The sequence below is a fragment of the Lacerta agilis genome, chromosome 18 (genome assembly GCF_009819535.1).
Source record: "Lacerta agilis isolate rLacAgi1 chromosome 18, rLacAgi1.pri, whole genome shotgun sequence".
Lineage (NCBI taxonomy): Eukaryota > Metazoa > Chordata > Lepidosauria > Squamata > Lacertidae > Lacerta > Lacerta agilis.
In genome coordinates, this window is record NC_046329.1 from 11,195,521 (window position 1) to 11,336,495 (window position 140,975).

General features: G+C 50.0%; 5 protein-coding genes across 5 annotated transcripts in view; 2 read left to right on the top strand and 3 right to left on the bottom strand.

The window, feature by feature from the left end:
- Positions 1-4,768: 4,768 nt before the first annotated feature.
- On the bottom strand, positions 4,769-12,401 carry IFI30 (IFI30 lysosomal thiol reductase). Its single transcript, XM_033136585.1, has 7 exons — positions 12,121-12,401; positions 8,823-9,005; positions 8,645-8,719; positions 7,325-7,420; positions 7,026-7,181; positions 5,971-6,039; positions 4,769-4,901 (listed from the first exon to the last, which is right to left on the bottom strand). The coding sequence occupies exons 1-7, from the start codon at positions 12,256-12,258 to the stop codon at positions 4,824-4,826; spliced, it is 795 nt and encodes a 264-aa protein (XP_032992476.1). The 5' UTR covers positions 12,259-12,401; the 3' UTR covers positions 4,769-4,823.
- Positions 12,402-21,611: 9,210 nt separating this feature from the next.
- On the bottom strand, positions 21,612-36,652 carry PIK3R2 (phosphoinositide-3-kinase regulatory subunit 2). Its single transcript, XM_033136720.1, has 15 exons — positions 36,263-36,652; positions 35,249-35,341; positions 35,089-35,145; positions 32,062-32,196; positions 30,601-30,805; positions 29,659-29,744; positions 29,166-29,274; positions 28,135-28,233; positions 27,477-27,657; positions 26,816-26,941; positions 25,796-25,938; positions 24,337-24,513; positions 23,745-23,816; positions 22,559-22,729; positions 21,612-21,830 (listed from the first exon to the last, which is right to left on the bottom strand). Exons 1-15 carry the CDS (start codon positions 36,585-36,587, stop codon positions 21,641-21,643), a joined length of 2,169 nt encoding a protein of 722 aa, XP_032992611.1. The 5' UTR covers positions 36,588-36,652; the 3' UTR covers positions 21,612-21,640.
- Positions 36,653-45,990: 9,338 nt separating this feature from the next.
- On the bottom strand, positions 45,991-93,208 carry MAST3 (microtubule associated serine/threonine kinase 3). The gene is made up of 28 exons (XM_033136941.1): positions 93,135-93,208; positions 86,738-86,769; positions 70,312-70,400; positions 69,773-69,848; positions 69,201-69,221; positions 68,578-68,656; positions 67,299-67,459; positions 65,813-65,888; positions 65,458-65,667; positions 64,994-65,095; positions 64,148-64,280; positions 62,720-62,790; positions 62,088-62,173; positions 61,180-61,388; positions 59,826-59,964; positions 58,246-58,378; positions 57,906-58,071; positions 55,923-56,024; positions 55,210-55,332; positions 54,738-54,847; positions 52,949-53,085; positions 52,600-52,850; positions 51,697-51,897; positions 50,578-50,804; positions 49,267-49,389; positions 48,216-48,352; positions 47,949-48,130; positions 45,991-46,829 (listed from the first exon to the last, which is right to left on the bottom strand). The coding sequence occupies exons 1-28, from the start codon at positions 93,171-93,173 to the stop codon at positions 45,991-45,993; spliced, it is 4,254 nt and encodes a 1,417-aa protein (XP_032992832.1). The 5' UTR covers positions 93,174-93,208.
- A 5,857-nt stretch (positions 93,209-99,065) lies between these two features.
- On the top strand, positions 99,066-116,416 carry IL12RB1 (interleukin 12 receptor subunit beta 1). Its single transcript, XM_033136942.1, is given in 16 exon segments — positions 99,066-99,165; positions 102,696-102,822; positions 103,060-103,186; positions 103,189-103,243; positions 103,644-103,786; positions 106,232-106,280; positions 107,680-107,790; positions 108,744-108,826; positions 109,759-109,978; positions 110,257-110,406; positions 112,747-112,851; positions 113,414-113,569; positions 113,859-114,002; positions 114,221-114,317; positions 115,554-115,638; positions 116,144-116,416. Coding segments are annotated over 16 exon segments (2,025 nt in total).
- Positions 116,417-135,247: 18,831 nt separating this feature from the next.
- Positions 135,248-140,975, top strand: part of ARRDC2 (arrestin domain containing 2) — an 8,744-nt gene continuing 3,016 nt past the window's right edge. Inside the window, exons 1-5 of the mRNA XM_033136748.1 lie at positions 135,248-135,547; positions 137,247-137,313; positions 138,358-138,505; positions 139,393-139,495; positions 140,491-140,747. Of these exons, the coding sequence (XP_032992639.1) occupies positions 135,271-135,547; positions 137,247-137,313; positions 138,358-138,505; positions 139,393-139,495; positions 140,491-140,747 (852 nt within the window). The 5' untranslated portion in view covers positions 135,248-135,270. The remainder of the gene's footprint in view (positions 135,548-137,246; positions 137,314-138,357; positions 138,506-139,392; positions 139,496-140,490; positions 140,748-140,975) is intronic.

The following is a 140,975-nucleotide window of genomic DNA, read 5'->3' on the forward strand; positions in this document are numbered from 1 at the left end:
ACAAGCTCTAGTTTTGGGCCCCACTCTCTTGGGGGCCCCAAAAAATTTAAAGGGGGGGGGGAAACCTGGATGTACATTTCCAAAATGTAAGATAAAAAACGAATAAAAGCACAACGCAGGTGGCACTGTGGTCTAAACCACTGAGCCTGGGGCTTGCCAATCAGAAGGTCGGGGGTTTGAATCCCCGCAATGACGGGGTGAGCTCCCGTTGCTCGGTCCCTGCTCCTGCCCACCTAGCAGTTCGAAAGCACGTCAAAGTGCAAGTAGATAAGTACGTACCGCTCCGGCAGGAAGGTAAACGGCGTTTCCGTGCGCTGCTCTGGTTCGCCAGAAGCGGCTTCGTCATGCCGGCCACATGACCCGGAAGCTGGACGCCGGCTCCCTCAGCCAGTAAAGCGAGATGAGCGCCGCAACCCCAGAGTCGTCTGCGACTGGACTTAACCATCCAGGGGTTGTGGCGCTCATCTCGCTTTACTGTGGTTTAACCCACAGCGCCACCCGCGTCCCTCCCATGAAAATAGGGACGTCCTATTCCATACTTCCAAAATTCTATGGTAGTCCAAGCTCTGCATAAACGTCATGCAAGGAAAGCAAGACAAATACTCCGTAATAAACAGGCCATCAGGGAGCCCCCGGCAGCAAGTCTTAGAAGTTACAAAATGTTTGCCGGAAATCTCCCGTAACCCGGAGAAAACCAGCCAGGGATAGCTCAGCCGGTCGAGTGCAAGGCTCTTAGGGTTGTGGGTTCGAGCCTCAAGTTGGGCAAAAGAACCCTTGTGTTGCAGAGGGTGAGACTAGATGTCCCTTGGGGGTCCTTTCCAGCTCGGCAGTTCTGTTCTACAAAAACCCAGCAGAGAGAGAAAGAGAGATTTTGTGCTTCATTAGGATCCATGAAGAGTTCAATCCAGCTCAGAGGGATATCGCAACTTGTCGGATTTGTGCAGGCTGAAAACCATACAAATCGGGTGTGACGAGACGTCGCCGTCTACCCACTTTCCTCCGGGGTCAGCCTTCCTGCCGGCCGGCCCCCAGCTCTTCCCCGCTGCTAATTAAGTGTTTCCATTTCTCTCCGGCCCGGCTAAGCGTGTTTAATCGCCTTTAATGAAACCATCTCTGCGCATTCCTAAATGGCCTTCGTCCAGTAAACCTGAAGGAGCGTCTCCACCCTCATCCTTCAGTCCGGACACTAAGGTCCAGCTCCGAGGGCCTTCTGGCGGTTCCCTCCCTGCGAGAAGCCAAGCTACAGGGAACCAGGCAGAGGGCCTTCTCGGTGGTGGCACCCGCCCTGTGGAACTCCCTCCCACCAGATGTCAAAGAGAACAACAACTACCAGACTTTTTTAAAAGACACCTGAAGGCAGCCCTGTTTAGGGAAGCTTTTAATGTTTCATAGACACAGACGTTCGAGTTGCAAATGCACGCAACCCAGCGCTCAAATCATGCTACTTCTGGGGTTTTTAAGGTTTTCTTATGCGTTCATGGTACTGTGACCCGGAACGGATCACGTGCGTAACCCGGGGTAACACTGTATTCTGTTGGAAGCCGCCCAGAGTGTCTGGGGAAGCCCAGCCAGATGGGCAGGGTATAAATAATAATAAGTTATTTTTGTTTTTATTTAGAAAAGCAATGACAAACCTGGACAGCATCTTAAAAAGCAGAGACATCACCTTGCCGACAAAGGTCCGTATAGTTAAAGCTATGGTTTTCCCAGTAGTAATGTACGGAAGTGAGAGCTGGACCATCAAGAAGGCTGATCGCCGAAGAATGGATGCTTTTGAATTATGGTGCTGGAGGAGACTCTCGAGAGTCCCATGGACTGCAAAAAGATCAAACCTATCCATTCTTAAAGAAATCAGCCCTGAGTGCTCACTGGAAGGGCAGATCCTGAAGCTGAGGCTCCAGTACTTTGGCCACTTCATGAGAAGAGAAGACTCCCTGGAAAAGACCCTGATGTTGGGAAAGATGGAGGGCGCAAGGAGAAGGGGACGACAGAGGATGAGATGGTTGGACAGTGTTCTCGAAGCGAGTGGCATGAGTTTGGCCAAACTGCGGGAGGCAGTGGAGGATAGGCGTGCCTGGCGTGCTCTGGTCCATGGGGTCACGAAGAGTCGGACATGACTGAACGACTGAACAACAACAACAACATTTTTGTTGTTGTTGTTATTCCTTCTCCCCCCCCCCAGTTGCCGGTCCCTGCGGAAAAGTTGCAGGCCTCTTCCTTCAGACGACACAAGCCACGGCTAAAGAGATGTGCTGGTCTGGCCCCAATAATGGCATGCTGGACCGAGTCACAAGCATGTCAACGCCGCTGCGTCGGATGGGCAAGGGCCGCGGGGGCCCCTGCTTGGCATGCAGAAGGCTCCATCCCTGCCGCCAGCATCTCTAAATTGGACTGGGACTTATCTCTCTGTCGGAGACCCACCAAAGGCGTCTGGATGTTCCGCTGCAGATACCCCGGGAGGTTTCTCCTCCAAGTGGCCATTCCTCCTCCGGTCACTGCTGTGGACACACGACTTGATGGTGCGGTTGCCTGCAAGGGGTTCCCGCATGGCGGGGTTGGCCCTCGGTCCTGCTCTCATACAGTAAAAATCCATATTTCCCTGAGGCTTCAATGGCTCTCTGTTGCCTCTTGCCGGCAGATGATGGGAATTGCGGCCGGAGGGTTACAACACAGGCAGAGGGATGGGCTGTCAATATTATTATTATTATTATTATTATTATTATTATTATTATTATTATTATTATTATTAATTTTAATTTCAGGCCCCCAGGCTCCTTGCAAAAGCTGCTGTCTCCAAGAGGCTTCTGTTCAAGGAGACATTTAATTAATAGATGTACAATTATAATCTTATGATTCTTTGGCAATCCCTCGTAGCTCGAGTAAGACGGTCTTCCATAAACACGGTTTTAACAATGAGTCTGTAAGTGGCTGCGGAGGCCAATTCTGGACCCACACGTCCTTCCACAGCGGGGACATAGGTCTTTGGGCCAGAAGCGTTCGCCAGAAGTGGCTTAGTCCTGCCGGCCACATGACCCGGAAGCTGGACGCCGGCTCCCTCAGCCCGTAAAGCAAGATGAGCTCCGCAACCCCAGTGTCGTCCGCGACTGGACCTAACCGTCAGGCGTCCCTTTACCTTTAACTTTGTATTGAAAAAAACAAATAAATAAAAATGATTTCAAGAAGAAGAAAGCGGTGGCCCAAGCAGAACCAGTAACTACAGGGAGTGGGAATAACCAGGTATTTTGTCCCGGGTTAAGCCTTCAGAGAGGCACCGTTGAAGCTCCCTGGTGAAATAAAGTCCCTGCAACTAGACCCCCCATGCTTTCTCCATCTTTGTAGGCTTGCTGCCCCCTTCCTGCTGACTGGATGTGGCCCCCGAGACCCCATCACGGAGGGGTGATCCTGCCCTCGCCGCGCCCCCAACCAGGATGGAAGCCTGTTCCTTTTTGATTCGGCCTTTCCTCTCCATTTCCCCCACGCGCTCCATTAAACAGCAGGAAGCCGCGCAGGAAGGAAGGCTCTCCAGGAAACCAAATTATTTACGCCACTTTCTTTGCAGGACAAGAGAGAGGAGGAGGAGGAGGAGGAGGAGGACTCTGGCGTGGGCGAGGGAGGAAGGGGTGGCGTGAGAATATAGGGGGAGTCCGGCTGCAAGATCAGGGCACAGCAGACTCAGATTCCGTCCCCTCCAACGTTTCTCCCCTGAAAAGAGGGACGTCCTATTCCATCCCGTCCCATGGAAATTCTTGCTAGCCTGCCCCCAAAGTGGAGCCTTAGTCCCATTTTTCAGCCTTTTGTTACGTCAACTTTTCAAAAGTTTTTAATTCCCAGGCATCCCTTTACGGGGAAGTTTTTAGTAGTGGATGTTTGATTGTGTTTTTAATATTTTGTTGGGCGCTTCCTAGAGTTGTTTGGGCCACCCTTTCCGATGGGACGGGGCCTTACAAATACTGTAATGAAATTATTTTATAAGATTTGAGACGCACTTCTTAACTAGGTCTGCATTGTGCTGTCTCAAAGTATTTCATTTTATGAACGGATGCCTGTTTTGAGCTTTGACCCACCTATCTTTGCATTCTCTCTATGCCAATAAAGAAGATTGATTGTATAAAAATCATTAACTATTATTATTATTATTATTATTGCCATGTCAATTTTTCTCATTGCTCCCTTTATTGCTTTATCTATCTTTCGAGGTTGTTTAAATTTAATTTAGTAAATTTAGCGAAATAATTAAACTACCAAACCCTGGGGGGGGCATTTGCCCCATACCTGAAACCCTTGTATGGATTTGACCCCCCCCCCAAAAAAAATAAAAAACAACAAGGGAAGCATTTCGTCCAGAAAAGAGACCAACCAGTTTGGGTTTTTTGTTTCGTTTTTAAAGGCACAATTTCCATTTTGGGGAGGGAGAAGGTATGAAAAAACAACAACAACCCAGCAGTGGTTTTTGCAATTCGCAACAAGGGAACAGGGTTCCTTTTTTTTTCCTCTCCAGGATTGCAGGATCAGAACTCGCCTCCCTCTAGCCCATCAGGTACGCCGTAACGGCGGAAGGAGGAGGAAGAAGTGGTCCCGATTCTCGTTCCGGGCCCCCCAAAATGCCTGGCGGTGCTCCTTTCATTTTCTTCCTCCGCTCCTCGGTTCCAGACCTTGTGGCGGGGAGTTCCGCGGGGGAATAACGACAGACTGGATTGCGGCAGGGAAGATGCTTCCTTCGGCCCACCCGAGGTGGGTTGGGCACCGCGGTTGCGTGCGTGTTTTTTGGGGGGGGGACAGCCCCAGCCGCAGCCCCAGAGACAGACGTTGTGGGGAGAGAGGAGCTAGATTTTCAGGCAAGTATCTTGCGGGGAAGCCGGGAAGGAGCTGCCTTTGTGTTGGCAGGCGGGAGGCAGCTCTCCCTGCAGGGACAGAAGGGGAAAAATAAATAATAAAATCGCAGAGGGACCCCTGGGGGACATCTAGTCCAGCCCCCTGCAAATGCAGGGATCCTTTGCCCAAAGTAGGACTCGAACCCGTGGCACTAGGAGGCAACCCAGCACACAAGTTTCCTTTCTGCCCCACCATTTCTCCCTTTTGTCTCCCCCATCTCTGTCTCTCGCTCTTTGGCATCCCCCACGGGGTCCCTATAGGGCACCCTCAGCAAAACAGAGGCAGGGGAGTCTATCGCGACGCGATTAGGATATATTAAAAGAGGGGAGACCAGGGTTGAGCAAAGTGGCGGGAGGCGGGCGGATATAAGGAAAACATCCCAGAAGGTGGGATGGGAATAGACAATCATGCAAAAGAATTTATTTATTTTTTAAAAAAATTTTTTAAAGCCCATTGGAATTGTACGTGGAATTTCCGGAAATTTTATTTTAAAATTAAAAGGGGGGGGGGGTGAAAGCAAAAAAAAAAAATGTATGTGGAATTTCTGGAAATTAAAAAAAAATTGTATGTGGAATTATAGGTGGAATTTCTGGAAATTTAAATTTAAAATTAAGCAAAAAAATTGTATGTATGTGGAATTATATGTGGAATTTCTGGAAATTTGAATTTAAAATTAAGCAAAAAAAAATTGTATGTGGAATTATATGTGGAATTTCTGGAAATGTAATTTTAAAATTAAAGGGAGGAAATGATGAAAGCAAAATAATTGTATGTGGAATTTCTGGAAATTTAAATTTAAAATTAAGCAAAAAAAAAATGTATGCATGTGGAATTGTATGTGGAATTTCTGGAAATGTAATTTTAAAATTAAAGGGTGGGGCGGAGAGAATTAAAGCAAAAATAAAAGAGGCAGGGGAAAGTGACCCCCCCCCCAAAAGTGGATCCTTGGCCCTCCCCACACCATCCCAAATTCATTGTGGGAGGGCTACGAGCCCCAGATAGGAGTGGCCCTCTAGAGGGGAAAGAGAAAGGGGGAAAGGGGTGGGGCAAAAATATTATTATTATTATTATTATTATTATTATTAGATGAGCACTTGCCTTATACAGCTTACAGACGACACCAAGGAGGTTGGATTGCGCTTCGCCCTGGAGTTCTTCCGTGTGGTTCTAGGGTTGGGGGGCGGAATAAGAAGGAAATCAGTGGGGCAGGCGATGGGGAGGGTCCCCCGAAACCCCTTCCCTGCGGCAGAAAACCCAGGGCGCTCCGCCGGAATAGGAACGGGACCCCCGGAAATCCACCCAGCCCACCCAGTTTCTTTATTTGTTGCATCTTCAGACCTAGAGATGGAAGAGGGAACCCCAAAGGTCCTCTAGTCCGACCCCGGGCAGTGCAGGAATCGCAGCTCAAAGCGGCGGGTGCGAATTCTCCCGTCTTCCCCTTTTTATCGCCGCTAGGAGCCTAGGGGTTCGATTCGCACCCCAACCGGGCCTCACTTTTCTGCCCCGCTTCCCCCCCTCTTTTTTTATCTTCACAACTGGACAGTTCTGCCAATGCAAGGACTCTTATCTACCCCGCAGAACTTCTCCTTCGGCCCCCTAAATCTGTTCTGGGTTTTTTTTTCTCCTACCTTCTAGAGCAGGGGTCAGCAAACATTTTCAGCAGGGGGCCGGTCCACTGTCCCTTATGGGGGGCCCGGGCTATATTTTTTGGGGGGGCGGTGTGAACAAATTCCTATGCCCCGCAAATAACCCAGAAATGCATTTTAAATAAAAGGACACATTCTACTCATGTAAAAAAACACGCTGATTCATAGACCGTCCGCAGGCGATTGGGCCGGATCCGGCCCATGGGCCTTTGGTTGGCTACCCATGTTCTAATCTAGAGCATATTTAGGAAATGGGGGGAGATATGGGGGGATATTTCCAAGCACAGCTAAACATTCTTGCGCCAGTGGAGTCGTTGGGTTGGATATTGCCCCCAAAGTGCTAAATCAGTGTGGTTGACACCTGAAAATCCCTACATCTTGCAATGCAAATTATTATTTATTATTATTATTATTATTATTATTGAAATGCAAATTATTTTACATGAGTTGCCCAAAGAAATGGTGGCATGGGGACCGTCAATTGGGCCACCTCCGGCCAGGACTTACCCCGTTGACAGCGATCCACGGCACATACTTGTGGGGCGGGCGGAGGGCATCGGTCAGCTGGGCATTCTGGTGCATGAGCTTGTTGCCCAGATCTCCGCTCACGCAAGCCGTGACGTTGGCAAGGGTGGCCTCTCTAGGCGGGTACAACTTCATGCACTGGAGAGATCAGAGGAAGGGGTTATCCCCCTTCTTCCCCAAACCGGAGACCCTGCAACCCCGGGGATTTCCCGCGCTGGAAGCAGCCGCCGCCGCCACCCCTGCGAGGCGGTTTGCCGCGGGAAGGGATTTGTTGAACGTACCATTTCCAGGCTCTGGGTGACGTTGGAGCTCGACTCCATGCAGAAGATGAGAGGGAAGTAGCTCCTGTCGTCGCCGAGCAGGTGGATGAGGCAGGCCTGGGGGGGGGAGCAGGGGGTAAGGGTTAGAGCGGGAGGGGGGAGGTTCGTGCTGCTGGCCAAAGCTCAAAAAAATTGGAAGGGGCCCCCAGTGGCCATCTAGTCCAACCCACCCCCTGCATCTTTTGCCCAGCCTGAGTCGGAGTCCAGCAAACTCTGGAGGGAGACAGGTTCATCTTCCCTGCATGATCTGCGAAAAAGCATTTCCCCTGGAGTGAATATGCCTCTTCGGGGTAGAAATAATAGAAGGAGGAGGAGGAGGAGGAATAATAATTGTTCTAATTATTATTATTTACATAAACCTATGTATTCTATATGTTAAGCACGCAAGATAGATAGATAGAGATAAAAATAGAGATAGAGATAGATAGAGATAGATAGATAGATAAATAGATAAATAGAGATATAGATAGATAGATAGATAGAGATAAAAATAGAGATAGAGATAGATAGATAGATAAATAGAGATATAGATAGATAGATAGATAGATAGATAGATAGAGATAAAAATAGAGATAGAGATAGATAGAGATAGATAGATAAATAAATAGATAAATAGAGATATAGATAGATAGATAGATAGATAGAGATAAAAATAGAGATAGAGATAGATAGATAAATAAATAGATAAATATAGATATAGATAGATAGATAGATAGATAGATAGATATAAAAATAGAGATAGAGATAGATAGAGATAGATAGATAAATAAATAGATAAATAGAGATATAGATAGATAGAGATAAAAATAGAGAGATAGATATAGATAGATAGAGATAAAAATAGAGATAGAAATAGATAGATAGATAGATAGATAGATAGATATAAAAATAGAGATAGATAGATTAGAAATAGATAGATAGAAAGATAGACAGAGATAAAAATAGAGATAGAGATAGAGATAAAGATAGATATAGATAGATAGATAGATAGATAGATAGATAGATAGATAGATAGATATGCCTGGAGTTCTGTGATAATTTGGAAGATTTAACCAAAATAATTATTTTTAAAAAGGGAAAGGCTCCGTAAGTTCGACTTTTTTGTTTGGTTTGGACAACGCCAAAGAAATCCTCAATGTCCCCCGAACACGAGGCTGACAAACAGAAGCCTCTTCCTGCCAGGTGAGAGAAAACCCCGGGAAGCGGAGGAGGCGGAGAGGTCTTGGCACGCACGCTGGCACTGCAGGGCGGGGCCCGGCCTGCCTGCAAGGGTTCACCCACCTCCATCAGGTTGCCCAAGCATTCCTCGGGGCCGTGCTGGCACTCGAATTCCCACTTGGAGGGGCCTTTCTTCTCCTGCGAGAGAGGAAGGGAGAGAGAGAGGGCGGGCGTCAGGGGAAACGAGGCTGGGTGGGGGTGCACCCTCCCACCCACCCCTGCCCAGGGGATCAGGACTGACCTTGGCGTTCCCGTAAGGGACCAGGGTGATTTCCATGGCGTCGAACACCAAAAGCCAGGTAGGGAAGAGCTGGAATACCAGGAAGGTGCGGCAGGCAGAGCAGAGACTCTCGTAGTAGAGGCTGACGGAGACGGGGTCGGCTTTCTTCCGGGGGGGGCTCAACCGGGCGCAGTGCTTCTCTGCCTGCGAAAGGAAAGAGCGGTGAAGCCTCCAGCTGCAGGGGCAGCGTACCTTCAAAAGGACGGGACGTTTGGTGCTAATACATGCACCAAAACCGGAGTTCTTCCTGTCGGGATGGATGGATATGCAATTAGAAAAAGCAGGGGGTGCTGTGGTCTGAACCACAGAGCCTAGGGCTTGCCGATCGGAAGGTCGGCGGTTCGAATCCCCGCAATGACGGGCTGAGCTCCCGTCGCTCGGTCCCTGCTCCTGCCCACCAAGCAGTTCGAAAGCACCTCAAAGTGCAAGTAGATAAATAGGCACTGCTCCGGCGGGAAGGTAAACGGCGTTTCCGTGCACTGCTCTGGTTTGCCAGAAGCGGCTTAGTCATGCCGGCCACATGACCCGGAAGCTGGACGCCGGCTCCCTCGGCCAGTAAAGCAAGAGGAGCGCCGCAACCCCAGAGTCGTCCATGATTGTACATCGTATTGTCGTTTTATCGCTATGGCCAGCGGCCGACGCAAACAAAGATTATTCATTTAATTCTTTTGTTTGTAAGCCGCTTGGGGATTCGTTTGAACGAAAAGCAGCATAGAAACAGAACAAATAAAATGATGTCGTCGTCCCCCCCGCAAACCGCAACGGCCCCTTGCCCCGCCAGCTTCCTCCTCCATCTTTCGAGAGGGAAGTGAAAGCAGCTTGGGGGGGTGGCTTCCGAAATGCGAGGTGGGGCTTTCCGTAGGGAAACAACCCCCCCCCCCCAAAAAATAAGATGCTGAAAAATTGGGTGTGCTACAAATGCAAAGCTGCGTTGGGTCAACGAGGACATGTTTTGCCTCTGCTATTTCGAGAGCTCCCTTAACCCTGAGTTTTGGTCTATCTATAGCTCAACACCGCCCGCGCTGGCCGGCAGCCGCTCTCCGGAGCTACCATTGGAGTTTGAACCCGGCACCTTTGGCTCGGATCCTCCCGCTCGGCCAGAAAGCTCTCCCTGGGTTCCTCTGGGCCTCAATCTCTCAGCCTAGCCTACCTCGCAGGGTTGTTGGGAACGTGACATTGGCTCCCAGTACGTTTCCGAGCACAATTCAAAGTGTTGGTGCTGACCTTGAAAGCCCTAAATGGCCCAGTATCCCTGAAGGAGCGTCTCCACCCCCATCGTTCTGCCCGGACACTGAGGTCCAGCTCCAAGGGCCTTCTGGCGGTTCCCTCCCTGCGAGAAGCCAAGCTACAGGGCCTTCTCGGTGCTGGCACCCACCCTATGGAACGCCCTCCCATCAGATGTCAAGGAGATAAACAACTACCAGACTTTTAGAAGACATCTGAAGGCAGCCCTGTTTAGGGAAGCTTTTAATGTTTAATTGATTATTGTATTTTAACATTCTGTTGGAAGCTGCCCAGAGTGGCTGGGGAAACCCAGCCAGATGGATGGGGTATTAATAATAATAATAATAATAATAATAATTACTATTATATGCTGAGCGTTTGCAGGGAACCTCGGAGAACAGTGTCTCCCTCAGCCACTCCTGTACGGAACCTGTTTCATGGCACGGATTAAGGGATTGGCAGTAGCTGATGAAATACTATTTCAAATCTTCATGTCGGCCAGGCTGCCTGTTGAAGCTGATGGGGAGATGAGAGTTCAGTCACATATGCAGGGCCCCAACCTCAAACTAGAAGGACAGATCCTGAAGTTGAGGCAACAGTACTTTGGCCACCTCACGAGAAGAGAAGACTCCCTGGAAAAGACCCTGATGTTGGGAAAGATGGAGGGCACAAGGAGAAGGGGATGACAGAGGATGAGATGGTTGGACAGTGTTCTCGAAGCTACTAACATGAGTTTGGCCAAACTGCGAGAGGCAGTGAAGGACAGGCGTGCCTGGCGTGCTCTGGTCCACGGGGTCACGAAGAGTCGGACATGGCTGAACGACTGAACAACAACAACAACCTCAAACCGTCATGCACCAGAAGCACTTAGTCCTGCTGGCCACATGGCCCAGAAAAGCTGTCTGCGGACAAACGCCAGCTCCCTCGGCCTGAAAGCGAGATGAGCGCCGCAACCCCAGAGTCGCCTTGGACTGGACTTAACCATCCAGGGATCCTTTACCGTTTACCTTTTCCTCTTATAATGGCAATGGTGCCCACCTCTCAGGTGCCGGAACTGAGCTCTGGCTGAAAAAAGCCCTGATGATGATAATGATTCTGTGCCCCCTTGGCACGGGGGACCCGCCGCCAGCACCACCCCAGCACCGAGTCCAGCCCCCTGTCCTCCCAGTGAGGTGCCCCCCAAGAGGCAAAAGCAAGACCGGAGAGCACGGCCTCCTCCCACTCTTCCAATGTGGTGTAGTGGTTAAGAGTGGTAGACTCGTAATCTGGGGAACCGGGTTCGCGTCTCCGCTCCTCCACATGCAGCTGCTGGGTGACCTTGGGCTAGTCACACTTCTCTGAAGTCTCTCAGCCCCACTCACCTCACAGAGTGTTTGTTGTGGGGGAGGAAGGGAAAGGAGAATGTCGGCTGCTTTGAGACTCCTTCGGGTAGTGATAAAGCGGGATGTCAAATCCAAACTCTTCTTCTTCCTCCCCACCACTCTTAAGGTAGACTGCCTCTGTCCACGGCAGGAGTGCCAACTTGCCTGCGGCCGTGGGTGCCCGTGGCTGTCATGCAGTGTGCATGGCCCTGGCACCAAAATTTTGTGAATGCCCTGACTCTTCATGGGGAATTTTGTGGGCCCCAGGGCGTTGCCACCTATAATCCTTGGGTCTCCATTTAGGAATCATAAAAAGACCCCCCCCCCCTGCGGCAGTTGTATCAGGCCAAAAGGGGCGCATCGGAGTCCAGCCTCCTGCCCCCCAGTGGCCAACCAGGTGGTGCCCCCTTGGGAAGAAACCCCCCGCCCAACCCCCCAAGCAGGACCCGTGCGCCACAGCAGCCAATCGGAGTCAGCCGTTCCTCCGAGTCCGGGGGGGTCGCACAAAGCACATGGTGGCAGCCCCCCCCCGTCGCCACTGCTAGCCCCCCTTCCTCTCTCGAAGCCCGCAACGTGGGTGGCCACCCCTCCCCCTCCCCTCCGCGTTGGATCCGGATTTGCCAACTCGGCTGCGCGCAAAAAAATTGCGCTCTCCACCTTCGCCCTTTTCTCACCTTGCAAGCCTGCGCGATCTCGCTGGATCCGCACCACTGGTGCGGGGGGTAGTCGCAAGGGGCGCCCCCCAGGGCGATGCCCGCCGTGCCCCCCAGGCAGCAGAAAGCGGCTATCGACAGGAGCCAGGCGGGAGCCATGGCGAGGAGAGGTGCCGGGCGGTGCGCAACGGCAAGGCGGAGTGCAAGGCGAGGGCGAGTCGGGCGGCTCTTAAAAAACCCCTTTGCGAGCTCCGCCCTTTCCCTCTTCTTCTTCTTCCTCCTTGCAACCCGTTCGTCTTCTTCTGCTGCGGTTGTGTGTGTGTGTGACTCAGCCAGCTCCAGAGGAGGAGGAGAAGGAGGCGGACTCTTGGGAAGCCCCAGGCCGGGAGATTTAGGGGAAAGACCACTGTGCGCGCGCCTGTTTCAAAGCAACAACCAGCAAACGTTTTGGCGGCTTCCAGGTGTTGCGGGGCTGCAAAGTGTCGCTATTTTACGGGGAAATACCCTGGAAGACAATCTTACTCGGCTGTGTGAGTTATCGCCAAAGAAAGAAATTTTTCCCCCCAGGGATTTACGGGGGGGGGGGAGTAGGTCCCCCCCCAAATAAAATACAATTAACCAAACATTTTCCAGTAAGTATTCCCTTTAAAAAGTCGACGTCCCTTCCTCCCACACTTTCATGGTTATTTTTTTTGCGGCTGCATATTGATAATATTATAATTATTCTACAGCTTCATTTCTCAGCTTAATTCTCAAAGTAACTTTCTAGTGCTGAACATTCTCCCAGCCTACTAGCGTGCTGCTAACATGTTTACAATATTTTTTTTAAACTACAAACATTTTGCAATCCTCTTTGAAGCCGTCTTGGTTTCTGATTTGATCCCGGAAAGTCCCGCTTTTCCTTAGCATATCCCCATTTTCATGGGCAAAGCGTTGGAGGGGCTGGAATAGGACGTCCCTATTTTCCGGGGAGAAACGTTGGAGGGGAGGGGAAGTTCCTGGAGAGTGGTGGGGGTCCACCTCCAGGGGTGCCAACTTGAATAAAATAAGCCCCACCTCACATAATCAATGCCATGAGGTGCCATGCACATGCTATTTGAATGGCAATGCGCACCAATGTTTTATTGGAGGGGTGAGGTCCCTAGGAATTGGCTCCTCTGGGACACCCCCCCCCCCCAGTTCAGATTGGACAGTGGACTGACTGACTGCCTGGCAAGGAGGCGACGGGGGTCACCTCAGGTCCCAGCAAGCATGCAAGAATTTAACACACTGATATAAATTAAATTCTTACAACAACACGACCCAGATATTTGCCTCCTACCAAGGGAAATTGTGCAAGCCCCCAGGCAGAGCCCGTCTGCTGACAAAGCTGTTGAGCAACTCCTCTTGCAGCTTTGACAACAAAAGGTTGGACTTTGGAATTGGCAGCTGACTCGAAAGGGAGAGAGATAAGGCATCAGTTTTCGCTTGGGAGTTTGCATGTCACAACACCAAAAAACACCCCAGATCCTCAGCTCTTCAAACTGGGCTGGGGACCTGGGCGTAGCCAGGGGGGTGAGAGTGGGCAGGGGGATAGATCAGGAATATTATTGAAAAGTGTTGAAAGCACTCAAATACTGAGAAGGCCTACTAATGTCCTCTTCTTTGCAGGGTTTCCCAAGAAACTTCGGTTTCCTGAAAGAAAAGCAACTTTGATTTCCTAAAAAAAAAGTTTCTTATAGGAATTCTGAAGTCATATAATAAATGTTCATAAATGTACAAGGCAAACACATACATAAATATACATAAGTATATCAACCACATAGGTAGCCGTGTTGGTCTGCCAGTCAAAACAAAATAAAAAATGATAAAAATTCCTTCCAGTAGCACCTTAGAGACCAACTAAGTTTGTTCTTGGTATGAGCTTTCGTGTGCATGCACACTTCTTCAGATAGCACATGTCTGATATAGTACAGGAGAGCAATCCTGATGCCATTTTGACTCTCCCAAGTTGACCTCAAATATTTCGGGTGGCGCTGTGAGTTAAACCACAGAGCCTAGGGCTTGCCGATCAGAAGGTCGGCGGTTCGAATCCCTGCAATGACGGGGTGAGCTCCCGTTGCTCGGTCCCTGCTCCTGCCCACCTAGCAGTGCGAAAGCATGTCAAAAGTGCAAGTAGATAAATAGGTACCGCTCCGGCGGGAAGGGAAACGGCGTTTCCGTGCGCTGCTCTGGTTCGCCAGAAGCGGCTTAGTCCTGCTGGCCACATGACCCGGAAGCTGGACGCCGGATCCCTCGGCCAGGAAAGCGAGATGAGCGCCGCAACCCCAGAGTCATCCCTTTACCTTTATTTCTATGCAAGGAGGAAGGAAATGGGAAAAGCTTTCCAATTGCCTTTGGACTGTAGGGGCTTACACCTCATTGTAAATGTTGTTGTTGTTCAGTCGTTCAGTCGTGTCCGACTCTTTGTGACCCCATGGACCAGAGCACGCCAGGCACGCCTATCCTTCACTGCCTCCTGCAGTTTGGCCAAACTCATGCCAGTCGCTTCGAGAACACTGTCCAACCATCTCGTCCTCGGTCGCCCCCTTCTCCTTGTGCCCTCCATCTTTCCCAACATCAGGATCTTTTCCAGGGAGTCTTCTCTTCTCATGAGGTGGCCAAAGTACTGGAGCCTCAACTTCAGGATCTGCCCTTCCAGTGAGCACTCATGGCTGATTTCTTTAAGAATGGATAGGTTTGATCTTCTTGCAGTCCATGGAACTCTCAAGAGTCTCCTCCAGCACCATAATTCAAAAGCATCCATTCTTCGGCGATCAGTCTTCTTTATGGTCCAGCTCTCACTTCCATACATACATCACTACTGGGAAAACCATAGCTTTAACTATACGGACCTTTGTCGGCAAGGTGATGTCTCTGCTTTTTGAGATGCTGTCTAGGTTTGTCATTGCTTTCCTCCCAAAAAGCAGGCGTCTTTTAATTTCGTGACTGCTGTCACCGTCTGCAGTGATCGTGGAACCCAAGAAAGAAAAGTCCCTGTATATACAATCTGGCAAGTATCTGTTAGCTGAGATCAATATGTGTAAGAGATTCAGGAACTAAGATTTTATCTCAAAGGAACGGCCAGGCTACCCAGAAAAGGCAATCAGATAAGGCGTGATCAGGGACTTCAGTTCTTCTAAGAGCTTATAAATTATTCCTGTAACGAGGCCCCAAGTCCCTCCCAATTCTTGGGGTCCTGAACCCAACATCTCGAGGAATCTGAACCTGTCGGACAAGTTTTCCGATGACCTCAATGTCGTCACCAGCATCCCGTAAATCAGGTTGCAGGAGCTGCAACTAAGTGAGGGGGCCTGACGGGCTCATGGGTGGGGCTTTTTCCTTCCGCCCCCTCACCCGGCTGCTAGGCAGGAAAACAGGAGCCAGGGTGGAGTCCGAGAGCTGGAAGGCGAGATAGGAGAGACACAGGGCTGCCTGCTCTGACTAATGCAGAAGCGCGGTTTGCTGGGCTATTGATGTTGCCGGCATCTCCATCCCACGCTCAGGTGTGTCTTACCTGCAAAAACGAAACCATGCACCCTAAAGCAGGGGCCAGCAACCTTTTTCAGCTGTGGGCCGGTCCACCGTCCCTCAGACCATGTGATGGGTCAGACTATATATTTTTTTGGGGTGTGTGAACAAATTCCTTTGCCCCACAAATAACCCAGAGATGCATTTTAAATAAGAGGACACATTCTACTCATGTAAAAACACACTGATTCCCGGACTGTCTGGGGGACAGAATTAGAAGGTGATTGGGCCAGCGTCTGCCTCCCCATGTTCTAGTAGCAGGTGGTTCCCCAGACTTGCTTGCCTGAACTGAAGTTCAATACGGATAAGACAGAGAGTTTTTAGTACAGGGGCCAGCAGACTTTTTCAGCAGGGGGCCGGTCCACTGTCCCTCAGACCTTGTGGGGGGCCGGACTATATTTTGGGAAAAAATATATGAACGAATTCCTATGCCCCACAAATAACCCAGAGATGCATTTTAAATAAAAGGATACATTCTACTCATGTAAAAACACGCCAATTCCCAGGCCATCCACGGACCGCATTTAGAAGGCGATTGGGCCGCATCCGGCCGCCGGGCCTTAGGTTGCCTACCCCTGCCCTAAAAAGTAATAACCACCAGTGGTTCTCCGACATTTCTCCCTGGGCCACACTTTTGGGATGAAAGCTTGCTTGCGGCGCACCAAACTTTCCGCCGGTAAGAAATATTATTACCGTGGTTCCTTGGTTCTCAAACGCCTCGGTCCTCAAACAACTTGGAACCCAAACACTGCAAACCCCAAAGTAGGTGTTCCGGTTTGCGAACTTCTTTCGGAAGCCGAACGTGCTCCGATTTGAGTGCCACACTTCTGTTTTGACTGTTACGCTGAGTTTTGTCTGGTTTTGCTGTTTATTTTACATTTTTGAGACTGTGTGGAGCTGCTGATGGACGGATTGTGCGACCGCAGGACATTGGTTTATCGCTTCCATTTTACGGATCGACGGTCTCGTTAGGAGAGTGAATTTCATGTTCAATTGCTCTCTTAGGAACGGATTAATCCATTTTGGATTAACCCATTTCTATGGGAAAGCGTGCCTTGGTTTTTGGAATGGACTTCAGGAACGGATTCAGTTTGAGAACCAAGGGACCAGTGTATTATCAAAATCTGCAGGCTTTCGGCTGTTTGAAAGGAGCACGTGGAGCGAATACCATTAAAATAGCTCCGGGCGACAGATGTCCGCCCCCCCCAAATTCAGCTGGAAATGTAACTTAGATTTGCTCCCCTCCCTGGTCTGGACGGGGTTAGATGGTTCAAAGCCAGCCAGGCTTAGCCACCTACAAGAAAAGGGAACTGCCCGCCCCCCTCGTGCCCAAATTAAGACCCACGAGTCTCACTTCTCTTTTCCAGAAAAAAAGCCTCACTCTTTCTCTTCCCCCTTCTCAAGAGATTCTGTTCCTTAAAACGCTGGTTCTAAAAAAATGCAATAAAAAATACAAATGTCTTGCCTTCATATCCCTCTAATTTCCCACCGGGAAAATTCTGCCAACAGGTCCAGTCAGTTCCAGATCCCCCTCCGGCGATGGATTGAAAGATCACAGGGCTGTACAGCAGGGAGGGACCCCCAGGGGTCATCCAGCCTAACCCCACCGACGCGGGTGTCGCTGCTCAAGTTCAGAGTCGAGCGCTGGACCGGGACTTGGGTTCGAATCCTCGCACTCGGCCGGCAAGCACCTTGGGTGTCCCTCCTTCAGCCCAACCTCCCTCCTCGCAACAGGGTCGCTGTGGGGATTCGACGAGGACCCGGGTTCAGATTCCCGCTTGGCGAGGAAGCGTGGGCCAGCCGCCCTCTCCTGGCCTACTGTGCAAGGTTGCCGTGAGGCTAAAAAAAGAGATAAGGGGAGAGCCATGCAAGACTCTGTAGGGCTCCAGAATTCAGAGTTTTGCGGCTTTGTACCCCCTTCAAGTTCAATTTTAAGTCTACTTAAGCTCTGTCAGCAGAGCAGCAGGAGACTCTTAAACACAGGGTCACGCGTTCGAGTCCCGTTTTGGGCAAAAGGGGGCTGGACTAGATCAGTGTTTTTCAACCTTTTTTGGGCAAAGGCACACTTGTTTCATGAAAAAAATCACGAGGCACACCACCATTAGAAAATGTTAAAAAATTTAACTCTGTGCCTATATTGACTATATATAAACTAATTCTCTTGAATAGGAATCAAATAAACACAAATCTACCTCACATAGGAGGCAGCATGTTGGGAGCACATGCCCTGCTTTCAAGCTTATTCCCATTGGGCTACTGTGAGAACAGGATGCAGGAGGGGGGCAGACCTTTGGTCTGATCCAGCAGCCCAGTTTTCTTATGGAATTAAACAAGAGGAAATGAAAGAGTCGAATATTTGCTACGAAAGAATGCCAATGAGTTTTATGCTGGCCACACACAGCACTGATGCTGAGAGATCTCCAGTTATAGCAGCAATTCACCAAAATCAGAGCTAGGAGGACAGCCATAAATAGATAAGTAGAAAAGAAAGCTGAGTTTGGCAGGCTCTTCAAATACATATTGCCCTGCCCCAAGCCATCATTATAATAGACGACAAATAGGAAGGCAACAATGGGTTAATAGTGCTTGGAGGGGCATGTTTTGCCCTTTATCTGCCGCCTTTCTTCTACTCTGGGACCCCAGCAGCCCCCACGAAGCTCTCCTTTGGGTCCCTCAGCAACCCCCCCCCCGCATTTGACGGTCTACTTCGGGCAGGAGCAGCGCAGCGAGCGAGATGTTGGGGGCTGGGGGGGCCCAGCGCTCAGGTTGCAACAGGCCGCTGGCTCTTGGGGGATCTTGTTCCCTTATTGCACGGGCTGCGAGGCGCTTCGCCATGGCCGGCGGGAAGCCCCTCCGCCCAGCTGGTCCTGGCGCTGGAAGCTCTTCTATGCAGCCCTGTCGGGCCGGGCAGCGCTGCACAGAATCCTCGGGGCGAGAAGCCCGTTCAGGAGGGCGCGCATCAAGGAGCGCTGCCTGTTCCCACCGGGCCCCCGTCCTCCCCACAGCCGCGCCGGTGTAGAGGCAGCGAGGGGATCCCCCGGGAGAACCCGCCGGCAGCCTCCTCCCCCCGCGCCGGCTCCAGCGCCCCCTGCTCCTCCTCTCAGGCGGGCGCTTGGCGAGGCTGACCTCAGGTGCCTGCGCGGGGGAGGGGACGGAGGGCTGGCTCCCCCCCGCCGCCCGGGTCTAGCCAAAGGCCAATGAAGAGGCACCGAAAGTAGGGCTGGGGAGCCCCTCACGCCCCCGCCTCCTCCCCCTCGCCTGTCCTGCTGGACCCTGGCCGCAGCCGCAGCCCTCTCCTCCCTTTTGTGTGTCTTTTCACACTGTGTCCCTGCGCAGCCCGAAGCGGGGAGGGGGGTGAAGAAGAAAGAGTCCCCCGGCGGGTGGGCGCGCTGGCCGACGAGGCAGAGAGAAGCCATTCGGCCCTCTGGACGGACGGACGCGCTGCTGGCCGGAGGAGGGCGATGCCCCAGAGAGGCTAAATGGTGCCCCGACGGAACACGCTCGCCGCGGAAATTTGACATTAAAAAAAAAAAATCTTTCGAATTTTCCCCACGGAACACCAGGCAACATCTCGCGGCACACTAGTGTGCCGCGGAACAGTGGTTGAAAAACACTGGACTAGATGACCGCTGGGGGACCCCTTCCCGCCCTCAATTCTGCAATTCATTACAAAACTATGTTTCTTCCGTCTCGCCGTCACGCACGAGGAGACCGAGTCGGCCGCGGAGAACGGAAATAACCGCGACGTGCCAAACAACTCGCCGCAAAGCCACGTTATGCATGAACACCTTTTATTTTTAAAGTACCGTACAAAACTTTGCTTTTAAATAATTCTCCCCTTTCCCTACCCCCCCTTTTAAATCTTTGTATCTTACAGTAACAAATCTCGGACACAAATACACAATGATTTTCGAGGGAACTTTCTCGTCTGTTTGTAACGTCGGCGGGGCCAGCAATAATTTAGAAAAGACCCACTTAAAATATCTGAAATTGATGATGGCGGAGGCAGGAAATGGGTATTATTAGGGGTGTTTATAATAATGGGTATTATTAATAATAGTGTTAATAATAATGGGTATTATTAGGGGAAAACTTTTTTGCAACTGGGGGGGTACTTTCGTAAACGATTCCTTTGCACTATCGAAATGCACACTTGGGTTATAACTTTTTCACTTTCTCCCCCCCCCAAAAAATAACAATTTCTTGCAGCTTAAAGGGATGAACTTTTGCTTGGAAACACTGAAAAGGGGACCAATTCTTCCCAGGAAAAGGTCACCCCAAAAGGAAAAGTTGGAATCAGGTTGATACTCCTAAGTACCCGCACTTAAAAAAAAACTTCACGGAACAGTTTCGAACTTTTCCCAGCTGCCCAGAACTTCCTGAAACGGCCGAGAACGTTCTGGAACAATCCAAAAATCGGTCTGTATTAAAAAAAAAATTCAAGGGTGTGCCATAAGGGGTGTGCAAATGTGCAAAACATTGCACGGGTGTTAGAAAGTTTGCAAGCTCCGAACGAAGAAAATTAAATTAAATTAAATTTGCAAGCTCTATTTTTCCATGCTATGCGTACATTACAAAATGCCTCATACAGTCCCCTAGACAAAAATCGGTTTATTGATTTCGAGAAGTGAACTTTCCCCAAAGATTTGGAAACGGCAAGACGGTTCGTTTTTAGGCAAAAGTTCGTCCGGCTGAGCTGCAACGTTGTCAGAAAGTTATAACCCTAGCTCACACACACACACACATTTTTTGTAGGGTGCAAAAATATGGATTTTAATTCTATTTTTTGGGGGGGGGAGAAAATTTTTTCTTGGGGAGTGGGTAGATCCCAAGGGGTTTCCTGCTAGGAAGACAAAAAAGGAACGGGCCCTGGGTTCGAATCGCGGACCCAAACAAGGTCTGTCGCACGCACAAAACACAACACAAACCATGTTACACAAGGGGAGGGGAGACTTGTGTAGTGTTCAAATGGCTCTTTTTTGGGGGGGGAGGGAGAAAAAAAGGATTTTGCAAGGCCACCCGCTCCAGACTTTGGGGTGCAGAGAGCAGGCACACTTGGGTGCACAAAGAGGAACCCCAATTTTAGGAAAGGGGGAGATTGGCTTGCTCCTTTTACCCCCGTTATCCGCCCCTCTTAGCTTGGTGGGGGGGGGGGGTCAACCAATGGCTTTACGTTCAAAGGATCTATTTCCCCTGCACAGCAGCTGGTAAAATAACTTGCAAAGTAGTTGCCACACACCACATCTGGCTGCAAATAGGGCTTGTTTTCCATTATTATTATTTTTTTGCATATTTAAGAAAAAAACTAAACTAGACTCTGCATAGGAGACCCAACGCCCGTTTGGCTCCGGGGGGGTGGGTGGGGGGCGGCGAGTGCGGAGGGCTGGGGAGCGGCATAAAAAAGAAAGAAAGAAAAGGAGAGCGCCCCCCCCCCGGCACGCTCCAAAATGAAGAGACAGGCTGTCCCACCGCGGGAACAGCGAGTACCGAGATTTGTCTCTGCCAAAAAAAGAGATAAAAAGTAAGAGTCTGTGCCCGTCCTTCACAGATAAGGAGTGTTGTTGTTTTTTTAGGAAGGGGGGGGGAGCTTGAAAAGCTTTAGGAAAGTCGCTGCCCCCCCACCAAGTGTGGGAAGAATTCCTAGCACCAAAAAGAAAGAAAGAAAGAAGGAAGGAAGGAAGGAAGGAAGGAAGGAAGGAAGAGAAAGAAAGAAAGAGAAAGAAAGAAAGAAAGAAAAAGAAAGAAAGAAAAAGAAAGAAAGAAAGAAAGAAAGAAAGAAAGAAAGAAAGAAAGAAAGAAGTTGGAAAGGAAACAGCCCCCCCACAAATGCTGTTGCAAAGGGAAGTAATTGTTTTATATATATAGATATATATACTGTATATATTGGGGGGGCAAAAGGAGCAGTTTTTCGGGGAGGGTTTTTTTCTTTTCTTTGGAGGGACGGGACGGGAGGGTGGAGCAGAGAGAGAGAGGGCCCCCCCGGCCGCGGTCTTCATCTGGGGGGCAGCGGGAAGATGGGGTAGGCCAGGGTGACGTTGAGCGAGTCGTTGTGTTGCACCAGGGAGGTGTGCTTGTAGTGCAGGACCAGCTCCTTGAGCGAGGCGTACAGGTTGTAGGGCTCCGCAAAGCCGAACCCCGTGGCTGTCTTGTAGATGACGCAGTGCTTGGTGTCGCCGTCGACCCTGCGGGGCGGGCACAGGAAGGGGGAAAGCGTCAGAGGGGGGGGGACCCCCGAGGCGGCCGGTCTGCCCGGCATCCCTCGGAAAGGCCGGGGAGAGCGAACGAGACTCTTCAATTTCGGGGTTGAGATGGATGACCTTCAGGGGTCCCAAGAACAATTCTACGATTCTCTCTCACACACAACCCCCCCATTGGCGCGTCTCCTCTCCTCTCTCCGCGACCGCACAACTTCTCTCTCCGGAAGGACCATTTTGGACCCACCGCAATTTATCGGAGAAGATGCCATAATAATAATAATAATAATAATAATAATAATAATAATAATAATAATAATATTTTTATTTATACCCCGCCCTTCCCAGCCAAAAAAACCGGGCTCAGGGCGGCTAACACCAATTAAAATCACAGCAAAAAAAAAACATAAACACAATCAATTTAAAATAACAAACAGATTAAAATACAAATTTAAAAATTCAATTAAAACTGAATTGTAACGTTTCCATTCTTTTGTGAAAGGTTTGGAGGCGGTTGGAGGGTGGATGGCGGCCAACGGGTCGAGGTTGAATCCTGACAAGGCAGAAGGAGGACAGTTCTTGGGGGGACAGGGGGTCGGGCGGGTGTGGGGGACTCCCTTTCCCAAACCGGAAAAGCGATTCGAAACCAACGGGTTGCAAGCGGGTTGGGATGGATGACCCCCCGGGGTCCCGCCCCGCGCCCCTGCGAGACTCACACGACGGAGCAGGCGTAGCACCCTCTCTGGCTGCTCTCCCGGATGAGGAAGGTGCCGTCTCTCTTGCCCGCCAGCATCTCCTCGGCCTGCGTGCGGTTGATCTTGCCCACGTACCACGTCCGCTCCTCGTGGTGAGGGAGCTCCTCCTCGTCCTCCATCATGGAGTAGTGGCTGCGGGAAAAGCGGAGGCGTCGCAGGCGTTGGAAAAGAGACAGCCCTCCTCCCGTTGGCCCCGTTGCAAAAAAATTAATGCAGCAGGGTGAGGCCAAGGGGGGGGGGTCTCCTCCGTGCCCAGTTTGGATGCCCCAGTTCTCCCCGCCTGCCGTTCCCCAGTATCCTGCCTCCGACGGGGGACAGCCTAGGAGCCGAAAGCTCCCTAGATCGACGCCGACGGGACAGGATGTTGAGATGGCAAAGGCCCACCAGGAGAATTAAAGAACGGAAGGAAGAAGAGATTCTTCTTCCAATGATTGAAATGTTTTGTGGACCGTTTGGAAATAATAATAATAATAATAATAATAATAATAATAATAATAATAATATCATGGTTGCGTTAAGAAAAAGAATGGAAAAGAGAAGAGAAGAGAAGGAAGGAAGGAAGGGAAGAAAGGAAGGAAAGAAGGAAGGAAGAGAAGAAAGGAAGGAAGAGAAGGAAAGAAGGAAGGAAGGAAGGGCAGAGAAGAGAAGAGAAGAGAAGAGAAAAGAAGGAAGGAAGGAAGAGAAGGAAGGAAAGAGAAGGAAGGAAGAGAAGAAAGGAAGGAAGGAAGGAAGGGAAGAAAGGAAGGAAGGAAGAGAAGAAAGGAAGGAAGGAAGGAAGGAAGGAGAAGGAAGGAAATGCAAAACTGCGAAGACTTTGACCCTCTGCAAAACTGAACTGGACAGAGGCACGGAACGGCCTTCTTGTCATTCATAAAGTGTTGCCATATATATTGTGAATGATGATGAATGTACTGCGAAAAATTGCAATGAAAAAGTACAAGTAGAAATGAAAGTAAAAGCATAGCAGCTGGAGAGAATTGGGAATTTAGAATCGATGTATTTAACGGGTAAAATTTAAGTGATGTATCAGCTTTGCAAGGGAATGAAATAACGCTGCGGGAGGGCGGATGGGGAGTTCGTCGGATGCGAGAGATTTGCTTAAAGAGGATTTGCAAAACTTGGAAAGCTGCAAATAAAATAAACTTACTCCTCCGTCTCGTTCTTGATCCCCAGCCACTCGTTGATCTGCTTCTGCCGGGTTCCCTTTTGGGTCAGCCACCTGGGGGGGGGGGAGAGGAAAAATATCAGGACCCCCTTGCAGGACGAGATTCGCCCCTTGTTCCACCCGGTGGCGGATTCGAATCAAAGACAAAACAAAGGCGCTAGTCCTCATGGTTATGGGCAAAAGAGTGGATTCACATTGGAGCGAGGAAACGACCTGATACTAATAGGGATGGAGCTGGGGGCCTTCTGCATGCCAAGCAGGCGTCCTGCCGCTCCTTGCCTTCGAAGACAAATCAAGGGCGCTAGTCCTCATGGTTATGGGCAAAAGAGTGGATTTGCATTGGAGCAAGGAAATGACCTGATACTAATAGGGATGGAGCCGGGGGCCTTCTGCATGCCAAGCAGGTGTCCTGCCGCTCCTCGCCTTCGAAGACAAAGCAAAGGCGCTAGTCCTCATGGTTATGGGCAAAAAAAGCCTGGTTTGGAGAGGAGGCACCGCAGGGGGAACGGACCCGGGGCTCCCCGAACCGGGTGCTCTAACCACTAGGCAACCGGGGCCGCGTCCCCGCACTCACACCAAGTATTGGTCGCGCAGTTTCCGCAGCTGCAGGAGGTCCGGCTTGAGGCTGTTCATGCGCTTGTCTATCTCCCGGTTCTCGGACGCCTGCTGCTTCAGGTCCTCCTCCAGCTGCATCTTGCTGTCGTGGATCTCGGCCACGCGAGACTTCAGCTTCTCCGAGTTCATCAGGATGCTGAGACGGACCGGGGGGGTGGGGGTGGGGGTAGAAATAATAAAAACTATTTTAAAAAAACGTTATCAAACTAATCTGAAGATCTCGGGGTGGCTTGCAGGCAGGGTGGATAAAAACAATTTTTTAAAAAATAAAAAAAGGATTTTAAAAAAATTAAAATCGGCTATTTAAAAAAAAATTAAATCGGATTTTTAAAATGAAATGCTTCTGGAGGAAAAACCTTTCTAAAGATTTCCTATTTAAGTTGCGTTATAGTCCAAAGTCTATTCGTCAGGAAATAAGGATTTGTTTTTAAGTTTTTCACGTGCGCTGAAAAAATAATGAAATCGCTTTGGAACGTTATATAAATTTGTCAAACTCATCCGAAGGTCTCGGGGGGGGCTTGCAGAATAATCATGATATGTAATAATAATAATAATAATAATAATAATAATAAAATAACCAGCACTTGCAGGATAATCATTATATATAATAATAATAATAATAATAATTACCAGTGCTTGCAGAATTATTATTATTATTGTTGTTATTATTAACCAGTGCTTGAAGCATAATCATTAATAATAATAACAACAACCAGTGGTTGCAGGGTAATTATTAATAAATAAATAAATAAATACAAATTAATAATAACCAGCACTTGCAGGATAACTACCTCCACAACTACCGGTGCTTTTTTCTGGGGGTACACAAGGGTACATATAACCCTAAACATTTTGTAAATCTACATTTGGCCTCGTTGAAGGGGCAGAATTTCAATATGAGTAGAAAATGAGAGTAACTCCAAACATTTTTTTAAGGGAAAAAAAGCACTGATAATAATACTAATAGAAATACTAATAATATAATTATTGAATTTATCTACTGCCCAATACCCTCAGGGAGCTTCACAGAATAAAACCAACGTACAAACCCCAAAATACCTAACAGAAACAAAAAGCTCCCCATTACATTAAGCCTCCTTATAACGATCCCCATTTATAATGCAATTTCCCAATCGCTCAAATACCGAATTATGTAATTTAGGTGTCCCCCCATTGATGGTTTTCCTTATTTCAAAATATTACGAATAATCACCGCCAAGGCAACCCCCGCCCCCCAATAAAAACTGGAAGGGACCTCCAGCGGCCATCTAGTCCAACCCCGCTGCGAGGGAGGGCTCGGCGTTAAATCGAAAGATCACCAACAACTCCCTCTGCCCTCCTCCCCTCTGCTTGGAGGGGGGACCCCTAGGGGTGCCTTTGGGGCACCCATGGGTGCCTGGACCCCACCCCCTGCTCACCGCTGGATCTCCTTGTCGTTCCCCTCCCTCCGGAAGCGCTCTATGTAATCGCGGCTGCATTTCTCCTGCGTCTGGCACTGCTCCTCGAAGATCTTGATGGTCTCATTGAAGGCCTCAATCGCGGTCCTCTTCATCTGAAGCTCCTGGGGGGCGGCCAGGGGGGCGTGCCCGGGGTGGGGTGGGGTAGGGGGAGAAAGAGAGAGGGCGCAGCGAGAGTGAGACCCCCTTGCCAGCCGCTCGGAGCCCGCAGGAAACCCCCCCCCCTGGGGGCACCTCGCATTCAGCCTCCATGAGGACCAGAAACTTGGATTTGTCCAACTGCAGGTCAGGGGCGGGACAGCTTCTTGGAATGCAGAAGGTCCCCTTTGGCATCTCGCATTCAAGGGAGCCTCCAGGAGGACCAGAAACTTGGATTTGTCATTAGGGGGCAATGCGCCACAAATACACAAGGAAGGGCTGCGGGTCAGCGGCGGGACAGCTGCTTGGAATGCAGAAGGTCCCCAACGGCATCTCAAGTTAGGGACGGGAACGCCCTCGGCCTGAAAACCTGTAGCTGCCGGCCAGTGTCGACAAAACAGAGCCGGGTGGATCGGTAAGTCGGAACCATGTACAGCTTTCTACACTCCTACCCACCCGAGACCTTGAGGACTAGCAGCCTGAGTGGGGAATGGCAGGTTTCCCAAGCAGGGCTGGGAATGCTGCCAAGATGGGAACCTTGGGCGGCTGCTGCCGGCCCGTGTAGGCATTACCAAGGGCGCACGGCAGCTTCTTGCAGGCTCCTAGTGAGCAGAGTTCACATTGAGGACTAGAAACTTGAGGTTAAGAGCAACTACTAGTGAGGCTGCCAGCCAGAGGCAGCTGCCAGCCTGTGTAGGCAATGCCAAGGGCACAAGGCTCCTATACTGAGGACTAGAAACTTAAAGAGCAAGGAAGCTTTGTGGCAGCGGGTCCTGGGGGGCAAAACTCGGGTCTCACTCGGCACCGCAAGTGAGGCTGCCTGCCAGAGACAAGCTGGCTCACCTGGGAGGTGCGGGTGTATTCCTCGTAGAGCAGGTCATACTCCCGGCTCTTGTCTTGGTACTGCTGGTGGTAGACTTTCAGCTGCTCCCCGACGGCCTCCACGCTGTCTTCCTTCACCACTTGGTCCTGCCAAGAAGAATCGTGACATTGCGGGACCCCCAGGGGTCATCCATCCCAACCCGCAGGGACCCCAGCTCCAGAAACTGATGCCGGCGATCCTCCAAACTCCACTCGGGAACCTCCGAGGAAGGAGGCGGGCGTGCCGCCTGCGTGCCGACGGCCGGGAACCACAGGAGGGAAGCATACAAATCCAATCAATCAATCGCGATGCCCTCGCACTCGGATCCCGCTTGTGGCTTTCCCCGGTGGGGCAGCTTTCTGGAAAGAGGACGCTGGGCCAAGTTTTCTTTGTATTGTTACAGTGGAGCTTCGGTTTTTGAGTGTCTCAGAAGCCGGAACGGATTACGGATTAAAAACAACAACAATGGAACCTCCAGCTGCAGGGGCAGTCTACCTGCATTCCTCGTTTTTTGCTGGAAACTGGCCCGGATGACCCCCACCCACCCTTTGGAGGGCTCCCCATCGCTTCCTAGGGCCGGGGTCCCCTGCCGCTGTGGGGCACGGACCCCCTACCCCCACCCCGGACCCCCCACCCCCTCACCTGCTGGTACTTGGAGATAGGGTAGAGGAGCCGGGTGTCGAGTTTGGCGTTGTACTGGGCCAGGGACTCGTGTCGGTAGTGGTTGATGAGCTCCACCACCGAGCCGAAGGTCAGGGGCTCCGAAAACCCGTACTTCCCTTCCCGGTGGAAGATCTTGATGAGCTTGTTGTTCCCGCCTTTCCTGCGAGGAGGAGGAGGAGACGGCGGTCAGATTTGGGGCGGAGGCCAGCCAGATATGACAGAGCACGATTCGCACCCGGGACTCATGTAATAGATAATAGAAATTAATCGGCCGACGGGACACTTTCAAGTCAGAAGGGTTTCCTTCCTCCTTCCTTCCTTCTTTTTTCCTTCCTTCCTTCCTTCTCTTTTTTCCTTCTTTCCTTCCTTCCTTCTCTTATTTAAATGTTTTGCAAAGGAGGGTTGCAGGATTCGCACGCAGGAGCCCCCCACCCCTGCGGTTTCCAACATTGGGATTCAGAAATCTGGTTGCCTTCTTCCCCTCCATCAATTTGCCAGTTCCTCTTTGGAAGCCAAATTAGTGGCCGTCATGTGGCAGGGAGTTCCACAAGTTAACAAAGCCCCCTTCTTTTTTTACAAAACCTGGAGGGCAGTTTTTGCCTCTCCCCCCCAAAAAAAACTGGGGGGCTGGACTCACCTGAGCGTCAGCGTGTATTCGCCCTGGATTTTGCTGGATGCGTCTCGGACCAGGAATGTCCCGTCGGGGGTGTCCCTGAGCTTCTCGTTCACTTCCTCCCTGGGGGAGACGGGCGGGTTACTCTCGGCCAAACGCTTATTTATTTGCATTGATATCTCCCCCTCCCTGATTCACGCAATGCTGCAGACCTAAAATATCGACAACTGCCTTCTTAAAAAACGGGGTTGGGATGGATGACCTTTGGGGGTTCCCATTCCCGCTCTGTGAACTGTAAGAAACCTATTAAAATGGCAGCAATAGGGAAACCAGGCGTGGGGTTGCTTAAAACGCCACTTTTTCTGCAAGGAAAAACGGCCGGGGCTCAGAGCCCCCCCCCCTTTGCCTGGAAGGTCCTGGAATCTATCCTTCCCGAAGAGCCGGGTGCGAATCTCGCCCGGAATTCTGCCTGGGAGTTGATTGATAAAGACTTGCTCAGACCCACGACGACCGGCACCTCGCTTAAGAGTTTTAGCGAAGGGCCGCGGGGGCAGAGGAAACGGGTTCGAATTGCGGCAGCGTCTCCAGGTACCCTGCACTCAGAGCCCGACACCCCGGACGGCTGCTGCCGGTCAGTGCGGGCGACACTGAGAGGGTGGCGAGAGGAGTTTGCCGACTGCCGACAGGGCCTTTCCTCTAGGCATTGCGGGAGAGAGGAAGCGAAAGAGGCAAGCAGGCGTCGTCGCCACCCTGGCGGGAAAAGAGGAAACTGCCCATGTACAAAGTTCCCTTTTCCAAGAAAGCTAGAGGTGCCAGGAAGTTACAGCGGGCGGAAAATCGCCCCTGTCAGCTTCCGGGAAACATAAAAAAAAACACAGCCCCCAGGGTGGGTGGGGGGCACCCAGCCCAGCCCCCCATCCTCAGAAGCAGGACCCGAGTGCGAAACCAGCTTGTTTCCCCAGGCACCGAAATATTAATGAAATATTAAATAATAATATATGAAATATTAAAATACCATAATACCGCCCCAAGTGCGCCCCCCTCCACCCCGTTACCTGGAAATGTCGCCCCAATACCACTCGGCGTCCTGGAGGGTCGTGCCGTTCCCGTTGGCCAGGGGGGCTGCGGACGCCGGCTTCGCTTTGGGGGGCTTGGGGGGCAGAGCTGGAAAGAGAAAGTGGGAATCGGGGCGAGGGGGGGGGGTTTAAGGGAAGCCTCTGAAGAGCATTTCCTCCTAGGCCCCCCCCTGCAGGCTCTAAGGCAGCAAAGATTAATTAATCAAATCAATATAAAATAAAATATACAAAACAAAAGCAAATAAAAAAATAAACGAGAAGTGAAATAAGACACCCGTAAATATTTGGAAACTCGCCACATCACTTGACGGGGGGTTGGCCTAGATGACCGCTGGGGGTCCCCCTTCCGGCTCAGGAGATCTACGGAAAGGCAGGTCGCAGCCCCCTCTTTCTATGCCCAGACCCCAAGACCCGAACCCGCTCCCGCCCCCGCCGACGCCACTCGCACCCACAACCAGGTCCCGATTCTTACCCGGCGGGGGCAGCTCGGCTTCGGGGTCTTTCGCCTCCAGGAGCAGCTCCAGGAAAAGGGCGGAGAAATCCGGGGTCCCCTCGGCGCTGGGGGGGCAGGCAGAAAAGACCCCAGGGTTACCCCCTTAATAATCCACACACATGCCGTGAATAACTGAATCCGGAGAAAGATCCAGTTATCAATAATAAGATGATTATTATTATTATTATTATTATTATTTTTTAACGGGACTGTGGCTCGACTCTGGTTCCATTTGCGAAATCCCTGGAGCACTTGATTACCATTATTTGCTAAAAAAACAAAAAACCCAGTAATTTTTGATCTAAGTGTCATTTACGATTCCAAAAAATGAAACGTTCCTCTGGTTGCAAACTTAAGGACGCCAGCAAGGTGAAACCTTTCTGTAAAAGGAGGAGAAGATTTAAATCAAGTCTTACTGACTAGCAATGTAATAATCAATAATAGATTTTTATTTATACCCCACCCTCCCTGGCTGGGGCCGGGCCTCTGGGCAGTTAAATATGAATACGAATTACAAATATGAATTACGATAAAACGTAATAGAAGAAAAACAACAACGGACAGTTAATTAAAATACGGCTCAATTTTGATTTAAACCAAATCCACCCTGTTACTACTAATACTGTTGTTATTACTAATAATAGAATAATAGAATAATAATTTATTGGCCAAGTACATTTTTCAATATACTCTGAATTTGCTTTGGCTACATTACAATGTAAAATACATTATACAAAAAATAGTAATTTACATTATTACTAATAATAAAGCACATTATTATTTTTATTAATTAACCAGTTAATTAATAAATAATTATTAATAATAATTAATTAATAACTAATTATTAATAATTAAGGGCGGAATAAAATAGAAGGAAACAGATGAAAGGAGAAGGGACCCCAGGTTTTGGGGCTGACCCACCTGGCGGCCGGCGCCCCCCGCAGGACCAGGCCCCCGAAGACCTCCCCCAGGGCCCGGGGCCCCAACCCGTTGCTCTCGGCTTGCTCCGCCACCTTGGCCCAGTGGCGCAGGAGGAACTGCAGCGTCAGCAGGTGAGCCAGGGGCATGGCCGGCGGCGCCAGGAGAGACAGGAGGTGCTGCCGGCCAGAGTCCGGCTGGGGGGCGTCTGCAAAAAAACAAAAGGGAAGGAGGGGGTTAATTTCCCCAAAATATAGAGAAGGGAAAGGTTTGGGGAGGGGGAGGCTCAAGGGAACCCCAAAGTCCTGGGCGCCACGCGGGTGCAAATGCGTGTCTGCAGACGCCCCGGGAGAACCGAGGCACTCTGCACGCACTCAGGGGACTACCTTGGTTATCAAACTTACCGTATTTTTCTGTGTACAATGTTCCCCCCCCCTTAAAAAATAATGTCCAAAATTTGGAGGCATCTTATACATGTTTTATGGGATATATATTTGACTCGAGCTTTAACTTTAGAAGGTTAATAGGTGGTAAAGACCCATTAATTTATAATTTTAAAAATTTTACATCTTAAATTTTAAGCCTAAAAGTAAGTACCAATTCTATGAATTGGATTGTAATTTTGTTATAAAATTCATCCTTAAATGCTATATCCGATTACAGATTGTCGTTATCTGCTTTCTGGTCTTCGACCGTAATAAAGATATTTGATTTGATTTGATGTATATATGTATATATATTCGGTTTCCGAACGTTTTTTTGAAGCCGGACATCCGACTGGCTGTTGTTTCCGGGGCGCCTGAACCAATCAGAAGCCGCGCCTCGGTTTCCAAACATTTCGGAAGTCAAACAGACTTCCGGAACGGATTAAAATTGGCACTTTGGTTTTCGCTCTTTCTTTGGCGTTTTTGAGGCTTTTTCGGTTTATTTGTTTTTGCGACTGTGCGGAACCCAGTTCAGCTACTGATTGATTGATTGATTGATTGAATTGATCGATTTACTGGCTGTGCGGCTGTGGAAATGGATAAGAGCCCCCCCCCATCCAAACAATAACGGTCATCAGTGCAGGGAATAAAAAAATAAAAAAATATCATTTTTATCATCTACAGTACTGTCTTAATTATTTTATAGTAAAACGCATTGATTATTGTTTTCATTTTATGGCTCAATGGTCTCCTTAGATAGTAAAATTCACGTTAAATGGCTGTTTTTAAATGTCTGGGGCGGATTAATCTGTTTTGCATGACTTTCTACGGGAAAAAAAGCGCTCCTTGGTTTGGGAACGCTTTGGTTTGGGAACGGACTTCCGGAACGGATAACCGTATTTTTCCGTCTCTAAAATGCCCCCTATTTTGGGGGAACGGATTAAGTTTGGGAACCAAGGTACCACTGTACACACACACACACACACAACCCCTAAAATGTTTGCGAAATGAAAAATGGAGGCTGTGCCGCCCGCCTCACCCTGGAGGAAGCGCAGGATTTCGCACCCGAGGCCGGGCGGGACCACCGGAGTGGGCAGGTCTTGCAGGTACCCTTTCAGAGCTTCTCCGAGAGATGGGATGTCGAAGGCGTCCAAGTCGCCGGACGCAGCCCAGTCTGGGGGGGGGGTAGGAAAAAAAGGGGGGGCACAAGGTTAGGCATAAAGAGGGGCTTTATTTTGGTGGCCCCCCAACCCAATTCATCATTCGTAGTGCAAATGGTTAGAGCCCTGGTTCCCCCGGGACGTCGAAAATGGGGGGGATTGTCGCAAATCGGCAAGCCATTTTGCAACCGAAGTTTGCACGAAAAGTTTTTCTGCAAAAACGTTGGCCCCCCCCAAATAAAAAATAGATAGGTTGTGCTCGCTTCGGCAGCACATATACTGAAATTAAAAAATGGATAGGTTTCCCCAGGGCATTGGCTTTTTGCACGCGTGATTTTCATCCACTTTCCGGTTTTACAATTTAAAATATTCATCGGACAACCTCAAAACGACTTCCCTCCATCTCTTTCCGCGGTTCACTTTGCGTAACGTAAATCCCTGTGCATTTTACATAAATTTAAAACGTTCAGTATTCCTTCACTGCGTCCACCAAAACTCGTTCACGCTGTCGAATTTATCTTAGCTCCGCCGGCGTTTCCAACGCTTTTCAAACCGGCCTTTGCTGGGACCATGAGGTCTAGAAACTTGGGCTTGCCGTTACAGAATGCAATGCACAACTGGGGAATTTCCTCAGTTGCAAATGCTGCAAAACACCCTCCTTCCTGGGTGAGATGGGGAGCGTTTTCAGTGGGGAAGTCCCCCCCCAATGACCCCTCTAAAATGCAATTTCACCGCCCCAAAAGACCCCTCTAAAATGCAATTTCACCGCCCCAAAAGACCCCTCTAAAATGCAATTTCACAGCCCCAAATGACCCCTCTAAAATGCAATTGCACCGCCCCAAAAGACCCCTCTAAAATGCAATTGCACCGCCCAAATGACCCCTCTAAAATGCAATTTCACCCACCCAAATGACCCCTCTAAAATGCAATTGCACCCCCCAAAAGACCCCTCTAAAATGCAATTGCACCCCCCAAAAGACCCCTCTAAAATGCAATTTCACCGCCCCAAATGACCCCTCTAAAATGCAATTGCACCGCCCCAAAAGACCCCTCTAAAATGCAATTTCACCGCCCCAAAAGACCCCTCTAAAATGCAATTTCACCGCCCCAAATGACCCCTCTAAAATGCAATTGCACCGCCCAAAAGACCCCTCTAAAATGCAATTGCACCACCCCAAAAGACCCCTCTAAAATGCAATTGCACCCCCCAAAAGACCCCTCTAAAATGCAATTTCACTGCCCCAAAAGACCCCTCTAAAATGCAATTGCACCGCCCAAATGACCCCTCTAAAATGCAATTTCACCACCCCAAAAGACCCCTCTAAAATGCAATTGCACCGCCCCAAAAGACCCCTCTAAAATGCAATTTCACCACCCCAAAAGACCCCTCTAAAATGCAATTTCACCGCCCCAAAAGACCCCTCTAAAATGCAATTTCACCGCCCCAAAAGACCCCTCTAAAATGCAATTTCACCACCCCAAAAGACCCCTCTAAAATGCAATTTCACCACCCCAAAAGACCCCTCTAAAATGCAATTTCACCGCCCCAAATGACCCCTCTAAAATGCAATTTCACCACCCCAAAAGACCCCTCTAAAATGCAATTTCACCGCCCCAAAAGACCCCTCTAAAATGCAATTTCACCACCCCAAAAGACCCCTCTAAAATGCAATTTCACCGCCCCAAAAGACCCCTCTAAAATGCAATTTCACCGCCCCAAAAGACCCCTCTAAAATGCAATTTCACCGCCCCAAAAGACCCCTCTAAAATGCAATTGCACCGCCCCAAAAGACCCCTCTAAAATGCAATTTCACCGCCCCAAAAGACCCCTCTAAAATGCAATTTCACCGCCCCAAAAGACCCCTCTAAAATGCAATTTCACCGCCCCAAATGACCCCTCTAAAATGCAATTGCACCGCCCAAAAGACCCCTCTAAAATGCAATTGCACCACCCCAAAAGACCCCTCTAAAATGCAATTGCACCCCCCAAAAGACCCCTCTAAAATGCAATTTCACTGCCCCAAAAGACCCCTCTAAAATGCAATTGCACCGCCCAAATGACCCCTCTAAAATGCAATTTCACCACCCCAAAAGACCCCTCTAAAATGCAATTGCACCGCCCCAAAAGACCCCTCTAAAATGCAATTTCACCACCCCAAAAGACCCCTCTAAAATGCAATTTCACCGCCCCAAAAGACCCCTCTAAAATGCAATTTCACCGCCCCAAAAGACCCCTCTAAAATGCAATTTCACCACCCCAAAAGACCCCTCTAAAATGCAATTTCACCACCCCAAAAGACCCCTCTAAAATGCAATTTCACTGCCCCAAATGACCCCTCTAAAATGCAATTTCACCACCCCAAAAGACCCCTCTAAAATGCAATTTCACCGCCCCAAAAGACCCCTCTAAAATGCAATTTCACCACCCCAAAAGACCCCTCTAAAATGCAATTTCACCGTCCCAAAAGACCCCTCTAAAATGCAATTTCACCGCCCCAAAAGACCCCTCTAAAATGCAATTTCACCGCCCCAAAAGACCCCTCTAAAATGCAATTGCACCGCCCCAAAAGACCCCTCTAAAATGCAATTGCACCGCCCCAAAAGACCCCTCTAAAATGCAATTGCACCCCCCAAAAAAGACCAATAGTTGCAAATGCTTTTTAAACTGGCCTTTGCTGGGACCATGAGGTCTAGAAACTTGGGCTTGCCCTTGCAGAATGCAATGCACAAGCCGGGAATTTCCTCGGTTGCAAAGGCCGCAAAACGTCCTCCTTCCTTGGCGAGATGGGGGGGGGGCGTTTTCAGTGGAAGAAGTCAAATATTTGCATTTTTTTTGCATGCTGACCCCCCCCAAAAAAGACCCCCTCTAAAATGCAATGATTGCACCGCAGCCCATCATCACTCACCAGCTCCCAGCCTCAGTTCCGCGCAGGACGTCCGGTAGAGAGCTTTGCTGTCCAGCCCTGCGGGGAAAACATGCAGCCGGTCGACATGGGGGTCTCGACACCAGCTGACCCCCCCAAAAAAAATACGCCCTCCAGCCTCCCCCCCCCCCGTTTTGCTCACCTTTCTTCTCAATGGCGTCCACCAGCCTGCACAGCAGGGGTGGCGCGACCTCTGGGGGAGCAAACTGCTCAGAGAGTTCGGGGAGCGCCAACCCTGGGGAAACAGAAGTGGGGAGGGGGGAAGCAGAATCAGGGAAAGGGAATTTGGGGAGGTGGCAAGAGAGAGAGAGAGAACCCTCGAATCGGGTGGGACCCCCAGTGGTCATCTAGACCAACCCCCCTCCCTGCAATGCGGGAAATCTCAACGGAAGCCAGCCGCACACCCCTTCTGGGGACAGCAGTCTCCTCTCCAAAGGGGTCTCACCCCGAATTCCTCGAAGGATTCAGTTTGTTGCGAAAAAATACAAAAATGTAAAATGTTATGTGTATTGTGTGTAAAATATTAAATGTAAAAATATAAAAATGTCTATAAATATCACACACACACACAGAGCAAAATTTTAACTTGAAACACCAAATAACCAAAATATTTTTTTCAAAAATAAAAAATATACACAGTACCTATAGATTAGATAAATATATAGGGATTTTTAATTGCTCGTTCTTGAAAAGAATACCATTTTTGCCCCTTTCCTTCCCCTCCTCTTTTCACATTCTCGCTTTCCATTTCTACCCTGCGAGGTTTAAACTAAGACGTCAAAAACATCGCCATCACAGGGCAACGACTGGTACGCAACTCAGTGCTGCCTACACGGGCCGGCAGCAGCCGCTCTCTGGGGTTGCCGCCAGCACTACGCAGTGAGGCTGCCCACGGGGACGGAGCCCGGGAGACTTTCTGCCCCCCAGCGGGCGTTCCGCCCCTTCCCCAGCTCTGCCGCCCTCCCGGCCGCTCGCCGCGCTCGTCATCCCCGCACCTCACCCGCTTCCTCTTGGAAGTGCGCCAGCCCTAAACGGAGAGGCTGCCCACGGGGACGGAGCCTGGGAGACCTTTTGCCCCCCAAGCGGGCGTCCCGCCCCATCCCCTGCTCCGCCACCCTCCCGGCAGCTCGCCGCGCTCGTCATCCCCGCACCTCACCTGGTTCCTCTAGGACGTGCGACGCCGGGGCGGCCGGCAGGGGCCTGATCCCCCGGGGGCGGTGTGGCGGCAGGGTGATCTTGACCGGCCCCACGTACTCCACGTAGGTCCCCGGGAAGTCGCCCTTCTGTTTGGTCCTCTCGTTGACCCCCAGGATCCAGCCGATCTGGTGGGGGGTCTGCTCGTCGCCCTCCTTGAACCCCAGCGCCTGCAGCGCCCCCTTGCTGACCACCAGGGTGTCCCCGGGGAGCAGGTCGATGTCGGCCTCCCGCTCCTTGCGGTACGGGTACAAGGCGCGGTACTGGAAGCCGTCGGCGCTGCCCATGCTTCCCGGTGGAGGAGCGAGCGGAGGAAAGCGCGCCGCGGAGGGACGAGGAAAAAGCTCCCCCTCTCCCTCGCCGCTACGCTCTCGGGGGGCTCCGCATGGGGCGGGGGGGTTCGGGGGGGCGGCAAAGCGAGGAGGTGCCGGGCGGCGTGGGCGTGCCAGGCCAACCCCCTTAAGTACAGCCGCGCTCCCGCAACTTGAACCCGCGACTCAGCCACACGATGGAGCAGAGGGAGAGAGCGACCAGCATAATCCGGGGAGGCGGGGAAGGCGGTGAGAAAGCAGCGGCCAATTGGGGTTTTTCCGGGGGAGGGGGGGGCAGGCGTTTCCGACGCGCAGGATGGGGACCCTGGAAAAGCAGCGGGGGGGGGGGGAAGGAGAGAGATGATAAAAACAATATATTATTTTCATTTATATCCTGCCCATCTAGCTGGGTTGCCCCGCAAACCAGCAGTAGTCAATGCCAAGGCCTGGAAATTAATAATAATAATAATAATAATAAGGATGAGCAGGTAATATCCACTGGGCCATCGATATGGGTGATAATATAGACACAGAAGCATGGGAGCGATTGTGGAAAAGGGATATGAAAAGAGACAATTCTGGCCAAAAGCTAGGAATCTGGGTAGACTGCCCCTGCAGCTGGAGGTTCCATCATCACCATCATCAATATTATTATTATTATTAATTGAATTTATATACTGTCCTATACCTCAGAATAAAACCAAGATATAAAACCACAAAACAGGCTCTCTGGCTGCTCCTCCTCCTCCCCCAAAACCCTGGCCCCGATCCAGCAGCAGCGGCACCCATGGGTGGGCCCGATTCCCGCCTCCTCTCCCAAGCTGCCCCCCCACCCCGCTTTCCCAACCACCCCACCCCCCCAGATTCTGCTTACTTAAAAAATAAAATCGAGATTCTCTCTCCCGCCCCACATCCTTTTCCGTCTTCGGTTTTTTTGGGGGGGGGCAAGATCCTGGCTCTTTCCCCAGAGTAAGGCGGATGGGCCTGGAGGCAAGAGTCAGGTTCGGGGGGGGGGGGTCCAGAAAGGATCGGGGAGGCGGGTGAGAGAGACGGGAGAAAAAGACGGAGGGAATTCCTTCCGGGTGTGAGATTACGAGGAGGAGGAGCGAGAGGAAAGAGCGCTGGGATCGGGAACAAAGAGGGAAGGAAGAGAGGAAATGTCAGGCTGGGAAAGGGGTTCCACGGGTCATCCAGACTGACCCCGCTGCAATGCCTGTCGCTGAGGACTAGGACCTTGAAAGCGCACCAACAAAGCAGGATTTCCGAATTAATTTTCGTTTCGTTTCGTTTTAAATAACTTTCTATGTTCAGGGAAGCTTTCGATATTTGACGAATTATATTTTTATTTTAATATTTTGCTGGAAGACGCCGAGAGTGGCTGGGGGGAAACCTAGCCGGATGGAGGGGGTATAAATAAGAAATAATAATAATAATAATAATAATAATAATTACGTCCTCGTTTCTTAATTTAACCCTTTCACGTCATTTCGTACGATTTCTGGTATTTTATGCAATTTATCGATTATAGATGGGCGATTGTTTATTGTGATAAGCGTCAACAGTCTAATTAATTACTTGCTGGTGTTTAATTTTAGCTATTGGATTCTAATGCACGATTGCGTATTGCTTAATTTGGTATAAGTTGTTTATTTAAATAAATATATATTTAACAACGAAACATCAAATGTTAATGTGGGTTGGAAGCCGCCCAGACATGCAGAGTATATTAATAAATAATAATAATAATAATAATAATAATGTAGCCCTCTAGATGTGAGGCCCGAGTTCGCCCCCAAGCAGAATAGCCTTCTCCTGCTCTCCACACCATTCTAAGGTAGACTGGCTCTGTCCATAGAGGCTCCTCATGGGAACCATAATAAATCTACAAAGAGCCCAGCGGCAGGTGGATCGGGCCCATGGTCAACAGCACCCAAAGGAAGGAAACGAAAAGGATCTATCGTCTCCTGCCGGGGGCTCACAAGGAAAGCTATTAATTCATTTATAAACATATAAATATAAACACACACACACACACACATATATACATACACACAGAAACTGTGTATATATCCTCACCACATATGTAATTTTGGCAACTTAATAACTAAAGCTCGGTTTTTAAAAAATTGTAATATATTTTTACATAAATTTTTTCAAACATCATTTAACATCCCTTCATGTCTGATACAATACTTTTTGGACTTCCATCAACCACGTCTAAAGATTTCCAATCTTCATTAGTCAATCCTGCATTTTCATATTTTCACTATTACTTTTAATAATCAATATAACCCATTGTCATTTTTCCAAATTTCCCACTGTAACATTTCATTCGGTCCTCCTTGCAAAACTTCTTGCAAACGTAATAGCTATAATTTCTTGTTTGCAATCGTTTCCCAAATAATTCTCAAATTTCTTCCCGTCTTCCAAGAAGCTCGATTTTTTAAAATTTTATTTTAAAAGAAATTTAAACGAGAGAAATTTCCTCCTCCTCCTCCTCCTTTCCCCTGGGGAGGAAAAAAAAATTGAGAATGCAAAGGGAAATTGTGATGAAGAGGGGTTTGGAGGGGCGAAGCTCATGGGGGGAAATCCAGTGGATCACAAGGTCCCCCCCCCCAAGAAGGAAAAGGGATGCATGGATACAGAATAGGCTGCAAGTGACAAGATTCCCCACACCCCCTCTGGAAAACATTTGCTACAAAACTTGCAATTATTATTGCTGATAATTATAATTCGCAGTAGGAAAAACTCAATATGCTTTTTTGGGTGGGGGGGGCGGGAGGGAGAGGAATGCACCAAAGAGGGAGGGACACCCCCTCCAAAAAAAAAAAAATCCATAGGATGAGATTTGCAAGAAGTTATATATATATATAATTATTTATATATAGAAATTATATATGCGGCAACATTCCGGGCTGCAAACACCCCCCCCCCAAAAAAAACCAGGCCTTCGTTTTTAACACACAACCCACCCACCCCAAATGCAAAATGCAAATGGGAAAGAAGTTCTAAGATATCCAAATAAACGCAGCAGCCTTTTATTAACCCCCCCAAAAAAAGAAATGAGTGGGCGCTGCTTACATCTCCCGCCCCCAACCCTTAAAATGCTTCATTTTTAAACTAACCCCCCCACCAAAAAAAAGAAGCAATACTTGTGCAAAATGCAAGCAACGGTTTGCAGCGATTGCAATTAAAATGTCTCCCCCCCTAATAATTTTGCATGTCACAAATCCCACCCCCCACCCCCCCTAAAAAAGAAGAATAAAAAATTGCAATGCTATTCTGGGTTGGGAGGGGGTGCAATGGGGCTGAGCTCTGGGGAAGGGGTGCAATGCAATGCAATGCAATGCAATGTGTCCCCCCCACCCCCCCAAAAATAAAGCACCCACTTGGGGGGCGCCCGGCCTGCAACCCACCTCTCGCCCGCGGAGTGATCCCAGATCTTGCCCAGCGCCGCTGCGGCCAGCTTCTCTCGGCAGGAAAGCCCCGGGAGAGGCGGAAATTGCCGAGCGGCGGCGGAAAGGAACGAGCCGCGCCGCCGAAGGGGCTCCGAGGCAAAGAGGGAGGGCGCTTTTGTGGGCAAGGCGACACGGCGGGGTTCTTTTCGGCTTTTTTTTTTCGGGGGACGGGGAATCGTGCCTTTTGCCCATTTACTGTATTTATTTCCCTCGGTCTGAACTATAAAATGGTGATTTTCTCGAGTCAAATGTGTGTTTTTTTTGGGGGGGGATAATAGGTTTTATATTGGGGAAACTCAGTTCTCGGAGAGAGTGGCAGCCTTTGCAATGTGGGCCAAACTAATCTTTAAAAAGCAATAAAAATAAGCAAATTTAGAAAGTAAATAACAATGCAAATTTAATAAGCAACACTAAATCAATAAGCAAAATAACCAATATTTATATGGGACGTGGAGGGAGTGTTCACATACAACCGGAATTCATGCTGCTTTGCTTTAGCTCTTTTCCTCTTCGGGTTTCTCTCTGTACGAAGAAGCCCGAACGCCGGGCGGAAGTGACGCACGGGGCGGGTTCCGGAAAGAGACGAGAGCACCCGAGCCGGGAACGAAGAAACCGCCGCGAGCGCTCTGGTTCCCTCGGACGACGGAAAGAGCCGAGCGTTGTCGACAAGCTACGGAACTACCCGAGGCTTCAAAGCGAGTCCGTCCGGGAAAGGCCGAGCGCTTGCCGTGACGTCATCGAACGCTCACTTCCGCCAGAAAAAGTTTTGGGGTTTATTTGAAGAAGCAATTTGCTGATAGACGTGAAATAATGAAACATATTTGTATCCTTATTTAATTTACATAAATTTAATGCACTTAATTTACTTAAATTTACTTAATTTAATTTTAATGCACTTTATTTACTTTTGTTGTTGTTCAGTCGTTCAGTCGTGTCCGACTCTTTGTGACCCCATGGACCAGAGTACGCCAGGCACGCCTATCCTTCACTGCCTCTCGCAGTTTGGCCAAACTCATGTTAGTAGCTTCGAGAACACTGTCCCACCATCTCGTCCTCTGTCGTCCCCTTCTCCTTGTGCCCTCAATCTTTCCCAACATCAGGGTCTTTTCCAGGGAGTCTTCTCTTCTCATGAGGTGGCCAAAGTACTGGAGCCTCAACTTCAGGATCTGTCCTTCCAGTGAGCACTCAGGGCTGATTTCTTTAAGGATGGATAGGTTTGATCTTCTTGCAGTCCATGGGACTCTCAAGAGTCTCCTCCAGCACCATAATTCAAAAGCATCAATTCTTCGGCGATCAGCCTTCTTGATGGTCCAGCTCTCACTTCCGTACATTACTACTGGGAAAACCATAGCTTTAACTATACGGACCTTTGTTGGCAAGGTGATGTCTTGGCTTTTTAAGATGCTGTCTAGGTTTGTCATTGCTTTTCTCCCAAGAAGCAGGCGTCTTCTAATTTCGTGACTGCTGTCACCATCTGCAGTGATCATGGAACCCAAGAAAGTGAAATCTCTCACTGCCTCCATTTCTTCCCCTTCTATTTGCCAGGAGGTGATGGGACCAGTGGCCATGATCTTAGTTTTTTTGATGTTGAGCTTCAGACCATATTTTGCGCTCTCTTCTTTCACCCTCATTAAAAGGTTCTTCAATTCTTCCTCACTTTCTGCCATCAAGGTAGTATCATCAGCATATCTGAGGTTGTTGATATTTTTTCCGGCAATCTTAATTCCGGTTGGGGATTCATCCAGTCCAGCCTTTCGCATGATGAATTCTGCATATAAGTTAAATAAGCAGGGAGACAATATACAGCCTTGTCGTACTCCTTTCCCAATTTTGAACCAATCAGTTGTTCCATATCCAGTTCTAACTGTAGCTTCTTGTCCCACATAGAGATTTCTCAGGAGACAGGTGAGGTGATCAGGCACTTCCATTTCTTTAAGAACTTGCCATAGTTTGCTGTGGTCGACACAGTCAAATGCTTTTGCATAGTCAATGAAGCAGAAGTAGATGTTTTTCTGGAACTCTCTGGCTTTCTCCATAATCCAGCGCATGTTTGCAATTTGGTCTCTGGTTCCTCTGCCCCTTCGAAATCCAGCTTGCACTTCTGGGAGTTCTCGGTCCACATACTGCTTAAGCCTGCCTTGTAGAATTTTAAGCATAACCTTGCTAGCGTGTGAAATGAGTGCAATTGTGTGGTAGTTGGAGCATTCTTTGGCACTGCCCTTCTTTGGGATTGGGATGTAGACTGATCTTCTCCAATCCTCTGGCCACTGCTGAGTTTTCCAAACTTGCTGGCATATTGAGTGTAGCACCTTAACAGCATCCTCTTTTAAAATTTTAAATAGTTCAGCTGGAATATCATCACTTCCACTGGCCTTGTTGTTAGCAAGGCTTTCTAAGGCCCATTTGACTTCACTCTCCAGGATGTCTGGCTCAAGGTCAGCAACCACATTTCCTGGGGTGTATGAGACCTCCATATCTTTCTGGTATAATTCCTCTGTGTATTCTTGCCACCTCTTCTTAATGTCTTCTGCTTCTGTTAGGTCCTTTCCCCTTTTGTCCTTAATTGTGGTAATCTTTGTACGAAATGTTCTTTTCATATCTCCAATTTTCTTGAATAAATCTCTGGTTTTTCCCATTCTGTTATTTTCCTCTATTTCTTTGCATTGCTCGTTTAGAAAGGCCCTCTTGTCTCTCCTTGCTATTCTTTGGAAATCTGCATTCAATTTCCTGTATCTTTCACGATCTCCTTCGCATTTTGCTTGTCTTCTCTCCCCCGCTATCTGTAAGGCCTCATTGGACAGCCACTTTGCTTTCTTGCATTTCTTTTTCATTGGGATGGTTTTCGTTGCTGTCTCCTGTATAATGTTACGAGCCTCCATCCACAGTTCTTCAGGTACTCTATCCACCAAATCTAAATCCTTAAACCTGTTCTTCACTTCAACTGTGTATTCATAAGGAATTTGATTTAGATTGAATCTTACTGGCCCAGTGGTCTTTCCTACTTTCTTCAGTTTAAGCTGGAATTTTGCTATAAGAAGCTGATGATCTGAGCCACAGTCAGCTCCAGGTCTTGTTTTTGCTGAGTGTATAGAGCTTCTCCATCTTTGGCTGCAGAGAATATAATCAATCTGATTTCGATGTTGCCCATCTGGTGATGTCCATGTGTAGAGTCGTCTCTTGTGTTGTTGGAAAAGAGTGTTTGTGATGACCAGCTTGTTCTCTTGACAGAACTCTATTAGCCTTTGCCCTGCTTCATTTTGATCTCCAAGGCCAAACTTGCCAGTTGTTCCTTTTATCTCTTGACTCCCTACTTTAGCATTCCAATCCCCTATAATGAGAAGAACATCCTTCTTTGGTGTCATTTCTATAAGGTGTTGTAAGTCTTCATAGAATTGGTCAATTTCGGTTTCTTCAGCACTGGTAGTTGGTGCATAAACTTGGATTACTGTGATGTTAAAAGGTCTGCCTTGGATTCGTATCGAGATCATTCTATCATTTTTGAAGTTGCATCCCAGTACAGCTTTCGCCACTCTTTTGTTGACTATGAGGGCCACTCCATTTCTTTTACGGGATTCCTGCCCACAGTAGTAGATATGATAGTCATCCGAACTGAATTCGCCCATTCCCGTCCATTTTAGTTCACTGATGCCTAGGATGTCAATGTTTATTCTTGCCATCTCATTTTTTACCACATCCAGCTTTCCAAGGTTCATGGTTCTTACATTCCAGGTTCCTATGCAATACTTTTCTTTACAGCATTGGACTTTCCTTTCGCTTCCAGGCATATCCGCAACTGAGCGCCTTTCGGCTTTGGCCCAGCCGCTTCATCAGCTCTGGATCTACTTGTACTTGTCCTCCGCTCTTCCCCAGTAGCAAGTTGGACGCCTTCCGACCTGAGGGGCTCATCTTCCAGCGTCATATCTTTTATATGCCTGTTGTCTTTGTCCATGGAGTTTTCTTGGCAGGGATACTGGAATGGCTTGCCAGTTCCTTCTCCAGGTGGATCACGTTTGGTCCAAACTCTCCGCTATGACCTGTCCATCTTGACCTGTCCATAGCTTGCCTGAGTAATTCAAGCCCCTTCGCCACGACAAGGCAGTGATCCATGAAGGAGTTATTTACTTAAATTTACTTAATTTAATTTTAATGCACTTTATTTACTTAATTTAATTTACTTTTACTTAATTTAATGCACTGTTTATATACAATTTGTTTTGCTTTATATATATATAATAAATACAAAAAAAGAATTACTCTCTCTATAAGAAATAATAGGTGTAAAAATAAATGAAATTCCTATATGCAGATAGGAAGTAATGAACAAATAGGGACGTGAATATATTTGGAACTCGAGAAATTATTATTATTAATAGTATTCTGTACTTCCCATATAACGTCCTATTTTGAAATCGCCGATATTTTCGTGTTTGTTTGTTAATTCTATTGCTTTGAATTTCTATTTTATATTTCCCATTTTCTGCAAGGCTGCATTCGATGCTGTTAGGCAGGCTTGCAAAACAACTTTGGGAATTCCACCCCCCCCCCAAAATAATATATAGGGGCCTAGAAATAAAACGAATACCTAAGCGAATTGCCTCTTAATTGCATTTCCCCCAAACTCAGAAGCCCCTTCTCCCAGTTGTCCAAAATATTCCCCAGGTGCCTCGGGTGCAAATCACCCCCTCCCCTTTCTCCCACCCCCCAAAAAATGCAACCAGACCCCTCCCCCATTTACACCCTTTCCCCAATCCATCTCAGAAATAAAAACATCCAATTTCTTTGTGCTCCGTTCATAACTTACTTTATTTTCCTTCCCCAAAACGGGCTTCCAGAGACCGTTTCCCGTACAGCGCCACCGGTGGGAGGGGTTTCCCCCACCCTCAAATTTTTAAATCCGGACTTATCCAGGAAAACCGCGTGCAAGAGCTGAGCGGCCCTCCCCACCCCAACCTCAAACATTTCTGCTGCCACCATAAAATTTTTTGCTAAGTTCCTCAGTGGTTAATTCAGAGCCCATTTCGCAGATGGGAAGGATGAGGACCCATAAGTAATCAGGGCAAAGTTTAAAGGGGAAGCAGTCTGGGGAACCAGAGATATATCTATACCTTGTGGGGGGCTTGTAGGGAAGGGGTCTGGGGTCCCCGCTCAGCGGAAAAGGGGGGGCAGCACCCCTCAAACGCAGATCTGGAAAGCGAGCCAAGTTGCATTGCCCTCGCTTCTGGAAATCTCCCTGCATGTGCGAATCCTTGCAATATCCAGGGTTGTTGTTGTTTTTTTGCTTTCAGGCACAACCCTGAGCCCCAAATTAATTGACTTAAATTAAAATTCCCCACCGGAAAGCAATATGGTCAACGAAGACTAGAAACTTGACATTTGTGCTGTGGGATTAAAAGTGGCAGAGAAGGTCCCGGAGTCTCAACCCCTACCAAGGGCTAAAAAAAAAAGACCCCTGCCTGCCTGCCAGCCAGGGTAGACCTTAATGGGTTCCCTCTCCTCCATGAGGTCTAGAAACTTTGCTAGTAACGGGTGGGCTGCAGCGCAAGGGGAAAATATCTGTTATTCCTGCAGAGGGTCCCAGGTTCAGTCCTTACCATTGGCATCTCCAGCTGGGAGTGGGAGAGATTCGCTGACCGAAATCCTGCAGAGCTGCTGCCCCCAAACCCCCCATTAAAATAGGCATGTCCTGTTATCCAGGTGCCCCCCACAACTGGCTCGCTGCTTCCCCCATAGCCAACTGCCCCCCAAAACACCCTGGGGGAGATTCCAGAGTCTGAGGACCACCCCCCTCCGCAGTCTGGTTTGAAGGACCCTCGAAAGACCCCACCCCCAAGCAGGATTCCTTGGTGCCATCCTGTGGGGCAATCAGGGGGCACCCTTGGGGGCAGGGGAACGGGCACCGCCTTCCCCGCCCCCCCGGGGGTTCACTGGTCTTCCGCGCTGCCCCTCCGTCCGGGCGCAGAGTCCTCTTCCTGGTCCACGGGGGGCAGCCAGGTTTCAGCGGTGCCCGGGGGCCTCTCCTGGCCGCCCAGTGTGCCCCACAACCGCCTCCTGGGGGGGCTTGTCCTGCGGCCCGGGGGCGAGACGCTGGCAAACTCCACCGCCGTGGTGCCGTCTTCCTGCTCGATGTAGACTCGGGCTTCCAGCCGGGCCGGGTAGGACCCCTGGCATTCCCACTCGGGGTCCCCCTGCACCGCGATGTGGGGCACGGCCGGGCGCCACGGGGCACCCTCCGAGTCGGGCTCGTCGAAGCTGACCTCCTGGACAGCCTCCTGCTTCTTGAAGGAGTCCCGGCGCTCGCAGAGGTTGAGGTGGCGCATCACCACCACCTCGGGGTCCCGGTCGGGGCGGGCAAGGGGGCGCCGGGCGCCGGGATCTCCAGCGCACGCCTCGCCACCGGGCGCCGGCGCCTTCTGCCTGCCCGGAAGCTTCTTGTCGGGGATCTTCTCGGCCGACTGGACCCTCTGGAGCAGCGGAGAGCGGGCGCCCTCGGGGGCGTGGGGCCGGGCGCCGGCGGACGGAGAGAGCGCCTTGCCCGCTTTGGAGGGGGGCAGCGGCGAGGGGGGCCTCTGCGGGGAGGGCGGGGCGGCGCAGGCCAGGGGCGAAGGCGGGATGCTGCTGGTGGACTTGCGGCGGCCGACTTTGTAGCGCCCGGCGGCGCCCAGTTTGGGCGCCAGGCCGTGGAGGGAGCTGGGGCGGATGTGGCCGGCCGGAGAGGGCGGCGTGCTGGGCGAGGGAGAGGTGGTCTGCGGGGAGGCGGGATCTGGAGAGGGGTGGGGGGCAACAAAGACAGAGAGAGAGAAAGGATGAGCAGGCGAAACCCATCGATATGGGTCATAATATAGATACGGAAGCATGGAATAGGGATATGAAATTTGCAGATAAAGTTCCGGCCGAAAGCTAGGAAACCAGGGAGACTGCTCCTGCAGCTGGAGGTTCCATCATCATCCTTATTATTGATTGAATTTATATATTGTTATAAAACTATATATATATATATATATATATATATATATATATATATATATAGTTTTATAATATATATACCAGTGTTTTTCAACCTTTTTTTGCGCAAAGGCACACTTGTTTCATGAAAAAAATCACGAGGCACACCACCATTAGAAAATTTTAAAATTTTTAACTCTGTGCCTATATTGACTATATATAAAGTAATTCTCTTGCATTTTTCAATTTTTCCCACGGCACACCAGGCAACATCTCGCGGCACACTAGTTGAAAAACACTGATATATACAATATATATATATAAATATATATATTCAAAATAAAAACCACATATGAAAATGATATATTAATGATATGAGCAAGTAAAACCATCAATGACATGCTCAGTAATCAATATCGGTCATAATATAGACACGGAAGCATGGGAACGGTTGTGGAATAGGGATATGAAATTTACAGAGAAAATTCCGGCCAAAAGCAAGGAACCCGGGTAGACTGCCTCTGCAGCTGGAGGTTCTATTATTATTATTATTATTATTATTATTATTATTATTATTATTATTATATACTGCCCTATGCCTGGAGGTCTCAGGGCAGGATCACAGAACAGATCAATGTTAAAAACCACATATGAAAATGATATATCAGTTGTATGAGCGAGTAAAATAGGGAAAGAGCTAAAATTTACTGCTCCGGCTGCGGAAATAGAATAGAGCCATTGTGGCCCCCGACAGCTTTCAGGAATCCTCTTTTTTTGCAGCTATTAACCTCCTGTGGCAGTGAGTTCCACATTTTAAGCAAGTGCTGGATTTCCTCCTAAGTCTGCCCCGAACCTCCCAGCCAGGATATAGAGCGCAGCTGGGGGGGGGGTGGGAGAGAGAGGGACTCACCCCACCCACGGGTGCCCAACCCCTCACCTGGCGGGGCGTCCGGGGCGGGGCTGCGGCAGGGGGTGGCGGGTCCCGGCGAGAGGCTGTGCGTCGGCGACCCCGGCAGGCTGTCGCCGGACGAGAGAGAGTGATGGAGCCCCGAAGAGAAGCTGCGGCTGGTGTGCAGGGCGGACGTCTGCTTGGAGATCTTCTTGAAGAGCGATTTCCGCCTGCGGGGAGAGAGAGAGGTGGGGGGGTGAGAGGCAGCGCGGCGCAATGGTTGCAGCGCAGGAGCTGGGTTCGAATCCCACCCACCTGTCCTGACTCTCCCTCCGGCGGCTTTTCTTGCTCCTCCTCGCCATCCGGGTCTTGGAGCTGTTTTTCCGAGCGGGGCCGACCTTGATGCTCGTGTTTTCCAGGGCCGTGGTCCTCAGCGCCACTTTGTTCCCGCTCTGCAGGGAGGGAGGGAGGGAGAGAGAGGGGTGGGTGGGTGGGTGCCAGCGGGTGCCAAGGCGACACGCCGCAGGATCCCCTTCCTTGCCCCCAATTCCGCAGCCTTTCCAGCCGCGTTCTAAGGTAGACTGCGCCTGTCCATGGAGGCTCCACTAAGGGGCCATAAGTACGAGTCCCGCAAGACCAGACATACCTGGAAGGCAAAGCTCCCAACCAGAGAGGAACCAATGGCGAAAACGACGGGGAAAAACAGAAATTTTTAATTAAAAAAACGGGGAAAACTTAAAATTTACCTTGGAGGCCACTGCCAAATGACTTTGGCAGTATTTGAATATTAAGAACTAGGGATATATATATTTTAAAATTCCTATGCAGCGGGAAAGGATTAAGGAGTGAGAGGAAGTCCAGAGATTTGGGCGAATTTTTGTCTATTCATTTTTTTAAAATTTAAATTATTTTTTTAAATAAAATAAATTTTAATTTTAATTTTTAATTTTATTTTTAAAAAATTTTAAATTAAATTTTTAAATTTAAATTTATTTATTTTTAATTTAATTTTTTTGATTCGGCATTGTAAAAACAAATAAGAATAATAAAAAAAGAGAAGAGTCCTGCTGCAGCATCCGGATCAGGACCGCCGAGTCCCACCTCCAGATGCCCCCTAAGCAGGGTGTGTCCGGGATGCTTAAGCCGAAATTCCCACATTGCGGGGGGTTGGGATGGATGACCTTTGGGGGTCCCGCCCGATTTGTAAGATTCTGCCAATCTTCTTTTCTCTGTCTCCCACTCTTCTGACGCCCTCATGGCTCCGCCTGCGCTGTTCCCCCCCCCGGGACCCCCCTTCCATGCGACCCACCGGAGAGCTGCTGCCAGCCCGTGTAGGCAGTATGCGGACCCCCCCCAGCCCACCTACCTTCAGCAGAAGCTCAACCACGTCCATGTGGACCAGACCCAGGACCGACTCTCCGTTGACGTGCGTGATGAGGTCTCCGGCTCGCAGGCCCGCCTCCTGAGCGGGGCTGCCATCCTCAACGCTCTGCAACCCAAAGCAGGCAATATTTAGAGCCGGGTGGGACCCCCAGCGGTCATCCGGCCCAACCCCGCGCTCATTCTCACTTCCATCGTCTGGAACCCGCTTCCGTGTCCGGCAACGCCGGAAACTTGCCGAAAACCCTTTCCTAAGCTCCTAAACCTCTGTTTCTTTTAAATCTCGTTTATTAAATCTGCATTTGGGCGGTAGAAATATGGGATAAAGAGACATTTTTCCTCCTGAGAAGGGACCCTGTTTGGCATGCAGAAGGGCCTCAACGGCATCTCCTATCTGAACCCTTTTCCTGAAATCTCATGCAGCCAATGCTGCCAGCCAGTGTTGGCAGTAGTGGGTCGGATGGAGCGAATAAAAGGCAAACCTTGAGGACTGGAAGCTTGGTTTGCTTTAAACACAAGGACCGCTGCTCAGTGGTTACGAGACGCTGCTAGATTCTCTCCCCTCCCCATCACCCCCCCCCGGTGATCTTGGGAGAGCTGCTGCTGCCAGCCCGTGTAGGCAGTATGGGGCCAAACAGACCAGCATGGCAACTCGTGTTGCTTTGTTCCTATTTCAATCTGCTGGGAGGGAGGAGGGCCAAAACTCAGGGGCTGGTGGAGGAAGCAGAGGTTCTTGCATTGATGCTGCCAACCAGTGCAGGCAACACTAGTTGGGCCAATGGCCTGACTCTGTATGAAGCAGGTTCCTATTTAAAACAAGCCTTTAAAAAAAAGAAATCTGAATCTGGATGCTTTTATCTTTAATGGAAGGGCTGCCAGTCAGTGCAGGTAACACCAGTTGGGTTCTTGCATTGATGCTGCTAGTCAGTGCAGGCAACACTAGTTGGGCCAATGGCCTGACTCCGTGTGAAGCAGGTTCCTATTTAAAACAAGCCTTAAAAAAAATATCTAAATCTGGATCCTTTTCTCTTTAAGGGAAGGGCTGCCAGTCAGTGCAGGTAACACCAGTTGGGTTCTTGCATTGATGCTGCTAGTCAGTGCAGGCAACACTAGTTGGGCCAATGGCCTGACTCTGTATGCAGCAGGTTCCTATTTAAAACAAACCTTTTTTAAAATAATAATAATAATAATAGTAATCCTGAATCTGGATGCCTTTATCTTTAACAGAAGGGCTAGATATGAGCCCAGCATCTTGAGGACTAGCGCCATGAAGTCATTTTTAAAACCCCCGCCTCACCCAGACCATGTGATGCACGGCGTAGACGTCGCTGTCGCCCATGTAGACGCGGATGGCGCGCAGGGTGAAGCCGTACTTCTTGCCCGAGCTGTGGATGACGATGGGGGGGCGCAGGCCCGAGACCCCCAGGAGTGGGTCGCGGCTCGGGGACGAGTCTCGGGAAGAGGGGTTGGAGGAGAGGGAGCGAGGAGAGATGGGGCTCACCAGGGCGGCGCCCCCAAAGTCATCTGGAGGGGGGGGGAGAAAAAGAGGAGGGTTAGGGGGCTGCCAGATTTGGGGGTCAAGGGCTGGGAAATGGCTCCCCTAAGAGCTAGATTTTAGGATACCCCATAAGTAAGGAGCCCCTCGAAGAGGAACCAAGAGCAGTATATAAATTCAGGAAATAACAGTAATAATAAATATCCGTCACCCGAACTCGCTCCAAGGTAGACTGGGCCTGTCTGTGGAGGCTCCACCTAAGAAGGGCCTGGGCCCTGCCCCCAGAGCGGGCAATAGGGTGCCCCATAGGCAAGAAAAAACCCCAAGCGGGACCCGAGAACAGCAGCCATTGCCTGATCTCGCTCTAAGGTAGACTTGGCCTGTCCGTGGAGGCTCCATCAAGGAACCATAAGAAACTAAGAAGGGCCTGGCCCTGTCCCCAAAGCAGGCAATAAGGTGCCCCATAGGCAAGAAACCCCCAAGAGCAGTAGCCGTCTCCCAATCTCGCTCCAAGGTAGACTGGGCCTGTCCGCGGAGGCTCCACCTAGGAATCCTGAGAAACGAAGAAGGGCCCGATTGCTGGGGTCCATCTAGGTCCTCAAAGCGGGCAATAGGGTGCCCCATAGGTAAGGAAAAACCCCAAGCAGGAACCGAGAGCAGTAGCCGTCGCCCGATGTCGCTCCCAGGTAGACTGCCCCTGCCCCTGGAGGCTCCACCGAGGAACCCTAAGAAACTAAGGAGAGCCTGGGCTGCTGGGTCAGGGCCAAAGGGGGGGGGCATCTAAGTCCAGCTTCCTCACCGTCTGCCCCATAGGCCAGAAGCCCCCATGCAAAACCCAGCCTTGCTCTCAGATAGACTGGCTCCGTCTATCGAGGCTCTACCTTGGCATCATGAAATTATTATTATTAATACCCCACTGACCTGCCCCGATGATGAGCGAGAGGGCGGAGACGGAGGCCGACTTGGGCACCCTGCTGCCCCCCGAGGGGGTCCGCTGCTTCCCGGGCAGGTCCTTGTGGCTGCCCACCCGGCGCCCCCCGGCCTCGCCATCCAGTGGCGGGGAGTTCTTGGTGCCCGTGCTGTTGCTTCGCAGACGGATGTGGCTCAAGCTGGACAGGTCAGCTGCAAGGAGAGAATTTATTTTGGGGTGTGGAAGGAATCCAGTTAGACCCCCCCCCCAGAAAAAACTGCCCCATTGCAGAAACCCACGGCGGCCATGCTTTTCCTCTACCCTCCCATCAACCTTTCCTCTGCTGTGGCGACGACGAGACTGGAAGCCATTTTTTTGATCCTACGAAGGCATTTTATTTTCTGAAAATACGGAACGTATTTTCCGTACGACAAACACGTGAAACGCGCCTTTTAAGGTATTTTAAGGGAATAAGTTACTTTCCTATGTCCCTGTTTAATTTGGCCCCCGCTTTTTATTTTTTTAAAAAAAACAATGAGGACTAGAACCTTAGCTGCTTTCTAACAGCTCAGTGCCAGAGCTGTTCTTAAAAGATGCGTGTCCTTTTGTTGCATATTCCGTCAACCGCCTTGCGAGCGGCAATATAGAAAAGGCAGATTAATGCACATTAAAAATAAAATAAAATTAAATTTAAATTAAATGTGCCTGGAGAGCCGCAGCTGCCGGCCCGTGTTGACAGCAAGGAGCTTGACTGATCGAGGAAACAAGTCACTTTCCTAGGTCCCTGTTCAATTCGGCCCCCGCTTTTATTCATTTTTAAACAATGAGGACTAGAACCTTAGCTGCTTTTTAAACAGCTCGCTGCAGGAGGCTGGGGTTTCTTGTTTCTGAACCCCAGGCACCCACCCACCTACCTGCCAGCGCAGAGGCTTTCCCTGGGGCCCTGGCGCCCGCTGCCCCCTCGGGGTCCCCCCCCACCACGAAGACGGGGCGCTCCCTCTTGGGGGGCGCCCGGCAGGGGCTCTCGTCCTCGGAGGAGAAGGCGAACTTCGGCATGGCCTCCAGGCTGCAGGTGCTGCTCAAGGTGGGGGGCCCCCCGCGGGCGCCGCCCTCCTGGTGGAAGAAGGAGAGGGCCGTCGAACCGCAGGAGGTCCAGGCGCGGAGCCTGCCGGGAGAGGGAGAGGGGGGTCAATTCGGGGAGGGCGACGGACGAAGTGCCCCCTCCCCAGGTCGCCCGCAGCCCCGTGCCCACCGGGTGCCCACCTGGTCTCGGGGCCCGGCAGCCGGCCCTTCTCCTCGTCCCAACGCTCCCCACGGTCGTCCTTCTCGGCGCGGGTTTGCTCCGGAGACGGCGAGGCGCCCAGGGAGGCGTTGGCCAAGTGTTCGGAGCTGCTGTACACCTGCGAGGGGCGGAGAGAAGGAGAATGGGCACCGTCTGGGAAATAGAAAAAAACCGATTGCCCCCACAGCGCCCTATAGCGTTCTCAGGTAGACTGCCCCGGTCCGTGGAGGCTCCACAGGCAAGATTCCCGCTCTTAATTTTTAATATATTTTCTGTTTACTCATTTATACATCCTTAAGCTATCGAACAGAAAGAGAGAGAGACCCCCGCCTTCTCGGAGATACCCCGGTTCGAATCTCGCAGGGTTTCGGGAGGCGGGCCGGTGCTCCTCTTTCCTATAATTTTTATTAGATTTTTCTGCTTTACATTTTAGAATACCGTATATACGTGAGTATAAGCCGACTTTTTCAGCCCATTTTTTGGGCTGCAAAAGCTGCCCTCGGCTTATACTCAGGTGAAGCGGTCGGCTGCAAAGGGACAAGCGGCAAGAAAGGGATCCTTTCTTGCTGCTTGTCTCCCCTGCCCTGCCGATCCCCCATCTGTGCCTGCTCTCTGATCCCTCCTCCTGTGCCTGCTCTGTGCGAGGATCGCCTCCTCCTCCTCCTCCCGTCCCTTCTCCCCGAAGGGGAACAGAGGTAGCGACGGGGGCAGCGGGAGCAGGACAAGTATCGAGCAGGCGCGCGAGCCGGCTCAGCCCCAGAGAGCCTGTTGCTTTTGCCCCCATCCCATCCCAGCTCAGTCCGCCATAGAAACTGCCCACCCTGAAACTATCAACCCCTGAAACCTTCCCAGAATCTGCCCCCTTAATTCCTCCCTGAATATGCCCCCTCCCCCTGAGCCCTCCCTGTAAAGAGACCCTTTCTTTCCAAGCCTTCCCTCTTAACCCCTTCCCCCATCCCAGCTCTGCCCACCCTAGAAACTACCCACCCTGAAACTTTCCCAGAATCTGCCCCCTTCCCCCTTAATCCATTCCAGAATATTCCCCTTTCCCCCTGAAATGTACCCACAATATGCCCCCTTACCCCCTGAGCCCTCCCTGTAAGAGACCCTTTCTTTCCAAGCCTTTTATTGGTATTTATTTTTATTTTTGAAATTTACCAGTAGCTGCTGCATTTCCCACCCTCGGCTTATACTTAAGTCAATAAGTTTTCCCAGTTTTTTGTGGTCAAATTAGGTGCCTCGGCTTATATTTGCGTCGGCTTATACTCACGTATATACGGTATGCATTTAAACCACCTTGCGCTATCCCCGACTTCTTTTTTTTTTAAATATAAATTTTTATTATTGTTTTACAAAATGTACAGTAATAAACAGTAAGTTGCAAATAAAGTTTCCATGGTTCGCTTTGCACATCAAAACCCCCCTGCGTATTTTACAAAATCTATTCCATCCTTCCATCCATCAAAGATTATTGACAGTGTTGAATTTATCTCAACGCTGCCAGCGTTCTCAGGTATACACACATTATTTCCCATATATTCAATATATTCCAATCTGCTCTAAACGCACGCTCTCCTGTTCTATATGTTAAGTCGGCAAGCTGCGCATATGGCGACTTCGCTCCTTTTCCATTTGGTGGCTGACGAAATCCATAAATCCTCCCGCTCTTGTTTTCCCCCCCCCGCTTCCAAGGTAGACTTGCTCTGCCCCTGGAGGCTCCACCAAGGAGCCACAACCGAGGCGAAATTCCAGGGATCCCCATTTGCAGACCTTGCTGAACCGGTGAGAGCAGGAGGAGAACTGCCGGATCTCCAGGGACGACTCCTCGTCGTTGGTCTCGTCGTCTTCGGACCCCAGGTGGCGGTAGCGCTCCGAGCGAGCTGGTTGGGTGGGGAGGGGGAGAGCAGGAAATGACATCAGGGTGGGTGGGGGGAAGACGCAGGGGGTCCCGTCTTCCCGGGGGGGGGGAAAGAGGGGTGGCCTGCCCTGCAAAACCAACACCAAGCTGGAGGCATATGGAGAATCGTAGAATTGTGGAGTTGAAAGGGACACCCGTGGGTCATCTAGACCAACCCCCCGATTATTTTTATTAATTTTCCAAATTGCCGCAAACTGAATGCCATTTTAAAAAATCAGGTTTCCCGCTCCTGTCGCAAGGAGCGAGACAGCTTGCATCTCAAACTACCCGCCTCGCTTTCCTGCCCTTGGGGGGGGGTGCCCTGCTCCGCCCGCTAGGCCTTACTGTCGAAATAGCTGGTGTCGTCCTCGGCTTCCAGCTGCGGGATGAACTCGGCCTTCTGCCGCAAGAGCCCGTTCCAGTCCAGGTTGCGGAAGAAGGGGTTCTGCTTCACCTCGTGCGCCCCTCCTGGCGGGTGGGACAGGGCAGAAGGGGCGTCAGGATCGGGGCCCCGGGGGTGGCCCCCTCTCAAGTCCAGGGTGCCCCCGATGAGAAGCACCCGAGAGCAGCCCCCTCCAGCGCTTTCCCCGCCACTAGGCTAAGGTAGATTACGCCTGACCGTGGAGGCTCTCTTTGGGAAGCAGAAGAGCCCTGCAATGATTGGATCAGGCCCGTCTAATCCTGCCTCCTCTCCTTCCGGTGACCAACCAGGCACTGAGCACGACAGCAGCGACGCTCAGCGGTTGGAATTATTCAGAGGCCCTTTCCCCCTGCCCCGAATCTCCCAACCTCCACCCCCCTCCATTTTTCCTGCACTGTAAGTAAATTTACACCCCTCTCCCTATCTATTGAGAGACAGCGTTGCCTAATGGTTAGAGCGCTGCACCCCCCAGGACCCGGGTTCGAATTCCCGCTCGGGGGGCAGGAAGCTTTCTGGGTGACCTCGGGCTCCCGTAATCTCTTAGCCCATCCCCGCTTGCAGCGTTGCTTGCCTCGAGCTCCTGGGTTCTATAAATGCGATAAATATAAATTTTTAAAAATGAAATAAAATCCTTTACCTGTGCCCAGGCGTTCCAACGGGCAGTGCTTCAAGAGCTGGGTGATCAGGTCCTGCGCGTCGGTCGGCAGAGCCTCGTCCCCCTCGGGCCAAATAATTTCGTCTGGAACGAAGAAAGCGGAACAAAACTGCGTATGAGCATTTGTAGAAAAAGCCGGGACTCTCGAAATGCCACAATTGACTACGAAACTAAGAACGGAAGATGTTTATTGCGTATTTACATAAGCCAATGCGCACAGGTTAATACGTTAGCAGGGTTGTAGTTTTGTTGTGAAACGAATAATAGAGATTTAAAGAGGTTAAAACAGAACAATAGACAGGCCTTTTACCTGACTTGATCCACATCCTGTACCCCCTTTTTTTTTTTTAAATGCCGGCTCTTTGGGGTTTATTTTAATTTTTATTGGGCTGTTGGTTGTGCTTTTTTAAAAAATGTATTTGATATTTTATGTGAACCACCCTGAGACCTTCGGGTATAGAGCTGTATAGAAATTAAACAAACAAACAAACAAATAATAAACAAACAAACAAACAAATAATAGGACCAAGGAAGGGTTTAGGTCAGTGGTGTCCAAACTTTTTTTCCAAAGAGGGTCAGATCTGATGAACTGAAGTTGTTGACCTTTTTTTTCCCTTAGGATTGAATTTTTTTTAATTTTTTTTAAAGGATTCTACCCCAGGAAATAAACTGGATTAGGCCCCTGAAATGGACTTTGGGAAATGCCTGGCTTAGAGGGAAGTCAATTTGCTTTCTTTTATTTCAGTGTTGTTGTTGTTGTTGTTGCAATTTTTGCGATTTCTGGAAAATCGGTAAAATGTTATTTAAAAAAAATAAAATAAATGCCAGGACTCTCCTTCTCTCGACGGCAGATCCCTGCCTACCGGGGATTTCCTCGAGCCACGATTCCGGGGGGGGGGGTTGGTATGGATGACCCTCGGGGGTCCCCCCTCCCTTCTAGGATCCTGCAGAAATTCAGATGACTGCAATGGTTCCTCTCTCTCCCGGAGCTTCGCAGGGCCGCTTTGGGGGGGGGCTGAGAAAGGGGGCAGAGGAACAGACCCCATAATTGAGCTCCCCCCTCGCTGGCATCACACGCCGAGGGTCAGAAGGGAAGCTTTTGTCTTGCCCTGAAAGGATCTTTTGTTCGGGTCTTGCAGAAGAGGCAGCGCTCGGGCCGGCAGCTGCGGCGGCGGTTGACCCCGATTCCACAATAGATGGGGGGGGCAAGGCCTTTGCCACTCTGCGTTCGGATTCAAAAAAGTTCAGAGCTCCTCCTAACGCCCCTCCGAATTATTATTATTATTATTATTATTATTATTATTATTATTATTATTTAATTAGGAAGCCAGATAGACTGCCACTGGCGCTGGAGGTTAAAAACTTCACCCAAACTGATGGAATATGCCGAAATGGCAAAGTTAACAGAAAGACAATAGAGATTGGGAACCATCTATGCTGTATTTACGGAAGCAGTGTAAAGAAATGGGCTCACCACTTGGTTTTGAGTAAAAACACTTACAATTAACAAAATGAATACAGAGAAGCTGTAAAGATGAGCTTCAAAATGACAAGGGTAAAATTTAACGTTTGATTTAGGAACCTAATTTTAAAGTATAGTTTTACAAGCAGGGCACGTTTATATGTTGAAAAATAAAAACAAAAACCAGAAGGGGAGGTTGGGGGACGGGAATTCATTTACTTATTATTTGTTGTGATGTGATTGTAATAAAAATGTAAAAGATAATAAAAATTATTGCGGGAGGCGGGGGGAGTTCAAAAAAATAATGGGGGAAATTTATAATAATTGAGGACCTGAGCTTCTCAAGAGGTGGAGCATGAGACTCGAACTCAGGGCTGTGGCTTCGAGGCCCCTTTTAGGCTGAAAACATGCCTGTCTCGCAGGAGGGGGTTGGGCTGGATGACCTTTGGGGGTCCCCTTTCCGAATTCTCCTATTCCCCTCTGCCGGGGGGAGAAGCACCTACCGCTGATCACCTGCCCAAACAGCTCTTCTGGGGTGTCGCCGAAGAAAGGGACGCAGCCCACCAGGAATTCGTACAGGATGATGCCCATGGCCCACCAGTCCACCGGTTTCCCGTAGCCCTGGTTCAGGATCACTTCTGGGGCAATGTACTCGGGGGTCCCACACACCTGGAAGCGGGAGATGGGGGGCGGTCAGGGTGCCTATCCTGCCGACAAGGGAAGGGGGCACATCTCTCCTCGCAGGGCAGACCAGGCTCTCCGTCTCCCCGGAGTCTCCTCCTGGCAAACGCCCCCCCCCCAAAAAAATGTGGGTCCGAGCGCCTGCCCCCCCCAAGCCCTCACCTGCTTGTCGACAAATTCCCGGGTGTCCTTTTCGATGTGGCCCTCGTACAAGTTGGTGGCCATGTTCATGAGCCCGATCTTGGAGAGGCCGAAATCGGTCAGTTTGATGTGCCCCATGGAGGTGATGAGGAGGCTATGGGGTGGGGGGACAGAGGGGGGGGAGACGGGTCTCAGCAGGGGAGGAGGGACCCCGGAAAAAGGGGACCCCCATAGGACTGGGAAATAAAATCCATATCGCGTCCCAAACCACTCAGAAGTCCGGCTATAGGGCTGGGTGATACGCCGTATTTTTCAGTGGGTAAGACGCCCCCTAATTTTTCGAGCCCAAAATTAAGAAATAAATATTCGCAACATTCCACGTATAAGACGGCCCCCAATTTTAAACTTGGGGGAAAATATGTAGGTCTTATACACGGAGAAATACAGTATCAATATGTTGTCCAAAACTGGCTTGAAGTCCATACTGCGATATCGTAATTTTTGACCTTGCAATTTATGGCGAATCAAGGTCGAACTGCGTGATATATTGCCCCAAACCGGTTTGGAAGTCCATATCGTGACTGATTTTGGCATTTCTGACCCGGCAATATATGGCGAAATGCGATTTGTGCAAAAAAAAAATCACAATTTGGGAAAACCCGCCAATGTCTTCCCATAGCTCCGCCCTTATTTCAGACATTGTGATATATCTGCATATCGCGATATTTAGCTGGTGATATATCGCAAAGTTGAAAACCAGCCCCATCCTTATTTCAGGCATGGTGATATAGCAATGTATTGTGATATTTCAGCTGGCTATATATTGCAGTGTTGAAAAACAGCCCCACTATTGTTTTCGGACATTGTGATATAACAGTGTATCACGATAGTTAGCTGGGGGGGGGTATATCACGATGTTGAAAACCAGCTCCATCCTTATTCCAGAAATCATAATATATCAGTATATTGCAATATTTAGCTAGTGATATATCACGATGTTGAAAACCAGCTCCATCCTTATTCCAGAAATCACAATATATCAGTATATTGCAATATTTAGCTAGTGATATATCGCGATGTTGAAAACCAGCTCCATCCTTATTCCAGAAATCATATATCTGTATATTGCAATATTTAGCTAGTGATACATCATGAAGTTGAAAAGCAGTTCTGTCCTTATTCCAGAAATCATAATATATCAGTATATTGCAATATTTAGCTAGTGATATATCGCGATGTGGAAAACCAGCTCCATCCTTATTCCAGAAATCATGATATATCTGTATATTGCAATATTTAGCTAGTGATATATTGCGATGTCGAAAAACAGCTCCAACCTTATTCCAGGCGCCGCCATATTTCGACGTGTCGCGATATTTCAGCCTGGCGATATATCGAAACCTTAGACCCGGGCACGGGCAAACTGGGCCCTCCAGCTGTTTGGGGACTACAATCCCATCATCCCCGACCACTGGTCCTGTTAGCTGGGGATGATGGGAGTTGTAGTCCCCAAACAGGCGGAGGGCCCAGTTTGGCCATGCCTGGCTTAGACAAGACACACACACGCAGAGGGGCGACAGAAGCCCTCCCGGCCACCTTACTTGTCCGGCTTGAGGTCACGATGGACGATGCCGTAATTGTGCAGGTATTCCAACGCCAGGACGGTCTCGGCAAAATACATTCTCGTCATGTCCACCGGAAGGGGACCCATGTTTTTCAGGAGGGTGGCGCAGTCCCCACCTAAGGGAGACAGAGGGGCGGTGAGAGACCCCTGGTCCGCGTAGGGGGGTGGGGCGGCAGATCCTCATATCCTGCAGGCTTCCAGATCCCAGATCCCCAATCCCACCAGTCCTGTCCTGGGTGCTTGAGCTACGCCGGCCGTCCCAGGATCCTGAGATCTCAAGAGCTGGAAGGGAACCCCCTGGGTCATCGAGCCCAACCCCCTGCAACGCAGGAATCTCGAGACTTTTTGGGGGGGAGGCCCTGCCCCCTTGCTTCCTTCAAGCTCACCCCCAGCGCTATAAAAAGTCGGAATGGCGGTTGGCACAACCCGCTAAGGGAAGAAAATAAAACCCGAAGCACATTTGGCTTAGTTCAAAACCCAGGTCAAACCATTTCAATTAATTCAACCTTATCAATGAACTTAATGATAGCCAGTTTTTAAGTCACACACCCTGGCAACCTCACCCCCAAATACAGTCCGCTCTGACCGACACAGCTTCTCCAAATCCTGGGCGAAAAAATACAATAATGATATATATTTTTTAACCCTGCTCCCTGTCTTATTTTAAAACCATTCGCGGCTGGATTTGAACCCGGGACCCTGGCATGTGCAAAGCAAGGGTCCTGCAACTGAGCTATGGTGGTTCCTGCTTATATTGTCGCCGTCGTCCCCAACAAAAATAAAAATAAAAATGCAAAGTTGGTCGCCCAGACCCCCAGGGGAGGGTCTGTGGTTAAACCCGACAGAGATCTGGAGCTTGGGAAGGGAGCCCATATTATTATTATTATTATTATTATTATTAATTATTCCCCGCCCATCTGGCTGGGTTTCCCCAGCCACTCTGGGCAGCCCCCAACAAAATATTAAAAACACGAACAAACATTAAAAACTCCCCTAAACAGGTTGGATTTTTTTCCCCTATGCACTGCAGAAATTGCATATTTTCCCCCCATCTGGGAGAAGGAAAATTGTGAGCCTAAACCAGGTATCCACAAACTCCAGGTGTTTTGGGACTACAACTCCCATCATCCCTAGCTAGCAGGACCAGGGGTGATGGGCATTGTAGTCCCAAAACATCTGGAGGGCAGAATAACTTTGGGAGAGGGAAAGGAGTTTAACCCTCTGCAAAAATGGTGATTGCACCCAGCAGGGCTTCTTCCGGCAGCCAAGCAGGTGCCGAACGCACCACGCCGCGTTTCCCGGGCCGGCGCCCGGCGCTACGACTCCCTCACCTTCGACGTACTCCATGACCATGCAGAGGTGGCGGCGGGTCTCGAAGGAGCAGAACATGCTGACCACGAAGGGGTTTTCGGCGAAGGTGAGGATATCCCGCTCGACAAAGACCTGCTGGATCTGGTTGCGGAGGACGAGGTTCTGCTTGTTGATTTTCTTGATGGCAAAGCGCTGGCGGGTCTCCTTGTGGCGCACCAGGTAGACAGCCCTAATGGGCGGAGCGGAGGCAGAGAGAGAGAGAGAGAGAGAGAGATGGAAGGAGGAGGAACGGCCAGCGAAATCGAGGGATCGTGCATTTAACTGGGGGGATTCACTGAATCGGTGCTCTCTTTTTTTGTTAAAGAAAGAAAAATGTTTCGGGGTTCTCTCATTTTGACTCAAGGAAAATCAGCATTTTATAGATCAAATCGGGGGATATAAATACAGTAAGAGATTCAGATTAGGCGAGCAAAAAGACAGGAAATATAAATTTAATTTTTGTAAACATACATAAGATTATTAGTACACGATTGTTTTCCTCTTGGTATATTGTGTATTTATTTATGAATTTCAATAAAGTATTTAAACTGGACGGGGGGGATGTTTAGGTGAGCCAAAACAGGGGTGGGAACCGTTTCGGTCTTCGGCGAAAACAACCCTGCGAGGTCGGCCAGGCGGGGAGGGAAACGGACCAGCTCCGAATGCGAGTGGGGAACTTGAGCCGTTCTACGACAACCCTGCGAGGCAGCCCAGCGAGCCGAGATTTGAACCCCGACCACTCGGAAAGATGCCTCCGGAAAAATCCGGAGCTGGTTTGAGGAAGGTTGTTCAGCGCAGCAAACTCATCTCCTTTCAGACGCCCCGTCGCGAAATAATAATAATAATAATAATAATAATAATAATAATAATAATAATAAACAACCCTCACCCGTATGCTCCGTTGCTGATCAGCTTGATGGTTTCGAAATCGCTCTCGCACGGGTTCCTCCGAGGAACGGAGGAAGGAGGGCGGCACTGAGAGGAAGAAGCGCAAGACATTAGGACTCACCTGACGGCCTTTATACGTTTAAATATACCTGTGGGGGATGCGTGGCGACAGCCTTACGTTTCCATGTATATAGGAGGGAGATATATCTCCCCTATATAAAGGAAAACGTAAGGCTGTCGTCACGCAGCCCCCATTGTAGCGATGCGTCGCCATTCTGGGTTTGCAGTTTTCAGACAAATATACAGCCCTTTTTTCTTTTAAACAAATATCCTTGTGTGTACGATAAAAAAGATATCTATTTTATTCTAAACCCACAAGTCTCGGGGCGGTTCACAACATATTAATTAATCTCTTATTTGCTATACCCAACCCTGGAACAAGATAAAGACTGCCCACCCGCCTCCAAACCCATTTAAGACAGGCGCTTCATCTTAGGGTAATGGGTTCGAGTGCCGCGTGGGGCGAAAGATCACCGGGGGTTGGACTGGATGACCCTTAGGGGTCCCTTCCGGTATTGTAGAATTCTACGATTCACGGGGTTGGAAAGGCGGGGAGGAGAGGGCTGGTCTCACCTCGGAGAAGTCGCCCGGCTTCTCCGATCCCGCCAGGGAGCCGCAGTCTACCTGATCGAGATGAACAATTTCTGGAGAGAAAGAGAGAAATGAAACAGGAATCGACCTGGAACCGACCACACCTCCCCACCCCCACCCCAAAAATAAAAATTTCTGGAGCTGCCTTATAGGGAAGCTGTGAAAATAAAATAAAAATTCCTTCCAGTAGCACCTTAGAGACCAACTAAGTTTGTTCTTGGTATGAGCTTTCGTGTGCATGCACACTTCTTCATTTAAGGATCTGGTGACTTCCGTTTCAGTGTATCTGAAGAAGTGTGTATGCACACGAAAGCTCATACCAAGAACAAACTTAGTTGGTCTCTAAGGTGCTACTGGAAGGATTTTTTTTTAATTTTTAATTTTGTTTTGACTATGGCAGACCAACACGGGGGGGGGGGAGAGGTGATCAATAGATAGATAGATAGATAGATAGATAGATTTGGAAATGTACACCCAGGTGTTTTTTCCCTTTACATTTTTTGGGGCCCCCAAGAGAGTCTAGAGCTTGTTTAGCTTATTCGTAAATCCGGCACTGACATAGATAGATAGATAGATAGATAGATAGATGAGAGATACAGAGATGATCAATCGATCGAAAGATAGACAGATAGATAAGAGAGAGAGAGAGTGATGGAGTGAGGGAGGTGATGATAGATGATAGATAGATAGATAGATAGATAGAGATAGATGATCGATCTATCGAAATATAGACAGACAGATAGATAAGAGAGAGAGGGAGGGAGGGAGGGAGGGAGGTGAAAGATAGATAGATAGATGAGAGATACCGGTAGATAGAGATAGATTTGGAAGTGTATATCCAGGTGTTTTTTTTCTTTACATTTTTTGGGGTCCCCCCAAGAGAGTGGGGCCCCTAAGCAAGAGCTTGTTGAGCTTATACGTAAATCCGGCACTGACATAAATAGATAGATAGATAAGATAGATAGATAGATAGATAGATAGATAGATAGATAGATAGATATAGACAGACAGAAAGATAGATAGAGATAGAGAGAGAGAGGGTGATAGATAGATAGATCGATAGATCGATCGATCGATAGATAGATCAATAGATAGATAGATATAGAGTATAGAGAGAGAGGGTGATAGATAGATAGATAGATAGATAGATAGATAGATAGATAGATAGATAGATAGATGAGAGACAGATAGAGATAGATTAGGAAATGTACACCCATGTGTTTTTTTCCCTTTACATTTTTTGGGGTCCCCCCAAGAGAGTGGGGCCCTGAGCTAGAGCTTGTTTAGCTTAGACGTAAATCTGGCACTGGTTGGCCCCCCCCCCGAGTCCCAGCGCTAGAGGGATAGTCCGCCCCCCCCCTTCCATCTGAAAACTGGGGTGCCTCTCTCCCCCCCCCCGCCGTTCCTCACCCTCCAGGGGGTCTTTGGCGAGGCCCAGCTGGCTGATGATGTATCTGGGAATATCGGTCTTGATCCCCTGGCCGACTTTGGCGTGCCCCTCGGCGGCTTCCAAGAGGTGGTAGAACTCTTCCGGGTCGAATTCCTGCCAAAAGGAGGAGAGGGAAGGAGGGAACGAGAAAGGCAGAGAAAAGAGGAGGAGAAGGGTTTGCTTCCGGTTAGAGGTGCATTTGGGCTGCAAATCCTTACACACCTGAGAGTGAAGATCCGCTAAACTCGATGGGTCTGAGGATATATAGATCGGATTGTGTAGTTTTTATTAGCTGTTAAATTTCTACATATCCTACTGTTGCACGCAGCCTGAATAACATTTATTTCTTCTTGGGCTCTGTAGCATTTGAAATAATGTTTAGTTCTTCACCATGCAAAACACGGGCATGTGCTTCGTATAATATAATGGTTATTTGTTTGGGGGGGGGGGAAACTGGAAATAAGCGTGCAAAAATATTTTATTTAAAAAGACACACAAAGCTATTATAAAAAGAAATAAATAAAAACAATTTCTATACCACTCTTCATCCAAGGTTCGCAGGGCCGTTTACAATATACATAAATACATCCTCAGTTGGGAGAGTCTCGAGACTCTTCATCTCAGGGTCGTGAGTTCGAGTCCCGCCTTGGGCAGAATATTCCTACATTGCAGGGGGCTGGACTAGATGTCCCTCCGGGATTCCCATAATCATTTGCATAAATGCACGCCACACGCAAGGGGGAAGCGAGGAGGAGGGAGGAGGTGAAAAAAAGCACGCGTCCTTCGATAATAGCCAGCCGGCTCCGGGTTCGAGCGACTCTCCTTACCAGGCATTCCAGGAGCCGAGCCGGCCGGGAGATGATGATCAGGAATTTCCGGACCAGCTGTTCCACAAAGCGCAGCTCTTCGCTCTCGGAGCGCTCTTGGGCCTGGAGGAGGACCAGAGGGAGAACCTTGCCTCAGCAGCCGCCGCTTTTCGAAACGACGTTTAAGACATGCAGCCGAAGACAATGTAGCCGAAGCAAAATTCCAAGTATGTTGGTACTTGGCCAATAAAATTATTCCTATTTCTATTCCTATTCCTAATAATAATAATAATAATAATAATTTGTAGACTGCCCTCTGTCAATAGATCTCGGGGTGGGTGGCAGCACAGGAAAAAACCAAGACCTCGGGAGTCCCTTCCTACTCTTCTAGGATTTTTATAGAGAGGTTGGGGGGGGTCCCCTCTGCCAGCGATTCGTGCCCCGCAATCGGGTTGGGATGGATGACCGCTGGGGGTCCCACTCACGTCTCGGAGCATCTTCTCCAGCTTCTCCTGCAGCTCAGCGAAGTAGCGCGAGGTGACGAGAGCCCCCCGCGACTTTGAGAGGCAGTCGCGTGCCAGCTCGATGATCTGGTGGTGGATGAAGCCCAGGACGCCGTCGGCAAGGGGCAAAGTGTTGCTGGGCGATAAGTTGGCGATCGTCTCCGCCAGGCGCTCCTCCATCTGCGCCGTGGCCTGGGGTGGGGAGGGGCGAGACGGGACAAGGTGGGTGGGTGGGACGCCCTCTGAAACAGAGGGGTGCCCAAAAGAGACACGCACACACCCCAGCTTCTCGGCGGAGACCCCAGTTCGAATCGCGCGGGATTCCCGGATTTCTCACCTTTGGGAACCTCTCCTTGTAAACGTGGTTCATCATCACAATCTCGTTGTCGAACGTCCCGCTCGTCCTGCCGGGGCTGCGAAAGGTTGGGGGGGGGGTGAAAGGGGGCTGAAAAATCGACGCGAGAGCAAAAAAAAAAACACCCCACCACCCAGAAATCTCAGGCGGAAACCCTCCAGCTTTCTCTTTTTTTCATTCCTTTTCCAAATTGTTGCAAATTAAATTAATGGGATGCAATTGACTGCAATCAGGTTTTCCGCCCCTCGCGCAAAACTGAACGCCATAAATAAAATCATTCTAACGAAATAATTCGGAACAACTCAAAATTAATAAGAAAACGTGCCGATCGAATCGCTTCCTGTTGTTTTCGCCGTTAGTGCTTTCGCTACGAAATGATTTGATTAATTATAAATTATAAATTAATTATAAATTATTATTAGTATTAGTATTAGTATTATTCTTGAGAAGTGGCTGATAAACAGAAGCAAAGAAAGGAAGAAGACACGGCACAAAAGGAAAAGGGATGGGGCTGGAGGAGGAAAAGCAGCAGCCACTTGTTCTCAGCTACAGATCTTGGATGATTTCAGGAAGAGAACAGCAATGATAAATAATAATAATTATTATTATTAAAGATTATAAAGTTACAAAGGGCGCAGACTCTTGCATGGCCTCCGAACTCGCGGCTCCTGCCCTGCAGCCCTTCACCGCTCACTCCATTCCTTTATACACACACACACACACACACACAATTCATTAATTTTACAATAATAAAGAAAGAAAAAACATTCACCACATTCAAAAATTTAAAGCATAAATCTAGATTGGCTTCCCTCCACTCTCCCTCCTGCTCCCATTCATGCACATCCTTAATCTCTTGTATTCTTAACCAGACACCCCCAAACTCGGCCCTTCAGCTGTTTTGAGACTTCAACACCCATCATCCCTGACCACTGGTCCTGCTAGCTAGGGATCATGGGAGTTGTAGGCCATAATAATAATAATAATAATAATAATAATAATAATAATAATAATAATTTGTTATTTATACCAGCCACTCTGGGCGGCTTCCAACAGAACATTTAAATACAGCGCTGTATATTAAACATTAAAAGCTTCCCTAAACAGGGCTGCCTTCAGATGTCTTCTAAAAGTCAGATAGTTGTTTATTTCCTTGACATCTGATGGGAGGGCGCCACCACCAAGAAGGCTGGTTCCCTGTAACCTCGCTTCTCGCAGGGAGGGAACCACCAGAAGGCCCTCGGGAGAGGGACCCCGGTGTCCGGGGCTGGAGACGCTCCTTCAGGCATACTGGGCCGTTTAGGGCTTTCAAGCTCAGCACCGACACTTTGAATTGTGCCCGGAAACGTCCTGGGAGCCGAGGTTGAGGAAGCCTTAAACCGTTCACTCCATTCCAACCGCCCCCAAAGCAGAGCCGTCCCAACCCACCCACCCACCCCCCTTGCCCCGATTCCGAAGCGGCTCCTACCTCAGGCTCCGGGACCGCGGTCGGAAGTAGGGTGATCGCCGCCCGTCCTCCCCCGCCACACTCTCGGTGCTGCGGAAGTGCTTGGAGAGGAAATGGAGTTCGTCGGGCGTGGGCTGGTAAGGGAGTTGGTGGAGGCGTTCCTGGGAAGAGGAGGAGGAGGACTAGAGAGAGAGAGAGAGAGAGAAGGAAAGAAAGAGAGAGAGAAGGCCAAGCGTCAGGAGGAGGAGGAGGAGGAGGAGGAGGGAGATGAGCTCAGGGGCACCCTTGGGTGCTTGGCTACCCGCCACCCACATGGAAAGTCTGAAGCTCCGTCCTCGGGACGAAGGAGCGAGCGGAAAGACTGAGCAGGGGGGAAACAGAAGCCGGGAGGCTTTCCGAGAGCTCGAGGGCGGCTCATAGTAAGGACTCGAACCCGTGGCTTCGAGTCGCAAGAGAGGGGACTGCGACTCAACGTCAGGGAGAGCTTTCTGGCAGGCAGAGGTTTCCAAGCATGGGGGCCGTCCGTCATGGATGCTTTAGCCGAGATTCCTGCATCGCAAGGGGGGTCAGGCTGGATGACCCCTGGGGGACCCTTCCAAGTCTATGATTCTACACAAGTGGAAAAGGACGTAGGGAGAGCCCTGCAGCGGGCGGATCGGGCGTGGCCCCCAAACAGGACCCTCTTCTCTAACTGGCCAATGGATCCTCTGGCCAGGCCACGCCCCTTATCTAGGCCACGCCCATCTGGCCAGGCCACGCCCCTCTCGCTGGTCCCGATTCACACCTTCCTTGCACTCTGCTCATGCCCCATTGCTCGCCTGGAGCGAGACAGCAGGCTGGCTGTGAAACGAGCCTGCCAATATTTGCATGCCCCCACCTTTTTTTTGCTTCCGGCCCTTGAAAGGCAATGCGGCCCCTGGGTTGAAATAACATTCCCCCCCCCCTTAAGCTACTTTAAAAAATTTTTTTAGAAAACAGAGAGGAACGAGGGATTTGTAGGTTGGAAGAAAAGACTCCCACTTTTTTGCATTATTTTTATTTCCTATTCCGCGCTAAGGGGTGTTTTATTGATTTAATATGCTGTAAACCGCTTTCTTAAAAAATTATAAAGCGGCATAGAAATCAGGAAAAATGAATAAATAAGCGGGGGCGCCTTCCAGTTCTGCAGTTTTAGGTCTCAGCTGCGTGCCTAGCCCCACCCAAAAAGCAGAAGGGCCCAGAGATCTTGGCAGCGCTGTGAGATGACACCTGTGGAACTCCCCGCTACAGGAGGAAAGACCACCCCACCCCCCCTGCTTACCGAGACGGTGGAACTGGGGGTGTTGGTGCCATAGCCAGAGGAGGGCAAGGAGGCCAGAGACCACCTTCGGCCGTCAGCCCTGGAAAGGGAAAGAGAGCAGTCGAGCGAGCGATTTTAGTAAACCCGAAGAGAAACTGAACAAAATAAAAGCAAAGAGGGGGAAAAATAAAACTGGAAAACGAAAAAATCAGAAGAAGCAAACAGAGAAAAATAAAGGACTCCTGATTTCCTGCCTTTCTGTTACATAAAAGAAATTATTCAAAACATTGGCTCGATAATAATAATAATAATAATAATAATAATAATTTTATTATTTGCACCCCACCCATCGGACTGGGTTGCCCCAGCCACTCCGACCTAACTGATCTACTTTGTTAGGAAACCCCGAAATAGATCAATTCGTTTTCCTTTCTACGCAAAAAGCGCAAGAGGGGTTCTCTCCTTTTCAGTTTTTCTCCAATCCGGAGTATCAACTCCAATAACTCCAGCCGCCGTTCCTCCATGTTTAAATGATAGGAACTCCTTCCACCTTTGAGGCGCAGGAACTAAAAAAAGTTCATTTCCCGGAGTGGGTGGCGACGAAACCAAAGGGCGAATGAAGTGGTTTTGGAAATGCCAATCACCTGTCGGTCCGAGGAGCATGGCTGGGGGGCCAGGAATTGGTTGGCGTGTCATCCGGAAGCGAAGGCGGAAAAAGAGAAATTTGGGGAGAGGGAGAGAGAAAGAGAGAGAGGGGGGGGAGGCCCAGAGGCAGGAGGTGAGACTCCGAAACAGAAGCAAGCTACCTTCCTTCCAAGACCCTCCCTTCCCAAATTCGGGATACGCCTGTGCATTTAGAAGCAGGGATTTGCCGAGTTGGGAGGGATCCCCAAAGGTCATCCATCCCAACCCCGTTTGAAGACAATGCCCAGATAGTTTGGAATCTCCCAAAGTTTGGAATCTCCCAATGCATGAAAAGAGTGGCAGAAGGGGGAAAGGGGGAGAGAGAGAGAGAGCACAAAGGTGCTGCTTGGGGAAGGATGGTTAAGTGGTTAGAGCAGCTCAAAGACCCCCAGGCCATGCTCTGGATGGGACTGGGGAAAGGCTCCCCCCCCCAGCTTCGCCAGCCGGGTTTCTCTCCTCCCCAAACCCAGGAGTTCTGCCGCCCTGCAGACTCGCTTCGGCCAACACCACCCCTGGCGGGCGGGACTCCTACCTGCGGGCAAAGGGGAAGCTGGCCGACGTGCCGGAGGAGAAGTTGCGGGGGCTGTCGAGGGGGCTGCTGCTGCTGGCTGCAGAGAGGGGGGAAAGCAAACGGTCCTTAGCTGCGCTTGCTCGGGGTTGGGATAGATGACCATGGGGTTCCCCTCCCAACTCCAATTTTCCTCATAAGGTGGTAGAGGCTGCTGGGTGTTTTAAACAAAGGCTGGATGGCCTGCTCTCAGGAATCTATCTTTCTGCAATTTTTTATTTATACATTTACAAAACAGGGACGTCCTATTGTTTCGTTTTTTTTCTTGTTTAAAACTTTTTTTGGGGGGGTGTTGATTTTAAATCAAGAAAGATTAATTTTTTTAAAAAACGATGTGTGGCGCATAATGCAATTAAATGCGGCCCTCCTGCGACAGGGACGCCCTTGCTGACGGCTGGGATAAATAAACGGAATATATTGCGGGCAGGGGGCTATTCAGATGGAGACGCAAGGGGCACTCACCCATCTCCCTATGGCTCCCCCGCTTTCTGCACCCAGCTTACCTGTCGTCACCGAGAGCGGGGAGAGGGGGCGGGAAAGGGTGGGCGACGGGGTCCCCACCACCAAACTTTTCCGGTTGCTCCTTCGACAGCTGGAAGCAAAGACAGACATGCAAGGGTTAATTGCAAGGGTTGATTTCAGGGGGGAGATCCCACCCCCCCAGAGAGGCAGCTGGAAGCACCCTTCACAGAAATAATAATAATAATAATAATGGAACCTCCAGCTGCAGAGGCAGTCAACCCGGATTCCTAGCTTTCGGCCAGAATTTTCTCTGTAAATTTCAAACCCCTATTCCACTGCCCTGTGCCCATGGTTCTCAGCACAAAGTTCCAAAATAAAATCACAAGATACATTTTAATGAGGCTGCAGTTTAAATAAATTTTAAATAGCATTTTAATCTGTATTTTAATGAATTGTTTTATGTTTTTGTTGTGATTTTATTGGTGTTAGCGGCCCTGAGCCCGGTTTGGCGGGGAAGGGTGGGGTATAAATAAATTATTATTATTATTATTATTATTATTATTATTATTATTATTATTATTATATCACCCCGTCATTGCGGGGATTCGAACCGCCGACCTTCTGATCAGCAAGCCCAAGAGGCTCAGTGGTTTAGACCACAGCTAGGCTAGAACAGAAAAAATGGAATAACGCCCCCCCCCCAGGTACCCTAACTTTCTGCAAGATGTCCGTCTCTGGCGCGGTGCCCGGTTACATCACAGGGTGGAGAGGGCACCCCAGGGCAGGCAGACCCGGCCGTTGTCTGATTATGTAACCGTCGGCGGGGAGAGGGGAAGGAAGGGGGAAGTCGAGCGAACAGGAAACCGACGGGACACAGCGGTCCCGTGCGGGAACCGGCCCTCGCCAGAATCGGCACCCAAGCCCCATTTTGCACCCTAAGCGGTCGCTCCACCCCCCACCCCCCCAACGCAAAAACATAGCGAGGTTCCAGACCTCATGGTTGCCAGGATAGTGCCAAAGAGTCTCTGCCTAGTGATAAGCAAATGAAAATGTTTAGGGAAGTTTTTAACCTGTGATATTTTAATGTATTTTAATATCTGTTGGAGGCCGCCCAGAGTGGCTGGGGGGGGGACCCACCAGATGGGGGCGGGGTACAAATAATAAATTATTATTATTATTACTATTATAAAGCGTGTTTCTCTACGCGACAACGGCCGCTAGGATGCTAACAGCAAAATACTGGAAATGTGAGTCGATATTTAGAGTTTAAACACTGGAAATGTGAGTCGATATTTAAAGTTTAAACACTGGAAATGTGAGTCGATAAATTAAAGTTGTGCGACAGAATTAATAAGAGATCACTCGGGCGTCAAAGGTTTAAAAAAGAGAGAAAGGAATGGGGTTTCTTTAAAAACGACCCGGCAAAATATGGTTCCAAAAGCAATACTGGTTGTGCTTGGAATAATTTCAGAGATATAATTGGGGGGGGGGGAAGAGGGAACTGATTTTAATAAATGAAAACAGAATACATGTCACTTAAGAGAAGCGTCGAAGTTGCAAAGAGATAAAGGGAAGTCAACTCATATAGCAGGGATTCAAAGTGGTTTTCCGGAACAGAAAGAAATTGACTGGAAAGAAAGATAGATAGAAAGAAAGAAAGAAAGAAAGAGATCGCAAACTGAATATTCTATACACCAGGTTCTCAGAAAGAAATTACAACTACTGTTTGTATCCTTTGAACAGATGATAGATAGATAGATGTTTATTCGTCATTTGCGCCCATCATACAATACAATCATACAATACAATTTTGTATACTAGATGGATTATTTTTGTTCATTTTTTGTGTATTTTTTTCTTTTTGGCAGGAGCTGGGACCGAGCAATGGGAGCTCACCTGGGCATCTTCACTCGGTCGCAAGGGGCCGGCAGCCAGTTGCACACTGCGCCTGGCGAATTTCGAACACTGATCTATGTCCAAAAAGGGCTTGCCGATCGGAAGGTCGGCGGGTTCGAATCCCGCAATGACGGGGTGAGCTCCCGTTGCTCCGGTCCCAGCTCCTGCCCACCTAGCAGTTCGAAAGCACGTCAAAGTGCAAGTAGATAAATAGGTACCACTCTGGCGGGAAGGCAAACGGCGTTTCCGTGCGCTGCTCTGGTTTGCCAGAAGCGGCTTAATCATGCCAGCCACGTGACCTGGAAGCTGGACGCCGGCTCCTTCGGCCAGTAAAGCGAGATGAGCGCCGCAACCCCAGAGTCGGACGTGACTGGACCTAACGGTCAGGGGTCCCTTACCTTTACACTATATGTAATGAACTGAAAAGATTTGCAAATCCTCATTTCCAAAAAATAAAACACCACCCCAAAACCTTCCTGTTGGTGTCATGTCTGTGGAAATGCAAGACATTCTCATGTACACAATAACAGTGGCTAGGATTTTAATAGCAAAGAATTGGAAATGCCATAACATCCCCAGCAAACGGAATGGCAGGCGAAAATGATAGGATATTTACAACTCGCAAGGGTGACAGGGAGAAGAAGCGGACATTCAGTATGAAGAGTCGATAAAGAATGGTCAGTATTTAAGAAATATATTAAAAACGACTGCAATGGCACCAATCTCCTGGCAGACCTAGGATGAATCACGAAAGACAGAGAAAGTATACAATAAAATCTTCTTGATAATAACGGGAAAGGAAGGCGGCAGCGGCGAGTTGTGTGCAGATCTGCAAAATGTGAAACAACACAAGGAGGAGAAACGGAAATTAGTGTTTGTGGTGTAACTATGCTGAAGTGCGTGTGGTGTGCATCTGATGTGTTGTATGTGCTGTCTAAGTTAAATGTTATATGTAAACTGAAGTTTGACGGTGTATAATAAAGGTTATTTTAAATAATATTTAAAAAGAGAAACATGCGCTCCAACCACTGAGCCACGCAGCCCCTTCCTGACATTTGGGGGAAGGCGGAAGGAGGGAAGATCAAATCGGCCCCCGGGGGGCTCCGTTTCACAGAGCACAGCAGCTGCCAGGGCCTTTTTTTCGGCAGCCGCGCAAACAGGAAATGGAGGCTCTTCCTCTGCGGATCTTGGCGTCTCACACACACACACAAGCGGATCCCAGTTGCTTCTGGGGCAAAAGCAGCAGCTGCCAAATGCACAGGCCGCCCCGGCGCCTCTGCTCCGGAGGGTTGCCAACGTACCGAGCCCACGTTTCCAAACGCAAAGCGCGGTTGGCTGCCTCCCACCCAAGCCCTGCTCCTCGGTCGCATTCACCGGCCGAGGAACTTAAGGGTGTGGGTTCTGCGCCTCCTGTTCCTAATCCGCACAACCGCCCTGCAAGGTAGGCCAGGCTGAGAAGAGGCAGCGGCCGGCTTCCGAGGGCCGTGTGGGGATTCGAACTCGGCTCTTTCCCGGGTCTTAAAGTGGGGTTCGAAAAAAGCATTGTGCCTCTGACCTGGAGAGCTAGCAGACACCGAGAGCCGCTTCCCTCCGCCCTCCCAACCACTTAATCGATCAGCAATTTATTCCCTTTCAGTTCCGTTTATGGACCGCCTCAATTTCACAACAGAGGTCAGTAGCAGGAATTAAAAAACAGGCAATGCGCCGTTTCGCTTGTTCAAAACGAGAATGGTGATTTCCAAAACACACGCAGAACACTTCCAACCTCAAATCTCAAAAACAATGTTAAGCTGCACCTTTAAAGAAAAGAATCCTGGGAATTGTAGTTTATCCCCTCGCACCCGCTTGCAATCCCAGCACCCTGAAACTGAAGTTCCCAGAACTTTCTTTTTGGAAGAAGCTGAGTGCTATACAAGTATGATGTGTATGGAGACTTAGCCACGGAAAAAGGGGGGCGGAAGGAGAGTTTGGCAGTTTAAATTTCTCACAGAGGAACGTGTGAAAGAAGGAACAAATTAAGGGGGTCAGTATGACAGGGGGGGGTGCCTTCCTGGGGGAAGCGACAGCTGCAGGAGCAGAGGCCCGGCTGCAAAGAGAGCGAGCACAGCCATCTCTTCCGCTCGTGGTGCGGAGACACTTCGGTTGCGAAAGGATCCGGCAGCCGGTTAATAACCAAGAAGGAAGTTCCCAATCGCCAGCCTCTGGCCCCCATCCCTGCTAAACGGAGCCAGACAATCCTTCAGAGGCTCAGGCAGAAACCTTTGGATTTATCTTATTTTAAATAATACGATGCCAATCAGTGCCAGATTTAAGTATAAACTAAACAAGTTGTAGCTTAGGGCCCACTCTCTTAAAGGTAAAGGGTAAAGGGACCCCTGACCGTTAGGTCCAGTCGCGGACGACTCTGAGGTTGCGGTGCTCATCTTGCTTTACTGGCTGAGGGAGCCGGCGTACAGCTTCCGGGTCACGTGGCCAGCATGACTAAGCTGCTTCTGGCGAACCAGAGCAGCGCACGGAAATGCCGTTTACCTTCCCGCCGGAGCGGTACCTATTTATCTACTTGCACTTTGATGTGCTTTCGAACTGCTAGGTTGGCAGGAGCTGGGACCGAACAACGGGAGCTCACCCCGTCAATGTGGGGATTCGAACCGCCGACCTTCTGATCGGCAAGCCCTTTTTGGACGTAGATCAGTGTTCGGAATTCGCCAGGCGCAGTGTGCACCTGGCTGCCGGCCCCTTGCGACCGAGTGAAGACGCCCAGGTGAGCTCCTGTTGCTCGGTCCCAGCTCCTGCCAACCTAGCAGTTCAAAAGCACATCAAAGTGCAAGTAGATAAATAGGGACCGCTCCGGCGGGAAGGTAAACGGCGTTTCTGTGCGCTGCTCTGGTTCGCCAGAAGCGGCTTAGTCCTGCTGGCCACATGACCCGAAAGCTGGACGCCGGCTCCCTCGGCCAGTAAGAGAGATGAGCACCACAACCCCAGAGTCGTCCGCGACTGGACTTAATGGTCAGAGATCCCTTTACCTTTACCTAATATATCCACAGTCTTTGTAACATTGCAAGAGTTATTCAAGGCCTGGCCAAGGAGTTCAAATGTTTACGGCGTTCTCTCAGATACAATCTAGATTTGCCTCCTTTTTCTGTTGCAAAAAAAGCCCTGCAGCAGCTGGATCCGGCCAAAAGGGCCTCATCCGGACCTGTCCTCACAGCACAGGAGGCCAGCTCCTAGGGACCGACGTCCCTTCTCCTCTCCACCAATAAAATATTTGAGGTGGCCACACCATACCCAAAGTTGATGGGCGCTGCCATTTGAATGGCGGTCATGTGCCGCATCTTGCGATCAGTTATGTGGGCGGGTCTTGCCTGCCCCCCCCCAAAATATTTTATTCCAGTTCTTGCCCCTGCCTCACAGTGACCGATGAAACACCCAAAAGGAGGAGCCAAGCGCAGTTCTGCATCTACTGCCTTGACAGTGAATGGAGAATGAATTTAGTTACAAAACAATTGTGGCCAGGTGAAAACATTAGCAGGATTTTAACAAAAAAAACTATGGACAATTCAGACCGATGGAAAATCGGGATATGCAGTTGTAAACATTGTTATTAAGATGTGGGGAGGGGGAGTCTTGAGATTCAGAGTAATCTCATTTTATGGATTTTTAATTGATTTTGTTACATGTTTATACGTTTCAAAATCAAATAAAAACACATATACTGTATATATATAGAGAATGCAGTCAACGTGGCCACTGAAAACCACTGAACTGATCCAATACCTTTTTTAAAGCTGCCAGTCAGAACCTAGGAGGAGCCCCTGTGGCAGCAGGATCAGGCCCAAAGGGGCTTGCCTAGCCCAAAATCCTGTCCTCCCCATGGCCACCCAAAGGGAAGCCAGCAAGCGGAATGCGAGAGAGCAAAAAAAAAAGCCTTGCGTCTCCGCCGTCCTAAGGTAGACTGCCTCTGCTCAAAGAGGCTCCACTGAGGAATCCTAAGCAACCGTGAAGAGCTTGGTTGCTGGATCAGGACCCAAGGGGGGGAGGGGGGATCCCATCCAGTCAGGCTTCCTGTCCTCAGAGTGGCCAACCAGTTCAACCAGTGACTGGACCTCATTCCAGCCTCCAGCAGCAGAGGGGCATCAACGCCACCCTTGAAAAGTCTTCTCCTTCCCCACCACATTCCTGGAATTCTGCCCCCCCCCTTCCACATCCTTGGAGCCTGAGTCAGGAACCAGCCTTGTTTCTCACCCAGGAAAGTCCCCCCACCACCAATGATCCAGGGTTCATTTTAGGAGACAAATTGGGCGCGCGGGACAGTTTTTGGGGAGAATTTCCCCTGAAACCTCACATTGCCTTTTTTGGGTGGGGAAGGGGAAGGAAGCCTGAGGCCAAAGGAGATCGGTGACCTCGGATGCTCCGGGTCTCCAAACCAGCCCCCCTCCCTCCCTCACAATCTGGCCGAAGGGATTATGTCCTAATCTGTACAAGCGCACACAGATTAACGGGGCCGGGGGGGGGGGGAGAGAAGAGGCGGGAGAGGAAGACGGAGGAACAGCCAACCTGTTATTCAGCGAGAGAGAGAGATCAAAACACAAAGGAAGGAGATGATAGACTTTCGGGTGGATAATATATTAATTTAAAAAGTCACAGCCCAGAAATTACGAGTACAAAATGCTATTTCGGAGCGGGTGGGGCTCCCTGCACAAAAGCCCCCTCCATACAGAAACACACACAGGCGAGAGAGGAGAGGCGCCTCTGGGTGGTGATTGTTAAAAACCCTTTTGCAACGCTCTGACCCAGGAAGCTTGGCGCGCCTGGGAACGACCCCCAAAAAAGAATCCGTGCGCGGGGGTTTGTGCAATGCACACCACCCCCGGGAGGATGGGAACAAACTCTCAGCGAGCAACGCCTCCCCTCATCCCTCCGGCAAGGCGCTTCTTCCCCCCCACCCTCTCCAAAAAGCAGCTCCGCTCGGTGCGTAATTGCGCCCAGAAGCGCCCCGGCGCGTCTCGTTCGCTCCTTGGCTGCGCGCCTCCGCCTTGGTTACCTCTTGGAGCGCTGGCTCAGGGCGCCCGGCGGGGCCCCCCAAGTGCCGGGGTCCGACATCGCCGGCCACAGAGGGTCCTCCTCCTCCTCCTCCGCTGGGCGCCGTCACTGCCTTCCGAGGGCCGCCGGCCTACAAGCCCAGGGCGCTACACAGCGCCCCCTCCCGAGATTTGCGCAGCAGAGAGACAAACACACACCCAACCCCCGCCCGCCCCCAAATTCCTTTCGCACGTGCGCCGGGGGATCGGTTGGAAAAGGTTCACCAATGGGCCGCCGAAACGATCCCGGGATGCGGCGACTCCGGGAAAGCGCGCAGCGTTAGGGTTGTTTTTTTTTCAGTTTAGAAGAGGCGACGTGAGAGAGGTTTGCAAAAGGATGGCACGACGTGGAGAGAAAAAGGTTTTCTACCTCCCTCTCTCCTCGCGCATACCTAAAGCACAAAGTTGGAAGAATCAGGACAGATCAGAGAAAGCGCTCCTTCGTGTATGCGCATTGTTGTTGTTGTTTAGTCGTGTCCGCCTCTTCCTGACCCCATGGACCAGAGCACGCCAGGCCTCCTGTCTTCCACTTCCCCCACAGTTTGGTCAGACTCATGCCGGTCGCTTAGAGAACACTGTCCCACCATCTCATCCTCTGTCGTCCCCTTCTCCTTGTGCCCTCCATCTTTCCCAGCATCAGGGTCTTTTCCAGGGAGTCTTCTCTTCTCATGAGGTGGCCAAGTCTTGGAGCCTCAGCTTCAGGATCTGTCCTTCCAGTGAGCATGATTTCCTTCAGAATGGAGAGTTTGATCTCCTTTGCAGTCCATGGGACTCTCAAGAGTCTCCTCCAGGCTCCAGCACCATAATTCAAAAGCATCCATTCTTCGGCGATCAGCCTTCTTTATGGTCCAGCTCTCACTTCCGTACATTACTACTGGGAAAACCATCGCTTTAACTATACGGACCTTTGTCGGCAAGGTGATGTCTCTGCTTTTGAAGATGCAGTCTAGGTTTGCCATTGCTTTCCTCCCAAGAAGCAGCCGTCTTCTAATTTCGTAGCTGCACAGTTAAAGCACTGAACGCACTTCGGCCAACCTGCATGCCTTTCAAAGAAGATTTCACAAACTCGTGGAGAAGGCCTGGCTGTCAACGGCTGCCAGCTATGGTGGCTCTTCCTCGCAGTGCTTTTGCACCTCAGTTGCTGGAAGCCAGAGGAGGAAGGGGGCTTTCCGGCGGTTCCCTCCCTGCGAGAAGCAAATTTACAGGGAAGCAGGCAGAGGGCCTTCTCGGTGGTGGCGCCTGCCCTGTGGAACACCCTCCCACCAGATGTCAAGGAAATAAACAACTACAGTGGTACCTCGGTTTACGAACTTAATCCGTTCCGGGAATGTCCGTTCTTAAACTGAAACCGTTCTTAAAACCGAGGCGCGCTTTCCCTAAGGAGGCCTCCTGCCGCCGGTGCCCTTCCACCGTTCAGCCTCCATTCGTACACAGAGGTAAAGTTCTCAAATGAAGACACTATTTCCGGTTTTGTGGAGTTCATAAACCGAATAGTTCGTAAACAGGGCTGTTCTTAAACCGAGGTACCAGTGCATCTGGCTTTTAGAAGACATTTGAAGGCAACCCTGTGCAGGGAAGCTTTGAATGTTTGGTGTCTTGCTGTGTTTGTTGGAAGCTGACAGAGTGTTTGGGATAACCCAGTCAGATTGGAAGGTCGGCGGTTCGAATCCCCGCAATGACGGGGTGAGCTCCCGTTGCTCTGTCCCAGCTCCTGCCAACCTAGCAGTTTGAAAGCATGCCAGTGCAAGTAGATAAATAAGTACCGCTGGGTCGGGAAGGTAAACGGCTAGTTTTGGTCTAGTTTTGGGTTTCCTACGCTTAGTTTTGCTTAGTTTTGCTTAATTTGCGAAGCAACGCACTTTCAACTGAAACACTCCAAACTAGGTGAAATAAGCATGGTAGAAGCTTATTGGCGCCAGAAGCGGTTTAGTCCTGCCGGCCGCATGACCCTGAAAACTGTCTGTGCACAAACGCCGGCTCCCTCGGCCTGAAAGCGAGATGAGCGCCGCAACCCCATAGTCGCCTTTGACTGGACTTAACCGTCCGGGGAAACTCAGCCAGATGGGCGGGGTACAAATAATAAATTATTGTTATTATGATAATCATTTGAAACCAAAGCCAAGTAAGTCACTACAGAGCCCATGGTGCAGTTTTGCAGCGATGGGAGAGCTGTGGCCTTAGAAAGCAAAGTGGATAACTACAGAACCCATGAGCCAGTGCTACTGTGATGAGAAAACACAGGAGAGAGAGAGAAAGAAAGAAAGAAAGGAAGGAAGGAAGGAAGGAAGGAAGGAAGAAAGATGGGAGACTTAAAGCTTGGAGTTGCAAAGCCTGTGAGTTTGAACCCATGCCTCCTCACACCATCCATGCAACAATGCTCTCTCTCTCTCCCCCTGTCTTCTCTCTTTCTCTCTCTGTGCACATGACAACTGTGGAGGGAAGCAGGCTGCCCAGGCAAGCAGGGTGGCGTAGGGCCAAGGCGATTGCCGACTGTGCCGCCAAGCCAGCAGCGGTTGAAGGCTGCCTCTCCATGGCAACGGTTGTCCAGCTGACCTGCAGGGGGGGGGATGGCAGAGAGCCGGGCTGCGCATGCAGGCGCATATATATCCCTCCTCCCTCGTGCGCAGGAAGTCCTGCGGCGCATGCCAACCCCCTCCCTGCCCCTGCCCCTGCCGTGCGGCGCATAAAGGTTGCAGATGTGAACTCTCTTTAAAAAACCGCCGTCGCTGTTTGATCGAAGAGCCGGTGCTCTTCGTAACAGCCGCTGGGAAGTTGGGGCTTTGGATACATTCGCAGGCTTGGAAGGGAACCCCAGCGGTCATCCAGTCCAACCCCTGCAATGCAGGAATCTCGGCTAAAGCGTTCAGGACAGATGGCCATCCAAGCTCTGCTTAAAAACATCCAAGGAAGGGGAGGCCACAACCTTTCGGACAAACAGCTATTGCTGCCAGAAAGTTTTTCCTGATACCAAGTTGGTGCAAAAACTAGGGGGATGGTGTGTCTGTCTCACTCCTTTGCCCCATGCTCAAGCTTCTGTCCCTCATGAGGGCCGGAGAATAATAATATAATAATAATAATAATAATAATAATAATAATAATAATTTATTTGTACCCCACCCATGGCTGGGTTTCCGCAGCCGCTCTGGGCGGCTTCCAACAAAGATTCAAAATACATTAAAATATCACAGGTTAAAAACTTCCTTAAACAGGGCTCCCTTCAGATGTCTTCTAAAAGTCAGATAGTTGTTTATTTCCTTGACATCTGACGGGAGGCCGTTCCACAGGGCGGGCGCCACCACCGAGAAGGCCTTCTGCCTGGTTCCATGTAACCTCGCTTCTCACAGGGAGGGAACTGCCAGAAGGCCCTTGGAGCTGGACCTCAGTGTCCGGGCAGAACGATGGGGGTGGAGACGCTCCTTCAGGTATACTGGGCTGTTGAGGGCTTTAAAGGCCAGCACCAACCCTTTGAATTGTGCTCGGAAACGTACTGGGGGCCAATGTAGGTCTTTCAGGACCGGTGTTATATGGTCTCGGCAGCTGCCCCCAGTTCCCCAGTCTAGCTGCCGCATTCTGGATTAGTTGCAGTTTCTGGGTCACCTTCAAAGGGAGCCCCACGGAGAGCGCATGGCAGTAGTCCAAGCGGGAGAAGAGGAAAAGAACTGCCGCAATTCGACCGTGAGGGTCAGGCAGGGGAAAAGATCGATTCCTGAAATCGTTTCCTAACCAAAGAGCTGCATTGACTGAGTTCTGGGAGTGGGGAAAGGATGCCTCTGGCCGGCTGGCCACTTTGCTTTTGCAAAGGCGGAGCGAGTTCTGGAGTTGGGTGCGAATTCAGGCCACCCGCTGAAAGTCTCGAAGCTCTCCAGAGCTACCAGCAACATGTCGGAGGCACAAAATGTCTCTGAATAATGCCAGTCACCGACTGTCAATAAGGCAGTTTCTGCCCCTGCCGGAGAGGGAAGTGAGGGGCAAAAGGAGGGAGACTTTGAGACCCTAAATCTCCGCGGGATTTCTTGGGCTCAGGAAGAAGGCCTGCACAAACCCAGAGCGGAGTCCCTAAGGCTGTTGGGTGGTTTCTTGCACACCTACTTCTGGCAACTCCTGGTGCCAAACCTCCTGCTCTGCTTTACTTGGGGGTTGTGGGAAGAAGGACCCCCCCCAGCCAAACACCCCCCCCTCTGCTCCAGGTGGAAGTGACCCATGGCCAAAGGGAATGGGTTCAGGTCCTCTCCTCTGGGTGTCAAAAATGCCCATCCCTCAGGGATCCCCACAGTGGGGAAATATTAATATTAATAATATATTAATTTTAAAAAATTAAAAAATGGTGGCTGTAACTTTAGGGGCTTGGGGAGGAGGGGGTTACTGGATCCAAGAGGGCTCCATTAATTGGCCCTGTCCACACACAAGGGTCCAAGTCGGCTTTGGTTAGGGAAATTCCAGGTGGATTTGTTTCCATGGGAACTAATTTGCCAACTAATTGTCCTTTAAGTTCTGTAAAGGGGTCAGAAGCTGGACCTCTTCCCCAGCCCCATTTAAAGATAGGGTGGCCTTAGTTGGGGTGGGGCTGAATAGGCCGCAATTTGGGTCACAAAGTAACTGCGTAGTTACTATTTGGGAGAAAGTCTCAATGGGGTAATCTCAGACAGCGCTAACCCGTAGTTTGGTGGGGGGGGGGGGTCACCTCATGCAGCAGCTATACAGGTTTCCAGCAGGGAAATATCCCCGGACCGGAGGGACCTTCTGCATGCCAAGCAGGGGTTCTCTGCGCCCCCTGAGCTAAGGAACCAAGTTCCTAGTCCTCATGGCTCTAAACTGAACAGAAGCTGAGCCAGACACACAGCGGAGTATTCTTCATACACTGGCTGGCAGCGGCTCTCTAGGTTTCAGGTGGGGGGGGCCAAGCAAGGACTGAACCCAAGGCCCTTCTACATGCCAAGCAACTGCCCTGACCCACCGAGCCATGGAGATTCTAAAACAGGCAAATATTGAAATAAAAACAAGCAAATACGTTTCCTTTTGCCCGCCCAGGGCTGCCAGCTGTTACAGCGGCTCTTCCCTGTTTGCTGCGCCCACCAAAACACAAGCACTCACGTTCCCTCTCTCTCTCTCTCTTTCAGACAGGGAGAAATTGCCAGGCGCCCATGTTATTCATTAAACCGCCCTGCGAGGCCATCGGAGGAGGAGGTGGCCTTGGCCAAGGAGTGGGGAGGGATGGGGAGATTGCCTGCCCCACGGCGACCGCTCCTCCCTCGGCCTTGGGAACCTTTGGACCGCCGGGTGCTGCTGCGCTACAACTCCCTCTGGCCACGGCGAGAAGGCCCAGCGACACTGGCTTACAAGAACATCACAAGAGCCTGCTGGATCGTGCCCAAAGGAGGGGCCCATCTTAGCTCACCCTCCCCGTCCTTGCAGAGGCTAAGCAGGTACCCCAAAGATAAGGCCCCGGGGGGTGGGGAACAGACTGCCTTTTGCTTGCCACCAGGTAGACAGGCCCTGTCCATGGAGGCTCTGTTTTAGGAATCAGAAGCGCAGCAGAAGAGGCCGCATTTTGCCTGCCCCCCTCTTCATTTCCGCCGCACAAACAACCCTGCGAGGTAGCTCAGTCTGCGTTTGTGGTGTGAGAGAGGGTGAAGGGAATTGGACCATGGTTCTAACCACTACACCACGCTGCCGTTTTTTTTTTTTCGTTAAGAGCGATGGAGCAATCGGGAATAAGCACTTCCTCAGCACCCGCCTCGCAACACAGGTGTGGGTGGCGCCGCACCCATAATAGCACCCCGGATTTCTTTCCTCCCCCCTCCCCCTGCAAGAAAAAGACACATCTCCCCACTCGTGGTTAGGGTCTCTTACCTCCAGGGGTGCAACGCCGGGGGCTCAGGGGACTCAGGGGGCTCAGGAGGGTCGGACTCTGGCTCCCGGGGGAGAGGCTGCAGAAGGAAGAGAGCCGAGGAGAACGAGGGGGTGTGTGAGTAAGGGTCTGAGGCGCAACCCCACCCCACCAGGAGATGAGTTGGGGGGCAATGACAGGGACCCAGTCCGTTGCCCCCCCCCATTTAGAGACGACAGCTCCTTACACGTTCAGGGAGTTCCCATTACGGATCTACAATTCCCAAAGCAGGGAACTGTAGCGCTGCCATGGCACCGTGCTGTTGAAGCCCTAAGCTACCACTGGTTGGGGGGGCAATGGGGAGAGGGAGGGAGAGAAAGCAGCTTGCAGGTGACAATATCTTGGAAAGCACACCCCCCCCCGGTTTGTAGGGCAGAGGGGGGGAAAAACTCTCTGCCCATGCTCAGAGACCCTCTTCACATCACAAGCTTGGGGGCTGGAGCGCTGTTACATTTATCCTCCCAAAGTGGCAAACATGGTTCTTCTCGTGCAACAGCCCTGAAAGGTAGACCAGGCTTGGAGAGGCAGTGATTGGCTATAAAAGGCCAGGGGGGGGGGAAGCGGATGGAGGGGGGGACTCGAATCCCAGACTGGCAGCCAGGCCCGGGCGCTCTCCCCCCTACCCCAAACGCCTTTTCTTCCCACGTGGCAGGCGGAGGTTCAACAGGTGGTGCTCTCCCGCTCCAGCCCTGCCAGCCGCGCATCTGCTGCGTGCGTGTTTTTTTAATGGGAATAAAATTGCATCAGGGCAAAGCAGAGCCGCGCGAGGCTCCTCCCAGGTAGAGGTTGGCGGCGGCGCCTCCCGGGCAACCTCTTGCGAGTGGGGTGGGGGGAAGGGGGGCCCGCTTGGCAGGTTTACGGAAGGCGCCACAGACCCGGGGTTGGCTACATGAGCTCTGCCGGACCCTCCCCTCTCCGGGCGCGCTTTGGGGTGGGAGAACTTAGCCACGGAGAGACCCTTTTCCCACCCGCTCTGCGCCCTCCCTCTCTTTGGGGAATCACCGCCGCCCCCTCCTCCGCAGCCGCCGGTTCCCTGGCAACCGAGCCGTGCGTCAATGGAGACCCCGGGATGGAAGGAGGGAGACGGGAGGGAGGAGGAGAGGGATCCCCCGAAGGGAGAAAGAGGGGCCGCGAGAGGAAAAAAAACCCGGCCGCCCCCCAGCCCTGCCCAGCAAGCGCTCGTCCGCCGTGCGCGCCTCTCCAAGCGGCCCCGGGTCGCTGCCTGCCTGCCTGCCGGCGCTGGAACCTCTCCCCCGTTTCCCCACCCTCTCCCCAAGCGAGGGCGCCTCCCTCCCTCCCTCCCGGAGCCCCCAGACTCACTCCACCAAGGTCAACGAAGGAATCTTCAGCTTGGCACGGCGAGCCTGCATGGCGACAGCGGCGGGGTTGGCAAAGCGCTGCCCCCGACGGCGCGTCCGCCGCGCTCTGCCTCGGCTCCCCCGCCGCTCGTCGCTCGCCCGCCCACCCGGCCCTCCTCCTCCCCACCTCGGAGGGAGGGAGGGAGGCAGAAGAGGGCCAGGGAAACAGAAAAGCCCTGGGGTGGGGGGCAGTTGGAGCGCGCCGCCGCCCCCTAGAAATTAAAAAAAAAAGCGCGAGCAACAAGGCGCCAGTCGGCAAGGTTTCTGGAGAAAAGCGCGCGTCCCGGGGACCTGACCTCTCCGATGGAAAAGGCGATGCGCGCCGCCGCCGCCGCTCTCAACAGGGGAGGGGGCATAGGTGCCAAGTCAACGCCCTGGGGCGCTGGGTGCCCAAGCATCCACAAAATTCACCACAAAGGTGTCAGGCACCCACAAATCTCAGTGCAAGGGCCGTGCATGGTCGCGGGGCCATGGGCGGAGACGAGAGACTGGTACAGTCAGAGGTTCGTCTAGCTCCGTATTGCGCACACGGGTTGGCAGCAGCGGAGGCTGGGGTCCCGCGCGCTCCAGCCCTGAGCTATATTGTTGTTGTTTAGTCGTGTCCGACTCTTCGTGACACCCTGAACCAGAGCACGCCAGGCATCCTATCCTCCACTGCCTCCCGCAGTTTGGTCAGACTCATGTTGGCAGCTTCGAGAACGCCCTCCACCCATCTCGTCCTCTGTCGTCCCCTTCTCCTTGCGCCCTCCATCTTTCCCAACATCAGGGTCTTTTCTAGGGAGTCTTCTCTTCTCACGAGGTGGCCAAAGTCTTGGAGCCTCAGCTTCAGGATCATCCTTCCAGTGAGCACTCAGGGCTGATTTCCTTCAGAATGGATAGATTTGCTCTTCTTGCAGTCCATGGGCTGGGTCAGGCTAGCTCAGTATTTGCCACACTGGCCGGCAGCAGTTCTGCAGCGTTTCAGGCGGGGGCGGGGGCAACCCCAGCCCTATCCAAGCTCAGGGCTGCCCCCATGGTTTTATTTACAAGTCACTGGGTTAAATAAAAGGACACATTCTACTCATGTAAAAACACCAGGCAGGCCCACAAATAACCCAGAGATGCATTTTAAATAAAAGGACACTTTCTACTCATGTAAAAACACGCTGTTTCCCGGACTGTCCCACAGCCAGATTGAGAAGGTGATGGGTCTGGATCCACCCCGGGCCTTAGTTTGCCTCCCAATGCTTTAGACGTTCTCGAGGGTCCCCTAACTTTTCTCTGTGGGCCACACATTCGGAACAGAAATTTGCTTGCGCCATTTTTTTTTCTTATTTCATAGGAAAACAAAATTAAAACTGCCAGCTGGGCTTGGTTTGGAAAACAGAACACAGCTGTTTTATAATATGATTGTGGGATGTCCGGAAAATGTATAACAATAATAGAATTTGCAGAGCCGGAAGGGGGCACGAGCGTCATCTAGTCCAGCCCCCTGGAATGCTCTTGAAAAGAGGCTGAGATACTGTTTCTGGTTATATATCCCATCGATCGATCGGTCGTAGGGCTTGGCAGTATTTGGTTTTCAAGTAAATATCACGATAATCAATATATCACAATGTCTGAAATGAGGATGGTTTTCGACATTGTGCTGCATCACCAGCTAAATATCGCAATATGTCTACATATCGCAATGTCTGATGAGAGCTGGTTTTCAACACGCACTATATCAGCAGCTAAATATCACGATATACTGATATATCACGATGTCTGAATAAGGGTGGAGTAGTCTTTCAACATCACACTATATCACCAGCTAAATATCACAATATTCTGATATATCATGATGTCTGGATAAGGATAGAGCTGGTTTTCAACACCACACTATATCACCAGCTAAATATCACAATATACTGATATACGGATGGAACTATTGCAGAGGCATTGGCCAGCTTCACAGTTTCCCCCACATCGCGATTTTCCCAGAAAACACATACACACATATCGTGATTTGCAATATATCACCAGGTCAAAAATCATGAAAACGATATCACGATACGGAGTTCAAACCGTATCGTGGGGTATATTATATTATTATTATTATTATTATTATTATTGGAATACTCCGGCACCAGGAAACACCCCCCAAGTGAGCCTGGCTGGCCAGTTTGTGGGCCCCCAGAGGCATCTATTTGGGTGCCCACTGTTGGATTCAGAAGCCCGAGTGACGCGATGCAGAACCCCGAAACGCGGGGCAGAGCCCCCTACTCACGTTTTCCCACGGCGAGGCAGGCTCAGCTCCTTCTGCGGAAAAGGAAAGGGGGAAAAGAGAGTCAGGATGAGGCCACCGGGAGCTACCCCTTCAGCCTGGCTCAGACCCCTCAAACCCCAGCCCATTGCAGGACGGGAGAGGCATGCCGTCTTACGGGAGGGGGTGTGGATCAGTGGTTAGAGCATTCGCTCGGCATGCGGCAAGTTCAACTTCACCTTTGAAACTGTTGCTGCCAGCCAGCGCAGGCAACACTGGCTAGGAGGCAGCTCCTTGTTTGAATTAGCATTTTGTTCGAAGCCTGAGGACTGGGACCTTGAGTTCCTTTCGCTTTCTCCAAAGTGCGTGGCGCTGTGGGTTAAACCACCGAGCCTAGGGCTTGGCGATCGGAAGGTCGGCGGTTTGAATCCCCGCAATGACGGGGTGAGCTCCCGTTGCTCAGTCCCTGCTCCTGCCCACCTAGCAGTTCAAAAGCACGTCAAAGTGCAAGTAGATAAATAGGTCCCGCTCCGGCGGGAAGGTAAACGGCATTTCCGTGCGCTGCTCTGGTTCGCCAGAAGCGGCTTAGTCCTGCTGGCCACACGACCCGGAAGCTGTACGCCGGCTCCCTCGGCCAATAAAGCGAGATGAGCGCCGCAACCCCAGAGTCGTCCAAAACTGGAGCTAACGGTCAGGGGTCCCTTTACCTGTTTGCAAACCTGCAGGTGGGGAGATGGGGATCCTTGCTGCCAACCAGTGCAGACACTGCTAAGCTGAGCATCTCTCTCTCTCTCTCTCTCTCTCCACCAGGGACCAAACCCTGCAATGCTGCCTCCCCCACCACCGCCCTCCTGAGCACGTGCAGAGCGACTGCCCCAGGGCACAGAGGGCAGGGTGAACTTTCTCTGCAATGCTGCCAGCTGGTGAGGGACGAAGGTCATTGAATCGACGATAAGAGCAGGACGCAGCAGGGAATCAAAGGTGTGTCGTCACCCCCAAAGCAGGGTGGATAAAAATCAATTTTTACACACACACACACACACATATATATAACATTTTATTTAAATCCGATTTTTTAAATTTTTAAATGGGCTTTTAAAAAAAATTAAATCTGATTTTTTCTTGCTGGTATAATCTTAATATTTACAACCAGATGAAGGTTTCATTTTTGGAATAATAAATTTTCCAGAGTAGTTTCTACAGTTATATCGAAAAAATTACTGATTTGGTTATATTATTATAAATACATAGATAATTATGAAATTATTGTGAGGTTTAATAAGTTAACTGTTTATATTGGGACATCTTTTCTGCTGTACTTTATTGGAAGGAGAAAAATAATCATTTCCTTAATAACAATTTAAACAATTCATTTAACTAAAACAATAACATGACAGCGTATGTATCCATGTTTGTTAACTGGTGTGGTTAAACATTTTTTTAAAAAAAGCTTAGATTGAGTTTTAGCACATATGAAAAAACAAATCCTTATTTCCTGACGAATAGCCTTTTGACTATAATGTAACTTAAATAGAAAATCTTTAGAAATAAAATAAAATAAAGATTTTTCCTCCAAAAGCATTTTATTTTAAAAATCCCATTTAAATAAAAAAAAATCGATTTAAATTTGTAAAAATCCATTAAAAAATAATAATAATAATCGATTTTTATCCACCCTGATTCTGTTACATATTTTCTGTTTAAGAATTGCTACGCTCGGAGCTTCTCTTATCGCACGATTACAGGATCGGGACCGTCGAAAGGCTTGTTTTGCCTCTGTGATATTGACTGACTCTCTAATTTTGTTCACACAATACTGATTTATTTTATCATTTGCATCTCCATCGTATATTCTCTGTTTAAGAACTGTGAAACGATACAGGTCATATACATTTCGTTATCCCCGCGTTGCCTGTTATTGCTTAAAGTGCGACAGGCAGACCCCGTCCTCTTCCTCCTCCCCCCGGCTGGGTTAAAAAAGAAGAAGGAAGGAGCAAAATGTCTGAAACGTCAGGAGCGATTTTCTCGCTTTGCCATGTTGGGGTTCGGACAGCTGAGCGGGCACAAAGAAGGCAGGCAGCCTGGGGAGGGGCTGCCAGGGACGATCAGGGTCAAAGGATGTCTTCCGCATCACTGCAAAGGCCTGGTACCCACAGACACACAAGGCACCCTTGGGTGCTGAGGGTGGGGGGCTCTCAAGGAATCGGGGACAAGGGGCAACTTTGCTGCCTCCTCCCCGAATACCCAGACAGGTCACCGAACTGTATAAAGCGCCGGATTTACGTATAAGCTAAACTAGCGATAGCTTAGGGCCCCACTCTCTTGGGGGCCCCAAAATTTTTTAAGGGGGAAAATAAATAGAAGTACATTTCCAAAATATTATCTACCTATCTATCTATCTATCTCTCTATCTATCTATCTATCTATCTATCTATCTATCTATCTATGCCACTGTCAGATTTACGTATAAGCTAAACAGGCAATAGCTTAGGGCCCCACTCTCTTGAGGCCCCCAAAAATTATATGGGAAAAAACACTGGATGTACATTTCCAAATATTATATCTATCTATCTATCTATCTATCTATCTATCATCTATCTATGTATGCCAGTGCCAGATTTATGTATAAGCTAAACAGGCTATAGCTTAGGCCAGGGGTCAGCAAAATTTTTCAGCAGGGGGCTGGTCCACTCTCCCTCAAACCTTGTGGGGGGCTGGAATATTTTTTTTGGGGGGGGAGAACGAATTCCTATGCCCCACATATAACCCAGAGATGCATTTTAAATAAAAGCACACAGTCTACTCATGCAAAAACACACTGATTCCGGACCGTCCATGGGCCAGATTGAGAAGGCGATTGGGCCGTATCCAGCCCCTGGGCCTTAGTTTGCCTAAAGTAAAGGGACCCCTGACCGTTAGGTCCAGTCGTCTCCGACTCTGGGGTTGCGGCGCTCATCTCGCTTTACTGGCCGAGGGAGCCGGCGTCCAGCTTCCGGGTCATGTGGCCAGCATGACTAAGCCGCTTCTGGCGAACCAGAGCAGCGCACGGAAATGCCGTTTTCCTTCCCGCCGGAGCGTACCTATTTATCTACTTGCACTTTGGTGCTTTCAAACTGCTAGTGGGCGGAGCGGGACCGAGCAACGGGAGCTCACCCCGTCATTGCGGGGATTCGAACCGCCGGCCTTCCATGGGCTATATGACTCTCGGTTCCCTTCCAAGCTTGACGATTCCAGGACTTTGTAGAGTTGGAAAGGGCCGCAACCCTAGCACAACCCTGCCATGCAGGAATCTCAACGCCACCACCCAATCCGAAACCCAACTGCGTCCTGTTTAGCTAGTGCTAGCCAGAATCTCCTTTGTTGTCGCTCAAAGCCACGGGTCTCGTGATTAGTATAATTTTATTTTTTAAATCAGGGCCAGGGAGAATACGGAGAGGTCCTTTGCCCGAGGCGATTCAGTCGCTTGCAAGAAGGACACAGACACACAACACAACACACAACACACGCACACAGCTGGGGGGCCAGATGGGGAGGGCAATTGGCACAGCTGTTTCCTCCACCGTAGCTCAGCAGTGGCCTCTGCTGGCCGGTTTGGGGAAAAGGCCCGGCAGGCTTCTCACCATCACCAATACTTTCTCCCACCTTTCCGCCTTGAGATGATATAAAACGACTTGGAAAAAAGCTTTTAAAAAAATCACATTTGTTAAAAAGCCAGTTTTTTTAGGAATTGTAGATGCAGAGATACTGAAGGAACCAAAAGGACTGTTCCCTGTTTGCTACAACAGCTGGAAAGATGGTAAGATAACCTACGGGCAGATTGGCAGATGAAATTACTGGACTATCCAGAGACGGCAGGGTTAATTGGGGAAATCAGAAATTGGGAGGATAGAAATCTCAACAGAGAATGGGACAAATCAGGGCCGGATTGAGGTTTGATGCGGCCCTCAGCTCCTGAAGGTAACGGGGCCCTTGATATGTCCAGCTGTCCTTTGTCAACAACAAATTGCCACTGGTTTTTTTGTGTCGAATATATGCTAGATGGTCATTTATGGACCTCATAGGTATCTCAAGCCATTTGCACGTCACAAAATATGTAATGGTTGAACTGAAATACAATTAAGAAGAAGTATATTAGTAGTGAAATAATAAAGCTCTAACTTAAAGTGTTTTTTTTTTAAATTCACAACAAACTTAGTAATGCAAACACACTGGCATCTAAAGTTCCTTTGGAAACACAATTTCCAAAGACTCGTCGTCTAGTCTCTAGAAACTTGCTATAACATGAAATGAATAAGAGGTGCAAAGATATGATGCAAACTACAATAATTATCAATAGCAGAATGTAGGCACCCTATATAGAAAGGAAAACCTGATATTTTAGGGAGCAGGCAGGGCCCATGACTTACCGAGGAGCCGAGACAACACAAAACACTGTTTTATTTCGTTTGTTTTTCATCTTATTTTGGAAATGTACATCCAGTTGTTTTTTTCCCTTTACATTTTTGGGGCCCCCAGGAGAGTGGGGCCCTAAGCTATAGCTTGTTTAGCTCATACGTAAATCCGGCACTGGCATAGATAGATAGATAGATAGATAGATAGATAGATAGATAGATAGATGTAAGATAGATAGACAGATGATAGATAAATGATAGATAATATTTTGGAAATGTACATCCAGTTGTTTTTTTCCTTTAATTTTTTGGGGCCCCAAGAGAGTGGGGCCCCCAGCTAGAGCTTGTTTAGCTTATACATATATCTAGCACTGGGAAAATATAGATTGTATTTGAAAGAGCATTGTAAACACTTGAATTTGATAGACTTTGAATGGAATGGAGGACTGCAGACTAGATGGACTTACAATATGGAGTTGGAAAAAGTTTCTGAATGAATCCACGGAGGGCGGAGGGAAGTCTCGAGATTCGGAAGAATCTAGTGCAAAATTTTAATATTTGCAGGAATATTATTCCTTGTAAAATCAAATAAAATACTTTTTTTAAAGGTGTGCTGCTTCTGCATCAGGCCCGTCTAGTCAGTCCGGTGTGCCGTCCTCGCAACAGCCAAAATTACCCTATACATCCTAGAAATCAAGATAGACTGCCACTGCTCCTGGAGGCTCCGTATGGACACAAGGAAGTCCTGGGCGCTGGATCAGGTCCCTAGCCCAGCCTCTTGTCCTCACCAGACACCCCAAATGGAAAGAAGCCCCCGCTTCCAAGCAGGAGGCAAGAGTAGAGCCCCTTTCCACTTTCTAAGGTAGACTGGCTCCACCATGGAGGCTCCATTTTTGAGGAATCCTAAGAACCTAAAAGCAGCTGGATCGGGCCAAAGGGTGGCCTATCTAAGTCTTGCCCGATAATGCCAAAGTTGCGGGTTCGATTCCCGTATGAGACAGCTGCTTATTCCTGCCTCGCAGGGGGTTGGACTGGATGATCAGCAGGGTCCCTCGTGACCTGCTGTTCTACAATTCCTGGCCAGCCAGACACCCCTTTCAGAAAGGCCGCAGACAGGAACCAGGTGCGAGAGAGGCCTCTCCCCTTCTGGGCTTCACAGGACCACATGTATGCAGCTGCAATCGAAATTATCCAAGGCCCATTGCAAATCCGGCTTATTATCAAAACGTATAGGAGTGTGCATGGAAAAACAGAAACGAAAATAAATATTTCTACATCCACAGGGGTGAGCCACAAGCCTCTGTCTCTGTCTTTCTGGGGAAATGCACCCTTCGTTCCTTCGCAATGCATACCACCCAGTTGCACAACACACACACACACAATCCCCCTCCCCACGCCTCCTGCTCAAACCCCACCACGCCAGCATTGCCTACTCTGGCCGGCAGCAGCAGCAGCAGCAACTACCGCGCTCCAACGTCTCAGGTAAGAAGGAACCGCTTCTCAGCGCTGCCCTGGGCGGCCGAGTCGTTCTGCATGCCAAGCAGCTGCCCTGCCACGGAGCCACGCCCCTTCCCCACTAACAACACACGACACACCCAAGCAGGATCCCCAGCAGGGAAGACCCTTCTGCATGCCAAGCAGCTGCCCTGCCACGGAGCTACGCCCCTTCCTCACAAAACACACACACACACAAGCAGATCCCCAGCAGGGCAGCGCCTTCTGCATGCCAAGCAGCTGCCCTGCCACGGAGCTACGCCCCTTCCCCACTAAACACACACAAACACAAGCAGGATCCCCAGCAGGGAAGCGCCTTCTGCATGCCAAGCAGCTGCCCTGCCGCCGCTTAAGAAACGCAGGTGGACTCAGACGCGCCCCAGGTGGCTGCGGAGCTGAGGAGGGTCTCTTGGATCTTTCCTCCCCCCGCCACAAGAGGGAGAGGGGAAGGGCTGCTCGGAAGTGGGGGGGGGGGCTCCAGACTCCCCCCCCGTTTCTTCTGCGCGCCCACCCACCCCGCCAGCATCCCGACTCACCTGGAGCCCGCGGCGTCGGAGGATGTTGGACTCGTCCATTGCGCTGAATGCCGTCTTCGCGGCTGCTGCTGGCGGTCAAGGAGGGTGCGAAGAGGTTCCCGGCACTTGGAGGGGAGGGGAGAGGTTGGGGGGGGGAGAAGGAGGCGGTGGGTCTTCCTGGCTGGCATTGGTTGCCCGGGAATCAGCTGATCCCTCCTTGCAGAAGGGGGGGGGCAAAGAGAGTGAGGGAGAGAGATTTTTTCCCCAGATTCTGCAATAGCTCGGGTTGTGTGTGTGTGTGTGTGACATGCGCTCTATTTTCACACAGACGCGGGATTTTTGCATGCACGCAAATGCTCAGACACGCCTTTTGCGCGCATTCACACGGGCACCTTGCAGAAAGGGCGGAGGCAGAGAGAGAAGAGGAGAGAGAGAAGAGAGAGAGAGATTCCCAGATTCTGCAATAGCTCCATGGGGGGAAATGACACGCGCTCTTTTCCCACAGACGCGGGATTCTTTTGCATGCCCGCAAATGCCCCGGACACGCCTGTTGCGCGCATTCACACGGCACAACCAGAACCGAACAGGCACGTGCAAAAAAAAGAGGCTGGGGCTAGAAACTCCTGCTGCGATTACGCGTTATAGGAACCAAACTCCCTTCGCCCCGCCCCATAAAAAAGAGGGAGCCACCGCCCCCCCCAGTTGATGGGCTCTGTGTCATGTGATTAGTGAGGCGGGGCTTTTCTGCCCATCCACGCACCCCCCCCCACCCCTCGGCCCTTAGGCCCTCCAATCCGAGCCCCTGCAAACGCAGGATCTTTTGCCAAGGCGGGACTCGAACCCACCACCCTGGGCCAATTAAGAATGAAGTGGCTACAGGGACGTAAGGGCATATGTTTGTAACAGGAGCAGGGAGACCTGATTTAAAAAAGAAAAGAAATTGTATTCCATTTGGGCAGAATTGTAATCCCAATTAAATAATAGAGTCCCTGCAAAAGGCCTATTTAAATTTTTTTTAAATTGTTTTGTTTGTTTTTGAATAAAAAGTTTAAAGGAAGCAGCATCTAGGAGCCGCAGGTGGGGGCTGAGGGCAAGGTGGGGGGGCACTAAAGGTGGATAGGCTGCCCCCAGAAGCAGAATGTGCCCCCCACCCATAAACAGTAAATAAAGTCCCAAGCAAGAATCAAAGCAGGGTCCTGTCAAGGAAAGGCTCCTTCTTTCAGGGAGGAGGGACACCCCCCCAGGCTTAAGGGGTGACATCAGGCCTGGTGAGGAGGGGGCCTCTTTGATCCTCCCGGGTGGGGGCCGGCAAAATGCAAACAAAACAGACCCCCCCTTTTTGCCCTGCAGAGCGGAACAAGATTCCCCGTGATGCTTGGGCCCCCCCCCCTTTCCCTCCACACCGGTGGGTGGGTGTAGTCCCCGGTAGCGACATTGCCAGCAGCACCCGGCCGGGGAAGTGGCCGATGGCTGAGGAAAACAGGCCCCGGAAGGAAGGAAGGAAGGAAGGGGACAGGTGTCTCAGCAGAGAGTTGCCCCCCCCCCACTTCCCCACACTGGACCCCACCAAGGGGTGAGGGAGGCGCGGGTATCCAAGGAAGGGATGGGAGATACCAGCGGGCAAGGCACCTCCGGCCTGGCTTTTGCTTGTTCTTCCTCTTCTTCTTCTTCCTCTTCTTCTTCATCTTCTTCCTCTCTTTTTTCATCTTCCCCTCTCTTCATCTTCTCCTCTTCGTCTTCTTCCTCTTCTTCTTCATTCTTCTCTTCTTTTTCATCTTCCTCCTCTTCTTCTTCTTCTCCCTCTTCTTCTTCCTCCTCCTCTTCTTCTCTTCTTCATCTTCCTCCTCTTCTTCTTCCTCTTCTTCTTCTTCATCATCATCTTCTTCATCATCATCATCATCTTCTCCTTCTCCTTCTCTTCCTCTTCTTTGGTGATCCCTCATAGCCAAGAAAGATTTTCTTCCATAAACATGGTCTTAACAGTGAATCCGTAAGTGACTGTGGAGGCCAATTCCGGATCCACACATCCTTCCACAGTGGGGACATAGGTTTCCGGCGGGAGTTGATCCCGGTGAGGGTTTGCCAGGCGTGGCTTCCTCTTAGCACGTTTCTCCCTTGCGTCCTGAGTTCGAGTGTCTCCAAAGCCCATTACACCTTTGGGAAAGCTGTTCTCCAACTGAAGCGCTCGCAGGCCAGTGTCTCCCAGTTGTCGGCAGGGGCAGAGGAAGGCGCCCCGCCCTGGGCAGCGCCATCCCGTGGGGTTCCATCCCGGTTGCCCCCGCCTGCTCCCTGCCCTCGGTGCCGGAGCATGAAGCTCCGCCGCTGGTTGTCGGTGTTTACTACATTTTTAACATTTGCCTCAAGACAGTCTTTAAACCAACCTTACTGTACACTTGTGAAACATGGACCACTTATCAACGCCATCCTCCAACTCCTCGAAAGATTCTATCAACGGCGTCTCCAAAAAATTTTTACACATCACTTGGAAGACAGGTGAACTAATACCAGTGTACTGGAAGAAGCAAATCGCCAGTGTCAAAGCGATGATTCTTCAACATCAACTTCGTTGGGCTGGTCATGTTGTGCGGATGTCCGATGATCGTCTTCCAAAATACTCTATTCCCAACTTAAAAATGGAAAGTGTAATGTTGGTGGTCAACAAAAGTTCAAAGACTCTCAAGGCAAATCTTTAAAAAATGTAGTATAAACACCGACAACTGGGAAACACTGGCCGCGAGGGCTCCAGTTGGAGAACAGCCTTTACCAAAGGTGTCATGGGCTTTGATGACACTCGAACTCAGGACGCGAGGGAGAAATGTGCTAAGAGGAAGGCACGCTTGGCAAACCTTCACTGGGATCAACTCCCGCCGGAAACCTATGTCCCCACTGTGGAAGGACATGTGGATCCAGAATTGGCCTCCACAGTCACTTACGGACTCTTTGTTAAAACCGTGTTCATGGACAATCTTACTTGGCTACGAGGGATCGCCAAAGAAGAATTCAATAAAGGATGATGATGATGGCGGGTGATTCGAACCCTGCTCTCCAGATCCTCATCTAACCACTGCACGGTACTGTCTCTGGGTCAGGCAGCCTCCTGGGTTCAAAACTCCCCCCCCCCCCGTGTTCAGGGAGACAGGAGGAGCCGCCCGGAAGCAGCCGAGGCCTGGATGCGATGTAGATAACATTTCGAAGAGGGAGTGGTTTTGCTCAGCAGAGTTTGGGCGTCCGGCTCGGAGGAAGTCTCTCTCTTGCTTCGTACGAGAATAGGAGTTGAGTCGATTCCTTTCCTGCGCTCTGTTCTTTTGACTTTCTTGAAAGGCGGAGAGGAGAGGCCCGCCGTGGGGAGAACCCAGCCAGGTACCCTTCTTTCCCCCCCCTCCAAAAGGACACGATCCCTTTGCTTTTGGAAATACGCTGCCTTTCCCCTTTTAAAATAAATAAAAATAAATGCTTGGTATAAGTGGCTCGTTCAAGCCTCAAGCTTCAGGCGCAGTCTATCCTTGAACTGCGGCACAGGCCTAAAGCCCAGGGGACCCCCAGGACCCTCCCGAGAGCCACAGGTGATAGGGAGGTAGGAAACAGGTGTGACTTCCACACCTGGGCTGGAGGGATCGGAGCTCAACATCTTCTGTTATTAGTATATTTTATTTTTTTTTAAATCAGGGCCAGGGGAACACCACGGCCAGATATATGACACACAGGCAGGCAGATAGACAGGGATCATCATTCCCAAGTTAAGGTGCTTTGTGCATCAGGGCAACCAAATCTTAGGAGGATAGAATTATAACTCTGGGACACCAGGGGGTCATCCGCCTGACCCCCCTGCAATGCAGGGATCTGAGCTAAAGCATCCATGATCAACCTCTGCATAAGAACCTCCGAGGAAGGAGTCCGCCAATTCCATCCCCAGTTGAGCAGCATCTCCCTGTTCTTGAGTCGGAATCTCCTTTCCTGTAGCTTGAAGCCACGGGTTTGAGTCCTAATCTCTGGAGCAGAAGGAAATAAGCTTGTTTCCTCTTCCATGTGAGATATTGGAGGATGGCTCTCCAGCTCCTTACAACTTATGTTAAAGACCATTGTAAACAATCGTTAGTAGGCTTGCCAACATCACTTGTAGTTTAATGGTGAATTTTTGGATTATAAAATTTGGATTACCGTATTGGCCTGAATATAAGCCCTCCCCAAATTCCGATTGCGAAAAGTTAGGCGTGTGGCTTAAATTCGCGACCTTACAAAAATGGGCTTTTTCCCCCAATATCGCTGCTGAAACAGACATACGGCAAGACAGAACTGGAGTGAGTGCCTGCAGAGTTTTAAGGGAGCGGCTTATTCGGTTTTGTCTTTTTTTCCTCCCCCCCTTGAATTTTTCAAAGGCGCGGCTTATATTTGGGTGTGGCTTATATCCGGGCCAATACGGTATTATAAAAGATACAGAAGGAAATGACCCACAAAAGGGCATGAGGCAAGTCCAGGAGATGCCTTGGAAACTTGTTTTTTGTTGTACGTTGTATGTGTGGCTGTAAAATTTTAATCTGAAAAACCAAATGAATAAATTTATATACCGTATTTTCTGTGTATAACACACTCGTGTATAAGATGCCCCCTATTTTTGGGGACTCAAAATTAGAGAAAATGGAGAGGAAATGCCCCAAAGTTGCTGAGCTTTTCTGGGGGGGGATTGCCCCTGAAATCGCTCACCCCCCACACCGACCATGACACTCACATGCGTCGCAAAAGCCAGCTATCCTCTGTCCCATCACCCCCAGTTTTTAACATGATTGTTGAATAGAAATACACAGCCTTGATGGCAAAAGTGAGGAGGAATTAAAGAACCTTTTAATGAGGGTGAAGAGGAGAGCGCAAAATATGGTCTCAAAAAAACGAAGATCATGGCCACTGGTCCCATCACCTCCTGGCAAATAGAAGGGGAAGAAATGGAGGCAGGGAGAGATTTCACTTTCTTGGGCTCCACGATCACTGCAGATGGTGACAGCAGTCACGAATTAAAACGCCTGCTTCTTGGGAGGAAAGCAATGACAAACCTAGACAGCATCTTCAAAAGCAGAGACATCACATTGCCGACAAAGGTCCGTATAGTTAAAGCTATGGTTTTCCCGTAGTAATGTATGGAAGTGAGAGCTGGACCATAAAGAAGGCTGATCGCCGAAAATTGATGCTTTTGAATTCTGGTGCTGGAGGAATCTTGAGATCCCATGGACTGCAAGAAGATCAAACCTATCCATGCTGAAGGAAATCAGCCCTGAGCGCTCACTGGAAGGGCAGATCCTGAAGCTGAGGCTCCAGTACTTTGGCCACCTCATGAGAAGAGAAGACTCCCTGGAAAAGACCCTGATGCTGGGAAAGATGGAGGGCACAAGAGAAGGGGACGACAGAGGACGAGATGGTGGGACAGTGTTCTCGAAGCTGCCAACATGAGTCTGACCAAACTGCGGAGGCAGTGGAAGACAGGAGGCCTGGAGTGCTCTGGTCCATGGGGTCACAAAGAGTCAGACTGACTCAACAACAACAACCTGGTCTTGTACACGGAAAAGTGCCGTATACACATATTTTTAAAGGCTAGGTTTCCCCCTCTCCCCTCAACCTCTAAAACGATCTGTGCCGCCTCGTCGAACGAAAACCACCGGAGAGATTTCTTTCATTTTTCATTTCCCTTGCCCCGCTTGCAGGTTTCCCAGAAGTACCTGGGTCAACCCTTGCAGAAAGTGCTCATTACAGGCGCCACTTTTGCAGCGTTGGCGCAATCTGCGTGCCGGGTTTGCGGGGGGGGGGGTCAAGGGAGAGGTGAGATCTGGAAAGGAAAGCGAAAGGGAAGGGGAGCTCAAAAAAGTTGGGCAAAGTCTTCTCCATCCTTAAAGTGACTTTGGTTTGCCTCGCAGGAGCTGCTGCGGATCGGAGCCCCGCATCTGTGTCGGCCCCCCGCCTGGAGAGATGGCACACCCGAGGGCCCTTTGGAGAGGAAGGGGCCCCCCCAGGCACCTGTGGCCGGTGGCCGTGGCCCTGTGGTTCGCCGTGGCGCAGGTGTCAGCCGGTAAGTTGCCATCCCTGCCCAGGAAGATGATAAAGTGCTTCCTGCCGCAGTTTGTAAATCAGCGACGGCCGGAGAGGAGATTGGGATCGACCGGCAGATCTCTGGCTGATTTGCTGGAGAGACGGAAATCAGGGTTCTTTCCGCGCTGCGGCGAAGGCGACTGAGATTTCCTCTCTCTGGACCTCTAGACTGAAATGTTGGAGGGGATGGAATAGCGTCCCTATTTTCAGGAGAGAATGTTGGAGGGGATGGAATAGGACATCCTTCTTTTCACGGGAAAATGTTGGAGGGGATGGAATAGGACGTCCTTATTTTACTTTCATGGGAGAATGTTGGGAGGATACTAAGGGAAGCTAGACCTCGTTGGGAGACCAGGTCAGTCCAGGGCGGAAGGCAAATTCCTGGGAATGCTCTCTGTCCATTTCAGCACACTGTTAAACCGTGGAACTCCCTTCCACTGGAAGCAGCGATGGCCACCGGTTGGATGGCCTTGAAAGAAGATTAGACAAATTCAGAGGAGGCTATCGATGTCTCCTAGCCCAGGACAGCTCTGGCTCTGCCTCCACGGTCGGAGGCAGCGATGCTTCTGAATTCTGCTTTCTGGCAACCACAGGAGGGCTCTCGGGTTCGAATCCTGCTTGCCGGTTTCCCATTGAGGCGTCTGCTGGCCTGATTCAGCTACAGGGCTCTTCCTGTGTTCTTAAGGTCACGGTTTTTGAGAAGTTTGTGGGTTTTAAATTCCCAATAAAATGACTTCCTCTCCGCTGGTATTTCACAAGCAGTGGCGAAACTTGAAAGCCTCGTTATCGCCTCATCCCTTGTTCCTGGAGCTTAGTTAGATGAAATTTTACCTAAAGACAAACGAACGATCTGTCATTTTCAAATCTTTGGAGAAAAGGTCATCCTGAAATCAATACATCGATTTTTGTCTAGGGAACTGTATAATGTGTGATTGTGACATGCATAGCATATACAGCAGAAATGGCGTGTGAATTTTCTAATACTTGCACAACGATTCGCACATTGTGCATGACTTCTTATCGCTTGGAATAAAATCAAAGTTCGGTTTGACTTGCACCATAAAGTTCCCACATCCTCCGAACGGAGTCTTTTTCTGTAGACAAAACATTTGGGTTCTTCTAGAACGTTCTCGGCCATTTTAGGAAGCTTTGGACAGCTCAAAAATTTCTAGACTGTTCCATAAAGTTTTTTAAAGTGTGAATACTTATGAGTAGTAATGCGAACCCAACTTTTCCTTTGGGGTGACCTTTTTTTTTTGGCGATGGATAAGAAATAGCTCATCCATTTAGGATACAGGAAATTGTGTTTCTTTTTGGGTGGGGCAGGGGGTCAAAAAGTTTTAACCCTTATCCTCACCCTGCTCTGAAACGTGGATTAATTTGGTTATTCATTAGGAAGCTGGAAACCTGGGGGAAATGACATTATTGAGATAATATATATTACACACATCACACGTATAGGGTTCACACAAACTCGACAACCCACGAAAGCAGCACAGTTGAGAATCGAAGGGAAATGTGCCTTTGGAAAAGGTTGCCCTTAGTTTAATTTCGTTACCATCAATCATTATTGTTGTGATTGCATTTATGAATCACTTCCCATTAAAAAAAAAAACCAAATTACTCATTTCGCCCGTAGACACGCCCACGGTTCCGCTGGTAAAAACCTGCCAAGAGCAATCTCATTCATGCAACCCGTTCTGCTTATCATTTACCAACAGGATTTAAATGCCGACGGGTTGTTTAAGAAAAGCAGCGCAACCGCTAAGCAGTTTGCAAAATGCAACATGAAACACGGCGGTAAGAAACCGTTGGAAAGTTTGCATTTGCAAATACAAGAAGCGGGTGGCGCTGTGGGTTAAACCACGGAGCTTGCCGATTGGAAGGTCGGCGGTTCGAATCCCGGGTGGAGTGAGCTCCCGCTCGTCCCTGCTCCTGCCCACCTAGCAGTTCGAAAGCACGTCAAAAGTGCAAGTAGATAAATAGGTACCGCTCCGGCGGGAAGGTAAATGGCGTTTCCGTGCGCTGCTCTGGTTCGCCAGAAGCGGCTTAGTCCTGCTGGCCACATGACCCGGAAGCTGGACGCCGGATCCCTCGGCCAGTAAAGCGAGATGACGCCGCAACCCCAGAGTCATCCGCGACTGGACCTATTGGTCAAGGGTCCCTTTACCTTTTTTGTTGTTCAGTCGTTCAGTCGTGTCCGACTCTCTGACCCCATGGACCAGAGCACGCCAGGCACACCTATCTTCACTGCCTCCACAGTTTGGCCAACTCATGTTAGTAGCTTCGAGAACACTGTCCAACCATCTCATCCTCAGTCGTCCCCTTCTCCTTGTGCCCTCCATCTTTCCCAACATCAGGGTCTTTTCAAAACTGTCCCGGGTCGGCCTGAATATATCCACATTTCTTCTTCTTATTTTCCAAATTCCGACCGCAAAAGTTAAAGCGCGGCTTAAATTCACGACAAATTACAAGAGTGGAACGAACATAGTCCCCAAGGGTCATCTAGTCCAACTTGCTGTGATGCAGAAATATGGGGTGGTGTGATCCTGCAAACTGACACCCCCCCCAGCTGTTAAGGGCTTTCTGTATTCATCGTTCAACATCTTGAACTCGGCTCCCAAACAAACGGCGAGGGCAGATAAACCACCCAAAAACCTAATTATAAATCGCCTTCCATCCACTTCGGCCGGTGGCCGTTATCTGGACAGGGAGAGTCTAACTTCTGTAATCTATGTTCTGGAAACCTCCAAGCTAGACTACTGCAACGCATTATTTGTGGGGTTGCCCTGGGAACGGTTCAGAAACGTCTCCTTTCATTTTGCCCTGCTTTTAATGCTTTCTTGATTAATACGGTCAATCAGCAGTACAACAAAACAACAATGCATGTTACGAAAAGAAAAAAATCCTACACAATAAATTCCATTTTGCACCTTGGCTGTGCACATTTTTGCAAGTAAATAGGTCAGGTGAACAATGGAGAGAGTCCAGGAAGTTGTGCTTTTTCTCCTGAAGTCAGCGCAAAGGAAACTGCGCACAGAAACAGAGAGGCGGCAGGTTCTGCGCCGCAAAAACTCTCTCGTGAACCACACAGGATTATCTCGGAGGGGGGCAAGATTTACATCCTATGCCTTTTTAAAATGTGTTTTTTGGGGGGGCTATTGGGTTGTTGTTATTATTTTCATTAGGTATTTTGTGGTTTCTATATCTTGATTTTATTCTGTGAACCGCCCTGAGACCCCCAGGTATAGGGGGCGGTATATAAACTCAGTGATGATGATGAAGAAGAGAGGAGAAGGAGAAGAAGATTTGCCTTGCTGAATCGCAAACCCTCCGAATGTCCCGATTTTCCAGTCCTGGATTTACAGAAGCGGTCCCGATTTCTGATGTGATCCTGCAATGTCCCACTTTTCCTTAGGACGTCCCTATTTTCAGGGGAGAAAGGTTGGAGGGGAAACAGGACGTCCCTATTTTCACGTGAGAAATGTGGATCTCTTTTGCACTGCACAGGTGATGAGGGAGCCCCCCGAAATTTGAACTGCTTCAAGGCTTGCTGCTGCCAGACTTCCTGGTGTCGCCCCAACTGCAGCTGGGAGGCCGGGAGCCGGGTGGGGGCTAGCTACACCCTGCATTTTTGGTGAGCAAAGGGGGCAAATCCAATTTAAATGGGAAAAAATATTCTGTTTTAAATACAAAAATCTGTTTTAAATAAAAAAAACCCAATTTTTAAATTAAAATGATTGATTTTTATCCACCCTGATTGGGAATTATAGCTTCACCGGTTGGATTTCTGACTTTCTCAGGCTGCCGATGCACACCTTTTTTTCCTTTCCTGTTTGCTGGCTGGTCAAAGATCCGCTCTCTTTCCCCGCAGGTACCCCGACCACCAGCCTGGCAAAAGGCACGCCATTCTCAGGACCGGGAACGCCACCTCCCTGTTTTTGGATCGGGTCCACGTCTACGCCGAGGTGACCGTCACCGTCTGGGTGGAGAGCCGGGTTGGCGAAGACATCCTCCTCTGCGGTCGAACAACCTCACCCTGGTGTTCAACCAAGCCGGTAGGTTGGAAAACGGCAAGGGGGGTGGGCTAGATGACTCTGGAGGGCCCTTTCCAATCTACATTCCTATGTTTCTATGAGTTGGGGATATTTCAGCCTGGAAAAGAGGAGATACGAGAGCCGAATATCTCATGGAGAAGGAGCGAGCTTGTTTTCTGCAAGCTCCTCCCGAGGGCAGGACTCGAACCCGTGACTTCGACCTCCAAGAAAGGAGATTTCCGGCTCAACAGAAATACTCCAGCAGATGGCAGGTCTGGTATGGTTCCGATTGGATGGGCAACCACAGGTTGGGTTTTGCATGCAGGGGGGTTGGACTAGATGACTCTATGGGTCCCGTCCAAGAATTCTGTGATACTATGAGCTTGCCCTCCCAGCCTCAGCCTCCAACCTCTCATTGCAGTCAGGCTCACAGCCCCCACAGACATCAACTTTTCAAGGTCAAGAGGCCACATGACCCTAACTTGGACCGAACCTACAACTGCTGCGTTCCGCCCGGGAGAATCAGGTCAGATGCGGCCGGCAGCGCACGCCAACTTGACCACGGTAAGTTGGCCGTCGAGACCAGAAGCCAGGAGAGGGTGTCTTTAAATTGGGTTCGGGATAGAATAATAATAATATTACAATTATTTATACCCCGCACATCGGGCAGGTTTCCCCAGCCACTCACAACGAACATTAAAACACGATAAAACATCAAACATTAAAAGCTTCCCTAAACAGGGCTGCCTTCAGGTGTCTTCAAAAAAGTCAGATAGCTGCTTATTTCCTTGACATCTGACGGGAGGGGCGCCACCACCGAGAAGGCCCTCTGCCTGGTTCCCTGCACCCTCGCTTCTCGTAGGGAGGGAACCGCCAGAAGACCCTCGGGAGATGGACCCCGGGTCCGGGGTGGAGATGCTCCTTCAGGGATACTGGGCATTGACGACTTTCAAGGTTCAGCACCAAGACTTTTGAATTGTGCTTGGAAATGTCCTGGTAGCAAATGGAGGTCTTTTCAGGACCGGTGTCATATGGTCTCGGTGGCCGCTCCCAGTCCCCAGTCTAGCTGCCGATTCTGGATTAGTTGACAGGTTTCCGGGTCGCCTTCAAAGGGAGCCCCACGGAGAGCGCATGGCAGGAGTCCAGCGGGGAGATAACCAGAGCATGCACCACTCTGGAGAGACCGTCTGCAGGCAGGGAGGGGTCTCATCCTGCGTACCAGGTGGAGCCGCCTGGAACAAAGAACTGACCTGCGCCTCCATGGACAGCTGCGAGTCCAAAATGACCCCCAGGCTGCGCACCTGGTCCTTCAGGGGCACAGTCGCCCCATTCAGGACCAGGGAGTCCCCCACACCAGCCCCGCCCCCTGTCCCCCCAAAACAATACTGACCAAGGAAAGTATGGAAGAGAACTCTCTCAGTCAGCAGAGCAGGAGTCTCTCAGGCAGGGCCAGATTTATGTATAAGCTCAACAAGCTCTATCTTAGGGCCCCCACTCTCTTGGGCCCCCCCCCAAAAAATTAAAGGGGAAAAAACCTGGATGTGCATTTCCAAACATAAGATGAAAAACAAATAAAATAAAACCTACATACAGCAACAGTGCTTTGTGTTGTGTCGGCTCCTCTGGTGTAAGTCATGGGGCCCAGCTGCTAGCTGCTCCCTCAAATATCCCTGCTTTGCTCCTTTCTATATATAGGATGCCTACACAGAATGGTTGCATGACAACAGGTGCAAATGGCTTGAGATACCTATGAGGTCCATCAATGACCATCTAGCATATATTCAACACAAAAAACAACGTCAATTTGTTGTTGACAAAGGAAAGCTGGGCATAGAAAGGGCCCTGTTACCTTCAGGAGCTGAGGGCCGCATCAGACCTAAATCTGGCCCTGCTCTCAGGGTTGTGGGTTCGTGCCCCTCGTTGGGTGAAAGATTCCTGCCCCGCAGCGGGTTGGGCTGGATGACCTCAGGGTGTCCCTCCCCACCCAACGATTTCTGCGATTCCACGACCGGGCGAAGCTCTGAGGAATCTGGAGCTGGCAGCCTCCGTCATGCCGCCCCCCCCCAAACAGCTGCTTGAAATCTTCCTGTTATGTAAAGGGCAGGGCACAATGGGTGACGCAACCCGCCCACCCCGGCCAGCTGTTCTGCAGCTGTTGCAAAATAAACGGGTGTGTGTGTGTGAGAGAGAGAGAGAGAAATAAATAACCCACTCTTGCAAGTATCCAATGCTTCTGCGGAGCTGGGATTACGGTGTCAGATCTAACAGGATCAAGAGGTTCCTAGTGGGAATGTAAACACGGACGCCCACACAAGTCTTATGTAAGCTTTCTGCGTTATGATGCGGATAATGGAATCGTAGAGTCGGGAAGGGACACCGGGGGGTCATCCATCCCAACCCGCTGCATGCAGGAATCTCGGATCAGGGGGTGCCCCTGGTCTGTTGGGCATCCAGGGTAGCACTCGTCCCGTCCTGGCGACTCGGGGGCCACATACTGCAGAGTCCTGAAAATAACGAAGCCCTTCCTATCATTTCAAAGGAAAAGGTTTTAAATCTAGGAAACAGCAAGGATGTCGATTCCTGGATTGGGAATGGAGTCTGACGCTGTCTACTCGGAAGTCGTTGTTTGGATGGGGGGGCTTTCATCCGTTTCCGCAGTCGCACAATCGCTCAGTCCGTAGCTGAACTGGGTTCCGCACAGTCACAAAAACAAGTTAACTGAAAAAAACACAAATTAAATAGCAAAAAACAAAAGCGCCAGACTTAATCCGTTCCGGAATGTTTTAAGTTGGAGCCATGAACGTATATTGACCAAAATTTCCGCCGTCCTTTTCCAACTGTCTATCCGTAAGTCCCAAAGCAGAGAAAGGGTTCTGGTTTCAGTGGGAAATCCGTCAACTTGAACACAGGAGAAACTTCCTGACGGGGAGAATAGGATGTTCGTATTTTCTTCGGAGAAAAGTTGGAGGGGATGGATGTTACCTGAGCCTCGCCTGTCTCGCTTTTTAGGGGAACTGCAAAACTCAGAAGGAGCACAAAGCCATGGAGATCATCGCAGGTAAGATGTCTCCAGCCGGCAATTTGGACTCGAGGACATTTTCTTCGTTTTTATGTTTGCTTGTTTCTTATAAAATCGTTTCTATTGGTTTTACAAAGCACAATTAAACACAAACTAGTAAAACAAATTTTACCAAATCAGCCACAGATTCACACAGATTTAGCACAATTTTTCCCAAAACTGGTTCCCAAACTCTGCCCTAAATAAATGCGTCTAAGGTTTTGTTTTTTTAATTGGTTTTACAAATACAAAGTACAAATGAACACAAACTAGTAAAAACGTATCTATCTAAGAGATTTCCCCCCTTCCCCTCTGTGGGGTCTCATTTAAAATACCTACAATAGCATATTCATCCGTATCAAACCATATGGTCCATAATAATTTTTACACTACAAGTGAGTCAAAATCCTGCTCTTGTTTGCTACAGTGGTTCCCAGATAACTTATAATTTCCCCCCATTCTTTTGTAAAGTTTTTATCCCCTCGGTTCCTGATTTTTCACGTCGGTTGTTGCCATTTTGGCACGGTCCATCAGCTTGGTTTCTCATCTTTTCCGGTAGGGACTTTGTTTTCTTCCCATCTCTGGGCAAGTAACATCCAAGCGGCCGTTGTTCCATACATGAAAACTCTTTTCTGCTCCTTTGGTATGTCGGTACCTAATAATCCCTAATAAAATGCTTCTGGTTTCTTAAGAAAGGTTATTTTAAGCATTTTTTTTCCATTTCATTATATATCATCTCCCAGAAAGCTTTCATTACAGTTCCACACATATGATGAAAGGTACTTTCGTTTTCTTTACATTTCCAGCAGGAATTTGAACTGGTCCATACATTTTTTTGCCAGCTTAGTAGGAGTCAAATACCACCGGCACATCATTTTCATATCATTTTCTTTCAATGTAGAACACGCCGTAAATTTCAAATCTCATTTCCCCAACCTTTCCCAGTCTGCCGTCTGAATATTACGTGTCAATTCCTTTGTTTAGGGAAGTTTTTTAAAAAAAATGTTTGAAGTTTTATTCTGTTTTAATGCTCTGTTGGAAGCCGTCCAGAGTGGCTGGGGAAACCCAGCCGGATGGGCGGGGTATAAATAAGTTTCATCTTTTGTGTGCCATTTGAAAGCAAACTGTACATTTTGGAGGGATTCTGACACTCAGGGTGGTGAGTTCGAGTCCCGCGTTGGGCGAAAGAAATTTAAGGACCGCTGGATGGTTGTTGTTTTTGACAAAAAGCAAACAAACACTGGTGCCGTTTATACAAAGACAAAACAGCAAACTTTTCCAGAATAACGCTGTCATTTAAAACGTACAAAACGACTCCGGCTGCTAAGATTGTGCTCTGAATAAACAGCGATACAGTTTCCGTTTGCGGCTTGACGTGGATCTCTGACGCTTTCTCTAGTTAGGTGCCCCGTGGAAGGGAACGCCCCGTACGAAGTGCAAGTCCGATATCGGACCCCCGGCCCGTACAGCGATTGGAGCGACTGGAGCCGGTCTGCCTTCGTTCCGGCCGGTGAGTTTGCTGCTTCACCCAGCTTTTATAAGAAAAAAAAAACTTCTCCCTTTTCCCTTATGGGGTACCCAAGAGCCCCTACAGAGTCCTTAAGTGGGCTCCCTGTCGGTAGGAGGAAACAACAGAGGCCAAGCAGACGACACAAAAGGAAAGAGGGATGAGGAGGGAAAAGGAAACCAAGCGAGCTCAGGCTCCGACTCTTCCACTTAGTTTCTGCAACCTCCAGGTGTAATATCTGGTTATGCAATGTGAGAAACGTGAGGCTGGACTAGGCAGATCTTTCCGACGAGTTATTTAGGAAATAGAGGATATCTTTGCATGCTCTTGTTATAAGGAAAAATCTGCTCCTTTTCCCTTATGGGGTATCCAAGAGTCCTTAACTGGGTTCCCTATCGGTAGGAGGAAATAACAGAGGCCAAGCAGAGAAAATTGAGAAATAAAGTGGCTAGGAAGCCTGATATTTATTCAAGGAACTGTTGCAACAGGGTCCCCCACTCACCCCACGCAGGAGGGAGGAGGAACCCAGAACAATGGTGTTGTTTAGTTGTTTAGTCGTGTCCGGCTCTTCGTGACCCCATGGACCACAGCACGTCAGGCACGCCTGTCTTCCACTGCCTCCCGCAGTTTGGAAGCCCATATATAGACCTATGAAATTGCCCAAGACCACCCCCCAAAACATCATGCATACATCACAGAAATCCTGCCTGCCAGGATACCTGATAATGGTCACTGATTGCATTACCTGGGCACCCTGGCCGTTCTTTTGTGACGATTTAATACTTTAGTTCCTGAGTCCAGCGGCAATTTGCTGTTGACAAAGGACAGCTGGACATATAAAGGGCGCCATTACCTTCAGGAGCTGAGGGCCGCATCAAACCTCACCCCGGCCCTGAGTAGCAGGGAGCCCAGAAGCGTGGGGCGAGTGCCGACGAGATGTGTTTTGCCCCTTCCAGAAATCCTCAGGAGCCCAGAACTCAATTGTAGCGCAGAGCCGCTCAGGGAAGACGGCTTGAGGAGGGTCACCCTGGAATGGCAGGTATGTAAAAGGGGACGGACACTTCTGACCGCTGGTTCCCTAACCTCTTCCTCTTTTCCGGGCTAAACATCCCCAGCTCCTTTGACCGTTCCTCATCTGGCTTGGTTTCCAGACCCTGGATCCTCTCGGTCTCCCTCCTCAGTCTGCACACCTTCCAGCTCCTCAGCATCCTTCTTAAATTGTGGTACCCAGAACTGGGCACAGTATTCCAGGTGTGGTCTGGCGGTTGGAGGATGGATGGCGGCTAACAGATTGAGGTTGAATCCTGACAAGACAGAAGGACTGTTTTTTTGGGGACAGGGGGCAGGCAGGCGGGTGGGGGGGGACACACACTCTGGTCCTGAATGGGGCAACTGTACTCTTTGGGTTCAGTAAGTCAAGCAGCTACAAATCCGGCTAAATGTTCCGTCGTTCAAGCCACATTTTGCCAGCTTCTCTGCAAGAATTTCGCGGGGGAATTTCAAGATACTCTACGCCAGGGGTCAGTGGGCCGGTCCACTGTCCCTCAGACCTTGTGGGGGGCCGGACTATATTTTGAAGAAGAAAAAAAATGAACGAATTCCTGTGCCCCACAAATAACCCAGAGATGCATTTTAAATAAAAGGACACATTCTACTCACGTAAAAACACGCTGATTCCCGGACCGTCCGCGGGCCGCATTTAGAAGGCGATTGGGCCACATCCGACCCCCGGTCCTTAGTTTGGGGACCCCTGCTCTACGCCCACAGCGTTCCCCTAACTCCATCAAAAAAGAAAGAAATGGCACAGCTGCCAAGATTGTCTACACAGCAAGAGCCAATCTCATGACAGCAGCAAGGATGAAAACCTGCCTGTTTTCCGTCCTCCGTTTCCAGCCCGCCCCGCAGGGACGTTGTGGCAAAGGAGATGTTGGAATAACGCTGGCCCATAACCCTGACTCTCCTCTCTTGCAGAAGCCCAGCTGGGAGCAAGGGGAGGTGGACTTCACCCTGACGTTTGTCCTGCTTCCCTGCCTCTGCCTGGACGAATCGGAGACCTTATTCGACGTGAGGAACGGGACTTCCTTCCAAGGCTTTCTGTCGGGGGCCGAGTACAACATCTCCCTGCAAGCCGCCAACAGGGCCAGCCGGCCCCCGGCCTCCTTTTGCAGGCTCCCGGCGGAGCAAGGCGCAGGTTGGTCCCTGGACCCAGAGCGCTACTGTGCGCGGCTCCCAAAGCAGTCGGCACACGAGGAGAAAGGAACGGGGAGGGATGAGGAAGGAAGCAAACCCGGATGCCCATTCTTAAACCTCACAGGGGAGCCATGGGGTATCCCTAGAGGGGAACTGGAGGTGCCAGTGACTCTTTGAAAAGCTGGTGCCACTGGTTCGAGTCCATCAGTTTGGACAAATGTGTAATTAATTAATCGTCCATTATTATTATTATTATTATTATTATTATTCTGACCTCAGTAGGTCCCACCTTCCAGGAGGTCATCCAGTCCGGCAGGAACTTCTCAGTGACGTGGGGGACAAAGCACGAGGTCATCTGCTTCGAAAAGGACCCGGGACGGTCCTGTGAGGACGAAGACATCCGAGAGGTCAATGAGACCAGCTGGTCAGGCACGTTCTTTTCCATGGGCCTCTTATTTATGTTTCTTTTAAAAAAGAAAAGAAAAAAGAATAAACCACCTCACAAGCTCTCAAAACCACAAACGCATTTCGTCAAGGTGTAAAAATCGATCTGAATGACGCTGCAGGGGGTTGGATGGATGAGGCTAGGTACGTCTTTCTTTTCTTTAATGGAGTTCCTGCTCCATGCTTAGCAGCCTATATGTTTAGCAGAATCGATATCCTTTTTCAATATACGGGAGGTAAAAAAAAACCCATATATAAAATATAAAAGAGAATGTTAAAATGATTGCTGAAAAGGCAGAAGTTTAAAACAAGCAGAAATCTCAACTTCTTTTTCTTTTTCTTTTTTTAAAGAATATATATATGCAAAAAAAAAAAAAAACAATTCAAGATCCAAATATCGAGATTACTCTGAATCTCCTGGCTCCCCCCCCCCATCCCTTCCATGGGTCCTAAATGATAATATTTACAACTGCACATCAATACTTTTTCCAAAATTTTATCCTCCTAATTTATCCGCTGGTTTACAAGTGTGGCTAAAATCCTGCTAGTGTTTCAACCTGCAGTCTCGTAAATAAATTAATAAACTTTCCCCGTTCCCTCTTAAAAGTTCTCGCCGTCTTGATTTCTGAGCTTCCCGGTTAATTTTGCCACGGAAAGCCGAACTTCTAAGCAAAGATCAGCTGTTAATGGCCACGCTCAGATTAAAACGCACGTCCGTTTCACACGTCTGGACAGGTGCGTCTAAATGAAAATTTTAAAAAAACAGGGTTCAAGCCCAAAATATTACAGTATACAGGTGAAACTTGAAAAATTAGAATATCGTGGAATGGTTCATTTCTTCCAGTAATTCAACTGAAAAGGTGAAACTAATATATGAGATAGACTCATGACATGCAAAGCAAGATATGTCAAGCCTTTATTTGTTATAATTGTGGTGATTATGGCGTACAGCTGATGAGAACCCCAAATTCACAATCTCAACTTTGGGGTTTTCATCAGCTGAACGCCATAATCATCACAATTATAACAAATAAAGGCTTGACGTATCTCGCTTTGCATGCCATGAGTCTATCTCATATATTAAACTCCAGTAGCTTACATAAATGGACTTTCCCACAATATTCTAATTTTTCGAGTTTCACCTGTAAAAGGCTAGCCAAACCCAGATTTTCTTTTGCAAAAGCTGTTTTGCAAAGAGCCAGAATAAATGTGTTTCGTAAGATGAGCTGATTCCGTCAGAAGATGTCAGTGTCACGGGGAAATCGAGGGGAACTGATGTCCCAGGAAGCTCTGCAAAGGGAGTGCAGTGACCCTGCTGATTCTACTAAATGGAGTATTATGGGATGCTCCTCATAGCTAGGCCGGACAGCTGTGGGGATTAACAGAGTGGCAGCCGTCATCCCTGGGCTCCGATTCTGCAGGACTGACTCCCCTAAGAGGAAAGGCTGCAGCATTTGGGGATATCATTATTACCGTGGTCCCTTGGTTCTCAAACTTAATCCGTTCCGGAAGTCCGTTGGAAAACCGGAGCGTTCCAAAACCAAGACAGCGTTTTCCCGTAGAAAGTTGTACAAAATGGATCAATCCGTTCCAGGCTTTTAAAAACAACGCCTAACGTGAATTTTACTATCCAGTGAGACCATTGATCCTTAAAACGAAAGCAAAAATCAATGCATTGCACTAAGACAGTATTGTAAAGGTAAAGGGACCCCTGACCGTTAGGTCCAGCTGCGTCCGACTCTGGGGTTGCGGCGCTCATCTCGCTTTACTGGCCGAGGGAGCCGGTGTCCAGCTTCCGGGTCATGTGGCCAGCAGGACTGAGCCGCTTCTGGCGAACCAGAGCAGCGCACGGAAACGCCGTTGACCTTCCCGCCGGAGCGGTACCTATTTATCCACTTGCACTTTTGACGTGCTTTTGAACTGCTAGGTGGGCAGGAGCAGGGACCGAACAACGGGAGCTCACCCCGTCATTGCGGGGATTCGAACCGCCGACCTTCCGATCGGCAAGCCCTAGGCTCCGTGGTTTAGACTTTAGACTTTTAAAAAACAACCCCTAAAACAGCAATTGAACGTGAATTTTACTATCCGGCGAGACCATCGATCCCTAAAACGAAAGCAAGAATCAATGCGCTGTACTGTAAAATAAATAAGACAGTATTGCAGATGGTAAAAATTAAAACGGATGTTTTTCTCTTAACTGCACTGACGACATTCATTGTTTGGATGGGGGGCTTTTATCCGTCTCTGCAGTCAAACAAGGTTATCGGCTCTTCTGATATTCTCCGCGGCCTCCGAATCCCTGACTGTGTTGTCCTCCTTTTTTAGGGACCCTGGAGCCCGACGTCTGCAGCCGCTTGGCGGTCCACGCATGGGACCCAGAGGAGGAATCCTGGTCGACGCTGGGCCTCGTGCGCCTCTTCCACAGGGGCGGTGTGTCCATCTGCTTTGTCTCAAGCTCCTAGTCCATGGTTACCAGATCTTTTTCAACGAATCCGGGGACCCTTTTTTCTTTTTGAAGCTGAGTAGCTACGCTGGTGGCGCTGTGGGTTAAACCACAGAGCCTAGGGCTTGCCGATCCGAAGGTCGGCGGTTCGAATCCCCGCAATGGGCGGGAAGGGAAACGGCGTTTCTGTGCGCTGCTCTGGTTCGCCAGAAGCGGCTCAGTCCTGCTGGACACATGACCCAGAAGCTGGACGCCGGCTCCCTCGGCCCGTAAAGCGAGATGAGCGCCGCAACCCCAGAGTCGTCCGCGACTGGACCTAACGGTCAGGGTTCCCTTTACCTTTAATATTTTGTTGGAAGCTGCCCAGAGTGGCTGGGGAAACCCAGCCAGATGGGCTGGGTATAAATAATAAATTGATGATGATGATGATGATGATGATGATGAAGATTATTATTATTATCCTTTTGTAAGAGGTTCCATGTGCTAGGATCCTGCCATCTTCATCCCACCCTTCCCTGAGTCCCTCTTCCCTCTTCCCCTCTCTTTCAGCACCTTCCGAAGACCGCGTGCAGCTGGTTGTAGTCTCCCCAACGCCCACCTCCGCCGACATCCACTGGGACCCCCCTGCCTTCCTCGCCGGCTGCCCCAGCGTGCTCCATAAATACGTCATCTGCTGGCACAACGAGCGAGGCGAGGAGATAGCCAGTGAGTTTTGTCGCGGCGGGACAAAAGGGGGGGGGGGAGAGAACCCCCCCCTGGACAAAATAACAGCTTGGACATTTAAAAAATACCAATCCATTGATAAGTAGTATTTTGTATAATTCCAACCAATATTAGCAGTTTTTGTATATTATAACCTTCGTTTTTGGTTGAATCTTTTTTTCAATTTATTGTACTGTTGACTTCCTTCTGCCTCATCACAGTTTCAGTTCCGGTATTCCTATTTCCACTTTCTTTATAAACCATTATTTTCATTTCCCCCCCGCCCCCGTAGCTTACGAGGTCAACGCATCCGAGACCCGCTTCACCATCTCAGACCTGCAGCCCAACACCACTTACCGGGTCGGAGTCGGCGTTTCGACCGCCGGGAGCGACGGCCGCTGCCGAGACTTCATCGGCTTTCGAACCCGCCCCGCAGGTGCGGCGTGTCTCGGCAACCCCCCTGTGAAATGTCTCCTCTTTGGGTGCCGGCAGTAGAATGTCCCCTTCTTCTTCCTCCTCCTCCTCCTTCCTGCTAATCTTAAGGCCAAGGGTTCAAGCAAAAGAGGGTTGGGCTAGATGACCGCCTGGGGTCCCTCTTCCTAGGATTCTGTGGTTGCTTTCTTAAAAATAATTCCTCCTCTGCCTCTCCGCCAGATTCCAAGAAGACGACTCTGACCCTCAGCTTCCTCCTCCTGGGTCTCGTCGGAGGGGTCCTTGTTGTCGCCAGCACCGTCCACATTTGCAAAAAGAGGTGGGGGTGCAAGAATATCTCGAAAAAATTCATTGGGGGGGGGGGCTTTGTCGGCAAGATAAGCGCTGCATGCAATTTTTTCCCCCAGTTTCCAAATCTCTCCAAATCAGGGGTGCTTAAAAGCTGTACCGCGATTTCAAAAAATATTATTTTAGTTCCGTTAATGAAATCTGGCTTTGCTTGGCAAGATGTGGTGCTTTTTTGCTAACCAAAATAAAAAATTAAAATAAAAATGTTACGGGGCCCTCTCATTTTGACTCAAGAAAAAAACCCCATTTTATAGTTCAAATCACGGGGAAATAAATAAATAAATAAATACAGCAAATGGAAAAAAGGCAAAGATTCGCAAAATGTTTAGGGGTATGCGGACCCCCAGGGGGGAAAAAAGCACAGGTAAGATGTGAGCGAAATCGCTCCGAAATCAGAAAAAAAACCCGTTGCGGTAATGTTAATATTTGCCGTTTTTCTTATTATTTAGCATTTGCATAAATTAAAATCCTGGGGTTTTCCCCTACAGCGGTTTCTGTGCTTCTTCGCCAGGCAAGAGAAATAAACGCAGATTTTAATTCCTCATGTCCCCCCAAAAAAGCATATTTCTAAGATGCCTCGCTGGAGGGATTTGAAAGGGGGGGGGAAAGTCTCGCCCCCTAAAATGACACACCCCGGCACTGCTGCCCACTGTTCCTAAGCCCTGGGGGGTGGCACCACCTCTGCATATAGGCAAACCTGCCTGTTTCAACTTTGCTGTTAACCTGTGGAACCCCCTGCAACAGGAGGCAGGGTGACGGCCGCCAAGCTTGGATGGCTTCGAAACAGGACCTGGCCTATTCACAGAGGAGGGAAAGACTAGGGGTAGCTGTTATAGCCAGGATGGCAGTATGTTCTCTGTAAACGCTTCCGAATCCTAGTTGCCGGAAAACGGAGAGCGTCGCTCCGGTGTTCGAATCCTGCATGCCGGTTTCACGAAACACTTTCCTAAAACGGGTCCCCCTTTGGTTATTGTTACGTCCTGATGGAGCCTCCAGCTCCAGGCGCAGTCTATCTCGATTCCTTTGGGGCAGCTGAGAAGACCGAGCGGGCTGGACTAGGTGAGCCCCATTTGGCCCGATTCGGGAAGCTCTCCTTCGGTCCATATGCAAAATCCAGAACGCAGGGCTCCGCTTTCCTGCCTCTTCTGCAATAGGCAAACCTCCAGAAAAAAATCTCTTTCCTCCTTCTTCCCCTGCCCCCCCACAGGGCGAAGGAAGTTCTGTGCCCCCCCTTGCCAGACCCGGCCGACACAGAAGCCGTCAAGATCCTCGCCAGATCAGAGCCGGGGCAGGTGAGTCTCCGCGAAATGGGAGCAATCGGTCGCTTCGGGTCAAACCGCACCATCTCCGAGAGGAGGGAATGGGCAGGAGAGCTCTTGATTGCTGAGGCTCTCTCTCTGCGCCCTCTGGGATGAGACGCCCGCCTGGGTCAGGAGAGCCTCGCCACCTCCGGCTCTGGAGAGGGGACAGGGGTGCGAGAAACAGCTGCGGGCAGCGGCAGGGGCATCGCAAGGGGGGCACAGGGGGTGCAGTCCGCCCGGGTTTCATGCCCAGTAGGGGTGACAAAATCCCCCCCGGGCGGATCGGCACGGCGGCTCTTGCAACCCCCGGTGGGTGAATTTTCAACACTCCCTAAAAACGAAAACTCAACAACGCTGGTCAACGTTCCCCAAAATTGCAATGTGGGGGGGTTGACAAATTTTTTTTGCACTGGGTACCACCTCACCATGCTACGCCTCTGGGCACCGGTGCAATTTATGGCCAGCTCACTCCGAACCCCACCCTTCTTCTCGCCAGGTGCACCCACGGTTGGGCTTCATGCAGCCCCTGGAGTCCAGCAGCCCCACAGAACCCCTCGTCCTCGAACCCAGGTCTCCGTCCAAAGAGGACCCGTCCGCCGGCACCGCAGAAGACTTTCCGGCCCTTGCCAATCTCGCCGAAGAGACCCTCTTGCCCAAGGAGGAGCAGCCGGGCTCGGGCGGCCTCCTGCCCTCCGAGTACAAGGGCCAGGGGTTCCTGAGCCCCATGGAGGACGACCGGCAAGGGCGGCCGGCTGGACGTCTCCAGTGAGGCGGGTGCCGGCGGCCGCTCGCTGGTACCCCCGAAATGGTGCAGTCAATGCCGCCAGTGGCTCTCTGGGGCAAGATGGCGTTAGGGGGGCACAGGGAAGGGGCTGTTCTTCGTCGGTTCTCATGCCCCCGATGTCCTGGGGGGCAGAAAACGAGGGAAGCACTTTGGGGAAGGACCCTGACAGGTCGAGGCAAAGTGGTCGGAATCAAAGGATTTTGACCCGATTTTGCTATCACGAGAAAATGCCCTCCGGTCAGTGGCCAGAGGCAGCGGTGGCATAGCGGTTAGAGCGCCGTGCCGTGACCTGGGAGGGAGAGCCGGGTTCGAATCCCCGCTCGGGCACAGAACTCATGGAACCGTGAGGACTGGGACCTTGCGTTCTTTTTCAGGGCGGCAAGAGGGCATGAGCTGCGTCAAATCAACGCAGCAGAGCGGTTAGCGTGTCAGACTAGGGCCCGGGTTCGAATCCACAAAGCTTGCAGTGCGAGTTCAGGGAGCGGTCGCTGTCTCTCTCCATTGTCTCTTGAGACGCAACAGTACCCTATGGGGTGTCACTCACCCCACCCCACCAGAGCGAGAGGCCAACCTCTCTCTACCCAAGGCAGATCGGAACCCAGCACAGGCAGCCCGGCGTGCGAATCCCCACAGAGAGCCCTTTGTTCCTCTCAATCACGGGATGTTGTTTGTCTCTCGCCCTCGGAGGGATTGGTGTGGTTAAAACCAGGAAACACCCCGGAGAACGTCAGAAGATCCCATTGGATCAGGCTGTTCTCATGGGGGGGGGCGACCACGTGCCCCCCCCAGGGGAACCCCGTAAGCCAGATCCCAGCACAAGATCCCTGGCGTTTTCCAGTAAAGGGTGGATTCAGATAACAATTCCCCGTCTCCACGTGTTCCCAAATGGGAAACCTTGCAATTGAGGTAGACAGCGCTCAGAGCTGGAGGCTCCATCACGACGTGGGAATAAGCAGCCGGATCGGGCCAAAGGAGGAGGACCCCGTCTAGTCTCTATTTTGGGGGGAAACCAACACACAGGATTCAAGCAATGCGCTCACCTTCTACGGTCTCCGGCGACTGGGATCCAGATGCGTTTTTCTGCCTTTTGACGGAGGAGGGAGAACGCAGCCATCCATTTTTTCCTCCTCCACGAATATGTCCCTTCCTCTTCCAAAGCCATCCAAGTTGGCGGCCACCGCTGCCTCCTGTGGCAGGGAGTCCCGCCGTTTAACTGCATGAAGAAGGACTCCCTTTTCTCTGTCCCGAATCTCCCGGTTTTGCATCAGCACTGGATTCCCACGGAGAGGGGAGCGAAATTTTCCTCCGCTTCATCCCTACGCAGATTTTGCAAACTTGCGTCGTCGTGCCGCCTGTTCCCCAAACCTGAAACTCGGTTGGGCAAAGTGCCATGCTTTTAAAAATATATAAAAATGTATTGGTTGAATTTTCAAATTGTACACCTTTTCCCATAGGCATTCCGTTGAACTCGCCTTCTGACCGCGATGTTCTGTGTTTCCCCTTAAACGCTGCATATTCTCAGTTCTTCATCTCTGTATTGAATCGTCCTGAGTTATTCGTCTCGATATTTCTAAGATGCCACTCGCATTTCAAACCCCGCTCGCTGCAATATTTACAGTATTTGAATATTCTGCAAAATACTTCCTCCCAAAAAGTTTGTTTTCACCTCTGATTTTGGCTCGTTTCTGCGCGTTTTGTCATTTTCACAAGCCGTCCATCTTTCGTTCCAATCTCCCCTTCATAATTCTCGCTGCCGTCGTTGCGGAAATCAACCAATCGATTAAACCCTTCAGTATTTCCGCTCCGACAATCCCTAAAATAAAAGCTCCGTCCGGGTGACCCCGGTTACTTCCCTATGACCTCACCCTTTCCCCTATGACCTCACCACCGTTCCTGTGACCTCACAATCCAGGAAACCATATTCCGCCCCTGAGCTCTCGGGAACCCCCAAAACAGTGCTTCTTGCCTGCCCCAAAGAGTGCTTAAAAAGGGGGTGCCACACACATCCTTTTAAAAAAGCAATGCATACAGGGAATGAGAATTTGGGGCCACACCAGATCTCGTAAACCCAAATCGACGGGGGACATTTGCTCCCGGTGTCCTGGCACTGGGTTCCGATCTCCCGCAAACCCCTGGCACATTTAGGCTCCTCGGCAATATGGTGCCCCTTTGCTGCTGCCCAGGGGACCCCCAGGGCGGCCGAACGGCGCCCCCAAACCCAGGCCGCGTCACGGAGGTCCGCATGGTGCCGAGGGCCCCCTCTCGCCTGGCCAACACCCCTTTCTTACAGGCCTCGCACTTCCAGCTGGCCTTCGACCGGCGCCCCGAAGGCGCCACGTTGATCTCTCCTTACCGTATCGACTACCCCCCTCGGTGGGGCAGATTCGCAAGCGAGACCATCCGGCCCCCCAGGTGCGCGGGGGTCCTGAACCAAGACATGGACCGCTCGGCCTGGGACACCCGCTCGGAGACGTACCTCTCCTACCCTCCCCGGAAGCTGGAGGGGAAGGTGGCGGCCCGGCCGCCCTCGCCCCACCTGCAGATGCACAGAGACCCCCGGCAGGGCACCTTCACCTCCGTCACCAGGGACAGCTACCCCTACCCTCCGGCCCTGCCCCGAGACGCCATCCGCCGGGGGGACAAGTGGGACGACAGCGTCCCCAGCGGGGACAAGGAGAAGCAGCCGCTGCCCGCTTCGCTCTACCAGCAATCATACCCGGACCACGGCAGGACGGAGCCGGCCGTGAAGGCACCGAGTCAGCACCTGGGTGCGTTGCCGGAGGGGGGCACCCGGTCCTTTGGGGTGCCCGTGGTGGAGTCGGGGAGCAGGGCTCCGGAGAAGCGCCCACCACAGTGGGTTTCAAGACAAGGGGTTGGAAAGTCCTTCTTTCCGAGTTCAACGGCGGAACTCTCTCCCACTGGACACAGGGATGGCGGCCCACTTGGATGCCTTTAGAAACGGGAAATTCGGGGGGAGACAGACCCCCTTTAGAATTGGGGGAAATTTGGGGAAGAGACAGACCCCCTTTAGTAATGGGGGAAATTCGTTTAAGGTTGGTTAGAGCCCTCCGAACTTGAAGCATGGGAAGTCCCAGAAATTTATAATTTGGCAGAATATTTGGACTATTTGTAAAATGCATAATTTGGAATATTGAATGTGATTGGATTGGATTGTCAAAGCGGAAAATTTAATAAAAATGATTTACAAAACAAAGAAAGAATTGGGGGAAATTCAGGAAGGAGACAGAACCCCTTTAGAATTGGGGGAAATCTGGGGAAGAGAGAAGCCCTCTCTAGAACTGGGGAAGATTCGGGGAGGAGACAGGTCCCCCCAATCGAACCCAAATCAATGGAAGCCGCCCCAGATTCTGACCCTGATCCCCAACCCCACGTTCGGGCTCCCCAAACACACAGAGTGTGGAACCCCAAAATGGGCCTCTTCGGATTCTGTGCGGTTGGCAGGACCAAAAAACAGAAGGAAAGGGTGAGGGGTCTTGGGTGCGAATCCTGTTCACCGGTTACCCACGCTGGACCGGATGAGACACTGGCCTGGTCTTCTGGAGAGCCAGTGCAGCATTACAGCTAGAGACCCGGGTTCGAATCCCCACTCGGCCCATGAAGCTTGGTGTTGGCCGGCGACTCTTAGCCCTCCCTCCCTCGCAGGGTTGTTGTGGGGATGAAATGAGGCGGAGGAAGGGAAATGTGACAAATACAAAACACAATGGCGTTTGGAGAGTTCGCCTCACATTAAATCCCTAAACAGCTTTTAACTGAGTTATCTATTTTAAACCCATTTTTTAAAAAAATCTGGCTTCTAAAAGCCACCCAAGGTAGACTGTCTCTGTCCATGGAAACTCTGCTTAGGAACCGCAAGGAAAGGTTTTTTATTTTGATTTATTTTTTATATGGTACGACGATATTAACGTCTTTTAAAATCTCCTGTCGTTTCCCCCAAACGCCCTCACTTTCACATATGAAGAAAACCGCCTCCTTCTTCCTTGGCAGGAGGGAAGTCTCCCCTGAGAGGGGGCGGCTGCCCTGATTTCGGCACCACGTACCAGACTTACTACACGGGGCAATGGGCGCCTCCGGCCGAAAAGCACTTCGACGAGGTAAATGAGGCGCCTCCAGGACCCCGGAAATACCGGCTCCCCCTGCACCAGGGTTAGTTCTGCCCCTGGGCAGCGTGGAGTAGTGGTTAGGGTGCTGGGAGGCCACTCGGTGGCAATCGTAAAGCTTGCCGGGTGACCTTGAAAAAGAAAAACAACAACTGGATGTACATTTCCAAAATATTATCTATCTATCTATCTATCTATCTATCTATCTATCCATCCATCTATCTATCTATCTATCTATCCATCTATCTATCTATATTTCTATCTGTCTATCTATCTGTCTATCTACCTATCTATCTATCTATCTATCTATCTATCTATCTATCTATATTTCTATCTATCTATCTATCTATCTTTCTATCTATCTATCTATCTATCTATCTATCTATCTATGTATCTATCTATTTCTATCTGTCTATCTATCTATCTATCTATCCATCTATCTATCTATCTATCTATATTTCTATCTATCTATCTATCTATCTATCTATCTATCTATCTATATTTCTATCTATCTATCTATCTATCTATCTATCTATCTATCTATCTATCTATTTCTATCTGTCTATCTATCTATCTATCCATCTATCTATCTATCTATATTTCTATCTATCTATCTATCTATCTATCTATCTATCTATCTATCACCCTCTCTCTCTATACTCTATATCTATCTATCTATCTATCTATCTATCTATCTATCTATCTATCTATCTATCTTTCTGTCTGTCTATCTATCTATCTGTCTGTCTGTCTATCTATCTATCTATCTATCATCTATCTATCTATCTATCTTTCTGTCTGTCTATCTATCTATCTATCTATCTAACTTTCTATTTTCTTTTCCTAATTTTCATCAATATTACATTCTCTTCTAATTACCCATCATATCACAGAAGTCATGATGTCATATTATTACAGTGATCCTTGAGATATTTTTGTTTGTTTGATATAAGTTGTTTAATTTAAAGTGAGCGTGGTGTTTTTGTATTGAAACAGATTAACGTTTGACGTTTTGCTGTGTTTTTATATGTATCGGAAGCCGCCCAGAGCGGATGGGGTAACCCAGCCAGATGGGTAGGGTATAAATAATAATAATAATAATAATAATAATAATAAGGGTCAATTCTATGACGCAGGTGGCGCTGTGGGTTAAACCACTGAGCCTAGGGCTTGCCGATCGGAAAGTCGGCGGTTTGAATCCCCGCAATGATGGGGTGAGCTCCCATTGCTCGGTCCCTGCTCCTGCCCACCTAGCAGTTCGAAAGCATGTCAAAGTGCAAAGAGATAAATAGGTCCCGCTCCGGCAGGAGGAAAACGGCGTTTCCGTGCGCTGCTCTGGTTCGCCAGAAGCGGCTTAGTCCTGCTGGCCAGTAAAGCGAGATGAGCGCCGCAACCCCAGAGTCGTCCGCGACTGGACCGAACGGTCAGGGGTCCCTTTACCTTTATGATGCTATGAAAACACACCCTGAAGGCACTTTGCACGCTCTCCGTTGCAGAATCTGGTGTCGGTCGTCTTCGGAGACCCCCGGGACCGTCAGATGCTGACCGAGCAAAAACGGGCGTACACCCCCAAGGAATTCGACAGCCCGCGGTAAGGACTGGTGGCCACCAGTGCCGGATTTACGTATGAGCTAAACTAGCTCTAACTCAGGGCCCCCCTCTCTTGGGACCCCCCCAAAATTAAAGGGGAATAAAACTGGATGTATATTTCCAAAATATTATCTATCTATCTATCTATCTATCTATCTATCTATCTATCTATCTATCTATCTATGCCAGTGCAGGACTTTATTTCTCATTTTGCCTATAACATCTCTTGTACATTTCTACTGTAAAGTTTTCAATCAATAAAGGATTTAAAAACGAAAACAAAGGATGTTTAAATGAGCATTTTGAATTGCAAAACAGAAAATTTAATAAAGGTGGTATTTTTAAAAGGGAAAGGGTCACCCAAATAACCAGGGGACTAGAAACTTAGATGGGCCATTTTCTCGATATTGGGGTGGATTCGGACTCCCTCCCGGCATCCGGCTTGGGAATGTCTGAACAGGGAAACCTGTATCTCGTTCTTAAGCAGTCCTTTCCTTGCCCCAGGGAACTCTGGGAGTTGTAGTTCTGACAGGGCAGGAATGCTTGGAGGGGGGCCTACAACTCCCAGAATCCTCTAGGGGGGAAGTTGCAGCAGTTAAACCGGCGGTGGTGTAGACCCCACTTTGCTTCTGCAGGGTGGATGAGCCCCCTCAAAGGCAGCATTGCCTAGTGGTTGGCTTGCGGAAGAAGACTCTGCCAAGCGATGGAGTCCGCTGGGTAAGTTTGAGCCGGCGTCTCGGCTTGGCCTACCTGGCAGGGTTGTTGTGAGCAATTAGAAAATAATAGGCTCTTCTCCATTGCCACGTTCCCTAAATAGTCTAATGTCTTCTAATGCCAAAGTGGGCGGGTTCAATTTATGTATGGGACGGCTACATATTCGGGGTTGGGCTAGATGCCCCTTAGGGTCCCTTCGAACTCCTACAATTCTAAGTGGGCAGGATTTTTAAAATGTATTTATTGCCCCCCTACATTAGTGGGGGGGTTTTTTTGTCTGTTTGTCTGTTTGTAAGTTGCATTGCGCTGCCCTGGGCGAGATAAAGCGACAAACTTAATAATAATTAAAAATTATTACTATTATTTTAATTTTTATTATTATATTTAAAAAACCAGCAAAATTCAGGAAAACAATGCGCTGAGCCGACGTTCTCTTTCCTCCCTGGCAATCTCTCGCCAACAGCTACGACCCAGAGAGCGCAGCCGCCCAGGTTCGCCGGACGAACATCCGGCCAGGAGACGGGAGGCACGATTTTACCACTGTCATGTCTGAAGCGTATCCCTGGAGGGACCCAGGTCAGGAGAACGGGGTTCGAGTCCGGACACACACACCCCATCGCTATTCCCTCCGCAACCCCCAAGCTGTTTCTTCTGGCTGTTTGCTTTTTAACATACGTGAAAGAGGGGCGGGTGGGTGGGTGGAACTCTGTGCATGCTCAGGGACCGCTTAGCTGCGCTCCCCGCAGAAACAGGATGGTTTGCTCTGCTGGCACTCAGGCCCCTGAAATGAGATGTGCAGCAGGGTCTACTCTTGAGCAGAATGTCAACGGATGAGGTTTGAGCCCGGTTCAGATCATTTCTCCGTTTATTTCTCGCTTCCCATAAAACTGCAGGAAGCGATCCCACAATCAAAAGTGGGGTTTTTTTGGGGGGGGGAACAATAGTCTTTCCCAGAGCAGCTTACCAATAAAACAGGCCCCGGCTATTGGAAATCTGCATAATAATAATAATAATAATAATAATAATAATAATAATAATAATAATAATAATAATAATAATATATTTATACCCCACCCATCTGGCTGGGTTTCCCCAGCCACTCTGGGCGGCTTCCAGCAAAAGATTAAAATGCAACAATTCGCCAAATATTAAAAGCTTCCTTAAACACGGCACGAAAGGAAAGGGGATCGGGGTGGGAGAAGGATAAACAAAAACCCCACACCCGGTTGTTTCTTCCGCCGCGATGTCCCCAGGACCGTTGCACATCATCACTGAGAGGAAGAACGTGTCCTCCATTCTCCGAGGGGATCAGGACCCCGAGAGGAACAGGCAGAACGCCACGACCACCATCCACCGTCATTACTACAGAGAGGTAGCAAAATTCCCCAGGGGTCCGGGGAATTCAGGTCGCGGGACTCGAACCCACGACTCTCGTGTCTCCTCTGCCCAGCCAAAGCAGGAGGAGCCGTCGTCCAGGGCGGACCCCAAACCCCGGAAGGACTTGACCTTGGGCGACAACCGCTATTCCTACTTCTGCACCACGCAACACGATGACTATAGGGAGCCCCCCGAGACCCACAAATTGCATGTGAACAAGTGGGAGGTCATGCAAAGCAATATCCCTTTCAACTATCCTGGTAATAACGGGTTTTTTTTTTGCGGGGGAGCGGGAGGGAAGACGCGGTTTCCCAAACCCAGGGTGGGTGTCTCATTCGGAAAGGCAGAGAGAAGCCTCAGCAATCAGGAGCAGCGGTTTCCTTTTTATCTGTTTGTTTGTTATCTTTCTTGACTTTTAAAAATGGACAGAGAAACTTATTCCATGGGTAGGCAAACTAAAGCCTGGGGGCCAGATCCGGCCCAATTGCCTTCTAAAATTGGCCCACAGATGAGTAGAATGTGTCCTTTTATTTAAAATGCATCTCTGGGTTACTTGTGGGGCATAGGAATTCATTCGTTTGTTTTTTTTCCAAAATATAGTCCGGCCCCCCACAATGTCTGAGGGAGGGTGGCCTGGCCCACGGCTGAAAAAGGTTTTATCCCCAATATATAGTCCGGCCCCCCACATGGTCTGAGGGAGGGTGGACCGGCCCCCTGCTTAAAAGGTTTGCTGACCCCTGTTCTAAAACATCTTTAGGTAAAGGGTGAAGGGACCCCTGACCATTTGTGGCGCTCATCTCGCTTTACTGGCCGAGGGAGCCGGCGTCCAGCTTCCGGGTCATGTGGCCGGCAGGACTGAGCCGCTTCTGGCGAACCAGAGCAGCGCACGGAAATGTCGTTTCCCTTCCCGCCGGAGCGGGACCTATTTATCTCCTTGCACTTTTGACGTGCTTTCGAACTGCTAGGTGGGCAGGAGCAGGGACCGAGCAACGGGAGCTCACCCCGTCATTGCGGGGATTCGAACCGCCGGCCTTCTGATCGGAAAGCCCTGGGCTCTGTGGTTTAACCCACAGCGCCACCCGCGTCCCAAAACATCTTTATCTTTTCCCCCCCCTCTCTCGCAGCACCCGAGGGCCTCACCACGAGCACCCAGGACATGCTGGTTGCTCACCGGCAGGCAAAGTACCAGGTCCCCGAAGAGGAGCTGCAGAAGGTCAGGGAGGATCTTAGTGTCCGACAGGGGTGTTTGGGGTGCCAGGGGAGGCCCTTCTCTTTCTGGGGCAGTTTGCCCACCTTTGGACCCCCCACCCCCCTGCACACAGCTCTCACGGCTCCTTGAAGCTGCTAGCCTGTGACAGTGGCCCCAATCCCTGGCTGGCTGAACCGGGCGAGGGGAGCCAAGGGGTCTCAAACCCAAAGGGAGCCCATTGGGGAGAAAGGAAACTCTGGCCCTATATTTCGGGAGAAGAAAAAGCTCAGGAGGAAATCCAGACGGGAGTCCCTAAGGCAGTTGGGCGTCTCCTTGTCTGCCTCCTACCGGCGACTCCTGCAGCCAAGCGTCTTGCTCTCACGGAATCAAGAAACGGTCGTGTTGGGACCCTAGCGGTCATCTAGCCCCGCCCCACCCCGCGATGCAGGAATCTCTGCTTTCGTTTGGCCCCCATCCGTGAGGCCGAGAGGGGGGGTGTCTTGTCGTCTGGGCAGCACAGGAGGTCACTTGGGGGCTTGTCTTCACCCCCGAAGGCGCGCTCCGTTTTCTCTCGGGACATACGGGTGCCAACTCAAACCATGAGGACTAGCACCCTAGACGGGCCGTTGGCCCAAACAAGTAACCTCTCCATTCCTGCTTTCAGTTTCTGTTCTCTCTCTTTCTCCCCCCTTCCCAGATTAAGTATTCCCACCTGGTCCACCCCTGGAAAGGCTGTCGCTGGTTCAGCACAGAGCAGAAGGACGCTTTCACCAACAAATATGAGGGTCCCATCACCGTGGTGGTGGGGGACAACCAGAGAAGCAGCCTCCCCCTGGGGACCTTGCCAAACTATTCCCTCCGGAAGAAAATCGTCCCTGCAAACGTCTGCCTGACCGAATAAACCCCATATCTCTATTCCGCCTTTCGGCTGCCCTCAATTCGTTTTCGTTTTCAGTCTCGCAGCTGCCGTTCAGAGCTGGCTCTACTGTTAGGCAAGGTGGGTGGGATATTTCGAGCGCTCATATCCAGGGCCGGGTTTAGGTTTGATGCGGCCCTCAGCTCCTGAAGGTAACGGGGCCCTTTCTATGTCCAGCTGTCCTTTGTCAACAACAAATTGTCGCTATTTTTGTGTGTGTTGAATATATGCTAGATGGTCATTGATGGACCTCATAGGTATCTCAAGCCATTTGCCCATGTTGCCATGCAAGCAGAATGTAGGCACCCTATATCTAGAAAGGAGCAAACCAGGGATATTTTGGGGAGCAGGCTAGCAAGAGGGGTCCATGACTTACATCAGAGGAGCCTACACAACACAAAACACTCTTGCTGTAAAGGTAAAGGGACCCCTGACCATTAGGTCCAGTCGCGGACGACTCTGGGGTTGTGGCGCTCATCTCGCTTTACTGGCCGAGGGAGCCGGCGTACAGCTTCCGGGTCATGTGGCCAGCAGGACTAAGCCACTTCTGGCGAACCAGAGCAGCGCACGGAAACACCGTTTACCTTCCCGCCGGAGCGGTACCTATTTATCTACTTGCACTTCGAACTGCTAGGTGGGCAGGAGCAGGGACCGAGCGACGGGAGCTCACCCCGTCATGGCGGGGATTCGAACCGCCGACCTTCTGATCGGCAAGCCCAATAGGCTCTGTGGTTTAACCCACAGCGCCACCAGCGTCCCTCTTTCATAGAATAGCCAAAACAAAACAAAATAAAATATTCCTTCCAGTATCACCTTAGAGACCAACTAAGTTTGTTCTTGGTATGAGCTTTCGTGTGCATGCACACTTCTTCAGATATATTCTTCAGAATAGCGTTAGCCTATTTTGCTGCAGCATCACACCAAATTTACAACCAAAAAAGTCCTTTTAATCTGTTTAGGTGTTTGGCATAAATGAGACCCGGAACATACGCCAGGGAAGTGTGTCAGACCCTGAACCAAGACCCTGAGATCCTGTTCCCATGTACTTCTAAGAAACTCCTTCTATTCCCCCGAGCCCCCCAAAACTCTCCACCGCATCCCCAGGGCTGAAACCCGACCCCTGGCTTCTGTTCCCCGGCAGCAGGGAGGGGGCCACCCCCTTTGTCCTTCCTTGCCTTCTCTTTCCCCCTTCCTTCGCACCCAAACCCCGGAGCTACAAATTCTCCTCCTGCTCAGAAACCCGCCTCTGCAGAATCCGGCCTCGTGGCAAGCAAGGGCGAGCATCACAGGGAAGGAATGTGAAAAACAGATGTTCCCTCTGTCTGTGCGCCCCCCCCCCCACCGCCTCCTTCTACACGTCCCAGGGCTTATTTTCGCCGCACCAGTCTCGGAGATATGGGCGCTGCCAAACTTTTTAAAAAGTTTCCAAAGTCTCTTCCTCGGCAGATGCCTCTAAGCCTCTCCTCTCCTCTCCCGCTATGAAGGTCACACAGCAGCTGACCTGGTGTCAGGGTGAGAGGCCCAGAGCAGAGTTCGTAAAGTTGAAGAGACCCCGAGTGGTCATCCAGCCCAGCCCCCTTGCAATGCAATTTTTTTTTGCCCAATGCAGGACTCGAACCCACAACCCCGAGATTAAGAGTCTTGTGCTCTACCGACTGAGGATGCCCCCCCCTCAACACACAAGAGCCTTTTGCAGGAGGGATTCAAGAGGAAATCAGCGCTGCGTGAATGGAAACGGATTCAAGTGGATACCACACGATTCAAGTGGATACCACAGATACCACACAAACGTGCATTTCGTGCATGCACACGAAAGCTCATACCAAGAACAAACTTAGTTGGTCTCTAAGGTGCTACTGGAAGGAATATTTTATTTTATTTTATTTTATTTTATTTTATTTTATTTTATTTTATTTTATTTTATTTTATTTTATTTTATTTTATTTTATTTTATTTTATTTTATTTTATTTTATTTTATTTTATTTTATTTTATTTTATTTTATTTTATTGCATATATACAGAGTTAAACCCAGCAGGGCTCTGGCTGCGGTAGTTTGAAGACGCTCCCTTGAAGGAGGAGGAGAGCTTTGGGAAGGGAAGGGGGGCAGAGGGAGGGAGGGAGGGAGGGGTCTTGGCAAAGGCCTCCCCCCCCTTGCCTGTCGCTGTCAGTTCAGCCCTGTCGCTGTCCGAGGGCGCATGGGTCGGAGCCTCATTTGCCCCAAAGCAGCAGCGGCAGCAGCAGCTACCCAATAATTTGCCCCTCTCCGAGGGTTTCTGCCAGCTTCTTCCACGGGGCTCCCTGGCAAGGGGGGCACCCACGTTTTTTGCCATGCACCCCTTTGCCCCGGTAAGGGGCTTCGCGGTGGAGCTGGGCGGCCACCCCGGCGGTGGCACCGTCTACCGGGGCGGAGAGGCCCTCTCCGGGCAGGTGGTACTGGACGTCGCCAAGGAGGTCAAGGTGAGAGAACGTTGAAAATGATTTTTATTTTTAAGAAAACAAACCTGAAGTTATGCTATTGAGATGTACAGGATTTGATGGGTTTACGGAAGAAGATGCAAAATAAAACTGGCAAAATAAATTATCGAACTATGCGGGAGGAATGAGATAATTTGAAGCCCAAGAATGAAAGAGGACTTTGAGTTGTGTTGTGTTGTGTTCTGTTGCGTTGCGTTGTGTTGCATTGTTGTGTTGTGTTTAGGGAAGCTTTCAATGTTAGAGGTAGCTTTTAATGTTTGATGGATTATTGTATTTTAATATTTTATTGTATTTTAATATTTTGTTGGAAGCCGCCCCGAGTGGCTGGGGAAGCCCAGCCAGATGGAAGGGGTATTATTATTATTATTATTATTATTATTATTATTATTATTATTATTATATTATATTATATTATATTATATTATATTATATTATATTATATTATATTTTTAATAATAATAATTTGTTTTGTTTAAGAGGGCAAATGTATTTCTTAAGCTTTGCGTATAAATTTCTACATCGGTGTAACTTTCAAAAGTCGCTTGTAAGAAGATGAAGGAGGTTTTGAAACTGGACAAGGTCTTACGGACCTGCAGGAACGGGCATAAAACATTGGAACCGGGAGAAGGGAGGGGAGGGGAAGTCAAGGCAAAAAATAAAATATGGTTTAAAAATTGTGTTATGATGTGTGTGTTTTTTCCGTTCTGTGATGATTTTGTATTGGTTTTTTTTCCTTTTCATTTCTGTTATTTTTGGGAAATTAATAAAAATGTCAACAACAACCCAAAGGTGAGAGCGCTGGCCGTCTGTGCCCGGGGTCTGGCCACTGCCCACTGGCTGGAGGGCAAGAGCGTTGGCATGAACACCGTCTACAGCGACTACACCGCCTTCCAGACTTACCTGAGAAGGAAGCAGCACCTGATCCCAGGTAAGAAGAGGGCAGGAGAGCTGGCTTGGCACCTCTGTTGTGGGTGCCACGCGGGGTGCAAGGCCCTGGCAGAGAAATTTGTGGGTGCCACACGGGGGGCACGACCCTGGCAGAGAAATTTGTGGGTGCCACATGGGGCGCACAACCCTGGCAGAGAAATTTGTGGGTGCCACATGGGGCGCACAACCCTGGCACAGAAATTTGTGGGTGCCACACGGGGCACACGGCCCTGGCACAGAAATTTGTGGGTGCCACACAGGGCGCATGGCCCTGGCACAGAAATTTGTGGGTGCCTTGCAGGGCGCACAGCCCTGGCACAGAAATTTGTGGGTGCCACATGGGGCGCACAACCCTGGCACAGAAATTTGTGGGTGCCACATGGGGCGCACAACCCTGGCAGAGAAATTTGTGGGTGCCACACGGGGCGCACGGCCCTGGCACAGAAATTTGTGGGTGCCACACAGGGTGCACGACCCTGGCACAGAAATTTGTGGGTGCCACACGGGGCGCACAGCCCTGGCACAGAAATTTGTGGGTGCCACACAGGGTGCATGGCCCTGGCACAGAAATTTGTGGGTGCCACGCAGGGTGCACAGCCCTGGCACAGAAATTTGTGGGTGCCCGGCCTCTTCATGGGCAATTTGACGAGGGCTTGGGCACCTATATAATTTGAGAGGGTTTCCCGCACTCGCAGCCCAGCAGATCTCCGTCTCCTTGCTCTTTTGTAGGGGAAAGTTATTTATTATTATTATTATTATTATTATTATTATTATTATTATTATTCGTTTTCAATTACAATCCAATCACCGCCTCGCCCTAACAATTCACAGCAGTTCACAACACACTAAACCATCAAATAAAACAATCCCGAGCCAAAGTCGTGTGTAAAATGTATGTTCAAAGCAACAAAATTCACAGGAAACCAAAACACTCCCAATAAAACATTGCAAAGGATGTGCATTCGATGCGGCGAAGGGAACAAACGTCAAGATTTCAAAAGAAAACATTGCTAAAGGAAGCGAAATATGCAATATATATTGGCAGTTTTATTTCCAGCGAAGGATCTCCGAGGGTGGAATCTGCCCTTTTCACAGCTGCCAGGCACCATTTCCAGGCAGCGACATCTCTTTCCCCCACAGAAACCCTCCCGGGGAACTCAGAGACGCTGTTTGCTCAGCGACACTCGAACGCAGAGCCGGTTCGGTAAACGCCGAAGCTCCTCGCCGTTGCTTGGATCCTGCACGACTCGGTTGTTAACGTCGACGCTTCCTGGTGCAAAAGTGTGAATTCCACGCTCTTTATTCAGCTCATAGTAGCAAGGGATAAGTCTTTCCCCAAAACGTCTGCTATACTGGAGAAACTCTAAAAATTAGAATATCGTGGAAAGGTTCGTTTCTTCCAGTAATTCAACTTAAAAGGTGAAACTAATATATGTGATAGACTCATGACATGCAAAGCGAGATATGTCAAGCCTTTATTTGTTATAATTGTGGTGATTATGGTGTCCAGCTGATGAGAACCTCAAATTAATCTCAACTTTGGGGTTTTCATCAGCTGTGCGCCATAATCATCACAATTATAACAAACAAAGGCTTGATGTATCTCGCTTTGCATGTCATGAGTCTATCTCATATATTAAACTCCAGCAGCTAATGAAAAACAATTGCTTACATAAATGGACTTTTCCGCGATATTCAAATTTTTCGAGTTTCACCTGTATATACATTATTTACACAATGGGCCCCATGTGATTGGCTAATTCCGGGCTACTCCTGTAGGCCAATCAGGTTGCGGATTCACTTCCTCCAGGAGCCTGGTTGGCTGCTCTTGCGGGCCAATCAGGTCGCTGATTCACTTCCACCTGGAGCTGGATTGGGTGGCTCTTGCGGGCCAATCAGACCGCTGCATTCTGGATCCTATTGTTCTAGGATTCAGCGCAGTACATAAAAGACCTCAAAACCTCCTTTTTGTAGCTTGAAGCCACGGGTTCGAGCAGTGCCAAATTTAAGTATAAGCTAAACAAGCTCTAGCTTAGGGCCCCACTCTCTTGGGGGCCCCAAAAAAATTTAAAGGGAACAAACTGGATGTACATGTCCAAAATATTATCTATCCATCCATCCATCCATCCATCTATCTATCTATCTATCTATCTATCTATCTATCTATCTATCTATCCCAGTGCCAGATTTACGTATAAGCTAAAGACGCTCTAGCTTAGGGGCCCACTCTTTTGCGGGGGCCCCCCAATTTTTTTTAAAGCGGTTTATTTGTTTTTGGGACTGTGTGGAACCCAGTTCAGCTACTGATGGATGGATTGTGCCACTGCGGAAATGGATAAAAGCCCCCCATCCAAACAATGACCGTCATCAGTGCAGGTAAGGAAAAAAGTAACAATTTTACTCACCTGCAATATTTTCTTATTTATAGTACGGCACATCCATTCTTGCTTTCATTTTATGGATCGGTGGTCTCGTTAGATAGTAAAATTCATGTTCAATTGCCGTTTCAGGGGCTGTTTTTGAAAGTCCGGAACGGATTAATCTGTTTTGCATTCCTTTCTATGGGAAAGAAGCGCGCCTCGGTTTTGGAACGCTTTTGGTTTTGGAACGGAATTTCCGGAACGGATTAAGTCTGAGAACCAAGTTCACCACAATTTCCTAAGCCCAATTTAGCAAAAGCAGCTTCTGGTTGTTGTTTTTTTTGTAACTCTGTTGACCGACGCTGTTCCTTTCCGAGCCACCGTGTGTCGCCGTTGTCCTTTGCAACGACAACCTGCCGGGATTCGAACTTCCTTCTCAGCTGACGCCAGGAGGGGTCAGCAGAGTCGGTGGAAGACAGTGCCAGGGGACAGATGGCACCAGCTCCCTCTGCTCTGTTACCAAGAAGCTGCCCCCCTTCTTCTCCAAACAAAATGTTTTCTGTGTTGCTGTTGTTATTCCCCCCGCTGTCATGTTTTCCCCTGGAAATACTTCCCCCCAACCAGCTCATCCTTTCTCTGGCGGTGCATGGAGCCTCCACAGATCGCCGCAGTCTACCTCATTTATTTATTCTGCCCTGGACGCTTTAGCTGAGTTTCCCGCATTGCAAGGGGGTTGGAATGGATGCCTCTCAGGGTCCCTTCCAACTCCACGATTTCCCCGCTAAGGAGCTCAGGGTGGCACGGTTGGTTCTCCTCTCTTAATCCCCGCAACGACCCTGCAAGGGAGGTTAGGCGGAGGGAGAGCCTCAAGACCGGTGGGGATTCAAACCCTGGTCTCACTCCCAAGTCCCTAGCGGCCCAGCGCTCTAACCACTGCACAACACTGCCCGCGGAAGGTCGGTGGTGCGTAAATGACGCAGGGTGTGTGAGAGTCATTTCTTGCTTGGCATCTTCTCAGGCTGTCCCACTGCTAGGAGCAGGACACTGGGGTGATCCGAAAAGGGGATTTTGGGGGTCATATCCTGACCCCCAGCCCCCTTGCAGCCCCCCCCAGAGGTTTTACATGTTCTCCCTGGGCTTTGCAAGAACGCACCTGCCATCTCATGCAGGAGGGAGAGGAATTAGACTAGGGTCACAGAGCTGTCGAGTTTGATGGGGTCCTCCAGAAGTCATCTAGACCAACCCCGTGCAATGCAGGAATCCCCCTAAAAACCTCTGGCTAAGGAGAGTCAACCCCCCCCCCCAGTGCGATGAAGTCGATTCCACCATTGAACAAGTTTTAGCCGGGATCTCCTTTCTCGTGGGTTTTCCTGCTGGTGCGATTCAGCCCCATGAGGCCAGGAGTTCCCCTGTCTCCCACGGAGTTTGTTGTGGGCCCAGAGGCACACCCCGATGCCCCAGATTCGGTGCCCTGCCCTCCGGCGGAGAAACACGGGCACGCCTTTCGTCTCTTTCCAAAGCCCGTTGGCCAAGGACCAAATCACTAGGGGGAAATCTAGGGCAGGCCCAGGTTGGGGGGGCGGAAACAGCCCTGCAAAGCGGGTTTGGGGGCGAATTCAAATGTGCAGGCCACTTGGCACAGCTCCCCGGGTTCAGTCCTACAGAGGCGTCTGGGAATATCCGCTTGCCTGCTGCTGCCAGTCAGTGTAGGCACCTCTGAGGTCCCAGTTGTCCGACTCGGTACAAGGAAAGGGTTAGAATGCCTGCAGAAGGCCCCTGGATTAGTCTCCAGGCGGATCTGGGAGAGGTGCCTGAATCGGCAACCCCAGAAAGCCGCTGCTGCCGGTCAGTGCAGGCAATACCAAGTAAGATGGGCCAGTTGTCCTATGTTCCAAGCGAGGAACCCAGCTGGGAATTACGCAAGAGGAGGAAATTGTCTCCTTGAGACAACCCTCGTGGGGGGGAAAATTCAGATTTAATTGTCAACTGCAATTGAATTGTAGAATTGCAAAATTGGAAGGGACCCCGGGGGGTCATCCAGCCCAACCCCCCGCGATGCAGGAACAAACAGCCGTGAGTTGCAATGGTTAACAACGTCCTCACTCTACATTTTGCTTGCATTTCTTCACAACGGAAACTTGCCCGTCGCAAATGCTTGTTTGTTGATTCAATCCTTACGCCGTTTGTGGCGGTCGGATCCGGCAGCGGGGAACCATGAGGACTAGACTCTTAGCATCTTTCGAAGGAGTGGAGACGCCTGCTTGGCTTGCAAAACGTCCCCACTTGGGGAACAGCTGCCAGCCACTGTAAGCAAAACTGGCTCGACTGAGTAACTTAATCTCAGGGTCGTGGGTTCGAGCCCCACATTGGGCCAAATATTCCTGCATTGCAGGGGGTTGGACTGGATGACCCCTGGGGGTCCCTCTCCAAGTCTGGAATTCTATCATTTCAGTTCATTAAGCCCAAGATAAGATCGAAGGGCCAACAGTATTCTCTCGGAGGTTTTAACTGGGAAATCCTTTGTACGGAAATAGTTCTTATATATTTTCTTACTGCTGTTGGGCTTTTTAATCCTGATTTAATCTTGACAAAGGGCGGTTTATAAATGGAACGAATGACAGGATAAATACATTTACAGGTGTGCGTCGGTTGGAGAGTAAATTATCGGCTTTTTTCTGTTGGGCAATTCGCGTTTGCCTTTTGTAACTTTACGCGGCGGTACAAATGGCACACACAAATGGAAAACGTTTTTAGGTTGTGGATACAAATAGAACCAATAAATTGAAAAATAAATAAACGAGAGAGGGAGAGATGGATATCTATCTATTGGCTCACCCTTTTCAGCTTTCTGTTTGCTTTTCTTTTCCTGCCCAGTGGAGGAAAGTTTATCTCTCCCGTCTATCCAAAAGTGACCAGTCTGGGCGCGCATGCTCCCTGCCTTGTTTTTGCAAAAGCCTTCAGCCGCCTGCCGGACCTGGGGGCATTGGGGGTGGGGGTGGGAAGTGGTGGGGGCGGGGGGGGGTTCTGGGGGAGGGCTTTTTGCTGCGCCCCGCCCCCCTGCTCCGATAGGGCGCACGGGGCCAGGGGGCGCGGCTTGGCGAGCCTTGAAAAGGCTTTGCGCGCGGTGCGGTGCGCTCAGAACAGCCGGAGAGGCTCAATCGACACGCGAGGATGCTATTTGACCGTGTGAAGCGCTTTTCGGTGGAGCTGGATTGCCCCGAGGTGGCCTCGCCGCCGGTTTTCAGCTCCGGGGAGACCGTGGCCGGCCGCGTGGTGCTGGAGCTGTCCGGCACGGCGCGTCTGGGCGCGCTCCACCTGCACGCTCAAGGCGCGGCCAAAGTCCACTGGACCGAGTCTCGCAGCGCCGGATCCAGCACCGCTTACACGCAGAGCTACAGCGACCAGGTGGAGTTCCTCAGCCACCGGCAGACCCTCCTGGCCCCGCCAGGTAAGGCGTCCTCTGAGCGCGGGCAAAGCGCGCAATCTCTCGCTCTCCTCCCTGCCCGGCGCGATCTGTCTCTCTCTTGCAAAGCCTCTCCGCCTCAGCAGTGCCGACACGGGCGGGCAGCGGCTCTCCTCCTTTTTTAATCTTCCAAAGGGAAGTTGCTTTTCGAGCCAGCTCTGTAGGGCCGACACGGGCTGGCAGTGCTCTCCTCTCCTCCTCGGGAGCGCCGCTCAAGCGCCCAGTCTGTCTCTCTCTCCATGTTGCTTGCGAAGCCTCTCTACCTCAGCAGTGCCGACACGGGCGGGCAGCGGCTCTGCTACTTTCTAAAGAGGGGTTTTCGACAGGGAAGCTGCTTTTGGACCCAGCTCTGTAGTGCCAGCACTGGTTGGCAGCATCCCTCCTCTCCGACAGGGCTGCCGCTGCTTAGAGAACCAAGTCAGGCTCTCGGGGACCGTCCAGGCACCTCAGCCTATCTCCTGCTTCCTGAGAGCTCCGTTGGCAGAGCAGGAGACTCTCCGGGTGGTGGGTTCGAGCCCCACGTTGGGCAAATGACCCCCGGAGTCTCTTCCAACTCTGATTCCAAGGCAGGGAAGATGCCAGGGACTGAGCCTGGGATCTCTGCCTGCAGAGCAGCTGCTTTTGTCTCTGGACTTTCTAAAACAGAAAGCAAGACTCCAGTCCTCATTATGACCCTCCTTCCCTTGGTCCCCGCAAACGGAACAGGGGAGAAAGAACTGAACAGCTGGCTTTCTCTGCCTGAGCTGGAGACCTTCTGCGCCCGCCAACCGCTGAGCAGGACCCTGAATAAGTAGGGAGCTGCTTTATATGAAGCCCACCTGCCCACACAGGCTGGCAGCCGCAGCTCTCTGACATTTCCAGGCAGGGAGTTCCTCCCCCCACACCCACCTGGAAATTAAATCTGGGACGTTCTGCATGCAGGGCAGATGCCCTACCGGCAGAAGACGAACTGTTTCGCCGTGCTTCCACGTTGCATTGCAGGGGGGGTTGGGCTGGATGACCTTTGGGGGTTCCCTCCCCCAGCTCTACAATTCTAAAGTTCTTTCGCATGCTCTATGGCCCAGCTTTCCCTTAAGAAAGGCCCGTTGCAATTATAAAACAGGAGTTGCTGGTTTTTGGAACCGGTGTGGGGTGTTTGTTTGCAACTATCCAGGGGGCGAACTGCCTTCTGGGACCCACCCACCCCCCCACCTCTGGCCTTGCTGACCTCGGCTCAACTTCCTCCAAGGGGCAGATTTTGCCCCCGCCGATTCTATTCCTGGCGGCCGGGCGCTTACATAATGCCAGGCTCTTGCAAGACCGCTGGGATATCTTGCCTGTCTCATCTGGGGTGTATTTGTAGGTCTGGGGGGGGGCACCTTCTGTTAAAAATTCCTCTTTGCAGGGCACCTGGGCTGTAGGAACCGAGTATATTTGGGGGAGAGAGATATATATTGTTGTGTAATACCTTCTGTTACTTCTGTGTCTTTTCGCTGTGTGTGCATGAACTTTCCCGGGTTGTTTATGGGAAGCCAAAAAATAAAATAAAAATCACATGCTTTTGGCTGAGTGTGGATGTTGTGTTGGATTTCCTTCGTTTGACCGCTGCGGGAAAACAGCAAGCTCTGCTCCAGAAGAAAACATCTTTTTTAAAAAAAGGTCTGTTATTCATTTCAACTTCCTTTATTTTTTGTTTCCCCAACAGACAACGGAGACGTCACGGTCCTTCAGGCCGGCCGACACGAATTCCCTTTCACTTTCCAGCTGCCAGAGTAAGTTGAACACTTCTTCAAAATACTATTATTATTATTATTATTATTATTATTATTATTATTATTAGATTTGTGGGCGATTGCACCTGGAAGCAACTCGGCAGCGTGGTAAAAACCTAATCACCATTGCATGTCAGCGCAGCGGACGCCATTGCATGTCACTGTTGCGTTTATTATGATTATCGTTTCGTTATCAGCCTTTGCCCAGCCTGATTTCCCCCCCCCCCCAGGTATTTCTGGAGGGTGCCTGGCTGGCATTTCTTGCGGTGGGGGGGGGGCCAGAATGACCCTTTCAATCCCTTCCAACTCCATGAAATGAGTTCGGACAATTTCATACAGAAAAAGAACTTCAAATCCCAGTACAAAATACCGACCCAGATTTTTTTAAAAAAATAGTTTTATAAGTTACGTGTCTTTGTTTCTCAGTGTGATCCTTTTACGTGGTTTTGTATGTTGTTTTATGCCTTGTGACTTTTGTTGATTGTAGTTTAGTAATTTATTTATTGTGAGGAGCGAATTACTGTCCAGCTATTATTTGCTGGTGTTTCGAGAGCTAATTTTATCGGGTCCTATTATAGATTAGGGAATATTCCTTTAGTATTTGATAGGAACCGTTCCATTTTAAAGTTACCGTTTTATTAAACATCTGCCGAAGTTTGGAGAGTCAGTTTTACCGGGTTCTAGTCTAATCGATGGCGGAATATTCCTTTATTCGATGGGAACCGTTCCACCTTAAAGTGGCGTCTTCTTACGGCTCCTGTTCCTTCTTGTACGTTTGGTTGCCTTGTGTGTCGACACATAGAAAGTGTCTGAATTAAAAGTGAATGGAAGATATTTTGGGTTGGGTTACGGACTCGGAGCCCCCTCCTAGCGGGAGGGAAATGTTTAGGGAAGCTTTTAATAGTGGATGAATTTTTGTATTTTCATATTTTGCTGGAAGCTGATCAAAGTGGCTGGGGAAACCCAGCCAGATGGGTGGGCTATTAATAATAATAATAATTAGGAGGCCTCGTTTTTCATACTTCCTTTCCCTTCCCTTGACAGATCCTTGGCCACTTCCTTCGAGGGAAAACATGGGAGCGTCCGCTATTGGGTGAAAGCCAAGCTCCACCGTCCCTGGTCCTCCGTCAAGAAAGCAAAAATGGATTTCACCATTATTGAGCCCATCGATATCAACACGCCGGCGTTACTGGTGAGTTGGAGAGGCAAAGCGATATGGGGGGGGGGGATTGGGTAGAATTAGGAAACCCAGCCTTATACCGAACCTCCTTAGCTCATTGCTACCCCTGCAACGTTCCCGCCTTCCAGAGGGGTCAGACTGGATGACCCCTGGGGTCCCTTCCGGCTCTCCAATTCTGCAACCGATTCCCCGACTTCAGGATAGCTCAGTCTTTAGGGGGTGAGGACCCTCGGGGTCGCAGGTCTGAGCCCCGTGCCAGGCAAATTATGGGGTCAGGCTAGATGAACCTTGGGGTTCATTCCAGTTTTGTGATATATATATTTATACACACACACAAACATATATATATATATATATATATATATATATATATATATATAAACTTTATTGCATTTTCGGAATTTCCAAAAAAAAAGAATAAAGAAAACAATTGACCACATATTCAGAGATGAAAATAAAGATTACAGAATGCAGGATAGAAATGTTTAAAGGTCTAAGATAATCAAAATAACATTGAAAAAGGAAAAAAAGAGAGCCAGTTTTGCAATTCTATGGCTGCCTGGCAGCGTCGGGTCTCCCTGGTTTCCAGCTCATGGGGGCTTTTCCCAGCCCTATTTGAACCCGGGACGTTTTGCCTTTGATAATAATAATAATCATCATCATCTTCTGGAATAACACTTGTAGTTTAACAATGACCTTTGGACACAGCGGAGATATAAAAATTACGAAAGAATGAGAAGGAAAGGATTAACAATAAGAGGAGGAGGAAAAGTCCAGGAGATTCTTGGGAATCTTGCTCTTATGATGTTATGTGAATTTTAATCTGGAAAATTGATTTAATAATAATAATAATAATTAATAATAATAATTTGTCTTCCTTCTCTGCTTCTGCCCATCAGGCTCCACAAGCCGGTGTCAAGGAAAAGCTGGCACGAGCTTGGTATTGTAACCGAGGGCAGGTCTCTGTCTCGGCCAAGATCGACCGGAAAGGCTACACCCCAGGTGAGTCGTAGGGGGCAGCCCCTGGAAACGGAGATCGGGGTGGGTGGGTGGGTGGGTGAGGACCCAGGCACTTGACCATGTGGCGTCGAGGGTTGGCATGTAGGGAATCTGCTGGTGGCCCTGCAGAAACGCAGTTGCTTCGGACCATCGGGGTCACCCAGCGGTCATCTAGGCTGACCCGCTGACAATGCAGGCATCGCGGCTCGCGAAATCCCAGACAGTAGCTGCTCGGCCCCCGTTAAAAAACCTCCGAGGAAGGAGAGCTGGCTGCCAGCCCTTCGCTCCCCAAAACAGGATTAAACTGTTTGCCCTGCCCACTGCGATTTTTAAATTTAATAATAATATTAATAATAATTAATAATAATTAATTTTATACACATAATATATCATCACAGTCTGTTGCCCACCAGGGAGACTCCTCCATCTGTGTCATGGAAATAATAATAATAATAATAATAATAATAATAATAATAATAATAATAATAATAAATTTATTTATACTCTGCCCATCTGGTTCTGTTTCCCCAGCCACTCTGGGCGGCTTTCAGCAGAGTGTTAAAAAACAGAAACCTCAACCACTGAAAACTTCCCTGAACGAGGCTGCCTTTAATAATTTATTATTATTATTATTATTATTATTATTATTATTATTATTATTATTTATGTACTGCCCTTTATCAGAAGATCCCAGGGCGCAGTATGCAACGTTAAAAATGCATTTCAGAACAGTGATAAAAAACCTCGTAGAATTGTAAAGGGACCCTGCGGGTCATCTAGTCCAACCCCCTGCGACGCAGCGGGTCTCGAACCCGCAACCTTTGCGTTACCAGCGCCGACGGAGCTCTCCGGGCTCACGGTGTAATAAAAAGCCGGCAGGAAAACGGTTGAGGGATCCCAGCTCAGTTTCCCTGACTTTAGGAACAGGGTTCCCCCCCCCAAAAAGGGTGTGTTTCCCTGCTCCCTCCAACGCAGCAATGTGCCCATTTCCCCGGCAGGCGAGGTGATCCCCATCTTTGCCGAGATCGACAACTGCACCACCCGCACGGTGGTCCCCAAGGCGGCCATCATCCAGACGCAGACCTTTGTGGCCCGCGGCACCAAGAAGCAGAAGAAGTCCGTGGTGGCCTCCATGGTGGGCGACGCCATCGCGGCCGGCAAGAGGGAGGTGTGGCACGGCCGGGCCATCAAGATCCCCCCCGTGGGACCCTCCATCCTCCAGTGCCGCATCATCCACGTCGAGTACACGCTCAAGGTGAGACGCCGGGGGCAGTCTGGCCTAGCAGGCGGAGCGGGCAAGGGAGGTCAACCTCTGCTGGGGGGACCCTCTGTGCTTCTGGGGGGGGTGCGGAGAGCCATTTGAGGCTGCTTGCTCAGTCCGGTGTCTCCGGCACGGGTCGGCAGCAAAGCCTAGTGGTCGGAGCGAGCTCGGTGTGGGGAGGGAGGTCCTCTGAAACCCCTGGAAACCTCTGCTGGGGGTAAC

What these genes read in the sequence shown, in the direction of transcription:
- MAST3 (XM_033136941.1), bottom strand. Translation starts at nt 93,173, where the DNA reads ATGGACGAGTCCAACATCCTCCGACGCCGCGGGCTCCAG. An exon ending in CTGCCTCGCCGTGGGAAAAC is followed by an intron (nt 70,401 to 86,737) that starts GTGAGTAGGGGG and finishes CTTTGCTTCCAG; the next exon opens with CTGTCGAAGGAGCAACCGGA. An exon ending in CCGCGGTCCCGGAGCCTGAG is followed by an intron (nt 65,889 to 67,298) that starts GTAGGAGCCGCT and finishes AACCTTTCGCAG; the next exon opens with CCCCGGCAGGACGAGCGGGA.
- IFI30 (XM_033136585.1), bottom strand. Translation starts at nt 12,258, where the DNA reads ATGGCTCCCGCCTGGCTCCTGTCGATAGCCGCTTTCTGCTGCCTGGGG. An exon ending in AGATCGCGCAGGCTTGCAAG is followed by an intron (nt 9,006 to 12,120) that starts GTGAGAAAAGGG and finishes TTCCTTTCGCAG; the next exon opens with GCAGAGAAGCACTGCGCCCG. An exon ending in TCGTCTGTAAGCTGTATAAG is followed by an intron (nt 4,902 to 5,970) that starts GCAAGTGCTCAT and finishes CTGTCCCTGCAG; the next exon opens with GGAGAGCTGCCTCCCGCCTG.
- PIK3R2 (XM_033136720.1), bottom strand. Translation starts at nt 36,587, where the DNA reads ATGGGCAGCGCCGACGGCTTCCAGTACCGCGCCTTGTACCCGTACCGC. An exon ending in CTGCGCGACCAATACTTGGT is followed by an intron (nt 23,817 to 24,336) that starts GTGAGTGCGGGG and finishes CCCCCCCCCCAG; the next exon opens with GTGGCTGACCCAAAAGGGAA. An exon ending in TGCTACGCCTGCTCCGTCGT is followed by an intron (nt 21,831 to 22,558) that starts GTGAGTCTCGCA and finishes CCCGCCCCGCAG; the next exon opens with GGTCGACGGCGACACCAAGC.